Source organism: Ziziphus jujuba, chromosome 1, assembly GCF_031755915.1.
Source record: "Ziziphus jujuba cultivar Dongzao chromosome 1, ASM3175591v1".
In the NCBI taxonomy this organism is placed as follows: Eukaryota; Viridiplantae; Streptophyta; class Magnoliopsida; order Rosales; family Rhamnaceae; genus Ziziphus; species Ziziphus jujuba.
In genome coordinates this window covers 311,562-440,000 of record NC_083379.1, presented here as the reverse complement: position 1 = coordinate 440,000, position 128,439 = coordinate 311,562, and the positions used below count along the sequence as shown (strand labels likewise).

The window sequence follows — 128,439 nt, the reverse complement described above, 5'->3', positions numbered from 1 at the left end:
TCAATAATTAGTTCATACATATAAATGTTGGATCTCTCCATTCCCCAATTAGAAATTTTCATCTCTTCTTAGGATGCATTTATATACTTATTTATCCCAAAACTTGTCGTTGTCCATGGAAATTTAATCAAACAGGTGAAAAAAGAGGGACGCTCAATTGGAAACAGAGATATGATATTATAATGGGTACAGCAAGGGGTCTGGCTTATCTGCATGAGGAATTCCATGTGTGTATCATACATAGAGATATCAAAACCAGCAACATTCTTTTAGATGGGGATTTCTATCCCAGAATTGCAGATTTTGGGTTGGCAAGGCTTCTTCCAGAGGATCGATCACATCTCAGTACCAGATTTGCAGGAACATTGTAAGTAATTATAAGCAAAAATTGAAGCATAGACATACACATGGATGCAATGCAACAAAACAATGTAACGGATTAATTCAATAATGTCGCTTTGGATTTTTTGACTTGTTGAGCAAGGACTCACTGATGTTGGGGTTTCAGGGGATACACAGCACCTGAATATGCAATCCACGGCCAGTTATCGGAGAAGGCTGATACCTATAGCTATGGTGTTGTAGTGCTTGAAATTATAAGTGGCCAAAAGAGCAATGAAATTAAACCTGATTCAGCTGGTGAATACCTCCTTGAAAGGGTAATATACGTATATATAAGTTTATAACTTGTTTAATTTGCTACTAATTAATTGTCTCATATCTATATATATATATATATATATAGATCTCTATCATGCTAATTATATTTAGAAGCATAAATATATATAACTGACTGATATTAATTATGATAACTGTGTAATTAATTAAAAGGCGTGGAAGCTTTATGAGAATGAGAAACACCTGGACTTGGTAGATGAAACTCTAGACCGAAAAGATCCGCACTATGAAGAAGAAAATGTGAAAAAAGTGATAGAGATAGCTCTTATGTGCACACAATCATCTCCAATTCAGAGGCCAACAATGTCAGAAGTAGTTGCTCTGCTGAAGAGCAAGGGGTCGTTTGAGCAGAGGACGCTTAGTAGGCCTGTTTTCATTGACGTCAATCAGAGGACACGAGCCGGCAGCGGTGCGGACACTTCAACCTCCACCGCTTCCTCCAATTCTAATGCCACTGTTTCCATCTCTCACTATTCAGGTCGATAGCATGCACTAATACAATATATTACGATACAAAAAATATTGATTATATATTTGTATGTATGATCATATATATATACACACAATATTAATTTGCAAGTTTGTTCCTCCTTATTGAATGCAAGAAGCTTTGTATCAAATGGTATATATATATATATATATATACAAACTGTAGAATGGATTTATCACGTATGATTTTATAAAAATAAATAATAAGTAATATTCTATTTCATAAAAATAAGTAATAGAATGGATTTGTTTTTTATACTATTTCACTTGAATAAGTGAAATTTAAGCTCTTTTGAATTTATTTTTCTCTTTACATCTATTTGGTCATCCACATGGAGCAAATTAAGTAATATTCTTAATATTTTCTTAAGTAAATTAACAATATATTTTATTTGCAAAAGGAATTTTAATTACCCTTTAGCATAAGATATTATCCATATTTATATAAATTCTTGGAGAGTTTAATTTATATTGTCTTGATCAACAATCTTCAATGTATAGTATTTGTTTTAGTAACGGTTTAATATATCTAGAATTATATATAGAATGGACGAGATTGGAGTATTTTAAATTTAGATTCTTTTTTTTTTAAAAGAAATTTTGAAGTTAGTCTAATCAAAGGTAATTAGAATAAAACTTGAAATATTTTTTTTAGGAACTTGAAAATATTTAGAAAAGAATTAAAATAGTTAATTATTCCAAAATCCGTCCGGATTCCATTGAAAAGATAAATAAATAATCAGTGCGGATCCATCATAGATATCAAACAGTGTGATAAAAAGTGGTTTGTCAAAATAGCTAGCCAAACATATAAATATTACTCATGACTTTTTACATTTTATATCCACATCATATACATATATATACATACATTTTTTTTTTCTTTTTGCTGGAAACATATGTATACATACATACATGGAAATTCTATGATGAGTACGGTCCGCATGAGAACTGCAGTATTAGTGACAATTTTTCATAGTATTAATGACGATTTTTTAGAAAATCGTCACTAATACTATGAAAAACCGTCACCAATAATATGGTCCGTATAAGGACCGTTCGCACCATAGACGAACATATATATATATATATATATATATATATATGGCTAACATCACATTTCCCTTCCTTCCGGGGTAATAATGACTAATAGAAATATCTGTTGATTTTTAAATTAGTTTCTTTGTCAACCTTAAAGAAATTAAATCAACATATATATCAAAGTGTCATAAAAAGTGGTTTGTAAAAATAGCCAAACATATAAATATTATTCATGACTTCTACATTTAATATCCACATCATGTACATATATATATATATATATATATATATATATGGCTAACCATCACATTTCCCTTCCTTCCCGGGGTAATACTAATAATGGCTAATAGAAATATCGGTTGATTTTTAAATTAGTTTCTTCTTCAACCTAATAGAAATTAAATGAACCAGTAGGATTGTTTTCATAAGTTTGACCTCAGTATCACGACCACTGAAATTTTTATTGCTCTTATATTATAATATATTATAATCTCTAATATATATTTTAATTTAACTAAAAGTTTTGCTATTTGGTATTATTAGTTAGAATCATTAATAAGGTAAAATTAATTGTTAACGTTTGATTTTATTATTTGTATACTAAAATTTTTTTTAAAAAAAATTAAAAGGAAACCCTTTTAATAGTAAGAATTTAAATTGAATGATTATTGACCAATTTTGATAAAATAAAATAAAAAATTATATTTTTCTTTAATTAATTAATTAGTTGTATATATAGATACCGGAATCTATTTCAATACCAATCCCAATCCGGTGTTAAATCAATTGTTTACAACATTAAAAAGAAAGAAAGAAAGAAAGAAAGAAAGATATGCGCTCAAATTATTTAAAAATACAGGCGGTGGAATCGCCCAAGATGATGATGATGATGATGATGATATGGATATTGATATTGAAGGACGTGGGAAGGGTGAAAGGAGCAGTGGAGGGTGACGATAAGACAAAACTGTTGAACCAGGGATGCAGCCGGTACAACGCCATCGATACTTCCGAGTTCTACTCCAATCTCAACGCCACCTTCTCCGACCTCAGAGCACAACTCACCACCACCACCAAACACTTTGCCACCGCCCAGCAGGTCAAGGGTTCTGACTCCGTCTACGCCCTCGTCCAGTGTCGCAACTACCTCTCAACGCCCGACTGCACTGCCTGTTTTGCAGCCGCTCAGTCCAAAATCAGGAACTGCTCTGCTGCCAACGGTGCCCGACTCATCTACCAAGGCTGCATCCTCAGGTACCTCTTCTTTTTCTTTTCCTTTTTATTTTTTCTTCACATAGTTTAATTTTATACATACATGCATGTGTTATGTATATATATATATATATACCGTGCATTTATGGTGCGAACGGTCTTCATGTGAACTATAGTATTGGTGACGGTTTTTCATAGTATTGGTGACGATTTTCTAAAAAACCGTCGTTAATACTATGAAAAACCGTCATTAATACTGTGATTTTCGTGCGAACCGTCCCCATCATATAATTACCGTATATATATATATATATATATATGAGATTCATTAACAAACATAAACTATATATATATATATATATTTGTGGTGTCATATATATATATATATATATATTTTTTTTTTGTGATTGTTAGCTAGGCGACTTTTGGCTGCGGCCGATCGACCAGTTTTTCAGTAATCCCCTTGTGAATAATACCTTATAACAAATTTATTAATTTTATAATATATATGTATATGTGTGTGTGGGCGTCAAAATTGAAAGTTATTGCTTGATCATGTATAATTAAGAAGAATTAATTATGAAACAATAGCATCTATATATCGTACATGAATATGAACGAGGGTTTTTTTTTTTTTTTTTATGAACATGGTTTTGTTTGTTTGTTTGTTGGTTTTTCAAGATATGAACATGGTGTACTTGATGCATTTTTATGTCTGTACTACTATATATATGCGTGGATCAGAGTCCTCTCCCCCCAGGTGGTGACATGGAAAAGCAAGTAAAATTTGATTAATATTTCTATATTACATGGACAAACATAGAGTGGGGAGAGGGCAAGGGTCAATTTAATTAATTGCGTAACAGCTAGTATGTATATACAATATGACAAGCACTGCCCACTGAATAATGGAATTATGGAAGATATAATATTGTAAATATGCCTAATGGGATTTATGATGTGAAACCAATTAATACCTCATCACAATTGACTACTATACACCATTCTTCCTCTTCTTCTTGTTTACTAATTTATATATACTACAAAACAAATAATTCATATGTCTGTGTATATATATGTATATATATTCGAATGCTTTTGATTTCTTATTACTTTTCGTTAAAATATGTGCTATTCTGGTTTTAGAATTTTTTTTTTTTTTTAATCATGCTTACCACTTCATACTTTGATTTGGTCTATGAATGGACAAGTGATCAACCCCAACTTTTACAAACATTGTCCTTTTTCTTCTTTTTCTTTCTTTTCTTATTCTGTTTCTTTTTTCTTTTTTCTGCTTTTTCTTCTTAATTATTTGAAGACAAGTTGTGAATGACATGCTGTCACTTTTTCTTTTTATAGTAAAAATTATTATACAAATAGTCTCTTTTTTTTTTTTGGCAAGAATTAATATATTTTGGATTCTCAGTAAAGGACTAAAATATATAAAACAAAACACAAAGTAAGTACTTAATTATATACGAGATAAAAAAAAAATTAAAAACTGTAGTATTACTAAATCCATTAATTTTTTTACTATATTTTTAAAAATATTATGACACATTAATCTATATTTTTATCTTATATTTTTTTCCTTTTTTTCTTTTTCTTTTCGACAATATATATTAAACTTATTAAAGTGGGATTAAATTGGGGACAGGAGAATTTAACTTTTGGACAATATTAAACTTATTAAAATGGGATTAAACCGGGGGGAGGAGAATTTCACAACGATTAATGCCACTGAGCCAAACCTACTTATACAACCCCTTTGAAAAATCTAATGATGATGTGTTTTTACCGTTCATGTGTTAGGTAACATCCCAATATTGTCTAAATCGTTGTCTTCAGCACACAAGTTTGTTAATTAACCAACCCTCCCTATAAAAGTCAACTAATACAAGTCATTTATACTTTTCTTTTTCCAAATAAAATTCATTAAAAAATTAATTAACAATTTCATTGCCATATAAATGTACATATACAAATATATATATATATATATATATATATAAGGAGTTGATATGGTGTAGTTGGTCAGCATATGAATCCGTATCAAAACTGATAAAAAAAATATTAACTTTGTTGTTACACAAATACATCAAAACCAACGTTTTGTTTTTTTAAATATCGATTTTGGTACGGATTGCATACAGATAGACTGTACAATAAACAAACTTATATGTGTGTATATATATATATATGCATGCAATCTTCCGTTAATGTCTTATACATTAATTAATGTCTTAAACATTAATTATATTTCAAACATATATTGCTCATTTAGTCAAAAAAAAGTGAATCTTAGATGTAATTTGGTAATGTAATTTGGTAATGTAATGGTTCTTTATTTTTATTTTTTTTATTTTTCCTTACTTGTTTTTTGAAATATTATTTATTTTTCTCTACCTGATTTTGTGTGATTTATTTATTTTAAATATTTGTTAGTAATAGTTTAAATGTGAGACATCTCAATTAACTACAAAATTAAAGAATAAAAATAAATCGAAGGGCAATTTCCAAATTGTGATGGTGTTTCTTTTTTTCTTTTTTTTTTTCCTTCCCTTTTCCTTCAAACTTATAGTTAATTTAAATGCATAATAAGCTCTAATTAGTACTAACAAATTTATATTTGAAATAAACTAATTACACAAAATTAGATGGAAAAAACAACAAACAAACAAACAAAAATGCAAAAAATCATCATTATGTTACCGAAGGTCAACTTAATAGTTAGGTTTTTTTTATCAAGCTCTAATAAAAAAAAAATTAGACTTTTTACACCAATATTCATTGTACCTCATTGATTTTTTCAGAATGTGGTTTGAGCTATTTCAAGTGCACTTATTTTATTTGTAAAAATGTCCGTAAACAGTTAAAGATACATAAAGATTTGGAAACTAATTCAGGAGTATTGATCCCGAAAAAATATTCAGCGACTAGCAAAGTATAAAATCATAAGAAATTTAGAGACACTAATGCAGAAAAGCCAAAAATTTAACAGAACAATCAATCACGATATAATTTATGGGTGAAAAAAAAAGAAAAAATGCTGGCTGCAATTTGATTATATATATATATATATATATATGCTGGCTGTAAAACTAAGTTTTTCTTTGAAAAAATAAATAAATAAATATTTTGTGGAGGTACGAGAGCAGTGGATTCTTTGAGCAGACAAGTGTTGCGGGGAACACAGCGATCTGCTAGAACCAAACACTAACATCAGGGGCTACAGCTTTTAGTGCAACAGTTGAAGGACTGATATCTGATCTCCAAGAAGCAACACCCAAAATCAATGGCTTTTTTGCAGCAAGCAAGAGGGAAATAACTGCTACAAGTAATAATAATAATATTAATAATAATGCATCATCATCAGCGGTTTATGGTGTAGCCCAATGTGTGGAAACGGTAAGCAAGAGCGGTTGTGAGGAATGTTTGAAGGTTGCATATGTAAACTTGCAGGGGTGCCTTCCTGATTCAGGTGGTAGTTCAGTGGATGCTGGGTGTTTTCTGAGATACTCAAACACTCCCTTCTTTGCTGACAATCAAACTACAAACCTCTCTCCTTTCTTGACTAACAATGGGGCTTCAACCAAGAATGGTGCCATTATAGGAGGAGTTGTTGGAGGTCTGGCAGGTCTTCTCTTGCTCCTTCTTGGATTGTTTTTCTGGTTTAAACGATCAAGAAAGTCCGAGGCAGTCCCTAGAGGTAAACAGCCTCCTCCATTTGGATTTTCACCTTGCATTATCATTTTTAATTTTGTGTGTGGCGTTAGTTTTTTCTTCCTTTTGTTTTGTTCCCCCCTTATAATCTGGTGCCACTAGTTTACATATTGATTATTGTTACCTACTAATTACAAAGCAAAATAAAGTAATAATATATGGCTTGTTTAGCTTCTTCGACCTTTCATACTCAGTTTGTTTGTTGATAGTTGATACATCTTATTTCTGGTTTTTCTTCCATGCAATTAAAATGAAGGCAAACTTGTAGATAAAAAGACAAAAGGTGACTCCAATATTTTACAATTATCATCAACAGGTGACATTTTGGGAGCGACTGAATTGCAGGGCCCTGTGAATTATAGTTACAAAGTTTTGAAATATGCAACAAAAAACTACAGTGAAGAAAACAAACTTGGCGAAGGAGGTTTTGGTGATGTATATAAGGTAGCATATTGAAAATATATAAGATGTTCCAAGTACGTCTTGCTGATATATCATTCATCATTAATAACCAATCCCAATTTGCTTTCACACTTAAAAAAGGATAGGATATCATGCATATGATTGAACTTGAACAGGGTACTCTTAGGAATGGGAAGATAGTTGCAGTCAAAAAGCTAGCAATAGGGCAATCCCGCATGGCAAAGGATGAGTTCGAGAGTGAAGTAAAGCTTATAAGTAATGTTCATCATCGAAACCTCATTCGTCTTCTTGGCTGTTGCAGCAAAGGGCCAGAACTGCTTCTGGTGTATGAGTTCATGCCAAATGGCAGCTTAGACAAATTCTTGTTCAGTAAGTTTATTGATATTCAACCTCTCCACTTCTAAGAAATTTTGACGTTTCATGATGGACATACTCTTGTATATTTTATCTCACTTTTCGTCCATGGAAATTAATAAAACAGGAGACAAAAAAGGGACACTCAATTGGAAACAGAGATTTGACATAATAATGGGAACAGCTAGGGGTCTGGCTTATTTACATGAGGAATTCCATGTGTGTATCATACATAGAGATATCAAAACCAGCAACATTCTTTTAGATGAAGATTTCCATCCCAGAATTGCAGATTTTGGGTTGGCAAGGCTTCTTCCTGAGGATCGGAGTCATCTCAGTACCAGATTTGCGGGAACATTGTAAGTACTCTGTCAAGCCACATTATTCTCTACTTCTTCTTCTTCTTTTTTCCTTTTTCTTTTTTTTTTTTTTTTTTTCTAGTTTCAAGTATTTAGTAGATGATATAATGTACGATTAAGTTGTGGAAATATATAAAAAGCCGGTGTTCATGTCAAATTACATAATCTTCAGAATCAGATACTGGCCCATCAAAGTGTATGTTTAACAGACTAATTTACTGATATACCTCACGGTTTCACTTTCAGGGGATACACAGCACCTGAATATGCAATCCATGGCCAGTTATCAGAGAAGGCTGACACCTACAGCTATGGTGTCGTTGTGCTTGAAATCATAAGTGGCCAAAAGAGCAATGAAATTAAAGCTGATTCAGGGGGTGAATATCTTCTTGAAAGGGTATTATTTTTAATCTCCCAAGTATTTAGTTTTTTCCCCTTATATTTCCATATGTCAAGTATAAATATTATCCTTCTAATCAACAAACATATATATATATATATATATATACATGTGATTGTGTTATAGGCGTGGAAACTTTATGAGGATGAGAAGCAGTTGGAGTTGGTGGATGAAAGTTTAGACGAAAACGAATATGAAGCAGAAAACATGAAAAAAGTGATAGAGATAGCTCTTATGTGCACACAATCAACACCCGTTCAGAGGCCTACAATGTCTGAAGTAGTTGCTTTGCTTAAAAGCAGGAGCCCCTTAGAGCAGAGGCCACTTACCAAGCCTATCTTCATTGATGCCAAACAGAGGACAAGAAGTGATACTTCAACCTCCACTGCTTCCTCCAATTCTAATGCTACCGTCTCCATCTCTCAGGTGTCTGGTCGATAAGATTCAGATTCTGAATGTCACATCCATACACACACCACACATGCACGTGTATACATAAGTCTTTTTGAGAACACTTTAGATGGCAATAATCCTATGTTATTGAGTACCAAATCCTAGTTCAATTAGGTCTGCGGGAATTTGCAATTTTCCTTTTATGTGGTTATGAAGATCTTGTATTTACTCATATTCCTTCATATTCCTTCCTCTTTATTTCTAGAAGCCTGTATTGAAAGTATATATAAATTATCGAAGAGAATTATGTTGTCTTGAATCTTGATTACCATTGGATTACTGAAAAATGGGGTTTTCCTTTTCTTTTTCTTTTCTTTTTTCTAATTTAAACACTCTTTTATACTCATCTTAACCCCGGGATGCAACAGGAAGGTTTGTCTTTTGAAAAGCCACAAGGACAGTCTCTTTGTTTTGATGGTATAGGAAATTACTATGTTTTCCAAAAAGATTAGTTATATAACAGCAAACTAACAAAATATTATATTCCAAGAACAGCATAAATGAAACTTGAAAATATATTTTTAGGACACTTTTATAATGCTATGGACAATATTTTAAAAATTCTATTAGATAGAACACAATCCTGAAGCGCAGAATTTAGAAAACTAATATTTCCACAAGGATCAGGAATATTTGCTAAAATATACAAATTTCCAATACCCATAGTCAAATCCCCACTTCCACCACAGTAAATAACCTGGACTTAAAAGACCTGATAACCTGGAACCAACTCAACTCCATCTCCATTTTTGGGAAAAATAAAATGTAAAATTGTTTGGGATTTTCTATGCACCATCACAAGGATCTGCAGGCTTAATGTGGTTGAAACTACCCTCAATGGCCGCAATATAGTCCCTACAGAATCCCGTTAATTCTAGGAATAAATTAGGGAGGCTCGTTTTCAGGTTATTTAAAGTCATGGTGTTGCTAACCTGCACAGAATTGAGATATTTGGACTTCTCCATTTCCACTTGCTTCGTCAAGGCTTCAATTTTGGCATGTTTAAGTGACAATGGATGCTTAGGGCTCAAACCAGAGGCCACATCTTCGACAGCAAAGCTACCCTCAAGTTTCCCCTTCATCTCAGACAGCGACTGTTGCTCCTTTTGTAGCTTTTTCTCAATTTTACCATATTTTCTCTGTAGGTTGCGCTCCTCTTCCTGTTGTAGACGTATCAAGTGGATGGCTGACCAGAGGCTCTTAATGGCCTCTGAGGCTACCTGGAATCATGAAAAAATAGCATGAGTGATAATTTCCTGCATGAAAACATAGCAAATTAATTATTTTTCTTGCAAGTTACCAAATAATTTATTACATTTTTTATATTAAGAAAATTTATTCACCCCACTGAAATGTTTCCAACTTCCAAAAAGAATTGCCTTGGGTTAAGATTCATTCAGATTAATGATCGTTCCCTTCCTTAGTTTTTGCAGGAAGCTTATTTTTCTTAGGTGTTCCCTTAAACTTGCTTTTGATTGGTTATTTTAGGGGATTTAACAAAGTGCAACGGATTTTTAGAAAAGTTGACCTTGATGTTGATCTTAGCTGCCCCATATAAACTTTATGCCTCTACCTTAATAGACACAAAAGCATTTGGAAGCAAATTGGTCTACACTGATATTTAAGCTGACATGTTTTATATGCAATAATGCAAGGTAGATGTCACGACCCATAAACCACCTGAAGTCCAAAGACTTCAAAAAACAAGTGATGGCAGGATATCAATATAGACATTAGGATTTTCAGCAACAATTAGATCCATGTCTCACATGTTAGATCTCTGGAGTTTCCTTTCCCAAAAATTTCAGGAAATTCAGCGATAAACAATGAAATATGATACCAGAAGAAGTACCTTATCTGGTAATTTATCAAGGGCAAGCTGCCATTGGTCAGAAAAGCTATGTACAGCAGATGAGTAAAGACTCTGTCGCTGCTCATCCACAAGTCTACCAGTGAGTCGGATCCACCTACAAAGGGCTCTTACATAATCCTGTTGAGATTTTACAAATTTGCAGAAGCTATTGAACCAGCAATTGACCTCAGTTTCAAGCTGGGCTGCAGCTTGCCGGCGGTAATCAGTACTCAGGTCCATTCTTTGATTGTCAGTTAGATGATCTAACTGCTGTGAAATATGGAATTGAGCCTGGTGACAGTCGTTCATTGTTCTCCACAAGTGCAACAGTCTGTAAGATGATTCACGTTAGATCACAATCATACATGTATACATTTTTCACCATATATTACCAAGAGATAATTTTTTTCTTTTTTTTTTCTTTTTTTCTTTTTTTCTTTTTTTTTTTTTTTTTGTGAAACAACCAAGAGATAATTAAGGTTTAAAAGCATCCTTTTACCATAAAGACAATCTTATAAGACTGTATTGACTTTTGGTACATCCATGTCAGTTTTTTGTAGCTATACCATTGGATGTGGAAACATCATTCCATTCAACTTAGTTTTGCATAAATTACCAATCATAACAAAACGGTACACTCCAAAAGGAAAGAAAATTTAAATTATGAAAAGGGACTGATGACATTGAACCTCAGATATTTTATCATAGAGAAGAGGATGATATTCCATCAACATAAAGAATTACTTTGAACAAAATCCCGATGAATGGGAAAAATCAATCATTTGCTTTCACGGTATAGAAATGCAGAACAAGGTATAGTGACAGATAGCACTTAATTAAAAAGCTCTTAAAATCACAACTTTATCATATATATTTCAGGGTCACAAGACCATAAATATTAGATTTCAATACCTAAACTCTTACCCGAAAGTCAGTGCGACCAACTGAGGATACAGCTCATCATCTATGAGATTCAATATAGAAGAACAAGTCTTACTTATTAATTGTTGCAAACGTGATATTTCACCCTCCAAATGCTCAACATTCAATCGTGTTTTCTCAGTCTTGGTCCAATCTTGGTTTTCTGCCTCCTGCTTTTGCAGTAACAAGGATTTTCTCTCATACTGTAATTTGGCAAACTCTTCCTTCTATATAATAAAGTAACAGTTAAATCCATAAGAAACAAGGACAAACCACAAGAAAATGAAGAAGAAGAAAAATCTTGATAAATAGATCGCACAGTTTCTTCATTGATCATCTCATGGAACATCATTGAGTATGACACAAACACAGACCACAGCCATCTTCAAGATACCGTTTCAAATGAATAAAATGTGAATTATCAATTTTCACATACTGATATGCTGGGTATAATTAAAAATCAATTTTACCTTGATGTACTTGTATAGATTCTTTTCCTCAGCACATAATTTTCCAAGTGTGATGCTATGAGCTCCAGGCCTGCATGGTTCACTTGCACCACTTGGCTCAACAGCATCTCTTGTCAACCTATCAGACCGACTCCGTGATAAAGCACTAACAACTTTAGCAGAATTGTACCTTTTACCTGTAAATGATTAATGTACTAATAAAAATCTACAGACTAAATAAGAAACCAGTAAATTTGTGATAAGAACAGACTGATATTTATGACAAAGTAAGAAACAGAAAATAACATTTTTCAGCAAAAATTATTAAAACGAATGCATATTAGGGGTCAAGTCATAGGCTTTGTACCACAAGAAACAACCAAACAAATTTAAGTTGATATCAAGTTGCTTAAATAAAATAAGTATACTAGGAGATAGAAAGGATAACCTTCCATGTTTCAGTGGTCATTAATATCTATCAGCTTTGCAATGTAGGATATCAAATATTGAGAGACATAAAAGTGCAAGTTTCAGAACCAAATAGTCATCTCACACGATTGTTAATAACATACTAGAATTATCCAGCTATATTTAAGTTATGATAAAAACAAAAAGTTTTAAATGCATATGTTTTCCCTCATAAAAATACAACAATTATGTGCTTATTTTTCCAAAATGCACAATAACTAATTGTATAACACATACTGACACAAAAATTTAATAATAGATAGTAGGTTAAATGAACAATTAAAATTCTTATTAGATTAATGGTTCAGCTCCATGTTCTTGAACGTATTAGCAGACTAGTAAGGCTTCAAGTTATAGCATGCTCAATAGGATAAATGATCACTCACCTTTGCTGCATATCCAAATGACAATGAAATTTTACAGCAATGCATGTTAAATTATGTCTCTTATTGATAAATTATATACCAACAACAACAGGTATGCACTATACTAATTGACCAGTGTATCATATGTCAAATAGGCTCTAAAGTTTCTTTCTATTTATTTTCAATAAGCTAATGAAGATGGGATAAAGGCTCAGAACCAACTTCCTGGCTCATACTATATGAAATAGCCAGTTTGGTCATCAGGCTTTCTCTATCTTAAAAAAGAGATCTTATGGAGTAGCCACTCAAAAAGCACCAATTTTCTTAAGTCAATGAAGCAAAGCCCTAAAAAAATTTTTTGTCTTATGATGAGAGTTTCTCATATATCTCAGTCACACCAAAAACTTCAGCAGAATAATCATACAGATTCTACAAAACAAAATTCTGAGTAACAATCCGTAATTTATAAAATAAGTTATTTAACAACCAGCAAATAGAAGTTCAGACTAAAATACCAGCAAAGTTTAGGCAAAAATCCAGGTAATATTTGATATCAATTTTAAATGAAAGATATATTTCTAGAATTTTAAAGGCTTGCAAAGAACCACAATAATCCAATTACAAATATGGAATGCACATCACCAAAAAACCCTAATCCCAATGTAATTTATAATATAATAACTTAAGGCACAAGGCTCTTCACAGAGGTAGGCTAGAAGACACAATATGCAAACATTTAATAGAACTGAAAATGAGACCCTCTGATAAGAAGACAACTTCTAGCATGATAAACACAATGCTGAAAACTTAATCATTAGCGACCAACCCAGCTATTAATAAATTCTTCTAAATATCTTAATAATCTAATAATTACTTTATGTACATATATATATTTTCTCAGGTTTGTTGTTCTTGATTTTCTAAAACTAATATTGATATACACGCATATATATAAGGACTTACAAACATGCATATGTAGAGATGGATATGCAAGTAAATATTAAAAAGCCAGATGGATAAACAGAGCTTGTATTTACACTTACTATCTTGTGAGCTCTGGGTCAGAAACTTATCCCTTCCAGTGATGTCCATGAGAACAGCAATTTCCTTCACACCACCCGATGCTTTCAGGAAATAATCATCTAACTCCTTGGCTATACCCTCCAAGGACTTTTTGCTTCTCAATGATACCATGGCCAATTCTGCAGTGTCTTTTGTATACCTGCTCATTGTAGATGAATTATCATCAGCCAATCCTGGAGGTTGTGATTTCCCAGGGAGTGGCTTAGAAACAATATCTATAGAATCTTCCCCTTCCTGTTCTTCTTCAAAATCAGTCTTAGTCTCTGCCCAGTTTTCCTCATCAACTGTTTCCCCCGTTTCATGTCTTTCCCAATTTTGTGGTGAAGAAGACTTTAAAAAGTCCCAAGCAGAGTTGAGTATAAAATCTGCTGAGGTATCACCCACAGAAATCTCAGTGCTTTCTTCTTTGCCAACCACTCTCTGATTATTATCCGACTTCCTTAAATCAGGACTAAAAGGAGGTGGTGGTGGTGGTGGTGGCAGAGGAGGAGGTGGAGGTGGGGGCGAGGGTGGCAATGCCAAATAATGATGGGTACTTTCGAGCTCCAATGATTCCGACTCAGTAAATTGCCGGAGGGTTACTCCAGTATTCTTCAATGCTCTAAGATAAGCAAATTGGGAATCTGCAAATTCTCCTCTAAGCACCACCAACTGTTTCATTAGCTTTTTTCTCTCCTTGAAAACCTGCACCCTCTCTTCCTTATCAATCCTCGATGCAACACAACCCATTCTGTTTAAATGTATCGGCGAGTGGGATAACAGTGAATGCAAGCTCACATTCTTAAAAGGAAAATAGAGGTGACAAACAGCAATTCAAACGGACAGTAACAGCACAAAGAAAGACCACTCACTCCTCAGGAATATTATGATTACCAATCAAATAAGGTAAACCCTCCAAATCCAAAAGGTCACTGCATACATTCCTGGTGATTCAGAGGACGCAACTTTTACCAAAAATTTTCTCTATTTTTTTTTTATCCATAAACAAAATTTCTAAATGGGTACCTGATTTTGCTAGTCTACTCAGCTATAATCGTGGCCATTAATACAAATGATCTTCAGGTCAAGAGATCAAACCCCCACTATACCTTCGAATCATGAATCATGAATCATGAATATGCCACTATCACCCGACTTCCAATGACTCGGAAGACCCCAGGGAAGCATCAAAGGAAACAAGAATGCCCAGTTCCAGAATCTCTATATCCCCCCACCCCCTCAAAAAAAAAAAAATAAATAAATAAATAACAATGCTAATATTTTTTTACTAAAAAAAAATAAAATAGAGAAACGAAGAACAAATGAAAGGAACGTAATAGATTCGATTAGATAGAAGTTCAAGAAAGGATTTTTTAATGGTAAAATAATAATAACAATAATAATAAAGAGAGAGAGAGACGAAAACAAGAGTTCTGAAATAGAAACTGTCAGACAGAGAGAGAATCGAGCAAAGCAAGAGAGCAATGCTTTCCCTGCAAGCACAGTAGAAACTAGCAACTACAACGACTACTGCAGTAGTCTCTCGAACAAGAGATTTGGTTTTTGAAAACGCCAAGACAAAACACAGAATCTTCTTCAAACAACAAAGAATAAGAATGCTTTAAAAAGGGATTAACTGGACCGAGAACATCAAAGACCCAGAGAGAGAAAGCACAGCGAGTCGAGAGCTCGAGACCCAAGAAGCATCCTAAGCAAAAAACAAGCGCATTTTAGCACAAACCCATTAATGTTATTATATTTACTTATGAAGGAAGTAACTGAGCCTTGAATGATGAATAAATATTGAATGGTTGGGCCAGTCCACCATTAAAAGCATTCCTTCTTTTGACTAACCAAGCGTCCCAGCACACAGCGAGAGAGAGAGTACTGCGACACCGGATGCACCTTAGCATTAAAAAGCATGCGCATTTAGTTTGATATGACACGTTGCGCTGTTTAGCCTTGAAAGCAAAAAGAAGGTAGGAAGGGGAAAAGCAAAGTCCCTACCGGCCAAAATTTTAAAAGCCAAAACCCGGTTTTCCTTGCTGCTGCTTTCTCTGTTTTATTTTTATGACCTTTTTGTAGAAAGAGGTCTTTTTGTGACTAATAATTCGGCTTTTGTAGTGGATGTCTGACAGAGTTTGTTTGTAATAAGCAATTGTTAATAATAATAAATATTATGTTTTCTTTCCTTCTTTCTTTCTGGGTGTGTTGCCTTTTGTCACGCTCACCCTTCTCCCCCACATTTTAAAGAAACTCGCTCATCAACATCCTTCCTTCCTTTTCATAATCACATGCCACAAATGTCCTTATTGGCCAAAAATAAAGAAAATATCACAATTGTCTTTCAAAAACCACCATTCCATCTTTTTTTCTTTTTTCTTTTTTCTTTTTTTTGTTAAAGTTTGTTTTGTGAGCAAAACCAGAAACTTAAGAAAGAAACTAGTGCATATAATGTATCTTCATGTATCTTTGTGTTAAACTTTATATATTGAACTTTTATTTGGTAGGAATGAAAGAAAATTCCGAAGGATAGAAAGTCTTAGCGAGGAAGAAAAACAGATAATTATATCTCTTCTCTTTCCTTTCTACCAAACAAATACATTTTATATTTATAAGATGGTTATTATCACTTTTAACATGTTCTTTCAAACACAATATTATGCACAATATTATGTATGTGGCTAAATATGTCTTATGGGAACCATATAGATCCCACATTTTTAATGGAGTGGAAAAAGATTTCTACCACCGTCAATTCTCTGTGTATATATATATATATATATAAATAATATTTTGCTATATAACCCATATTATATATACTTGGATCATACAACTTATTATGAACAATATGTAAATATTATGTAATTGATTTGTATACCTTGGCAAAACTATATATATATATATATACAGTTCGTCTATGGTGCGGACGGTTCTTATGCAGATCATAGTATTGGTGACGATTTTCTAAAAAATCGTCGTTAATACTATAAAAAATCATCACTAATATTGCGATTCTCATGCGGACCGTACTCACCATAGAATTTCCGTATATATATATATATATATATATATATATATATATATATATATATATATATATGAGAATATAAATATAATTAAAAAAAAACTGTACATATATTATATTAATTAATTTAACAATTATTGGAACCGTATTCAGTTTGATGGGGTGCGCATACAACAGAACCGAGTCTAAGAATACAAATTTCAATGGGTGGTCCCCATCCTAATGTCGTTAATCCAAGCTTAATGGGTTAATAGTTGTAATACACATCCTCAGCTGACATTTCTTGGACTTGGGCCCCGATCATATATTGCACAGTAAAGCTTTGGAGTCACAATTTCAATGATATATACATCCAGATTTAAAATATTTGATATTTTTTTAAAAATTTTTTGATATATATATTTTTTTAAATGAATCGAAATAAATTTTAGATTTGAAATAGAAATGAATAAAATTTCAATAATATTTATCAAAATTTTTGAAATTATGCCAAAATTTTTATGAAAATTTTTGTAAAATATCCACATTAAATCTTTAACAATTTGGTTAAAAAAATAAATTTTTGAAATTTCCATTGAAATTTTAAAAATATCCAAAAAAAAATTTTATTTTTTTTAAAAATTCATAAATATTATTAATATTTAGTAAAAAAATTTATCAAATTAACTACATTGATAATTTTTTTTACTCTTTAATTACTTTTTAGACATTTAGTAATATAAACAAAACTAGTCTATTGTTATTATAATATGAAACTCAAGTTGAGGGATATGGAAGCTGAAGAAGAAAATCATCAAGACTAACAATAATATTTGAAACTATAATGGAAGATGATAATGAAGAGGGCAACCAAATATACTAATGAATTAGAGATGTTCATTTAGATGATTATGAAGAGAATCCTAATCCCAAAATTGTTCAACAAGCTGAAAAAGAGAGAATAAAAGTTCAAAAAATGGTTGCTAAAAGAAAAAGAGAGAATAAATATTCAAAAAGTGATTGCTGAAAAAGTAAATTCTAGTAGTAGTGATTCATTTTAAAGGCTTATGAAAGAGCAAACTAGAACTACTAGTATTTTAGCTCTATCAGGTGGTACATATTCACAATTTGAAACTCTTAATAGTCATTTTAACTCCAATGATAATGAAGATAACTTCAATAAATTATCTGAATTAGAAGTTAGAAGATGTAGTAGCCAAAGGGAATCACCAAGTCAAGAAGCTGGATTAAGCCCATTTATTAATGAACAATGTTACACACATGCAACACAAGATGAAGATCATGAAAGTAAAGATGTAGGTCAAGGAGTCGGTGCTATTGGAAAAAAATATATACGTAAAGAGAAATCTATAATAAAGATGTTACAACAAGAAGAAAATTCGATTTCTATGAATTTTGGATCTATGAGGGTTGTAAGTCATTGTCATAACCCTTATTCAATGGATATTTATGGAATGCCATCAAGTAACAACTCATGGTACCATCTCAAATTCAACCATCAGAGAGTAGTAATTATGCACATAATCAACCAATAATGCAAGATCCATATGGTTGGCATATTAATAATTATATGCAAAATTATCAAGAAAATACATATTTTTATAACTACTTCTCACACTTCACATCTCAAAATCAAAATGAGGAGGAAATCGATGATTTTCAATCATCCAGAAGTTTTATGTGATATTAAGATAACATTTATGATCTATAGCATAATTGTAATAATTGTTTTATATCATATATATATTTTTTGATATATTTTTATTAATAATAATTCATCTATGGTTACTAATGCTTATTATAAATCAATTCACTAAAAAAAATATAACATCCATTCAATATTTTAGCAAGTTTTATAATCAATTTGATAAATAATGGATTAAATAAGCTAATTCTAAAGTTTCAATAAAATTTTTTATTTTTTAAAATAAATTTTTATTATTTTTATAATTTTTTACCGATATTCGATATTTTTAAATATTTCTATATATATATATATATAAATATATTTTTTTTTTTTTTGTGATGTTTTGGTAAATATACACGCACCTACTTCTAAATCGCCGAAAGGCTCAAACCTACATTATATATTGAATCAAATAGGAACCCACACGGTTCATCAAAAAATAAAAATTAGAAACCTACAGGTCTCAATTAAAAAAAAAAAAATTAGAAGCCCACTTATAATTAATATCGTGAAATTAAAAGTCTGTAAATCATATTAACGCCAACAATAAAGTAATGGCTCATAATAATAAAAATAATCGAATCAAATAAATGATTTACAGATTATTATTATTTTTATAATAAATAAATAAATAATTTATTGAAGAAATTGAAGCTCCAACGCTCCCCACCATTTTCATTTCCTTTATCATTTACATGAGTGAGCTCTTATAAAAGAGCTTATGCATAGGATATGAAATTGTAAGAGGGTTTTGAGTTCTAATGTTTATCTTGAAGGAAACCTGGGTACCACTTAGCAGACAATCTAGGAACACGTTTGTAGTCATTGCTGAAATCAATGTAGTAATATCCATATTGGAACAGCAAGCCCGTTCCCCATTCAAAATCGTCAAGTAAACTCCAAGAGTAGTAGCCTTTGACATTCACACCGTTCCTGTGAAAATAAAACATAGAATTAATTAACAAATGCAGTAGTCCAAAGTCCTTCCCTTCCCTTAATATTTTGGACCAATGTAATTATGATTTAATTTGATCTTCCTTTAATATGTAATCCATCTCAATAATTACTAGCTAATTAATGATATTAGAAAGATTATAAGGTTATAATTAGCAGCTTACTTTATGGCTTTGTTAATCGCATTCAAATGTCGAAGATTATAGGTAATTCTGGATGTATCTTTCAATACCACCTCAACTGGGATGTTTGGGAACCTCATCTGACCAAGCCCTGCATACAGAGAAAAGCCAGTTTAATGAGTGTGTATATATCATTATATGTTTCTATGCAAATTAAGCATCTGAAAAATAATCTGCTGACCATTTTCTGTAATGTAGATGGCGGGGTTTTGATATTTTTGTTTCATGAACTCCAACAGTCTCTGTAATCCAAGTGGATAACTTCCATTTGTCTGCAAATTAATTTGTGTAAACATTTAATACGAATATTAAACGTAGAAAGGGAGACTTCATTTTTCTATGTATAAAGATCATTTTTTTTATTCTAATCGATGAATTAAGTCGAGAAGATGAGCTAGCTAGAACATTAAATATATACTAACTGGAAAACCGAGAGGAAGTCCATCCTTTCCCAATTCTGCAACATTAATCAAAACGTAGACAATATTAATAATGAAGAATTTATATATATATATATATATATTAGTTAAATTGCTTAGTTGATTATTGGTTATTTTATTTTTATTTGTTTCCGATCATCTTATTGAAATAATAATATATGTTAAGATTAAAATAATCGATCTTACGTTGGTCGGCTGCCTTTGCATCAATAGCATGAGGCAACATTGCTTTAGGTAAAGGAATAGGCACATCTCTAGCATATGCTGAAACATAGTAGTTGATTCCCAAGAAGTCGTAACTACCCTTGAGCATACTTTTCTCTTCCTCTGTAAATTTGGGTAGCCTATCCTTCACCAGCTCTGTCATGCTCTTTGGATAATCTCCAAACACCAAGGGTTCTACAAACCTATACATATATATACATATATAAAAGCAGAAAGAAAAATTTCACTCAATTATAAAATGAATTGATCAATTAGTATTACTTGAAGAAGTAATTAATTGAATTACCATCCCAACTCGAAGTCTAGCATTCTATTTACTGCCGCTTTATCCTCAGCTGAATTGGAATAAGGCTCGTAGAACTTAGTATTAAGAGCAATACCAATTTGTCCCCCTTGTGTTGCCTGGTATTTCTCTTTGTACAAGTTATATACAGTAGCATGAGCAAGGATAAGGTTATGGCCTACCATGTAAGGTTCTGTGGAAGAATTACCACCAACGGTGCAAAAACTTCCTGGGATTGAAATTGAACACCTGCCTGGTGGTGCCCAACCATTTTCATACCCATACTGGGCAAGAACTTTTGGCTCATTTATGGTAACCCAATTTTTTACCCTATCTCCAAAAGTCTTGAAACAGAAGTCACTGTAATCCTTGAAATCATCTCTGCATGCACAAGCATACATAAATGAGAGGAAGGATACAATATACATATATGTATATATATATATATATATATATATATATATGTATGTATGTATACATTATAAATTTAATTGTATAGAAATCATCAAGTGCATAAGTGCTTGCTTACATAAATGAACGGTTCAAATATCCTCCATATTTGTCCTGTAGAACTTGTGGCAAGTCAAAATGCAAAATCGTGACAGAGGGTTTGATGCCTGTGTGTTGAAGAATATTAGAAATGCAAGAAATGCCCTATTAGGATTTAGAAATGTGTTAGCAATAGCTAGTTCCTACCATTTTTTATCAGTTCATCGATTAAGCTATTGTAATGATCAACACCCTGCTGGTTTACCCCACCACTTAACGATCCCTCTGCACAAAATTGGCATATATGCAACATTTGTTAGGAACAATACAAACAAAAAGGTCTTCAATTTAAGCAAGAAAATGCGGCTGAACAAACAACATACTGGGCAAAATCCTAGTCCATGGAATGGAGAATCTGTAAGAGTCTACACCAAGGTCCTTCACAAGCTTCAAATCATCCTACATAGATACCATATGCCAATTTCACATAAATACATATATGTACACGTCAACGTTAAAAACACATATGGCTAAAATTCCTAATTAATATGACACCGGAAGAAAAATCATGTGGCTGATTAATTACTAGTACCTTGTATCGCCTATAAGAATCGACTCCTTTAGGGAATAAGGTATTATTCATCACAGTACCTAACAATAAGAAATTACGAGGAAATTGTTAGAATCTAAGTAGTTGACCAATTGATAAACGTCTAATATAAGTAAAAATAAAAAAGAATAGACCGGTCAAAACCTGGGAATTTTTCAGCAAAGTATTCCCAAACGCTTTGTCCCTTGCCTTCTACATTTGGCGAGCCCTCGACCTACAATTAATTAACACCCATATACAACAATCAAATATTTGCATACATAATATATATATATATATATATATATATATATATATATATACATATATATGTACGATTTGCTAATAAAAAATGGATTACTTAAATTAATTGTTGTGTTTAAAATATTACCTGGGCTGCAGAAGTAGCAACACCAAAGACAAAATCGCTTGGAAAATCTGTTGACTTTACTTTTAATTCTTCAGCCGTTGCAGCATCAGGCACTTGCAATTCATAAGTTGACCCTCCTGCTGGCACTTTCACCACCACTGCAACGAACAAAAAAAAAAAAAAAAAAAAGAAAATGCCCAAATTTTTGGTTATCGATTTAAAGAAAAAAACAAATTATTTCGTGTATGACAAATTAATTCTAGAAAAAATAATAGATGGAAATAAGGGGAATAGAATAGTTCTTAGAAATGATATATAATTTATATAGTAAAAATAAGAGATTATTAGGTAGGTCGTTATAGTTACATGGAGCAGCGTGCAGCGAAGAGGAAGAGCAGGCAAAAAGTAAAGCAACAAAATAGATCCCATATGTACTTCTTCTGTGCCAAGTTGATGGATATAATGCCATTTTCCCCAAAAGATGGACCTTCTGGGGTTAACAATACAGGATGTGATCGCTTGGGAGTCGAAAAATGGTGTAACTCTGCTTTTATACTAACAAATGTTACTAAAAAAAGAATAAAACAAAAACAAACTACTTATTTCCCCACCACTCATTTGGTAATTTGGTCCATACAATTGGGATTACAGTTTTCAAGCTGCTGATTAATTCATGGCTTAAGATGGCTGCAGGATGCCAGCTATATTTGCTAATTTTAGATATATGTTTGATGCTTAATTAAGTGTGTGTATATATATACATACGTTTCTTGATTATTATTTCATATATATGTTTATCTAAACCATATATGATATATGAATATTTCTACTCCTATATATTAATAATTAGTTAATTCATTCTTCACTACTCATGACTTCCGACTTAATTATTGTGTAAATTATATACAGAAATTAATTAATTAAGCAATTAATGTAGACTCAGGGGATACAAACTGAAGGTGCAATGTGCAAATCAATCAATTTGCTGCTAATTTCAATACACATTGAGGTTCGGAAACCGTTTCCTTTAAGGCAAGAAAAGAACACCCCATCTCCTCTAACGCACTTGCTTCCCACATTATCTCCGCTCCACATGCAACAGTGGCGATTCAATGGCTTGCTTTCATTAATTAGCTTTTTCTTCAAAATAATAATAAAATATTGGAATTATGATGGTGTATTTTGACTTGTGACATTATTTCTTGGAAAATACAATATAAACTCAAGTTTTATAAACCCAATTTGAAAACTTGAGCAAAATTTATATCTCATTTTTGTCATTCTAGCTAAAAGATTTTAAGGCCGGTTAAATATAATTATCAGCATATGAAGGCTTTGGATCCATGATTTTTTTATTTATTATTTTTTTCATTGAAAACTGACGAGAATAAATTAATATCCCGATCGAGAGACAATAAATACAATTATTGATTATGGAAGTTGAATATTACATCCATACAACTGGAAGTTTATTAGTGTATCACATCAACAAGGCCTTATCATTCACGTTCATAATTACCGAAAAAATATATTTATAAATAGTATTAAAAGGTCCCTATTTCTGGCCGTTTATTGTCTTCCTCTTTGATTATTGTGTCATTTGTTCAGATTATGTATAGTTTTTAATTTCCTTCTCTGTTTAAGTCATTTATATTAATTTAATTACAATGTTCTATATATATATATATATATATACACACACATATACATATGTATATTAACAAAAATAATATGGTAAAAAATTTAAAAAAAAAATAGTATTAATTATAGCTGTTAGATTTGCATAAATGTTTTTGATCAGATAACTGTTTATAGTTATTTCTTTCAATTTCTTTTTATAAATTTTTTACCATATCAAAATCGATTGTAATAACTTCTATTTATCAAATCCCATTTTACTCTTTTATTACATCGATCACATATTCTATTTGAGAAATGTTTGAATACATATATTTATATATATGCAACAAATTTGGAAACAGATTTATTAGTTAGAGTGCAGAAAGTCATGCACCTAGCTAGCTGATTGTGTGTGGAGGAGGTTGAATATACCACTCTTTTGTGCATGGATCATTTTTTACAACAAATTGAAATGGAATCAAATAAGCCCTACCTTGAACTACTTCATTTGGACATTAATAAAGTGATCATATCTATATATATATATATATATATATATATATATGTATTTTATAGATTATGACTGCTTTAATAGAAAATCATATATATGTATTTATAGATTAGGACTGCTTTAATAGAAAATCACAAGAACCTTTTTTATTAGTTTCTCAATTATTAAAAAAATTAAATTTAAAAATATATTTGAGATTAATATGAGTTAATTCTTTTATATTTTTGATATTTTATTAAATTTGTATAAGCTTCAAATATATTTTTAAATTTTAACCGTAATACAATTATATAAAAATGAAGACAAATTTCTTTTAAATACTCTCAATTTCTCCATAATAACATTTAAACTATGCTTTTGAAAAATTATTATTAATTTTCTTTTAGTTGTCTATATTTATTAAATTATACATATTTATCAATTTTTTAATTAATGTTTACATTTAAAAGCCAAATAAATGTTATAAATCAACATTTTAAAATTGAATAATATTGCAAAAATAAAATCGTAGTATTTATTGTTAAAATTAATTTATAAAAATTGACAAATGAAGACCAAACAATATTTTTTTTAAAGCATAAGTCTAACTATAAATAAGATAAAATTGAAAACACCTAAATGAAATTTTTCTGAAAAATTATAAAAGTGAAATGACTGTATATAAATATATACCGAAACTTTGGGTTATTTTTATATAGAAACTTATTATTGCTCTATACCTGGTGGAGCCAAACTATGTATTATTGTTATGATTGTATGTACATATATATGTGCAGTAATCAAAATCAGCAATATATATATATATATATATATATGTGCAGTTTCAAATGCATCTCATCAAATTAGTAATATGATCACCAAGTTTCATAGTAGCGAAAAATGGGTATTCAATTATTGCGGTTGTTTGAACTTTCCACCTTCAAAAAATAAAATAAAACAAAATAAAATATTATTGCCGTTGTGAAATTTAAAATTTACAACTGGCTTTACACAAATTTGGTTGAATTTAGAATTTGAAAATATATTTTCATGATTTTATCATGGACCAAGCTTGTGAATTGGTTTTGTTTGCAAAGATTCTGTTCGTGTCTATGGTATAACGCATTTGTTGTAAGTTCTATCTATAGATCATCTAGGATTCACATAATCAATTCTTATAAATAAGAAATATAATTGCATAATAAAAATCAATAGCAAGAAAAAAATTTTATTGTTTACCAACTTAAATAATGATCAACCACATGAAAATTATTGCATATCAATCACAATATTTGGGAATTAAAGGTGTGTCTAAACGACACTATCATGGTTGCCCTCCTTAGAATCCAATTGAACCTTGTACTCCTTATACTGCCCACGAAATCTCTTATGAAATTGAATAAATTACGAATAGATTATAATTAGAAAAACAATGTAGGATTCTCAACTAAAAATCTTTTTACTACTTATTTTAAGATAATTTTTTTTAAAAAAAAAAAAAAAACACCCATGTATTTGGTTGTTTTATGTTTTGAATAATGTGATTAGTTTCTCATATCTTTAGGACTCGAGAAATAGAAATTTACCAAATGGCATCTAATAGATATCTTATAAAGACACAAATACATTAAAATTGAAGATTTTATCTGAATAAATTCATAAAAATTTTAAAAAGTATATGTAACAGTAGGAAGTTTTTAAATTAACTATCACTTTTATTACAAAAATAATGCAAAGATATGTCTTTTTTTGGTAAATAATGCAAACATTTGTTGGTTACATAGGATGTCGACGTGAACTATATAGGTGCATAGTTTATATATTTAGTAAAACTCTTAACAGAAATCTAGCATAAAATTTAAGAAATTTCCTTATTGTTATTGACCAAGATCGATCAATCATATTACATTAATACAACATGTAATGCAAATAATAAAGGTAATTGTAAAAAGGTCGTTTCATATTATTAACATTCCAAACGTGCCCTTCAATGCTCTCAATACTTGTAACTGACAATAGCCAGAGAGCTATCATTTATCTCCAAATTCAATACAAAGTTTGGTCCCCTCACCCTTGCGGACTTGCATGGCCATGGGGGACAATAATAAATAAATAAATTTAAACGGCCTATTTTTTATTTTATGGTTTTTTTTTTTTTCCCCTATTAAGAATTGGTGGAACTGTCAATTTTTAATTGTTTTATAATATGATGATGGCCGGAAAATCAAAAAAGAAATGTCAAGCTCATTAAATTATTAAAATAAAAAAATATAAAAGAAAATAAATTGTTTGTGTAGGGGGGTATCCCAGTGAGGAATTAATGCAGCCACATGGCCCAGCTGGACATGTACAGATAACTGTTAGCTTCAGGCTCGTCATTAAACTAAAAAATTCTCCTTAATAAATACAAAAGATTATCTCTTAATAACTCTTTTTTTTTTTTTTTTTTTTTCTCTTTTATTGGTCAATTGCAGTATTCCTAATTCCTGTGGCCTTTTTTTTTTTCAAAAGATTCTCTTAAACCACAGTTCTAGAGAAGCAATGAGTATGTTCCAAGGCATTGACCCCACATGTGTTTGTGGGTAAGTGTGAGCGAGGAGCTGCAAACGCAATTAATAATGTTGGGTTCTTCTTAAGACTTTGAGAGTCTGTCTGCCTCTGCTGCTTGTCTTTTTGGCTGATGGGTCTCGCTTATATGATGGCTTTACAGACATTATTTTAGCACACACAGTAATTCTTTTGTACTTTTTCTTTACCGGGTATTAGTGGTTTTGGTCCCTTGTGTCTCATATGCCTTCGATTTTTTGGATTTTTCTTGGTGGGTTAAAGGGCTAAGGGATAAAAAAAAAAAAAAAAAGGGAGCATTTTTTAAGTTTTTGGGGGAGAATATTGGAGGGGTTGACCTGAACTGGTTGTGTGAATTAGGAGCTTTTATTTTAACTGGAAGAGTTTTAGGTTTAGATTCGGGAGTCTGTGTTGAAGGACGTAGGTAAAAGCTTATGGAGTGGTTATCTTTTCAATGATTGAGAGCAGGTGGTTTGTGAAGGGATTCACTGGTTTATGTTTCATTTAATGGTAGATTTGGGACAATTTTTGCTGGAAATTCAGTGGGTTTGTGCAACTTTGGATTTGTCTGTGGCAGACAGATCAGGACAGTAGCCACATTGTGTTGCTGTTTCAGCGTTCTGAAGTATTTGGTTGAGAATTTCAAATTTTGGTTTTTAGGAGCCGCTTCCGGATTTTGGTTTCAAAGTGGTGCTTAAGGGTAAAAGGCTCCTGGGCTACTGTTTCTGCTTAATGAAACTGCCCTGTTTTGCAGTTTCTTGTGCTTTGCCTTGAATTTAGAGCCTTTTCTGGGTTGAATTCGGGTTTCCAGTGTTTAAGTGAGCTGAGTTTGGGGCGTTTCAATAGCTTAGCTTTCTGTAACCTCGCTTCTGCTTTTCTGAGGAAATGGCTTGCATGAAATTAGGATCCAAAGGTGATGCTTTCCAAAGGCAAGGACAGGCCTGGTATGCCCCTTTCATATCTTCAATTTAAACTTCTTCATAACCCATGTATACTGGGAATTGTCTTAATATCTTTATCATTATTATTCTGGAGTCTGGGTGTCCATATTTTAGATGAATATATTCTCACTACCACTTTAACAATATTAGTTTGAGTCAAATTTTGTTTAGGGTACTTAGCTTATTGTTTGTCCCCTTTTTTTATTTTTTATTTTTTTTATTAGTTTACATATCACATTTACATGCTATAAAGGCAATTCCAACCGACAATATTTTCTCCTTAACACTAAAAAACTTTTCAGTTTCTTATCCTTGTAAACTGAAAAAAAAAAAAAGAAAAAAAGAAAAAAAGAAAAAAAGGGTCGTTTAGACCTCTTTGAACGTTGTATATAGGAAAAGTTGTTTGGTAGTTTGAGGAAATAGGTGATGTGGCATGGTGGTGAAGTAATTTTTAGGGTCAAAGCTATCTGTTAAGTTACCATCAATTCAATGTACATCAAGATTCAAGCATATTCAAATGCACACTTAGAACCATCAACTTACATGGAACGTATGTAACCAGTATATTTGTGAAGTTGAAGAAGAAAGGAGGCAGATCTTCTTCTTCATTTTTGTTTTCATAATGGCGTTTGTTCAGTAGGATGAGAAAGTAACAGTGCTTCCAAATTCTGAAACAACTTTTATTCATGTACATATATATATATATATCTTCTTCTTCTTCTTCTTTTTTTTTTTTTTTTTTTTTTTCCTTTTGTTGTGGATATGATACGCTTCATAATGTGTCAACAACTATTTTGACATGTGTGCCTGTATTGAAGATGAACTATTGCTGCATGGTATGGCTTTCTTCAAATTTTTATTATACAGAAGGAATGCGATGCATGATCCTTTACTTTGATCATTACTGCGCTGAACTGTTTTCATTTTTATTAATTAATTCCTCACATCCCCTGTTAATTTTAGAGTAACGTCAGTTATACATGGACGATTGTAGGTTCTGCACGACAGGCCTTCCCAGTGATATTGTTGTTGAAGTTGGAGAAATGTCATTCCATCTTCACAAGGTAATTCTTGATGTTTGAATTTACTTCCTCTCTGCTGTTATATAACTTATTTTCTACTGTAGTTGGCTTATTATTATATATTGTATTGAGATCCTTCTCATTTATTTATTAATAAATGCAATAAAGGCACATCATTGGCTACATGATCTCCAATACAATGTGTAACTGATTCTTCCTTCTTGATGAATGGAAATAGAACTCGATAGCTGTTCCTATAAAACACATGATGTAAACTTTTTCGTATATTAGGAGAAAGTCTCTCTCCCTTCCTACCCCTTTCAAAAAAATGTGTGTTTCTTCATGTCAGTCTACTTGTGTATGTACCATATTCTGTTAGCACAAACTATTGCCAGTTGTTTGTTTGCTAAAGCTGGTTGATTTTTGGCGGGAAGTCAGTGGCAGTTGAACTTTGTATTTCACCAATGTTTATGCACTGTAATTTAGAAGTAATTACAGGATGCAGCAATCCTTTTAGTAACCATTTACTCTTATCTCATATATGCAAGTGTATGCCTTATTAAACAAGATCTGTTATTTAAGGTTTTTGAAACTTAGTCAGTGAAAAGTGCTCAAGTGAGGTGGCGTCTAAATCAAGTCCTGCCTTTTCCAAAATCTAACTTTTGTACTTTGTACTAGTATGTTTATTTTGTTTCATTCATTATTTATGATTTGTTTACTGCTTTCATATGAGTTGCAATGAGCACTTACATCTACAGGTGGCAAATGTAATAAAGTTTTGGGTATTAGAAGACCATTTATAAATTATGACTTTTAATTACCATTTGATGCAGTTCCCTTTACTCTCTAGGAGTGGGGTTATGGAAAGATTGATTTCAGAAGCATCTGAGGAAGTAGAAGAAGGATGTGTTATAAACCTCCCAGACATACCTGGTGGGGCTAAAACATTTGAACTGGTAGCCAAGTTTTGCTATGGGGTGAAACTTGAACTTACTGCCTCAAATATTGTATACCTGCGATGTGCTGCTGAATTTCTTGAAATGACTGAGGAGTATGGGGAGAGCAATTTAATTTCACAAGCTGAAGTCTTTCTCAATCAAGTAGTCCTTCGGAATTGGAAGGACTCCCTCAAGGCACTCCAAACTTGTGATGATGTTCTACCTTATGCGGAAGATCTCCACATTACAAAAAGGTGCATTGAGTCACTCGCCATGAAAGCGTCTACCGATCCAAATCTATTTGGATGGCCTGTCAAGGAGCATGAGGGGCCCATGCAGAGTCCCGGTGGGAGTGTGTTGTGGAATGGGATAAGCACCGGAGCTAGACCAAAGAACTCTACTTCAGATTGGTGGTATGAAGATGTGTCAACCTTAAGCTTGCCACTCTACAAAAGGTTGATTTCTATCATGGAATCCCGTGGCATCAAACAGGAAATTATTGCAGGGTCCATCACTTTCTATGCGAAGAAGTATCTTCCTGGGCTGAATCGGCGGCAGGGAACCAGTGAATCTAGTTCCCGTCTACCACCAGTGTCCTTAGGGACTCCATCATCAGAAGAAGACCAGAAACTATTAGTAGAAGAGATTGATCAGTTACTTCCAGTGCAGAAAGGTCTAGTGCCAACCAAGTTCCTGTTTGGTCTCCTACGAACTGCAATGATTCTTCGAGCGAACCCTAACTGCATCTCAAATTTAGAAAAAAGGATTGGCATGCAGCTTGATCAAGCCACACTAGAAGACCTCTTGATGCCCAATTTTTCTTATTCCATGGAAACGCTATATAATGTTGATTGTGTACAACGGATTTTGGAGCATTTCCTTGCCATGGATCAAATTACTGGTGGGGCCTCTCCATGTTCAATTGATGATGGCCAGCTGATTGGATCACCTTCGTTGACACCCATTACAATGGTGGCCAAGCTCATTGATGGATACCTGGCAGAGGTTGCCCCTGATGTCAATTTGAAGCTCCCCAAGTTTCAGGCTCTTGCTGCTGCAGTGCCAGACTATGCCAGACCTTTGGATGATGGTCTTTATCGTGCTGTTGATATATATCTGAAGGTAATGACTAAGTCGTTGTCCATCCAGAATTCACTGAAACTAATTGTCTGAATGTTTGATTATGCTTAGGTTTTGTTTAGGAGAGATCTGATGGTTTTTGTTAAGAGACCTTGTCTGTCTATATGCTCTTTGTCTGGTAAATTTGTTCTTACCTGTTCATTCTCAACCTAAAACCAACTAGTTTAGCCAACCAAATTCCTCTATGCGTCCTGCTTGTCTGTTTTCATTTCCTCTCTGCATGTCTTTTATGCATAGTTAAGCGTTGGTGGAGCAATTATGCTACCACTGCCCAAAATTAATATTATGTCATTATGATCTTAAAAGGGGAAAAAAAAAAAAAATGAGCAGATTGTAATAAGATGGGCATCGGAAGATTTCAATTATGATGTTTTAGCTTATTAATTTTCCCTGTTATTTTCGAAACTACAGTCACACCCATGGTTGGCAGAGTCAGACAGAGAGCAACTCTGCAGGTTGATGGACTGCCAGAAGCTATCCTTAGAAGCATGTACCCATGCCGCACAGAACGAGAGGCTACCCCTAAGAATAGTGGTTCAGGTTCTCTTCTTTGAACAGCTTCAGCTTAGGACTTCCATCGCGGGCTGCTTTCTGGTTTCAGACAATCTGGATGGATCGAGACAGTTAAGAAGTGGGTTTGCCGGTTCAAATGAGGGAGGGTGGGCCTCAGCAGTGAGGGAGAATCAGGTTTTGAAAGTAGGGATGGATAACATGAGAATGCGGGTATCTGAGCTTGAGAAGGAGTGTTCAAATATGAGGCAAGAGATTGAGAAGTTAGGTCGGGTAAAGGGTTCTAGTAAATGGGGAAATGTGTCTAAGAAATTTGGGTTTAGGTTAAAGTCTCAGATGTGCAGTGCTCAAGAGGGATCGGTGAGCAACCAGCTCAAAGGGAATGGGAATGGGAATGGGAATGGGAAGGCTGAGAAAATAAAGGAGAGGCATGGACAACATAAGAAAGTCTCTTCTAAAAATGAATGAGATGTTTGTCAATTTTTGGTCCTATATCTTTTAACTTTTTTATTTGATTTCATTCTGGTCGTTAGAAGAGGTGCATTTTATTTTCAATTTGTAAACTTGTATTCCATCTCTTTGGCCCTTTTTCCTGTCTTATGCTTTTTAGATCATGTTCATCTTAATGTTGTCTAGTGTTGGTGGAAATGTCATGGTGTAATTTGGACTTCTTGTAACAATAACAAAGTTAAGCGCTCTCTCTCTCTCTCTCTCTCTCTCTCTCTCCAAAAGCTAGTAGGCAGTATCATGAATCACTTTGCTTGTAACTTCTCTCCACCTTGCCTTAAACATGTTTCGTTCTCTTCCTTGTGTTATGTTTTTTTGTCTTGTTGCTTATATGCTTTAATTGCTGCTTTTTTCTTTCTTTTGGGGGGCCCGCGTAATAATGCTTTAATTGCTCAAGTTTATTCAAAGGTGGCATGGAATAGAACATGTTTTTAGTGAATTATAGAAAATTAACATGCAACAATACTGAATGCTAGAGATGATGACAAGTAACAAATCTTGTCTTTTCCTATATGTTATTGAGAAAATTCTTATTTACTTATAATATTTTGAATGTAAATTTATAAATAATTTGGAATATAAATTGATAAATGAGCCAATTACTTTTCTCCTCACCCCTACGTGTATCTAGAATGCAAATTATTTAATTATTACTTTTTCTTTTATTTAGGACGTAAAGAAGACGACTTTTATTGAAAGAGGAAAAAGAAACTCGTTCGGCGAAAATAGAAGATAACATTAAACGAGTTGTTTTTGTTAATTATTGTATATTAAAATTAATTTAATATAATAATCGTCATGTACCTAAAACAGAAAACAAAGAAAGAAAAGAAATAAAAGAGGGAGACGGGGAAGAGAGGAGAAGCGATACAAACGCGCGTGAACGAGTGTGATGCGGAGTGAGAGTAGAGAGTGGTGTTTGTTTGTTTGTTTGTTTGTATGTTTGGGTTTGTGATTTCATAATTTCATCATCTCGGGGGTGTATTTTCGTACCTCCTTCCTTCCATTTTTTTTTTTTTCTTCACAGTATTATTATAATTCTTTTTTTTTCTTCCATTTCAAATTCAATTCCATTCTATTCTATTCAAAGACGTCTCTCTCTCTCTCTCTTTTTATTTTTATGGCTCCAGAAATTCAATTCAACAATTAATTATATTTACAAAGAAATAAAAATAGTCAGGAGAAGGAGGAGGAGCTTCATAATTCATAATTCATCGTATAATTCGTTGCTATCCAGATCTCCAGGGGTTGGTCTGTGTATGTGTGTGGATTTGGGCATTTGGATCTTTGAAAATTTCATGCGTAAAGCGTTGCTGTTGAATAGGAGGAATTGATAAGGGTGAAGGTGTAGAAGGAAAAAGCATGAGATCCGAAGGCGGTGATAGAGAAATCGACAATGGGGATATTGAAGGTGGCGGAGACGACCAATTTCATGTTCCCATGGGTCGCAAGTACCGCCCTGTTGTGGATGACGATCGCGCTGTCCTCGAGATGTCCTCCATGGATCCTTCTGGATCTTCCTCTTCCTCTTCCTCTCTTCCCGTTCACCAAGCTTCCCTCAAGTACTTCTTTTTTTCCATTCTCTCTCTCTCTTTCTCTCTCTTTATTTTCGATTTCAGTCATCTGTGGCTTTAATGGATGCGTCTACTTTTGCTTTTCCGTTTCTTTGCTGAGAAAATTTGTTTGGGAATGAATTTGAAATCTACGTTTCCTTTATTTATTTTTATTTTTATTTTTTGTTTGTTTGTCGACTTCTTTTTATTATATGGAGATGGTAATTAGATTTAAGTAAGCTCATAAGTTGTTTTTAGCTCGAATGGTTTTTTACGTTTCTGTTTATTAACTTTTCCCATGTTTGGATTACATAATAATTTGGTGTTCCATAATCCAGCCCGTCAGAGTAAAATGAAAAAAATGAGAAAAAGTGGTCTCATTGAATATTTTATTTTAAGTCGAAATAGACCATGCAGATTACTTTGGCAGACATCAATATGCAAGGTTTTTTCTTCTCATGGCCTATGGGGCTAGCAATCTGATTCTCTGACGGGTTGCTTGCAAAACTTTGGGAAGTAATGGAAATGAACTCTTGTAAATACACTATTTCTTTCTCAAGGTAAATAACGCCAGTTCAGACAGTGTAATGTCATATTAGCAGTAATCACGGGTAATTAGGACGGAATTCTTTAATTTTTTCTAGCAATAAGACGGTTCTTCCCTAGGCGTTCAGATTTCTAGGATGTGAAACCATTTTAAAACGCTAATAGCCACTTGTGAGTCAGAGTTACATCGTCGTACATGGGTCTTGTGCCATAATCACGCCCCTGATGTAAAAAATCTATTGGAAAGGTTAATTTGGTACACATTGAATTTCAGGACGAGCAATTTCTGTTGAATATTCTAGGGCATATTTAATAGAGTCAGCATGCAAGGGTTTAAAATGTAAGAACCCTCTAAAGGAGAACATTACAGTTGTTTCGTTATAAAACTACTTCATAGTAAGGCATATTATACATATTTATTGTAATTGTACTTCCAAAGATACAATTAATAAAAATGTGTCACAAAAATGGGGAAAATTATCTTGGGTTGTTTGCTGTAATGATAGTGCTGCCAAAAGCTTGCAAATATGACATTTAATTCATGATCTATGTTGTAAGCGTCACATAAGTGTCATGAGTATTCTTCAAAGTGTTTTATGCATTTTATCTGAACCACATACAAAGAAGCTTATATGAGTATACTTTGATTATATTTTTTCTTAGGATCTTTGGACAACTAATATGTTTGCTAATATCCTGTGTTAGGAAAATAAAAGTGAGCTCACAGCCAAATATGGGTTCCAATGGAAAAGAGGGGTGCTCTCCTACTCATGCACAAGCAAATGGCCCCCAGAGCGAATCCAAATTGGAGTTGTTTGGTTTCGATTCTCTTGTCAACATTCTTGGACTTAAGAGGTATGCTGCCTGAGTGCTATATTTTATAGAATTTTAGTCATTCACTAGCAGTCAGCTTTTACTATGAGCTTTATTTATATGTTTTATGGTATTCCAGTATGACAGGGGAGCTATTTGCACCACCTTCTAGTCCTAGAGATGGTGAAGATATTTCTATCACTCATGGGAGACCTATGGTATGCTACACTATTTGGCATGTTTTATCTCATAATTAATCTTTTTCGTTTTGTGTTATTTCTATGGTTGAAGCAATTTATTAAAGTTGTCAATTTGTGCATTTAGTGCTACTGATGTGTTACAAAAATTGTTTTCTTCTAGAACCCTGAAGACAAATCACCATCAGGTTCCCATATTATAGAGTAAAAGAAATTATTAATTATAGAAAATTACACCATAATTTTATGTCTGATCCATTATGTAAAACATTGACAGTAAGTTTTAGAGTAATCTTGGTTTAAACAATCTTGATGTTCTAATATAGGTTAGAAATGTTTAAAAGATCGCTATTATCAACGTCAAGATCCGTTATGATATATAACATTACATTTTCCAAAAAATTAACCTAGTATTCTGATAAGTACGTCCATTTCATGTACATGTAGAATTTATTGTTCTTCTGATAGAAATGGGCAAATAACTGGTAACTTGATAATTATATTGCATTTCTCATCAAAGAAGAAAAAGTAGGGCTCCCTGGTGGGGCTTATTCTTCATTTCACTGAATTAACTCTTTATACTTATGGGGATGAGGAAACCAATATGTTTCTAAGAAAGAAGAAATATTTATGAAATACAAGTTATTAAGGCTAATTTAGTTAGAGATTCAAAATCTTGTTTTCTTGTTTTAGGATAAGCCAACCAAGTTAAAATATATCTATCTCAAATTAATTGATAAAAAACCACAATAGCAGTAGTAAGGCAAGTGTTTTTTTATTTTAATTTTATTTTAATTTTTTAATTTTTAAGTTTTTAATTTTAATTTTAATTTTTAATTTTTAATTTCTTTTCTTTAAATAAATATTGCATGGCAGGGTAAAATAATACTTTCAGCCATTTACATGCTTTTCTTAGTAGGTCATATGTGGCAAAATTGCTTAAAAGAAAAGTCTAGATTTTGGATGAATGATCATTTCTTGCTTTACCTTGGGAAGTGCATATTATTGTTACTTTTTTTTTTTTAATTATTTTATTTTCCTTGTTTTCTAATTTGCATTTTTCATTCAGACTGCTGATGTCAAGTTGGGTACACTGATGGGTGTATTTGTTCCATGCTTGCAAAACATATTGGGAATTATCTACTATATCCGATTTTCTTGGTAACTCCTTTTTTACTTTAACTTTTCTGTTATTCTGTATGTGAGATGGAACAAAGAATGATGGGTATTTCTTACTGAATTTGTGAATCTGCAGGATTGTTGGTATGGCTGGTGTGTGGGAGTCTCTACTGTTGGTTGCATTTTGTGGCTTGTGTACTTTTCTGACTGGAATATCACTGAGTGCTATTGCAACTAATGGTGCCATGAAGGTACACAATCTAATTTTAAGATTATTAGTTTTTCTTGGTGAGAATTATCATCTTGTCAGTAGGAAAAAAAAAAAAATTATCCAACATCATTAAACGTTTGTGCCCCCAACCCCCTGAAGAAAAAAAAGAAAAAAAAGAAAAAAAAGGGAAAAAAATTTACCGAAATGTTCCTTGAATTAAACTCATAATGGTTCATGTCCAACTCATAGGGGTTCAAGTTAAGTAGTTAGTGATTGGATTCAACCTCTGAAATTTGAGTTAGACTCGTTAGCAATTAAGCTAAAATCAAGTCCACATGTATTGAAAGTGAACACTGTTCAGTTCAACTTGCACCCCTACAAGTTGGACTTGAAGGGCTCAGTTTCAAGTTGAGCCTTCTCAAGTTTATCATTTCATATGTTATTATTTTAATTTGGTGTTTTCATATCCCGATTCTCCTCAAGTTTGTTGTTCTATTTGCTATTGCTTCAGTTTGGTCTTTTTATATCAAATATGAATAGTTTAGTCTCTAGTATAAAAAAGGTGCTGTATAACAAATGTTTAAAAAAAAAGAGGTGTTAGATCTCATCAAAGCATGCATAAACAAAATGCTTTAGAGAGACAGCTGCCTTGGAGGCCCATCAGTTGGAGTTCAGCAATGGGAAATAGCTATTTATACAATTTTTTTCTTTTTCAATTCAATTCCGGGTTCTTAATAATTTTCTTAAATCAACCAGAAAAGGTAGATTGACATCCATGATTTTGAGTTGTTGAGGTATCAGGTAAGATTTCAAGGAGGGGAAGGCATTTTGTTGTTTGAGTTGTTTTCCTCTGAAAAGTAATGAAATCAGATTTCTATCATAACCAGCATTAGCAAATTATTTCTATACCTTTGAATGATGGTTTACTTTTATTTGAATACTTGCTTTAAGAATTATGTTGTATTTTATTGAATATGTAAGTTATGGGAGTGAAATAACTGATTTCTTCTTGTATTTGCTTCCCTTCTAGGGTGGGGGACCATATTATCTAATTGGTCGTGCTCTTGGCCCGGAAGTTGGAGTTAGCATTGGACTTTGTTTTTTCCTTGGAAATGCAGTTGCTGGATCCCTGTGAGTGTATACTATGATGTCACCATGATATGTATGATTCACATCTTTGAGGCTGATGGATTTCGGCCTCACCATAATGTTTGTATTATATGCTCTCTGTTCATATGCCGTGGTCCCTGTGCTGAAGTCTTGTGTTTCATTTGCATATGGTTTTAGTTACGTGTTGGGAGCTGTTGAAACATTTTTGAAAGCCGTGCCAGCAGCTGGGATTTTTAGAGGTAAAAATTCAAGCTTATAATCCATTTGATAGAAAACTCTCTCTTAATAATTCTTTCAGCATTTCATCACAAATTAGGTGTTCATTGTTAGCGATTTGATGAGTGAGAACTTATTGTATTATTATCAAAGTCACTATGTTAGTTGTCATAGTAAGAGATTTTGGTCTAAAGTCAACTGTGGTTGAAATTGGTTGCTCCTTATCCAGCATATGTTAAGATACTTAGATATATGCAATGGGATACGGATACTTTCAACCATGAGTCCAGCATAGAAACTTCAATGATGTATGTTAAATGTGTGCTTGTGTTAGTTTGATTAATCCATAGTTGGGTCTAATTTCTAACAACTTACTCCTTGTATGGATGGCCATTTAACATGGTATCAAATCTCTAGATGTGTGTCTGGTCTTGTGTTTGTATCCTACTAAATCACATTTCTATTAAGCACTTTGGTATTTTTGGCTCGTGTAGAGATCTGAACTTGTGCCTAGTAATTATGCATGATTACTTGTGAAGGGAAGTTTAAGTGTTTATGTTATCTTGATATTTAGGTCCACTTCGAAACAATTTATACTTTTCAGATTGATGCTAACTTGATAATGTAAATGGTGCCAGCTTTCATATTCTTAAAGGAGTTTGGTACAGATTTGTGATGGAAGATTATATGTATTGGATGTCCGTTCTAATGTTTTCAAACATCCATTTGGACATTTAGATACCACGATATTACCACTTATTGTGCATTTATATATTCATGTACTTTTTGGATTGGTTTGCATCAGGCTCCGTAGGTGCAGTATTATTCTCCTGTGCGGTATACAGTCATACATACTGAAATCAGTAGCCTATTGCATTTGTTTTGAAAGTTTTTAAGGGGATTGTCTGATCGATTGAATATCTACTCTTTTAATTGTTACAGAAGTTTGACCATGCATATTAGGTAGCATTATGATGTTACCTCACCTCCCACTAATTGCATGATGCATCTTCCCCTTGCAACACGGGCACTTCTCTCTCTCTCTCTCTCTCTCTCTTTCTCCAATGCTTGGTAACTTTAATGCATTCTTGAGAGTTGGACTATATATCTATCTGTTTATCTATTTTCAATGGATTTATATACTATTTAAGTCTTGATTGTTGATATTGGCAGTTGGTACAGATAAAATTCTAAAAACTCCTTGTTTATTATTATTATTATTATCATCTTTTTTTTCTTATTTCTTATTTCTTATTATTGTTATTATTATTATTTTTAATTTATGTAGAGACTATCACGAAAGTTAATGGGACAGCAGTTCCAGAACCAATACAAAGCCCAAGTTCGCATGACCTGCAAATTTATGGCATTGTTGTGACTATCATCCTCTGCTTTATTGTGTTTGGGGGTGTGAAAATGATTAATCGGGTTGCACCTGCTTTCCTCATACCTGTTTTATTCTCGCTCTTCTGCATATATGTGGGGATTGCATTTTCAGGGAAGGATGATCCTACAAGTGAGTAATATTTTTGTTTATTTTAGTTGTTTTGTTTCATGACATCTCTCTCTCTGATCATCATATTCTATAAGGGATTAAGTCCATAAGTACAACATGTGGAGCATTGTTATGGACAGTGGCATTGATGCAGTATGATGTAATACTAAAATTGTGACGGGGTAAACTGGAAACTATAGGACATTACAAGTGGGTATATGAGAATAAATATATATTAATCTATATATGCATAATTTTATAGATTAATATATTTTACCTCAAAACTTGAATATTAAGGTGCATTAAAGTTAATTTTCAATGAAGGATAATAGTGTGATTGCTTAGAAAAAATGTTCTATTAAAAAAAAAAAAAAAAAAAAAAAAACTAAAATGCGACTTTGAATAATTTTTTTTCACCTCAATGAACAAATCTTGACAATGAACTTAGATCTGAGAGAGCTAATAAGAGATTAGTGAGACTAAGCAAAGATTATGGAAGGGTGAGAAAGTTAAGAGAAATGGAACAATATGTTAGTTGACTATCATTTATTGGCATTTTATGCTAAACTAGGAATTTATTATCGCCTTCAGAGACAAAAACTTCTTGTGAAGGTAGAATTCAATTGCAAAGTATGGAAATTAGTTTCAATCAATATCATTTACCATTATCTCTTATATCTACTCAGTAGTACTTTTCAGTCTATTGTTCCATTAACTTTTGATCTAGTTAAACTCTTTTTATTTTCATTTTTCATTTTGTTTGTGTACGCACGCTAATTCTGGATTTTATATTTCACTGGTGGAGTAACTGAGTACATATTATTTCTTCCAATGTTCCGTGCAGAGGGAGTAACTGGCTTGAGTTTGGACTCTCTCAAAGATAATTGGGGTTCGGATTATCAGAATACTAACAGTGCTGGAATTCCTGATCCTGATGGAAAAGTATCCTGGAATTTCAAGTAAGCCATGGCCATAGATAATTTTTAGTTACATGTAGTTAATGTTGTTACAGTAAATCTTTAGTTGTTTGGAAGTGGCCCCAACTATGCATATAAGCTAACAAAAACACTCTGAACATTCTCTTTCACTGTAAGCTTTGTTCAATAGCTGAGAACTTATAGAAAGCGGAAAAAAATTAATATGTAGATCTTACATGTGTACTAGCAAATAGACCATCACCTTTTGTGTGTGTGTGTGTGCGTGCGCGTGTGTGTGTGTGTGTGTGTGTGTGTGTGTGTGTGTGTGCGCGCGTGTGTGTGCGCATGTGTGTGTGTGTGTGTGTGTGTGTGTGTGTGTGCGTGCGTGCGTGCGTGCGTGTGTGTGTGTGTGTGTGTGTGTGTGTGTGTGTGTGTGTGTGAATATTGTCCACATTTCAAAGTATTTAGAGTTGAATATAACTTAAATTTAAGTTGGCTTCTCCCTATATTAAAAATTTAGGGAAGAACTTTTTGGTATTGTAAAATAAGAATATAAGATGATATATGTCAATCGTTTAGTATCCTGATCAGTATGTCTTGCTTCAACCCTTTCTTGTTCTTCAATTAAAAACATAGTGTTCTTTCATTTAAAAAATCTCTTCTGAACTTTTATTGATCAATTATGATTATATGAGAAATATGTATGATATGTTCTAATCATTATTCAGTATCATGTCAAATGGTTCTTTTGAGTAATTTCTAATGGAAATTACTATTTGTTGGTGATAGGAGAGGAAATTAATTGATCCTAGTAATTAAATGAAGCCTAAAGCCTAAATGATTTCATTGGATTGCAGTTGAATTTGTTTTTGATTTCCAAATTTAAGGACTTACCAATTAGATAGGACCATTAGAATATATTTGTGTTTTGAGTCAAACATACAATAGATGTGGCAAATATTGTGACTAACTGGATGACCTTTTTTGGTGTCAATATTCCTCTGGGACATGGAAACATATTGTTTTGAAATTGATTTGGGTTTGAGTTGTCAGTTTGTAACTTACTCATGTTTTTTTCTGACTATGTTATTTATTTAATTTTCCAGTGCAATGGTTGGTCTCTTCTTCCCTGCTGTCACAGGAATTATGGCAGGTTCAAATAGATCAGCTTCTCTGAAAGACACTCAGCGTTCAATTCCCATCGGAACATTAGCCGCAACTCTTACCACTACTGCAATGTATATAGTTTCTGTCTTCTTATTTGGTGCCGTTGCTACCAGAGAAAAGCTTATGACTGACAGGTATTCATAATTCCGCAAGTTGTCACTTTTATTTTTTAGTCTATATATGTTTTGTGTGACTTATTTTGTTTCAGAAGTCTACATAAATTGCATTTTTTTTAAACTTTGGTTTTTCTTTTTTTTTTTATTATTTTTTTTATTCCTTGTATCTATTCTTTAGCGGACTGTTGTTTTGATTGTGTGACAACTCATATGGTTTATGCCTTTTGAGTCCATCAGTTTTTGCATATATTTTCATGTTAGTAACTGGTTAAGAAGTGGGAAAAGTAAAAACCTACAAATTTATTTTGTGATAAAGACAATTCCCTATAAAACGTTCTATATCATTTTTCCAACAAACTTAATGCTCTTAAGAAGCTTCTAACTCCAGATTAACATTTTTATCCTCTGATTAATCTCCTACAGGTTTTGCACTTTTACTATAATATTTCATGTCCTAAAGTTTTTGGAAAGATTACCTCCCTATCAAAGTTTGTATTTTTATTTGGCTACTAGGTCATGGAAAGGTTAATACCTCTGATTTGTGCAAAGATGAAAACCACATATTGGCTTTTCTCCCTCATGGTGTATCATATGTAGGAAAGGTTGCAAATCTGTTGATCATTTATTTTTTGGGGTTTATCATTAGTCTTGTTACTGTTTCTTGGTTGGTTTCTTTTATTGGGTTTTGGAGGTGACAAAACACTGAACATTTTATGGAGATACGCAGTTTTATGTTTTCAGTAATTTGGTTGAAGAGAAATTAATACAAAGGGTAAAGTTATTCTTTTAACTTTCACGATTTGATGAAGTTAAGTTATAACTTTCATGATCTGAATTATGTTTGAACTCGATTTACGTTTGAGGCTTCTTTCTAGGCATTATCTTCTAATGAATTCAAAGTTTATGCATTTTCATGAATAAAACTTTATGTTTGAAGGTTTGTTTCTATGAAGGTGATTGCTAGATTTTGTCTATTGTTGTTCTTTTTTTTTTTCTCCCTTCTTCTTCTTCTTCTTTTGTTTGTGATATTTGAGGAGTTCTTGTCCTCTATTTATGTATTATATGGTTTTCTATTAAAAAGAAAGTTTTGTTTCTTATTAAAAAACGAAACAAATATAGAACCATAACTTTTGGGAACCGTCTTGAATCTCCAACAACCGAATCCATGACCTCAGTGAAACTAGGCAATGCGGAAACAAATGTTCAGCACTTCCTCTACATTACAAACCAATATGGAGATAGATAGAGCCATTTAAGATCTCTTTGCATCACATACTCAATATTTAAAATTATTAGGAATGGTAGTCTTCCAAATTAACTGTTGGTTCAAAATAATGGTAAGGATATACATCCACCAACGCTAAAAATAAGACCAATACGCAAATCCCATTGTTCAAATCAAATAAGCAAATAACTTGTGAAGTCTCATAATTTAAATTCATGAGAAAATTAAATTCTCAGCTTGTAGAGTGACTGCTCTCAAAATTAGAAGCTGTAGTCCTAAGTGTTTGTTCTGGTCAATTGATATTTGGTTGTCTACTTAGTTGACAATTTATATATTATACTATGATATATAAATGTCTATGCATATGTTAAATAATGATTCAAGGCTAAAATGGGACTTTTTATGCAGGCTACTCGCAGCTACTATTGCTTGGCCTTTCCCGGCAATTATTTACATTGGAATTATTCTTTCCACCTTAGGTGCTGCACTTCAAAGTCTGACTGGTGCCCCACGCCTTCTTGCAGCAATTGCTAATGATGATATCTTACCTGTTCTTAACTACTTCAAGGTTGCTGAAGGGAATGAGCCTCATATTGCTACCCTCTTTACTGCAGTTCTCTGCATTGGGTGTGTCATAATTGGGAATCTGGATCTTATCACACCGACTATAACTATGTTTTTCCTTCTCTGTTATGCTGGTGTGAACTTATCTTGCTTCCTTCTGGACCTTTTAGATGCTCCCAGCTGGCGTCCTCGGTGGAAATTTCACCATTGGAGCCTTTCTCTTCTTGGAGCATCTCTTTGTATTGGTATGTCTAATTCTAAATTTTATTTATTTTTCTATATTCAAAATATTTCACTTGCCACTTTATACAAGATTATGGTGAAGGTTCTACTTAAATCGGGTTACTCTTGTCTATCTTGGAGAATATCTAGTAAATTATTTAACTGGATGCACACTTAGGTTGCTTTATCCTCTTCCTGATATGTCTATACTGAATATCCATGTCATCATCCTGATAGATTTTTATTTAAAATATTATGTCCCTTGTTTCAAACACATAGATAAAGCGTAGGAATCAGTTTGGGAAATTTAGCTTGCATATCCTTAGAGATTTTTAGTTGACTTCATTGCTTGAACTTTTGCTTTAAAGGATTTGTTTCTTTCTCGTAATCGGGACTGATTGAATGATGGCTCCTGTCAGGAATTTTAGAAAAATGATAGGTTTATTTGTTAGATGATGTAATTCAGGAGATACATTGATCGCACTTGTTAGTGTCAAAATGTTTAGAAAAATGATGGTTTTTTTTTTTTTTTTGGTTGAATATTATAGTAATTATTGCTATAAAATGGTACATGCCCTTTCATGCAAGAGTGCACGTGCAAATTTGGGTCCATAACCTGCTGCCTGTGTGAATTTGATTCCTTTTTAAATTGTATTTACCTCCCGTTTGCATTTCTCATGCAGTGATCATGTTCTTGATCTCTTGGTCATTTACTGTGGTATCTCTAGCCCTTGCAAGCCTAATATATTACTATGTGAGCATTAAAGGAAAGGCTGGGGACTGGGGTGATGGTTTCAAGAGTGCTTACTTCCAACTAGCTCTGCGCAGTCTTCGATCACTTGGAGGTTTGTATATTCATGAAAAAAACTAATCTGTATATGTATTGCATTAAAAAACCTAAGCTTTGTGTTGTTGTTACAGTTTTGCTGGCCCTGAATTTATATGAGTCACATGTAAAACTCGTTTTAAAATCCACTATATTGCCCTAAAATAGAACAATCCACGGTATATGTGATTTCCACTAGCATGGACAGTAATATTTTACTTGGTGGTTTATGATGAAGAACCTGGTCTCCAGGTTTCATTTTACCGTTGATGCAGATGCATGTGAATTCTTGTACTATTGATGTGTGAATTTATGTTCTCTTGTTTTTCAACTTTTGATTACATTTGCAGCTAGCCAAGTCCACCCAAAGAATTGGTATCCTATCCCCTTGGTATTTTGCCGTCCATGGGGGAAGCTGCCAGAAAATGTACCATGTCATCCAAAACTTGCTGACTTTGCCAACTGCATGAAGAAAAAAGGTCGAGGAATGTCCATATTTTTTTCTATACTAGATGGAGACTACCATGAACATGCTGAAGATGCCAAGAACGCCTGCAAACAGCTTGCAACCTATATTGACTACAAGAATTGTGAAGGTGTAGCTGAGATAGTTGTCGCTCCCAATATGTCCGAAGGCTTCCGTGGCATTGTGCAGACAATGGGTCTTGGAAATCTCAAGCCGAACATTGTTGTGATGCGGTACCCTGAAATATGGCGACGGGAAAACTTAACAGAAATCCCTGCCACATTTGTTGGAATAATTAACGATTGCATTGTTGCTAATAAGGCTGTTGTTATTGTCAAAGGTCTTGATGAATGGCCAAATGAGTATCAGAGGCAGTATGGAACAATTGATTTGTATTGGATAGTGAGAGATGGTGGTCTTATGCTTCTGCTTTCTCAACTCCTCCTTAACAAAGAGAGCTTTGAAAGCTGTAAAATTCAAGTATTCTGCATTGCAGAGGAAGATGATGAAGCAGAGGGGCTTAAGGCTGATGTGAAGAAGTTTTTGTATGATCTTCGATTGCAAGCTGAAGTGATTGTCATTACTATGAAATCATGGAATGCACAAGCGGAGGGTGGATCTCATCAAGATGAATCATTAGAAGTGTTCACTGGTGCTCAGCAGCGTATCGCCAATTATTTGGCCGATATGAAGGCAAAAGCTGAGAGCGAAGGGACTGCATTGATGGCTGATGGGAAGCCTGTGAATTTGAATGAGCAGCAGGTGGAGAAGTTTCTTTACACAACACTGAAATTGAATTCGACAATTTTAAGATACTCAAGAATGGCTGCAGTTGTGCTTGTGAGTCTACCCCCACCTCCGGTTGACCACCCAGCATACTTCTATATGGAATACATGGATTTGTTGGTGGACAAGGTGCCAAGGCTTTTGATTGTACGAGGATACCGAAAGGATGTTGTAACTCTATTCACGTAATTGTTGGTGAATCGCAACTTGGACCGTTATCATCATGACATTTTGCAGTTGCTCAAATTTTACACATAGGTCTTTGATTTTGGGTCTTTCTTTTCTTCTTCTTCTTATTCCTTTTTCTTTTTCCTCTATTTTTAATGTTGCATTCATTCTTTTTACCATTTTTTTTTTCTTTGCTAAAGCAGCATTTTGTTGGTAGCTTTACAGAAATTTTGTTATATCTCCCTCAGGGGATGTGTATTTTTGAATTACAAGTGTATCAAATATAGATCAGGATTAATTTCAAGCGTATGCTCTTTTGCGTATCCAATATGACATTAGTATGGGACTGTTTAATTAATGGAAAATTCTGATTCTTTTGGACATGATGGTTTTGGATGTTTGGGTATCCGATTTAAAATGTTGGCGAGGCTGCAGTTTTTTATTTTTAACTTACCAAGTAGTCTGTCTTAATTTATGGAATTGTATTTCCATATTATAAAATCGTATAATGCAAAACTTGAATTTTAAAAATTAAAAAAAAAAAAAAATGAAGGAAAATGATGAAGGGCCCAAGTTGATGAGGCAACCCACTAACCCGCTACGCAAACAATGTTGAAAAAAGTCGTGTAATTAATAGATGATAGAGATATACATATTATCGTGGCTACTAAAATGTAATAGCAATTTGATATTAGAATTTTTGCTTAACTAATATGTATTGAAATGTCACTCTTCACATGGTTTCTAGAGTACCACTCAACATAATCCCTCAAATAATTTACTATATATGTATATAACATTACAACAAAACAACCATATTTCAACCAGCTTAGGCCGATAAGCCTCTGTAATACAACTAACAAGATAGTGTCCAAGATCCTGACTGATAGAATCAGGCCTATTCTGGATAAGCTAATTTCTCCTTCTCAAGGGGACTTCATCCTGGGTCAATGGATTGGAGAGAATTCTATCCTTATGAATGAGATTTTACATACAATGAAGAGGAGGAGTAGTGGCAGTGGCATTGTAGGCCTCAAAATTGACTTGGTGAAAGCTTACGACAGAGTTGATTGGGGCTTGCTAACGAGAATCATATCAAAGCTTGCTTTTTCCAGCAAGGTAAATGCTCTCATCCTATGTTGCATCTCTCCTGACTCTGTGGAGTTACTTCTAAATGGCAGTGTGTTTAGCAAAACTGATATGCAAAGAGGATTAAAGCAAGAGGACCCACTCTCCCTTTTCCTTTTCACTCTTTATTCTGAGCTGCTGTCTAGGATGCTCCTAAAGCTTGAAAGAGAAGGAAGAATCCATGGAATAAAAATCGGTCGATCTAGTCCACCAATCTCTCACCTTCTATTTGCAGGAGACATTTTGCCGTTTTGCAAGGCAAACATGGAAGAAGTTCATGAGGTAGTAGATTGTCTGAACCTGTTTTGCAGCTGTTTAGGACAAAAAATCAATTATGTCAAGTCAGGATGCTTCCTTTCAAAGTCTACCAAAGGGAAGTTAAAGGCGGACATCAAAAAGTCCTTCGGTTTGAAGGAGTTGACGAGAGAAACCAAGTACTTTGGAAATCCGATGTTTGTAAGCAGAAACCGCACAAAAAATTATGAAGTTCTCAAAGTGAAGGTGGAATTGAAGCTTCAAGGCTGGAAGGCAAAATTGATCTCTCAAGCAGGAAAACACACTTTGATTAAATCCGTCATGAGCGCTATTCCACTTTACACAATGGCTGCTGCTAAACTCCCCTCCAAATGGTGTAATGATATCGAGAGGATGAGTAGTAAGGAGGGTGTATTCGATTAGGAATTTAATAGACTTTAAAAGATTTTAAAAGTCCAAAGGTATCCAATTAAGATTTTTATGGAATTTATTAAAATATTAGGGTATTCAATTCAGAATTTTATAGAATCTATATAAATCTGATGTTATTCAATTATGACTTTTTCTGTGGAGTGGAGGAGATGCGAAGAAAAACTTTACACCCATTTCCTGGTAAAAAATATGCAGACCCAAATATGCTGGTGGTCTTGGCATTAGGAAACTTAAGGACATGAATATGGCGCTTCTTAGCAAACTTGGATGGCATCTTGCTCGTGAATCGGAGAAAGTTTGGGTGAAAGCCTTAAAGGCTAAGTATTTTGCTGGGAGCTCTTTCCTGAAATGCAAATTGAAGAAAAACAGTTCGTGGGCGTGGAAAGGCATTTTGTCTTCAAAGAAGATCATCATGAATGGTTAGTGCTTTAGAATGGGTAAAGGTTCCAGCATAAATATTTGGGAGCGCCCTTAGGTTCCCAACAACACAAATTTCAAACCCACTCCCGTCTCCAATGAAGCGACCCAATATTGTGGATTGGTTGACTCCCTCCTAAATGAGGATGGTAGCTGGAATCTGGTCAGACTACAACAACTGTTTGATAGAAAGACTATCAACAATATTTGCAAAATTCCTCTAACTAATAGAAACTTGGAAGATAGGCTTATTTGGATGGGAACTTCAAGCGGCTGCTTTACAGTGAAATCAGCATTCAAGTTAGAATATTGGAATAATTTCTCTGGTTCTCATTGGTGGAAGCAAGCGTGGAATTCCAAGATTCATGAAAGATTGAAGTTTTTCTTATGGAAATTAGCAAACCACGGTCTGGTAACTGTTTCAAATCTTATATCTCGAAACATGGAAATTAATGATAAAGACTGTGTGCATGAATGTGGTTGCTTAGAAATAGAATGCCACTTATTTTTCCACTGTCAGGTGGCTAAAGCCATTTGGTTTGCTTTACCACGGAGCATTAAATGGGAACCTTTTGAGGACCAACCTTTCGAAAGGAAACTAATGATGATTGCAGATCTGGGAGGAGTGCTCCCAGTGCACTCAACTGACAAGGAAGACTTCTTTCTCTATGCTGCGATAACTTTGGACAAAATCTGGAAAATCAGAAACAATACCCATTATGATAACTTTAAGCTCTCTTTGGACAGCACTATGGTGTGGCTAACTAACAGATTTATAGAAGAAAGAGCTGTCATCTCCAAGACCAGTTAGAAAGTGGCTTCTCCCCTCTATAGCAACCGCTCTTCATGGAAAAAGACCCCTTCTCAGTGTATAAGAATCAACACTGATGCTGCAATAAAATATGGAAGGAGTACAATAGGAGCTGTGGCCAGAAACCATCTTGGTGAGGTGCAAAAATTAAAGCCATTCATTTTGAATCAGATATTCCAGAGGTGGCAGAAGCATTTGGTTTCCTGCAGGTTCTAAAATTAGCTATCGAGGAATTGGTCCAAAGTACGCTGTATCTCAGATGCGTGGAACGTGATTGACAAAATCAACAATCCAAATTCTCAATCTTACCACTGGGCAGTTGAAGGAATTTTCAAGGAAATTTGGTGTCTGGAAAAGAAGTTGTAGACTGTCTGTTTTGATTGGTCCCCTAGGGAGAATAATTTCTTAGCACATTTTGTCTGTAAATGGTGTCAAAAAAATGACATCACTGGCTACCTTGCTATTAGTGATTTTCCTTCTGTTTTTTAGGTTTTTGTAACCCAGGAGAGCGGCCTTTTTGCCAACTCCGTCTGTTGAACTTTGTTTCTGGGTTTTTTGGTTTTATAAAACCATTATTCAAAGCAAAAAAAAAAAAAAAAGGAAACAACAACCATATTTCTTTAACTTCTATAGTCTGACCATTATGGATATATATATATATATATATATAATCTTTTTGTGGTATGAATGTAACACAACGGTTTTTGTATCTTATGATGTTTATAAAAAGATTGTTTTTGAAAAACAAAAACTGTTGTCTTTTTGAATATTTACACAACAAAAAAATTCATACATCCACACTATAAAATTTTCATATAAATATATATATATATATATATATATGTATATTGTTATGTATATATAAATATGTATGTCATATCACCTTAAGTAAATTAGAGGATATTTGGGTATATTAGAGTTTTAATGCTTTTTAAATAACACCATATTTGGTAATGACTGCTAGTATAATCCAAATTTTGATTTAAGATCCGATGATAAAATTTCCCTTGGCATATAAAAAATAACTCATCTATATAAATAAATAAATTATAGAGTTAATTGAATTTTAATACTTCATACTTTTGTCACATTGCAATTGAGCCACCATATTTAAAATATTTGTATTAAATACTCATTTTATAATTTATTTTGCATTAATCCAATTGTAAAAATGATTACCGAATTGACTAACGTAAAGTTTAAAAATTAAAAAAATTGATTAGTTTTCTTATTAATTAATTGATATTTTTTTTGCTCAACATATTTGTAAATTGAGAAAATTAATAAATTTTTTCAATTTTTAGATTTTTTATCAATCAATTTGGGAGTTCTGCTAATATAAGACAAATTGTAAATTGTAAGGATCTAATATGGAATATTTTAAATTTGAAAGCAAAATTTGTGCTTCGATAAGAATATATATAATATGCTAAAATGTAATTAATCCTATATTATATTAATTTGAAGGTCAATATTACTTGTTGATATATCTTATAATTGTTTCTTGTTTCAAGTATCTTCTAATTAAATTAACATTCTCAGTCCTATTAGTGGTGTTGAGTGTTGACGGATTAGTTTTGCAACAAATAAAAGATTTTTTTTTTTTCCAGCAAAAGAAAAAGAAGAAAGAGAGCGTAAGACAGTATTGTAATAGTTTTGATTTTAAGTTATCACAAATATCTTAAACAACTCGAACACTTAACTATGTTGGTTTGATACTCTTCCATCAACTATAGTCTTCATTTGTGCCCCCATCCAAATCCAATTGCTCTCACAACTCAACTCAACAGCATCATTATTCAAACCCATTCCTTTGACCCATCATTCTTGTTATTTATTACTATATTTCTTTTTCATTAAGATATGCAATATAAATAAAAGAAGTATATATTTTGACTTTGAAATAAATTAATGTGAACCCATCAGAACTCGTGCATAAAAATAAATGAATAAAATAAAATTTGAAACAAGATAAGTAAAATGAAAAATCATTATCAACCAATCATGTCCATAAATAATGAACTTAATTAATTTCTATCAATCCAAAGATAGAAAAATAATGATGATGGCTAGCTGGCATTTGATATATATTGAGATGCAATTCACACCGAGTTGGCCTTTTTATTTATTTTCTTCATTAGTGTACTTTATCAACTTTGACTTTTCCCTTTTTTTTCGTACTTTAATTTAATATATTTGCTAACCATTTATCTTTTTGCACTCTATTAAGCGTTAGTTAAACCCTACCATTTCTCTTTTCCCACGTACGTTTTATATGTCATAATTTCATAACTGTAGTAACAGTAGGACTATATGATATAGTAATTTGATTGATTATTGAAAAAAATCGATTAAAATCATATCATAAATTTTGGTATAAAAAAATAATATACAATTAAATGCATCTAATTAATATTTGATAATAATGATAATAATAATAATAAAAGTTTTGGTGCTGTAAAAAGAAAAGAAAAGAATGGTAAGTAAATAGAGGTGATGGAGAAAAAGGAAAGAAAAGTTGGGATTTCCAAAAAAAGAGGAGAGTAGAGAGTAGAGAGACATGGTAATAAAGAATAATAAAGAATAAAATTAAATAGGTAGAAATAGAATATGCAAAGTATTAGTAACATTTACCATAAGTAGTAAAAGGATATTTTCAGCCAAAAAAAAAAGGCTGGTAAAGGAATATTAGCTGTGAGTAACTGTAGTTGTAGGAGCATGAATGTCTGTGAATTACTCAATAGATCTCAATTTAATTGCTGTGGAATGGATATATTGAATCTGAATCTGATTTTTAATTCCATAATAGAGAGAAAGAGAGAGAGAGAGAGATCAGAAACGGTAATTTAAATATATATATATATATATATATATATATAAACTTGCACGCTGATTCCCCTTGCACCTTAATTGTGTCCATCATCTTGTGCAAATAAAGTGAAGCCTTTTCATTTCTCTTATTATGTTTCTTTTCATTTCAAATAATTCATTGTTAATAAAAAAATAAAAATAAAAAACTGTGTTTAAAATTAAGTTGAAAAAATTCCATTTGATATTGGTAGAGCATACATGCAGGAAGGAGGATGGATGAAGGAAATGGAATAACAACAACAACAACAACAACAACAACAACAAAGAGGAGAGGATGCTCCAGCTCCTGCTCCTGCACAAAAGACGATTTTCTCCCGGAGGAGTCGTTCAGGAGCTGGGGCAATTACGTAACTGCACTCAAGCACACTCCGTCTCGGTTCAAGGATCGGGTGCTGAGCCGCTCCTTGGACACCACGGAGCTGGTGCAGATGAAGGCTCGCAGCCAAAACGAAATGAAGAAGACGTTGAACTGGTGGGACCTCATCTGGTTCGGCATTGGAGCCGTCATCGGTGCCGGAATCTTCGTGCTCACAGGAATCGAGGCCAAAAAAGAAGCGGGTCCCGCCGTCGTCTTATCCTACGTGGTGTCGGGTGTGTCGGCCATGCTTTCTGTTTTCTGCTACACAGAATTCGCCGTGGAAATCCCCGTTGCAGGTCATTCAGTTACATCATGAATTATATACATATATATATATATATATATATATATATATATATATATATATATATATTTGTTTTTATATATTATTATTATAATTAGAAATAAATATAATTTCAATCAATATCATTATCATCAAATTAAGATATATTCATAATAATAAATATCATCAGGTGGGTCGTTCGCCTACTTGAGAGTGGAGCTGGGAGACTTCATGGCGTTCATAGCTGCCGGTAACATCCTGCTGGAATACGTGGTGGGAGGAGCCGCCGTGGCACGCTCCTGGACATCCTACTTCGCCACTCTCTGCAACCGCAAGCCGGACGACTTCCGTGTGGTGGTAGGGGGCCTCGCCCAAGGATACAACCATCTGGACCCCATTGCCGTCGTCGTCATCGCCTGCGTCTGTGCCCTGGCCGTCACCAGCACCAAGGGCTCCTCCCGTCTCAACTATGTCGCCTCCATCCTCCATTTGCTAATCATTGCCTTCATCATCATCGCCGGCCTCGCCAATTCCAATCCCGCCAACTACTCCCCCTTTCTTCCCTACGGTTCCCGCGGCATTTTCAAAGCCTCCGCCGTCCTCTTCTTCGCCTACATCGGCTTCGACGCCGTTGCCACCATGGCCGAAGAAACCAAGAACCCCGCCCGCGACATCCCCGTAGGCCTCGTGGGCTCCATGACCCTCACCACCCTCCTCTACTGCCTCCTCGCTGTCACCCTCTGCCTTATGCAGCCCTTCCACCAGATCGACGCCGACGCCCCCTTCTCCGTTGCCTTTCAGCACGTCGGCCTCGGCTGGGCCAAATACCTCGTTGCTTTTGGCGCTCTCAAGGGCATGACCACGGTCCTGCTCGTCGGAGCCGTGGGCCAGGCCCGCTATCTCACCCACATTGCCCGCACCCACATGATGCCTCCCTGGCTGGCCCACGTCAATCCCCGCACGGGCACCCCAGCCAATGCCACCATCGTCATGCTTGCTGCCTCCTCCGTCATCGCCTTCTTCACGAAACTCGACATCCTCGCCGACCTCCTCTCCATCTCCACTCTCTTCATCTTCACGCTCGTTGCCCTCGCCCTTCTCGTTCGTCGCCACTATGTCAGGGGCCAGACCTCCCCCTCCCACCGCACCAAGCTCGCCCTCTTCATTCTCCTCATCTTGGGCTCTTCCACTGCCACCGCTTTGTATTGGGCCATGAATGATGGAGGCTGGATTCTGTACGCCGTATCTGCCCCCATCTGGTTCCTTGCAACCCTCGGCCTGCATCTTTCCGTTCCCAAAGCAAGGACTCCCAAACTCTGGGGTGTTCCATTTGTGCCGTGGTTGCCCTCCGCCTCCATTGCCGTTAACATCTTCCTTCTTGGTTCCATTGATAAAGCTTCCTATGAGAGGTTTGGAATCTGGACCTTTCTTATGCTGCTTTACTATTTATTCTTCGGACTGCATGCTTCATACGACACCGCCAAACAATCCTCCGACGTGGATGACTCCATTACTAGTCAAGTGCAAAAGGTAGAAGAGGGCTCTGTCTCCGCCACAACGCAGACTACTTGAACTGTCAACTGCATACACTATATATATATATATATAGCCGCCCGCTAGTACAATTCATGTATTTCACATTTATAAATTGGTTCTCTTCGGATTCTTGTCGTCTTGTTCATATAATATTCTTCGATTAGTATTCAAGTTTTAAACACACATATAAGACAAGTGAATTTCATATAATGGTAAGCCAAACAAATCATGCCGCCTTCCCCTTTAATTTAAAGAACAATAATATGATGAATGATCTAGCATTATTTAAGTTGGTTCATTATCTATATTTAAAATTGACTCATATTTAATTCTATGAATATTTCACCAATAATATATTGATACATATCATTTGATGAATGCTTTTAGTAAACAATTTGATAACTATAGCATTATAATTTAGAATATATTATAATTTTGACAAAAAAAAAATAATTAAGTATATTTGCAGGGGAATAGATTAAAAGAAATTTTGCATGATAAAATTTTTGTACATAAAGTCAATTTGAATGACAACCTCTCCTGAAACCTTAAGCCATTAACATAAGCTATTTGATCATCATATATTTAATATCATATAACCTGGAGGATTCTTGGTTCTTCATTTAAAACATTAGAAAGTAAATATCATTATATTTATATTACTCTAACAGACAAAATCAATTTTATATGTATCTAGAACTATAAACGTACTTTCAAATTTCAGTTCTTAATAGACTGAAAAATGAAATACCGGCATTAAAATGATCATGTTAACCTTATACTATTAACCGTATTTATATAAGATTGGTTATATATATATATATATATATATATATATGTGGAAATAAGAAGAGAATTGAAGTTTTCAATATTGATATAACTTTGGATCCTGATCCTAATCAAAACTCTCCATGATATATGATTATTAAGGATATATAGATATGATAAAATTCGACAGTATATATATATATATATATAATAATAATAATTAATGGCTTAATTAGAGAAGATTAGCTAAATTAGAACGTCATTTGGTTGAAGAGATTGTCTTTTTTGAATTCTGTTGGGAATGTTGTATGCTCTTATAGTCCGAGGGAGACGAATCGAGCAACTTACAGGTTACCCCGTTATTCACTCTCTTAATTATCTGAATATGAATCCTGGTTAGAAGTTGAAGTTGACCGGCGTGGCTAGGTTTTATTGGGGGAAAAAAAGTATTTTGAAATGTTTTCATTTATTTTATCATATTTATTTATTTTTTTTGGTCAACATGAAACTTATTATTACTACATCTGTGGAGAGGGGATCTTACCCAGGTTGGTATATTCTCAATGGTTTTTGCCACCACCCAAGCCTATTAATAAATTGAATTTTTTTTTTATTGATCACTATACTTATCTATATGTATTGTAGGCTTTATTATTTTGTTATAAAATTATGAGGACATTAAGTTGGTATTTTTTTAATTTAGTAAAAAAAAATAAAAATATACAAATATCTATTTGGAAGGAGGCAGCTGGTAATTGAAAAACGAAAACACATTAAAGAAGGTTAAACAAGCATAATTGATCTTGTATTATATATTTGAAAGTCAACCAAAGATTCCATTAAAAAAATAAAGAAAAAGGTAAAAAAAGATTGCATTACACTTACATTTTATTTTTTAGTGTTTAAACTTGGTATTCAGCTAATTAAGGAGAGAGAGAAAGATAGTCGATGGAAAAATATAAAGAGAGAGCACTTGAAAAAGGTATTAGTTTTACGTAGCTCTCACGTCAGCCGAGTCTGAGAAGCAATACAAAAAAATTGTTAGGAGTAGCAGGAGATGGAGCTTATAGAGATATTTATAAAAAAAAGGGTTATGCAGGGTAGGTTTAGACTTGTCCACTGAAATTTCGAAGTGGATAAAAATGGTGTGACAGATTTGTGCGCCGTAGATTCTGAATGCTAACCACTTGACAGTCAACTTATCCAATCGAGTTCAAACCTCTTTTTGCCACGTAGCGGTATTTGTTTCTTTAGATGCAGTGCAAGGACAGTCCACTCTGGAATCTTGAATGAAGGTGATTCGGGTCAATCAAAGTGGCGTCAATGTATACTCAAAAAAATCAGTGGGAAAAAATTAAATAAATAAATAAATAAAGAAAAAAAGAGCGTATTAATGAGCTGGTGCCGACTCATTTTTCCCGCCTCACAACAAAAAATAGAGTCTCCGTCTCCACTGTTTCTACCTCTCCTCTTGTATCGGCTTTGTCTTGGCTAGCATATATATATATATATATAGAGATATATAGAGCAACTTCGTTTCTTTCACGGTAATCTAGCAAGAGTTACATCTCATCTTTAGTAATTTAGAAAGCTATTTTTGGCGGATTCTCAGGATTTGGTTTTTTTTTTTTTTTTTTTTTTTGGGTGGGCGGCAGAGGGTAATAATTGGTACATAATACTATAATTAATATCTTATATAGTATGATTTTGATTTGTGATGAGGTCGTGGGAATTTGATAGTGATTTTCAATGTTAAATGTATTGTTTGTTTCGTTGTGGTTGTCTTTAATTTAAAATCACCGTTGTTTCTCTTGTTATATATATATATATATATATATGGAATAGAGGCAACCATATAGCATTTCTTGCTCTGTCCTATATTTTCTTATTCTTCTTTTTTTTCTTCTCAGCTCTTGCTGTTTTGCTGTGACTTTTCTGGGCAACCAAACAGAAACAGAAACAGAGGTTGAATCCAATCCAATCGAATCCTCGGTCATCTTTATTTAATTTTAAATTGATATTTGTATTTATTTTTGTTGAATTAAATCTGACGAAAATTAACTAGTAGGGGAAGAGAGAGAGAGAGATTAAGAGAGGGGGGATGGGAGTAGTGGAGAGTGAGGGCGGGAGGGATGAAGGAGTGGTAAGGAGGAGGGGTTGCTCATGCACAAAAGACGATTTTCTCCCTGAGGAATCGTTCCGGAGCTGGGGGAATTATGCAAGAGCTCTCAAGGAGACTCCGATTCGGTTCAAGGATCGGTTGCTGACCCGCTCCCTGGACACCACGGAGCTGGTGGAGATGAAGGCTCGCAGCCAGCACGAGATGAAGAAGACCCTCAACTGGTGGGACCTCATCTGGTTCGGCATCGGTGCCGTCATCGGTGCCGGGATCTTCGTCCTCACGGGTCTGGAGGCCAAGCAACATGCTGGCCCTGCTGTTGTCATTTCCTACGTTGTTTCCGGTATCTCTGCCTTGCTTTCTGTTTTCTGTTACACCGAGTTTGCCGTCGAAATCCCCGTCGCTGGTAAACTAACTTAATTCCCATCCGTACTCCTTTCCATTATTATTATTATTATTACTCTGTTTTTTCTTCCTCTGATTATTTCTATGTCTTTAATATTATAGTCTGTCTCTTCGTATTGTTATTGTCAATTATCACTACAAAACATTGCACCTCTTTGATTTTCTCCCAATTCTTTTCCTTTTATTCATTTATTGTTTGACTTGAGATTCCCAACTTCTAACAATATTTTTCTTTTTTCTTTTTTTTGCTAACAACTTCTGACGATTTTTTCAACCTGTCCTTTTGCTTAAATATTGATATTTACTTATTTATTGTATAATTCCTTAATCCATATTATTATTATTATTATTATTACTGCTTAATTCTTTTTCTTTTATTAATTTATTGTTTAACTTGAGATTCCCAACTTCTAACGATATTTTTATTTTTTATTTTTTTTACTAACAACTTCTAACGATTTTTCAACCTGTCCTTTTGCTTAGATATTGATATTTACTTATTTATTTTATAATTCCTTAATCCTTATTATTATTATTACTATGCACCTCGTGAAGTTCTATACATATTTAATATGTAGTAATTATTTCAGTTTATATTTCGTAGCCTCTATGTGCATGTATTATTAGTTGTTTTCTTTGTGAATGACTCAAAAAAATTTAATTCTTTACCCAATACCCTTAGTCCAGCCTCGAACATATATACCAAAAAAATTCCAAGATTATATAAAAAGTCAAGTCTACCGGTATTGATGCCAAAAGAAAAATTAGAAATAAGGTGCAAAATTAAAAAAATTTCATGTGGTGCATTATTATTGGGAAAAAATATCTAATTTTGTGAACCAAATGTTTGCTAATTGCTTTGTTCCAATCCCCATATAAATCTAATATTAGTAATAATTATTATATATATTTTTCGAAGGGCTTGAAATTTCACGTAACTGATTAGATTTTGCGGTAATTAATTTGAGTGAACTAGTTTGCATATTGTCAAAGTCCCATTGGTTTCCTTCATTTTTTTTTTTTTTTTTGAAAACAAAAAAATCGTACTTGTTTGGTAAAAATTGTTGAATGGTAACTGGAATAAGAGAAGCATTATCTCTTAAATTGTAGTGTGTGTGTGGATCTGATAACACTGCTTAACCACGTGCTTTTACATGTGGTTTGCTTTGTCCATTTATTGAATGTATAAAAACCCCCAAAAGTCAAAGATGTTAGGTAAAGGGATATGGGCCAGTTGGCCAATCCGTTTCACGTATAAACTAGTCAATGGGTCAACGCTCAGTTTAAAAGTGAGCTGACTTTTTATGTAGTGGACAATTAAATGTGGGCGCATCTAAGAAGGAAAAATTAATGTGGGTGCTTTCTAAATTATCGCTTCTTCTCTGTTTTTCTTTTTCCTTCACTTTTTTTTTCCAATTTAATTTATATTGTAATAATATATATATAATAAGTGATCCTGTGTTTCTTGTAAATCAACCTTTCAGTCTACTTTCCCTAAAATAAGCCAAGTAATTGATAATTTTCTGATTTGGAAAATTTGATGTGATACGTATTTGATGCAGAAAGATTTGCATGAGTATATATATATGTATGTATTAGCTGATCATTATATGTCATGTTGATCATGATCATCTATTATTAGCTGATTGCTTCAAATGAAATTAGATTCAGGTTTCAATATATATTATAAATTTGTAACACCAAATGGTGTTGATCTTCTATAATTACAACAATGATATGGTGTATATAAGTGAGTACATGTACATCGAGCATTAACTAAATATTAATGGTAATATTAAATATTAAATGGTTGATGCTTGATATATATATATATATATGTATATTAATATTAAATGTTCATGTTGATCATAATCTATTATTAGATGATTGCTTCAAATCAAATTGAATCCAAGTTTGAGTATATATATGTGTGTGTGTGTGTGTGTGTGTAGATATAAACACACACTGGTATGAAGTATATAAAGTTGTAACACTAAATGTATGTTTGATGATGATATATATATTTATGGAATTGAATATGAATTATAGGTGGATCATTTGCGTACCTAAGAGTAGAACTAGGAGACTTCATGGCGTTCATAGCAGCGGGGAACATCCTGCTGGAATATGTGATAGGTGGGGCGGCGGTTGCCCGTTCGTGGACATCCTACTTCGCCACTCTGTGCAACCAGGGAGCAGAGGATTTCCGCATCAAGCTGCACGATGTATCCCCGGACTACGGTCATCTGGATCCCATTGCTGTTTTGGTCATTGCCGTCATCTGCGTCGTGGCTGTGCTAAGCACAAAGGGCTCCTCTCGTCTGAACTACATCGCCTCCGTTGTCCACATGGTTGTCATTCTCTTCATTATCATTGCGGGTCTCGCAAAAGCCGACACCAAGAACTATCAGGACTTTGCTCCCTTCGGTGCTCGCGGCATTTTCAAAGCTTCCTCCGTCTTGTTCTTTGCGTACGTGGGATTTGATGCAGTTTCCACCATGGCCGAGGAAACCAAGAATCCCGGAAAAGACATCCCCATCGGTCTCGTGGGCTCCATGGTCATTACTACGTTTCTCTATTGTCTCTTGGCCATAACCTTGTGCCTTATGCAGCCATATGATAGTATTGATAAAGATGCTCCCTTCTCCGTAGCCTTCGGAGCCGTTGGGATGTCCTGGGCTAAATATATTGTTGCTGCGGGTGCGCTGAAAGGCATGACAAGCGTCCTGCTCGTCGGAGCAGTGGGTCAGGCTCGATACCTAACCCACATTGCTCGAACCCACATGATGCCCCCCTGGCTCGCCCATGTCAACGACCGGACCGGCACTCCTGTCAATGCCACCGTGGTCATGCTCGTGGCCACCGCGGTCATTGCCTTCTTCGTCAATCTTGATATTCTGGCCAACCTCCTTTCCATCTCCACTCTGTTTATCTTCATGCTGGTTGCCCTGGCTCTTCTGGTGCGCCGCTACTATGTGGCCGGGGTTACAACACAAGCCGACCGGATGAAGCTGGTGGTGTGCCTGGTGCTCATACTTGGGTCATCAATTGCGTGTGCTATCTACTGGGGTGCCAGTGGGAATGATGATTGGATTGGGTACGCCATAGCTTTGCCATTTTGGTTGATTGGAACCGTGGGCCTGTGGATTTTTGTTCCACAAGCAAGGTCTCCAAAAATGTGGGGGGTGCCATTGGTACCATGGTTGCCATCAATATCAATAGGGATGAATATATTTCTGCTTGGCTCCATAGACCGGGGCTCCTTTATTAGGTTCGCCGGATGGTCCGGGATTATCTTGCTTTATTACTTTTTCTTTGGGTTGCACGCTTCCTATGATGCTGCAAAGGAATCTGCTTCTACGGGGAACAAGGATCCCATAATATTGGAGGATGGCACTCAATTCAAAAAGGTTGAAGAAGGGAGTGGTACTGCAGCCCCATAAGTGAAGGTGAAGGTTAAGGAATTTATTATAATTATAATATCTTATGGCAGTTTAATATTGATGTATGTGCCTGCTCTCTTTATCAATTTGAATATTAATTGTTGGGGCTGTATGTTAATGTTACCGGTCTCTTCTGAATATATATATATGTACATATATACTTAATTTCTCAAATTAATGTTCCGACAGGCTCAAATCTGCTTTCTTCAAATCGTGAGCTTCCATGTTGTATACAAGTTTGCTTATCATCATCTCAACTAAAGCAGTTATTATAGAATGTTTTCAAATGCTTTGGAATTACTAGTGTGTTGAAATTTCCAAATTAAATGATCGATTGGTGTTGAAATCAATTATGTTAGTGTGGTGGTATACTAGGAGAAAATTAATCATTCATATATAATGTCCACTAGGATGCATATATATATATATATGGTTGTGCCAGGGGAGCCATTAATTAATTTTCCTATTTTATGTTGATCACCTTTTCTTTTTCTTGAACTTTTTTTTTTCTTTTTTAATTGTTATATGCATTACCTTTGGGGTACTTCTTGTTTCTCTACTAATATATGAAATATGTCACAAGTTATATTGATAAAAATCTAGTAATACAAAATATAACAAATCGGTAGTTGGCAGGATTTGTCTTAGTATATATACCATATTTAAATATGTATGTATATATATATACATATTACCTAATTAGAGGACGTACGTAAGAAATACACAATGTATAATATTTGAAATGGTGAACTAATTTTATACATATTGCAACTATAACTAAAACCAAATCTATGCATCCCTTAATTAGTTTGCATCCAATGAGATGGGAGGAAGTGCGATGCTTCAACATTTCTATGAATGCTCCCGACCACAAGTGTTCACATTGACGTGGCTTAAATGATAGCCATATATGATATATGCAATGCTCTTCAATGGTAATAACCACCGCCACCTCATGAAACACCACCACTTCAATTGCTAGCTAGCTTAATTTGATTTTCTTGATGAAGATAATCAAACAGATACCCTGTAGAATCAAACATTCAAATTCATCATTTTTTTTTTCTTTTTTAATGTAACGATCAAATTTTGTACCCCACAAGCCAGTAAATCCAATAATATTGCTCTGGCAATAATAATAGATTAATCTTTGAATTATTGGAGTGGCAGCTGAGTGCTGTTTTTGCTATTTGTGGTTGTTGAGTTTCATGATCTGATCGGTTTAATTACCAAGAGTCCGATCACACCTTCCTTTATGATCAGATGGGTATAAGGAGAGATACTTATCCTCCATAGACCAGGTGATTTTGAGGAACAAGTAGTGAGACGCAGAGCACCCAGCATGTGCATGTCTCCTATGGAGTTAGGAGACTTTGGGGCTTTAAACAATCACTTGAATTTTTTTTGGAAATTACACCACCAATTTCAATTTCATGGCTTCCAATAAGGTATACATAAAAATTTATTTATTCAATTGGTATTGGTTATGCTTTTGGTTTCGTTTGGTAGGAAATAGTAGAAAATTCATGATTATTTGACATGAATTATATGTTATGTATACATGCATACAATCAAATATATTGTATGTATGTACAGGAGGAGGAGGAGGAGGAGGAGGAGGAGGAGGAAGGATGACTATATATCATCATAATATTAATAACAATAAAGATGGAGGAGGTGGGATGAAATGGTCGCACATAAGGAATACATTTCTGCCAGAGGAGTCGTTCAGGAGCTGGGGAAATTATGCGAGAGCCCTCAAAGACACCCCATTTCGTTTCAAGGATCGGTTGCTGGCCCGGTCGTCGGATACCACGGAGCTGCTGGAAATGAAGGCATTGAGCCGGCACGACATGAAAAAGTCCCTCAACTGGTGGGATCTCTTATGGTTCGGCATCGGTGCCGTCATCGGTTCCAATGTCTTCATTCTCACGGGACTCGAGGCCAAATATCACGTCGGCCCAGCCGTCGTCATTGCCTACTTCTTTTCGGGGGTGTCGGCCATGCTTTCTGTTTTCTGTTACACCGAGTTTGCAGTGGACATCCCTGTCGCAGGTGCATATAACATACTCTGCTAAAAGGCTAGTTCATTTCAAAAGTCTAATTCATTTCGATTATTTGAACCATGGATCTGATATGGATCAATTCTATATTGGTTAAATAATTAAGTTTGTTAATATAATTGATCATAATTTTAATTTCGAATATGCATATGTATAGGTAGCTCATTTGCTTACCTAAGGGTAGAACTGGGAGACTTCATCTCCTTCATCGCAGCAGGCAACATCCTGCTGGAGTACGTAGTTGGTGGGCCGGCATTCGCACGAGCTTGGACTTACTACTTCGCTGCTCTCTGCAACCACAAGCCCGACGATTTCCGCATCACAGTGGATGCTCTTCCCGAGGACTACAATCATCTGGACCCCATTGCAGTCCTTGTCCTCCTCTTCATCTCACTCCTCACCCTCACCACCACCAAGGGCTCTTCCCGTTTAAATTCCATCGCTTCCATATTCCATCTTCTCGCCATTCTCGTCATCATCGTTGCGGGTCTCGTCAACGCCAACCCAAAGAATTACACCCCTTTTACTGTTCCTTTTGGCGCCGGCGGGGGTATTTTCAGGGCTTCCAAAGTGGTCTTCTTTTCGTACGTGGGATTCGAAGCTGTTCCAACCATGGCAGAGGAGACGGAGAATCCAGGCCGGGACATCCCCATCGGCCTCATCGGCTCCATGTTTATTGCCACCTGTTTGTACTGTTTGTTGGCCATAACATTGTGCCTCATGCAGCCATACAACCAGATCAACACCAACGATCCCTTCTCCTTGGCATTCGAAACAGTTGGAATGGGATGGGCCAAGTACCTCATTGCTGCTGCCGCTTTGAAAGGCATTACCAGCGTTCTGCTGGTGGCAGCATTGGGCCAGGCCAGATATCTCACTCATATTGCAAGAACTCAGATGATGCCCTCGTGGCTCGCACGTGTCAATGAGCGCACTGGGACTCCTGTCAATGCCACTCTTACCATGCTTACTGCCAACGCTTTCATTGCCTTGTTCACCAGCCTAGACGATCTCTCCAACCTGCTCTCCATCGCCACGCTCTTCATTTTCATGCTGGTGGCCGTTGCTCTTCTGATCCGCCGCTATTTCGTGGCCGGAGTGACCACAAAACTGGACCGGATCAAGCTCATCGTATGCCTGGTGCTCATACTGGGGTCCTCATCCACTGCCAGCGCAACCTACTGGGGTTTGAATAATCAGAATGAAAATGGCGGTGGTTGTTGGATTGGGTATGTGGTATCTATGCCGTTCTGGTTGATAGGAACTGTGGGGCTGTGGGTGTTCGTTCCGCAGGCAAGGAGTCCAAAACTGTGGGGGGTGCCATTAGTCCCGTGGTTGCCATCGGCATCTATAGGGATCAACATATTCTTTCTTGGGTCGGTAGATGTAAATTCGTTTATTAGGTTTGCGGTGAGGACGGGGATTGTGTTGGTATACTATCTTTTAGTAGGAGTGCATGCTTCCTTCGACAAAGCAAAGGAATATGAGAAGAAGAGGATCAAAGAGCTGCATCACGACACCAACCCATTTGAAAAGAACCTTCAACAACTGCCCCCGGTTGTTCCCTTAGGTACTGCTTAATAATTAGTTAAATATTAATTTGTTTGTATAAACACACATGCCAATGATTAATACTCTATCACAAATAAAATATACTTATTCCTTTTCTTTTTAAATTTTATTTTCTTGGTATGTATGTATACATTTATAGAATTTAATTCCCCTTTCTTTTGTATATATATTTCGTTGCTAAAATGTAATATTGTGTAATGATCATTTTTGAGCTATAACACTAACAATATTTATATATACTAGCTATACTGTAAGTACCAATTTATTTACAAGCTTTTTGAGTGGTAAATTATGTATGTATCATTGTAAAATTTATTTATTAATTTGTTAACCATTCATATGCACATTGCTGTTTATATAATGTGGTATATAATTAAAGTAATAAGAAACAACTGTTGCTTTGTAGGTTCATAGGACGACTTCAGCTATTAGAATACATGCGGTTGTAACAAGTCAAGGCACTATTTCATTTCATATCACGATGGGATTCCCATTTTTCTTTTTTTCCCAAAATGGGAAAGTTTGTTACATTTTTATCATTATCTAAAGTCGGCTTGTATTTATATTGATATGGTTGAATTAATTCTGAAGGAAAATGAAATTTGCTGCTGATGATGAATCCTGAAAAACAACCCTTAGTTTATAGAGTTTTGGGCAACATGGAAGTCATTATAAACCAAGTTAAAATTTGAATCCTAGATCAAGAGATGTATTGTTAGAATTTATATATTGTACTTTTAAAAAGGAAAAAGGAATAAAAAAATAAAAAAAAAAGGTTGTTGCTAGTAAAAGTTTTTAAAATGTAATTTTAATGTGTTTGGGGGATTAAAAAAAACAAAAAAAAAAAAAAAAAAAAAGAACAAGAAATTTTTGGTGACTTTTCATGTCTATTTTCTAATATTGCATAAGAAAATATAAAGATAGGTGTTATAATTGTAATTTACTAATTTTGTTTTATTCGCAATTTTCCAAGTCCTTTATTTAATTTTGGACGTATATGAATGATGTAGCACTGCCGACTGCTATATATTATGTAAGTGTTACCTGGTGGTGGCGCACGGAGTTTTCTCACCTCCAATCCACAACAAAAGCAAGAACAGACAAGACACCTTCTCCCATCTCTCCCTCCAGCCGGAAAGTTTGAAGGTTAGTTTGTTTGTTTGTAGAGTAGCTCTCGAGATCTTCTTTACATTTAATTTTCATTTGATCTGTCCTTCTTGGGATACAGAATTTTTCATTTTCTACTTCTTTTTCCATGATTTTATCAGAATTTAATTTATTTGCTTGTTATAATATATGTATCTGTATATATGTATATATATATATGTATATAATCCAGTGGACCAAAACCATGGTAGTAATTCCATTGCATGCTGTCTCTCTTTCTATATATATGTATATTATCTAACAACTAATTAATTTCTTTGTTACTTGTCTTCAAAAATCATGTAATTGCTGTGAGTGTTGTGAATCTGATTTAATTATTATTATTATTTTTAACTTAATATCTGGATCGGTTACCAAATGCAATAAATTCCTGGAAACTGATAATGATGAGATTGTTTAGTTTGCAGAGGATATTTATATACAAATATAAAATTAAAATTAAAATGGGAAGAACGGTGGAGGGCGATGGAGGGATAGTAATCCGGGGGAGGAGATTATTTCGGTGCAGCAAAGACGATTTTCTGCCGGAAGAGTCGTTCAAGAGCTGGGGGAACTATGCCAGAGCACTCAAGGACACTCCTTTCCGGTTGAAGGACCGGCTCCTGACCCGGTCCCTGGACATCACGGAGTTGGTGGAGGTGAAGGCTCGGAGCCACAACGACATGAAGAAGAAACTCAACTGGTGGGACCTCATGTGGTTCGGCATCGGTGCCGTCATCGGTGCCGGAATCTTCGTCCTCACCGGACTCCAGACCAAGGAAGTTGCGGGGCCTGCCGTCGTCTTATCTTATGCGGTTGCTGCTGTCTCCGCCATGCTTTCGGTTTTCTGTTACACTGAGTTTGCTGTTGAGATCCCCGTTGCAGGTAGGTTATTCTATTTTTTTTTTTTTTAATTTTTATTTCTTTCTTGAATGACATCAATTTTCTTCTACAAAGCAAAATATATATATATATATATATAGTCAAATTTTAAGTCAAATTATGAACAAACTTTTCATTATATTATATTATATTATATTATATATATATATATATATATATGTATGGCATTATTCCAAGTGTTATTTTTCACTTTTCTCCTCCTGATCTACATTTTTTACTTTTGTTTGACTTACACTCCAAATAGAATTATTATGAACATAATAAATAATTGTTTAGAGGAAATTCAAAAGTTTATGAGATCATCGGATAATCCAATCTCTCATCTTAGAGAACATTTACATTTGAAGAGCTGAAAAGTAAAACCACACAAAATTGACCTAAAAAGTAGTTAGTTTATGCGTACGTAGCATTCAGAAATACGATTTTGAACGAGCGTATAAGAGTAAAATTGATATCCTTTCATTTTTGGTTTTGTCTTATCACCTATCCTTATCCCTGTTGGCGTATCCCATCCCAAACCGCGTATGATGCATTTAAGCCATATAATGTCTGAATTCATATATATATCATTTTTTTCCACACCAGTGACGTAAGATGAGGATAATACAAATCCAGCTCATATATATTGCGACTTTTTTTTTTTTTTTTTTTTTTTTGAAATCGTTCGCCTCTTTATTGACTCTGGAGGTACGTGTCTCTCTGCATTTCCATTCATTGTATTGTTTGCCCCACATGCTGGACCTCTTGCTGGCCCATTCCATAAATTTTATTCACCATCGAGTATTTTATTAATTCTTAGATTCGATGAAATATTTTAATATTTAGTATTCGATAATGAATAATTGATTTGAAATTAAAAGGAAAAAGATATACTATATATATATATATATGTTAATATTGAAGAAATTGATTGGCTAAACCATAATTAAATTGAAATGAATTGAAGAATATGATGATGAATGGATGATGAATTAATATGAATTATATATAGGGGGATCATTTGCGTACCTAAGAGTAGAACTGGGAGACTTCATGGCATTCATAGCAGCGGGGAACATCCTGCTGGAGTGCTTGATAGGTGGTGCAGCCGTGGCACGTGCTTGGACATCATACTTCGCCACGCTATGCAACCAGAAGCCGGCGGATTTCAGGATCGTGGTGAGCAGTCTGCCGAAGGACTATAACCAACTGGACCCAATTGCAGTGGTGGTGCTGATGGTCACATGCGCATTGGCCGTGGCCAGCATCAAGGGCTCTTCCCGCTTCAACTACGTGGCCTCCATCGTCCACGTCCTTGTCATCCTCTTCATCATCGTCACCGGCCTTTCCAAAGCCGACCCCAACAACTACACCCCTTTCGCTCCTTTCGGAACGCGCGGGATTTTCAAAGCTTCCGCAGTGCTGTTCTTCGCGTACGGCGGATTCGACGGCATCGCCACCATGGCGGAAGAGACCAAGAATCCTGGCCGCGACATCCCCATCGGTCTGGTGGGCTCCATGGCCATCATCGCCTTGCTCTACTGTCTGCTGGCCGTGACACTGTGCCTGATGCAGCCGTACCAGCAGGTGGACGAAAACGCCCCTTTCTCCGTAGCCTTCGAAGCCGTGGGGATGGGATGGGCCAAATACATTGTTGCCGCCGGTGCTTTGAAAGGAATGACAAGCGTCCTGCTTGTGGGAGCCGTGAGCCAAGGCCGATATCTCACTCACATTGCGCGCACCCACATGATGCCTCCCTGGCTCGCCCATGTCCACGAGCGGACTGGGACCCCCATCAACGCCTCCGTCGTTTTAGCTGCAGCCACTGCTGTGATTGCCTTGTTCACCGATCTTGATATTCTCTCCGACCTCCTCTCCATTTCCACGCTGTTCATCTTCATGCTTGTTTCCCTCGCTCTTCTGGTCCGCCGCTACTACGCCACCGGGGTTTCCACGCACGCTGATCGGCTGAAGCTCGTCGCCTGCCTCGTGCTCATACTTGGCTCTTCCGTTGCCACCTCCGTCTACTGGGGTTTGAGCGATGATGGTTGGATTGGATACGCGGTGGCCTTGCCCTTCTGGTTGTTAGGAAATACGGGGCTCTGGCTTTTTGTTCCCCAAGCAAGGTTTCCGAAAGTGTGGGGGGTACCATTGGTCCCGTGGTTGCCATCCGCTTCCATTGGAATCAACATCTTCCTTATCGGCTCCATAGATAAAGCTTCATTTGTTAGGTTTGCAGTGTGGACTGTGATTATTTTGATTTACTATCTTTTCGTAGGATTGCGTGCTTCCTTCGACATCGCAAAGGAATCTGAATCTCATCAAAACCAAAATGATGCCACCACCCAGCTGGAAATCAAGGATCAGCCAGCAGGGGTACTTGTTCCTTGACCTTGTAATTAATTAGTTACAGATATAAAATGCTCATCGGCATATATTTATTATTACAATATATGTAAACCAAAATATGGCTGCTTAATGCTTTTGACAATAACACGTGTGGGTCTAGTCAAATTCTGTCATCCATCAGCTTGTTTAAAGGGTCCATGAATGCTTTTGAAAAATATATATATATATATACTACATGAATGTTCAACTTACTTGTTTATGTATATATAATTTACTTTGACTATTGAAGCTTAAATGTGTTCTAAGAAATTAGTATTTGTTTAAATTGTACATTAGATTTGTAAATTTAAATTAGTCTTTAATTTACAATTTGTTTCACATTAATCTAAATTTTCAAATTGATTTCTACTTTAACTAACATAAAAGTTTAAAAATTGAAAAAATTGATTAGCTTTTTTCAATTTTCAAACAAGATGAGGAAAAAGAATTGATTAATTGAATAATGAGAAAACTAGTTAACTTTCTCAATTTTCAAACGTTGTTTTAGAAGTCAATTTGGGAATTTTTGACTAATGTGAAAGTATAATATTTTAAACTTGAAGGTCCAATATAAAATCTATCAAAAATATTGGAGATTAAAGTGCAATTAATCAAAAATAAAATTAAACAAAAAATGGGAGAAGAAGAAGTAAGAAAGGCAATAACCTAGACCTGTAAAGTTGTTATTGTGTATAAGAACCAAAAAAAAAAAAAAAAAAAGGATTTTCTGCTTGTCAGTAAGGTCTTCTATATATATTTACAAAAAATAATAATAATAAAAAAATAAAATAGGAGACTCTAAACCTGCATTAATTATGTACTATGTTAGGGCATAAGATATGAGATTTTAATCTTGAATTACCCCCAATTTGAGGTTTATAGCGAGAGGCATAGGTGCCCCAACTTGGGGTTTATAGTGAGAGGCATAGGGTGTAGAAAAAGCTAGAAAGTTTTTATTATTTTATAAATTTTTTTATACTAAAAGTGCTGGATTTTTTTTAATATTATCCAAAAAAATAATCATATTATCACTGGATTGCCCTTGTAAAGTCCAAGGTATTAGAATTTGAACTCATCCTTACTTTAGTAAATTTTATACACACACACAAAAACAAAAAAAAAACAAAAAAAAGGAAAAAGAAAAAGAGAAACCTTCTACTTAAATCATTTATCTTGAAGAGTGCCTTTTATATTGAATATTTTCAAAGAGTTAATTGCATTTTGGTTCGTTTGATTTGTATTGTAGGATTTTGTAATTTATATCTTCAACTTTCAAAAATGTCAATTCAATTAATTTGTTAAAGATTGATGGATTGCCATTTTAGCAAAATAAATTAGTAACAATACCATCCAACTTATACCGGAGTTTGTAAGGAAATAGATTAGGTTTCTTATTAATAAGAATAGCAATGATGTGGGTAAAAATATTACCAATTTGTTTAGCAAATTTATAAGAATATGAACCTACAATTTATAACAAATTTAAAAATTATATATTAAAATGGTTATTTTTAAAGGTTAAAAGTCTAAATCATAAAATTTAACTTTCAAAATTTAAAAATGAACTCTTTCGTAAAAAAAAAGAAAATTACCAAATACTCACTAGCCATTAAAAAATAAAAAAGTGGAAAAATACCTAAATGGTCCCCCCACGTATAGTAGAAGGTGCTGTATGTGGGAAAACCAAAGCAGCAGACAGAGGCAGCGGGGTAATTTAACAGTTTAAACCTAACCCTACTGACAAATTGATTACTGCCTCTTCTCTGTTTAATCTCATTCACAAGCTGAGCTTGTTTCTTAAATCCCTTCTAACTTCTATCGCCACCTCTTGTTGACTTCAAGGTATGCATTATAATCATTTTTTTATTATTATTATTTTATTTTTTAAAAGATTATCTTACTCATCCAAGTCTACTTATCAAAAGTTCTTGACTTGTTACTTTAGCTCTCTCTTTCACTCCACCATTTTCTTTTTCAATATATAAAAATATCGCACGGACACATTTTCACTTTTTATTAAATAATAATTATATTAGGTTTTAACTAATCGATCTGCTCCTAGAGCACCCGGAGGGCCCTTGTTTGTCTAGTAATGGTTTGTTCTTAGTTTGTGAATTCTGTAAATGGACTAATGGATTCCTTAGGATTATAATTTTTTTTGTAAAAAAAATGAAAAAGAAAAAGAAAGAAATATGTGCATGCCGCATGCGAAAAGTAAAAGCAAGACCTCAAATTGGTTGGCAACTTGGCATCAAATACAATGGTCGATGAGTTCGATGTTTAGGTAGTGTTGTGCCAACACTCCACTGCTTTTACAAATGTTTAACTACTACTAGTGAGAGAAGCTGAATTCTTTCCCATTTATTTTTATTCAATTAAATATGTATTTTTTATTTTTTTTGTAATTATTATTATTTTCCTGAAATATATACTCGTATGTTGGGAAAAACAATCTTTTATATTTTAGTATTGGTGAGAAGGGTTTCAGATTTGGCATAGGTAGGATCACATATATCAATGTGAATCCAAGGGATGGTCAATGTCTAATGTCAAATGTCTCAAGGAATTCTGAGAAGAATGAAACACCAAGTACTAAGAAGTTAGGTAGCAGTGAAATACGTGTTTGTAGGGGTAGGGGAACTGATTTAGATCGGAGATTTTTAGTACTTACAAAAGTTACTAGTTGACTTGAACCTTTTATAGATGGCTATTGATCTGATATTTTTTGTATTAATTCAAAAATTATTAATGTAATCTGCTCAAAAAATACATGTGATGGATTTGTATCAAGGAGGATAAGGCAGCAGGAAAAGTGTCAGTGATTGGTATGTTTTTAATTTTTCACTTTTTTTTTTTTTTTTCAAATTTCTTGTGTTTGAAAAATAAATAAATAAGATTGGATAGGATCCGATCCGATCCGATATATCTCCCCATTTATCTCTCTCATTCTGTTGAGGTCCCTCAGTTTGAGAATAACAGAGGCTAATGCTAGGAATTCCATCTGGAATAATTAGGCAAATTTCTGGTGCTTTTTTAGCTATATCCTAGGTAACGGATTCTGAAGAATGAGTGCACCATAATATTACATTCTCTGTATATGTATCTATATACTAAATATGTTTGTTTGTGGTTTGTGTTGAAGGCAATTAATTGATAAATTTCAGAGCCAACTTAGCTAGAATATAAGATATAGAATAAGTAATAATGGCGATGGGAAATGGCAGCACTGTTAATGGGACATCGGAGAAAAGGGTGATGAGTTGTATCTGCAGCAAACAAGATTTACTGCCGGAGGAGTCATTCCAGAGCTGGGGGAAGTATGCGGAGGCACTTCGGAGCACGAAAACAAGGTTCAAAGATCGGCTGCTGGCACGATCCATGGACAGCCTTGAGCTCCACGAAATGCGCGCCCGCAGCCAGAATGAGATGAAGAGAACCCTCAACTGGTGGGACATCATTTGGTTTGGCATTGGAGCCGTTGTGGGTGCTGGAATTTTTGTCCTCACCGGCGAGGCTGCCAGCAGCTATGCTGGTCCTGCAGTTGTGGTCTCCTACTTCATATCTGGCGTTTCTGCATTGCTCTCCGTCTTATGCTACACCGAGTTCTCCGTTGAACTCCCCGTGGCTGGAGGATCATTTGCCTATCTCAGGGTCGAACTCGGAGACTTTGTTGCCTATATTGCTGCCGGAAACATTCTTTTCGAGTATATGGTAGCCGGTGCCAGCGTGGCAAGGTCCTGGACTTCATACTTTGCCACCCTGTGCAATCACCAACCCAACGATTTCCGTTTGAATGTCTCTGCCCTCGCCGAGAACTACAACCACTTGGACCCAATCGCAGTGGTGGTCTCCATTGCAGTCTGTATCGGTGCAGCCATGAGCATAAAGGGATCGTCTCGCTTCAACTCGGTCACAAGCATCATACATATCTTTTTGTTGGTCTTCATACTCATAGCGGGCCTAACCAAGGCTGACCCTGCTAACATGGCAACCTTCATGCCCTTCGGTGTCAAAGGCATCTTCAAGGCTTCCGCTGTTCTCTTCTTTGCATATGTTGGTTTTGATGGAGTTGCAACCTTGGGGGAGGAGATAAAGAAGCCCAGCCGGGATATTCCCATTGGCTTGATTGGTTCCATGTTGATTACCATAACCCTATATTGCCTGCTAGCCGCTACTTTGACCTTGATGCAGCCCTACAACCTTATTAATGCCGATGCACCCTTCACCATAGCATTCCAAGCAGCAGGGATGGACTGGGCAAAGTACATTGTTGCAATTGGAGCCCTCAAGGGCATGACCACTGTTCTGCTGGCTAATCTCCTCGCCCAAGCTCGCTACTTCACTCATATTGCACGCACCCACATGGCCCCACCCATTCTGGCAGCCATCAACCAGAAAACCGGTACCCCCGTGACAGCCACAGTGATTATGACCGTAGCAAACTCCATTGTTGCATTCTTCACTAGCCTTGATGTTTTGGCAAACCTGCTATCCATATCCACTCTATTCATCTTTTCTCTCGTTGCCATTGCACTGATTGTAAGGCGATACTATGTTTCAGGGGAGACTTCGAATTCAGACAGGAACAAACTAATATGCTTCATGGTGCTGATCATAGGATCATCCATCAGTTCCGCTGTTTATTGGGTAATCTGCAATGATGGCTGGATAGGGTACACAGTTACTGGTGCAGTTTGGTTCTTGGCCACACTCGGGCTACAATTGACTGTTAAGAAAGCTAGGAAACCAAAAATGTGGGGTGTGCCATTGCTTCCTTGGTTGCCTTCGGCTTCCATAGCAATCAATGTCTTCATCATGGGTTCAATTGATGGACCTTCATTTCTCAGATTCATAGTTTGGACAGTAGTTTTGCTTATCTACTATTTGTTTGTGGCATTACATGCTTCGTATGATGCAGCTAAGGAGGCTGAAAGAGCCGCTGACTCAACTCAAGCATCGAACATCGAGGCAGGGGAGACCAAGACCCAGACCGAAGTTAGTTGAATCCTTTTGAGAAATGTTTCAATGAAAGATCATATTGCATTCAGAATTTTGTACGTCAAGAACTGTTAATGAATTAGCATTCAAAATGCAGCCTCTACATCAGTAGGCTTTCTACCTCTCAATCATCATAACATCATTGTCAATTCAAGCTTAAAAGTTTGATCAAAAGATATCGTTCAACAGGAAAACATATTTAAATGCAAAATTTTAACTTACCTAGGCTATTACAAGGTTTAACATGAATAGGAAAAAGACCGACAAAAAAGTAAAAGAAGTGCAGAAGATTTTAGTTATTAATGTTTATTTGAAAGAGTATTATAAAAAGGAAATACAAGAACACATGGTAGAGAGATTTTTTGTTAACCTTTCTTAGTAGAATAAAAAATTTCAGGCATATTCATAGTGAAGAGGCAAGGACCAACTCAGGCTAATAAAGATAAGTAATCGGCAAATATCCAGAATGTGCAAAAAGTGTAGAACAAAAATAAGCACCAGGTCAATACCCATAATTGATAAATAAAAGTTGAAAAGTGCACATTTGCGAATGACATAAAAATCACTATCATTAATTTGATCATCCAATATACAATGATTTTAAAACCATACACCAAATGACTACTATACAACCGTTTTCTTTACACACAACGGAGCAGTAAAACCACTTACTCTTGCATCGAAATAATATGAAAAAAAAAAAAAAAAATTGGATATTTTAACAGAACCTGCTCAAGTATGAATTCACCTTCTATATTATGTATCTATCTTGAGTAGGGAATTGAGGGATGTACTGTTGAATCGCTGAGCAAGGCCTCTGATCACAAGCACAATAACATCTCGGAGATGTCGGGACTGCACCATCAAGTCCACCTCATTCTCACTATCCACAACAATTCTAAGCCGATGTTGGTCATTCCGGAACAGTTCCACCTGTACATTCTTACACTTAAATTTCCACTACATACATATGTACATATATATATATATATACAAATATGCCCTTCCATAATCTAGCTATACCCAAAAACAGCAAGCATTCAATATTTTCAATTAAAAACCAAGTTTTCAATTTTTTTAGGTTTAGCATGGTATCTCTAGTTTCCAAAATCAAATTCATTGAATACAACTTTCAGTATGTTAAACAAAGAACAAGAATGGTATTCTAAATACTTTTTCTTCTTCCTTCCTATAACCTGGTCTGCACTATATGGACGATAATCACAAACTTACCAACGGCTGATTGCTAACTAATTTACTAAACATGATAATTACTCAAATAATAATGTTCATGCTTAAATAGCAAAAACAAAAATATGTATTGGTCATATTTCCTTTTTAAAAAAAAAAATATATATATATATATATATATATATAATAACTTATTAAAAAACAGAATGAAATGGCAAAACATTCAGGAGGATGAGAAATTTCAGACGCAGAAAAATAAAATTAGAACCTGTTATATAATTTTTTAAAAAAAGTAAAATAAAATAATCTCATTTCAAGTTTTACAAAATAGTAACATACACTGCTTGGTGATGCAATAATTTAGACCATATAGGAGTAATGACAAACTTACATGGAAAGGAGGTGTATAACTCCCACGAATTTCAGTATTTGGAAAAGAAGTCTTAGAACCTGGCTTTACAACCTTCACTCTTTTTCTATTGACTTCTAGGATTCTTCTTTCAAGGCTAGCCATTGCTGGAATCTGCAATTTTAATAATGACAAAAGCATGTTACATCAATAATATTTTCAATCTTATAAAACACTAAGCACACTAGATTTTAGAAGCAGAGATAAAGGGATCATAAGAAAACCTTTTTTGGAGTTCGGTCCTTGTCACATAATGCCTGTAGCAACAGTGATAAGCAGTGAGCCAACAGAAGAGAAAATCTAACGAAGCATAAATTGAGAAGAAAAGAAACAGGTAAAAAACTTTATTAAGCCAAGATAATCTCCATAATATGTTTTAGAACTATGATTGCACAACAATCAAGCTATGAATTATAAATTACAGAAGGGAAAGTCTTTTAACACCAGGAAATAAAGTATCATCCAATATCCAGGCACCATAGCTATGAAATACAGGATAAAATAACACCACAGGTTAAGAAATAAAAAGGTAATTAGATTAAAAAAAAAAATTAATAACATGCAAGGCACGATAAATTCTTCAATTAAAAAAAAAAAAAAAAAATCTCCACGGCATGATAAAGTAATTAACCATAAAATAAATAACACAACTCAGAACATTCTGGTAATGGTGCCATTAAAGAAAAATATATCAAAAAATGCATACATATCATGTACAAATGATGCATACAATAATAACTCAACAATATACACATCCCGATTAGACCAGACTATTTTAACTCTAGTCAAATCAGCTTTAAGTTGAGCTCAATTTAATTGGACTAGACTAAAAATAGTCCAATCTCATCTAGTCTAGTCCAATAGAACAAACAGGCCAAGGACAGTTAAGCAACTCCCTCCATTGACCCAACAAACCAGGTTGTGGTTCTTTTAAAACGTTAATGAACCAAAACAATTGAAAAAGAAAAAAAGAAAAAAGAAAAGGCATTTCTATTTTCCAGTTAACATAAGCCAGTAAATGAGTTTAATAAGGTTCAAAAAGTAAATAATGTATATCAGCACAACTTTCGAAACTTTTAGTCTTAAATAACCCATATATGCAACAGATACCAGAGACACATTGAGAGTTTGCGAGACATGAAAGTATACATAATCATTAAATCTTAATAAAAACTTAAAAATAAAATAACCTTTATACGATAAGAAATAAAAATTTTATTGATTGCAAAGAAAGTACAATATTTCCAGAGGATGAGGAATCCTCTGCGCTTAAATCATAGCATACCTCAAACTTCACAGATCCAAGATCAAGCTTCTGCTTCACTTCTTTAAAAACATCAGGCTCTGCAAGTAAATGAAGAATAATTGGATTTAAAGTTAGAACCAAGGAAACTTCCACTTCAGGCATAAGTTTTATAAAACTTAAATCATACAGATTCTAGTTTAAACTATGTTCTCGGACTCTTAAGTCGATAGCAATTATCAACGCAAGCTGTTTAATTAAATCTTTTAATTCAGACCTGATAAGCGCAATCAAAAAGATAAACAAAATTGGGGGAAATAAAAGAAAAAGAAAATGTGCAATCATCAAAAGCATAGAAAATACATTTAATAAAAATTCATGATTACAAGTGATTGCAGGTGGTAAACAAAAACTTAGGCAAGAGATAATTGAAATTACCAACTGCAATGGGCTCTGTTGATGCAGAAACAGGTTGGCCCTCTACTCCATCCTCTCTCACAGGAGTATAAATAGCAACCAGCCTATACCCCACATCATCAACATTTGCTTCATACATTCGACCTATCTCTCCTGAAATACAATTTTTGCACTCAAATTTTGGACAACGGAAAAGATGATCTGGTAAAAAAACCTAGCAAAACTAAACTAAAGAGAAGATAAACTATCAACTTTCCTGTCTGACATGTAAAGAAGTTTAGTAAAATAAGCTTACAATTGATCAGCAAATATTATTTGCGAAATGGATAATCCTAGTACTGTTGAAAGAAGTAGGGTTTTTGGGCGTTACCTAAATATTGTGGGTCCATGATGGTGGAACAAACTGCTTTTGGTACTAATAATTTGGCCAAGATGATGTGGAAGTCTGCTGTTTTATCCATGCTATGGGCAATTTGGATCGAAAGGAACAACAGAATTTTTTTTTTTTAGACAGACAGCAGTGAAGATCTTTGTGGAACTCTAAAGATAAATCTTTCAAAGATTTCCCTTTTTCTTTGATTGTTCTAAATTGGAAAGATGTCATGGGTGGCTGTGTTCATAACTTTTACTATTTTCTTAATGTTACTGTTCTTTTTATTTTGCTGTATTTTTGTTTTCGAGGATGAAACCTCCTATGTTCTTAGTATTAACTTCCTACAGATAAAAGGCAGTTTCTAATTAAAAAAAGATGCGTTCATGTTATTTTTTTCTTTTCATTTATAATGCGAAGCAATTTATTCAGGGGGATGAACTCCTTCACTACTGGCCAGAAAGACAATCTCATTATAGATAACTAAGTTTTAGGTCTTCAAATTGTTGTTCCTGATCTACACCAAAATCATTATAACCCAACAGCTGTTTATCAATCATTATCGTTTCCTTCATGTATCTATTGATTGATACAATATCATATGAGAATCCAAGAGAGAGAATATTAATAACAAAACATGAGAGATGAACTCCAAAATAGAAAACATTAATATAATTCTACCTGGTATAGATATAAGATCAGGGCTTCCAACCATAGATCTGAGCCACTGAATTTTACTTTTTCCTTCTTTTCCTCCACTATAAACACCACGGACAGCATACAGGTTGGTGTGGAAACCCCTCCCTTCAATTTCCAGCTTATCTACTCTAGGAATCCCTGTAATATATATATATATATATATATATATATATATATATCATAGAGATTTTTGAAACAACGATAGATGAATGAAAGATATTTGCAAAGTTTGTAGATAACATTCTTAATACCAGTCATACAGAAAATTGAACATAAGTAGCACCAAAACCAAGTTACAGTAACAATATGAACTTCCAATACTCTTAGCATAAGAAAATGGCATCCAGTCCAATAGAAAGAACTGTCCCAAGACTTTAAACAGAAAAAAATGCTTTAGACTTTAAACAGCTAAATGTTTTTAAAGAGTATAAACTACTGTAAACTGTTAGCTGCATGGAAATAATGGACCCACTTCTTAATAGTGGAAGCTTTTAGAATAGATGATAGCTTAAGTGTTATTAGAGTCTAATAATTTTCTTGTTCATGTTTGAATCATACCAGCTGCCATTCCTATTACTTATTATTTTGCAGTTGAAATACCCACTTTTGGTCCAGTTAGCAGGCGGTACTACACATAACATGAGCAGGACTAAACTGTCGATTGTGTTAACTTGGTATACATATTTAGGCCCCCTTTCTAACAACTTAAGTTTTTCAGATTGATGATAACAAAGTGGAACAGCAGAAAATAGAACATTACTATCAAGGGAAATTATCAATTATTCCAAGCTCATTTGAACCATGCAATCATTAATCTATCCTATGGGGCCCCACAAAAACATTAACATTACCAAAAGCAACCAAAACAAACAAGGGTAGGAGTTCAAAATAGTTTTCATATATGTTTTGGCAGCATCAAAAGAATAATATGAGGCAGTACATTAGATCATGCTCCACTAAATCAAAGTTGTTCCAAGAGGAAAATGTTGCATTCAGTATTCAGACTGGTAAATATAAGTAACAAGCCATTCTTACAGCAGAAGCAGACAACTCTCAAATTTTTTGCTCCAACAGCACAAGGAAATGTAACCTCATCTATTGATACCTGGCAATATAACTGCAGTTTCAGCATACACAGGCTCACTTGATCTTCCAAACACATCAGTCACAATGCATTCACATCTTAGGCATCGTCCAATGTCCTCTAGCCGCACCTTGTAGGAGCAAGAATGCTGTGCAGGCAATGGCTCAAAGGACATTTTATCTCCTTCTGATGAAAACCTGCAGCATGTCTTGTGTCATGAATAACAATTGTAACAAAATTATGTGCTAATACAGCTTTCATCAGGTATATTTCCACAACTTTTAATGAATCATTTCAAATTTGTGTGCAATGACAGTGAAGAATTCAGCACTTTAGTATAAAGCGGGAGTAACTACTGCAAACACTCAAACCAGCCACCTCATTATCTGCACAATATATTACATAAACACAAGGAACCAACCATCGTAACACTTGATACCATTTACAATTCAATGCAAGCAGTGCCAAGCAGAGAATTATAAAGCAAAAAGGAGTTTCATATCATTCGGCATACAATACCCTTCAAGTTCAAGTTCAAAAACTGAAGAATAAGAATCAATTTATCCAGCACCTAATAGTGAAAATACTGTAAAGACAATTGAATGCCATCATGCAGCAAATTAATAAGTTGTAGCACACACCATTGGTATGTAACATCTTTCTTATACTTGTTCCACACACACTGTTGAGTTTCTGAATCAGGGATCACTTCGACAGCAGTGAGCACATCACCTTCTATTGCCTTTCCAGTGAGAGCGAGCATTTCCACTTTTGGAAGCTCTGAAGGCAATTATATATCCAAAATAAAACTAAATAAGCTTCACCATGTAAAGATATGTAGCATATGTTAAATAAACCAGTGCAATATCAAAACATAATATGAGAAGAATTGTTTTACAAAATAATCAACAAGTCAATGATTTGTGGACTTGGATTTCTCACCTGGAAAAATAATGTCGGTTGGCTCAGACAATCTGAGTTCTCCCACAACTGAATCTGAACGAACTGGTGTATATCTGAAAGATAAAATTGTAAAATTTTATTGACATAGATACTCAAAGTAGCACTTACTATAATTGATTCCCTACAGTAGCTGGGTTCTGCATTCAAGTTGTCTCTAATCAATAAATTTTGGTTGCAATTTCTTGTATTATTAACCTAAATAATGACATGTGGACATAACTTTTACAGGAAAAACTATAAAGCTGCAGTCATTTTCTAATAGTGAATTTATGTCTTCTACCCAAAAAACAATTGAAAATGTTTTTTACATATTAAAACATTTGTCATCGAGAATTTACATTAAAAATAAATATACAGTGTGAAAGAGTGAATGTTTCCCGCTAATATCTATATAAAGTGCCCAAACTCGCCTAAGAATTCAAATCAGATTGTTTTACAGATTTAGAGCAAATGCCCGCCCCAGCCAACGGGGGCCCCCTTCTCCCCAAAAAAACACCACGACTGGAAAAAATAATAATAATAATAATAATAATAAATGAAAATAAAAATAAAAATAAAAAATTCGCTTTATTTTTGCATTATGTGCTTGAAAAGACAGATAATTCAAACAATGGCAAGTTCACTCATAAAATCTAATAATGAGCATGAAGTCAAATTGGAAAAAGAAGCTGATAATTCAAACAACATCCAGCATTCACAATTTTTAGGAGATTTTAAATTTGACACAGAAACTATATCAATACTTTACTAGAGGTGCACTTATTATTCATAAATGAACAACCTGATAAAAGCTTTTCTTCTTCTTTTTTATTTATTTATTTATACCATTTTTTTTAATTGTTAGTGAAGCAAGATATTTATCATAGCAAAAATAGGAAATTACCCAAACAATAAACGGCATGTGTAGTCTTCGTCTGTAACTTCATAAGTTCTAGAGTTGGCTCCATTTATAAGACTAATAGTTCCCTCATTCGTCTCTCTATACCAGCTATAGAGGCTTGCTCCTTCATATCCACCAAAATATTTTCCTTCTCCAGAATAAATACCCGAAGACAACTCTTTGACAGCAACATTAGAAACTACTGGAAGAGCTGCCACATTATTACACTATAAAGTATCAACAAACAAAAACAAGATTTGAAAGATCACACCATGTCGGACCAAGTTGCAAAGGAAAGACACAGAAGGCAAAAAAAAAAAAAAAAAAAATTACAAGGAAATAAAATTCAAATGTTTTGGAAATTTTTGGCAAAAGTCAACCAGTATTATTAGAAAATCAGTAATATGCATTACATAGGGCCAACCAGCACACTGCAGGAAAAAATCTTCTGTAAGCTAAAAAGAATGAAAACAACCTTATCACTTGCTTAAAAAATAAGAAATTTTCGAGAGAAAAAAAAAAATGCACTAGACTATCTATCAATCACTGCTCTAATAAGGTAGTTTAAATAGCTACTCATCTTGTTAACTATTTATAACAGAAATAATTTTAGAGGAATACGAAGGGCTTCACCATACCTGGCACAACTGGAGGATTGCAAATTGCCACTAATGGTTTTCCACATTTTCCATCAGCACGAGTAGGCAGCCAATACAAAGCCAAATAACTCCCCACATCTTCAAGTGATGGTGTATATGTTCTGCCACATTTTGCACATCGTTAATAAACATCCATTTAAAAGGTATAGTAACAAATTTAGAAATTTTGGAATCCAAAAGAATATATCAGAACTTACAGTGTTCTACCACATATAACAACACCTTCGCATGCATCAGATATAGCCATCAGTGCAGATCCCTCAAGCTTACTTTTTGTTCTGTACCAAATATATTCTCCAACGCCTTCCTGCCCACCAAAATATGTTCTTCGTGGGACCATATCCACGCTCTCACAACAATCAGGAATTACAAGTTCCACTCCTAGAGGATCCGCTGTTGCCAGGAAACAACAGGTGGGAATAGGTAACTATTAAATTAGCACCAGAATATCTTAAAATGAAGAAATGAACAGAAGAAACAACAACTGAAACATTATTTTTTTATAGGAATGGCGTAAACATTATTAACAAGAAAGATTAAGTGAAACATTACAAAAAAAAAAATTGTCTTCCTTTAACAAAAGCTGGTGAATCTAATGTAATTTCATTTACATTACAGTTGCTTATCAAAATAAATAAATGAACAATGTCACCCACAATCAGATGCCAAAACCACAAAAGTTTACAATTTGGATTTATTTGTAGCAAGGAAATGCATTATGGAAAGCAAGCTGCATCAATGCCATAACCTCTTAAGCTTATTTACAATCTCTTCCTACAAGATGGCACCCTTATTATGGCACCTCTTAAATTTTCAGTGTTCTACCATATTCTAATAAAAGGACATTCTAATAATCTCCTTGCTTTAGTATGTAACTACTTTTAGAAAATATTTACTCCAGAGTTCTATTTAGAAACCTTCATTTCTTAAGCGAGAGATTAACAGCAATGATTAGGGAACCATATTGCTGCATCTTCGACTTTAATCAACTTTTACCAACAAATATGATTGTTAGCCTAAAACTGACATTAATTTATAGCACATAACTTACGTCCAAACAACCAATACAACTAAAATTATGAATTCACAGGTGATGTAATTGAACTTGGTTTTTTCCCATACAGAATACAACTTATAACACCATTTTCAATTCAGTTGAGCCAATAAATAAACTAAACCACTCAAGTTAAATTAATTAAAGCCTCTTGTTCCTGACAGATTGAATTATAAACTCAATCACAAAAACGACAGAAAGGATACACTTACAAATTACCATTACACCACAAACTATTGAAAATAAAAATATCAGGAACAATGAGAATGTATATCCACATCCATGCTGAATTTTTTGTGAGTTAAAAGTAGAACTTAACCACTTAAAAATAAAAACATCAGGAACAATGAGAATTTATATCCACATCCATGCTGAATTTTTTGTGATTTAAAAGTATAGCTTACCAGGAGCAATCACATCTGATAAAATGCTCCTAGGATTCCCTCTTATTCCATCTTTGCGGATGGGAGTGTATACAAGTTCAATGCATCTTCCCACATCATCAAGACTCAAATCCAGAAAGTCTGATAAGAGAAAAAATTTAACCATTGAAATTTGTAATTTCCATTCAAAGTGAACATAAGTCCCACCCCTATTGACCATACTCACCGTGGGTAGTTAGTTTCTCCTTGATACCATCACTTTTTATTCGAAACCATTCATGGAAACAAGATCCTTGCTCCCTGAACCACAAACCACCCTTGCAGTAAGTATCATGGCAACGAAGTAACAACCCTTATTGAAATCCACATAAAAGAGTCTCACCCTCCACTATAAGACGCAATGAAACTCAATCGTTGACCTTCTACCATTGATCCAAGAAACTCCAAAGAATGACAAGTAGGGGGTCCTGAAAATGCAGATAGAATACAAATTCAAAATATCTCATTTCATGCAACTCTCCATCCTCCTTGAAAAATAAGTGGGAAGTCATCAGCATTATCTTGCATCTAACAAACTTGCAACTACAAGTAATATTGTTCTTCATCATTCAAACAAGAAAACAACTAAGTGAGAAGAAACAAAAAGAAAAACAACAAAAAGAAAAACAAAGTTAAAGATAACTATTTACTATATATATATATATATATATGAATGCACATCGAAAAAAATTATTAGTCTGTACCAGGTACTATAGGTCCAATCTGTTCCGATAAAACAGTAGGACCGCGAGCCCAGTCACTTCTAATAGGTTCGCACAAAACTGAGATAAAGAACCCAATGTCATCAAGTGAAAGCATGTATGAAGCACCCGCTGCACCCCTGATTTCACTTTGAGTGCCATCAGAAATAGTCTGCATGAGCAATGCTTTAGGTTAATCACATTTGTACACTGATTTGGTAAGGCAAGAAGAAAAATAGGCAACAGGTGCCACACAAAGCTTTTGATGAAATAGATTTTGTAAGTAAATGTGAGTTTCCAAATCGTGCTAAGTGACACACACTTCACCAGATAAGATCACATACCAATAACTGTTGCCAATTACAATTTGGCAAATGAGAACATCATAAAATTTACCAAGTATAAAATTTAATAAATGTACCCGGAACCATCGGAAAACTGAATCTCCCTCTTCACCACCCCAATATCTTTTGTTAACGCGTAGCTCAGTTCCTTCAATAGAATTTCCAACTATTTGCAGAGAGAGCAACTTTGGACTTCCTAAATACCAAGTCGTGAACATTGTGATTAAGATTTCACGCACAAAAGTTAAAAAGATCACATAAAGAGGAGATACACGTAAACAATAGACTGGACATGTCCACCACGAAGGTACAGGGACTACCAATATCATTAAATTAAATCAAAAGGCACACAAATTTACAACACACTCCTCGCTGTTATTACTTTCTTTTGATAGCTGCTTCACTTCAGGAGACATTTGGTGTATAACAATATCGCTTCCTTGAAGCTATTGCTTTAACAGAAAAGTGATGTGGAACACTTGATTTCATATTGATGCTTCAAAATGTGTGATTGACATATCAGATATGGCATAACATTCATATGACATATGCATCCAAAACATCTTATGCCAAGCACATATACAGCAACAATTCTGAGTTAGAAACAACAGTATCTTTGGGTCAGTCTTCAACATGAGCAAAGAAAATTACCAGGGCGAACACGTTCCTGTCCTAAGCAAGTTCTTGGCTCACCAACAATCCCATCATCACGCACTGGCGTACAATGGAAGGAAATGAATTTACCAATAGCATCTTTGGTAATGCGGTACTGAAGAAGTCCTGAAACCTCAGGTATTACACTTCCTGAGTCAGTTTCAACCTGCAGAATCCCAGCAAGTAAAGCATTAGTTACCTAAGATTCACATACACACTAGCAGTTATTTAATGGAAAATACAGAAATGGTAGTGTAAGTGGGTTGTGTTTATTTTAATCCATTTATTAGTTATGTCAAATTTTTTCAACCCTTCCTAACCCATTTAATATTCATATTAATAATGTTCGACATTTACATTCATATGATTAATAATCATGATAAACAGATTCACCTTCGTGATATCTATAAGGGGCATGATTATCATAATTAAATGGGTCAACATTTACATTCTCCATATAACGAGGTCACCTAGGTGCTTTGGGGTTTTTATTTCATTGTATTACGATTGTTCATCTTTTTGGCTTGTGCTTTCTATATGTACTTTTTCATATTCTGTAATAATATTGGTCTGGTCTTCGGTTTTTGTTTTGGGGGTGCCAACCTAGGTTGGGATGTCCTGGCAGACTCCTTGGCCCTATCACCTTTTTCAAATTTACATTCTAGGTATACATAATTGGGTCACTTCATAACACCTAAAGCTTTTGTGATGAATTCTAACTTATAACAACTACTACCAATGTTCGTTTCACTCTTAAACAACTTAAGTTGTGGGGAATAGCGAATTTTACGATGAAAATAACCCAATACCCCATTATGGCTTGTTTCACTCAATAGATTGTACTGTTACATAGTAGTGAGCCGTACAGTACTCTATTATATTAAAAATAAAAAAATTTATGTAAATAAAAAATTAAATTTGGTTTGAGTAACTATATTTCTGAAATGTGTGTGTGAATGCACATGCATAATATATACATAGTATGAAAATTTAATTATCATTATAACTAAGAAAAGAAACAAGAAAATTTAATTATCATTATAACTAAGAAAAGAAACAATCTCTTTGTCTAAGTTAAACAAAATTAACTATATTATAATAGGTTGACTAGCTTATTTTATCCAAGCATTTTGTCATACTAAATAATGGATTATCCCTACTTCATATAATATAGAGTGATTGTACAGGCTTTGGGCTTATAAAATACACCAAGCATAACCTTTATATATTGATGCAACCAAGTAGAATGTATTATTTTTCTTCCTGGCAATTAAAAAAACCATGACAGCACTCCTTAATTTAGATGAAGCATCATATTAAGTATGGCATAATGATAAAGTAGATAAAAGTCCAACCTCATGAAGATACCAATTATATATACTTTTTCCTTCATGACCACCAATGTAGCCATATGATGCCGTCAAAATTCCACCTTCAGCGTAATCACCAGTAATAAATAAGAAATTCAAGCTTGGGGGTAGAGCTGTGAGAATTTCATATATCGGTTAGTGAGACCAATGAATCAAAGTTAGGCACATCAGCCTTTGAGCTTAAGTGATGATTATCAATCAATAATGAATAAGCAAAACGATGCACTTACTCTCAACTGCTTTTTCTGATATAATGAATGCTGGTTCACCTGATTCACCATCTGTAGTCATCGGAGTGAATTTTACAACAATATAGTAGCCAACAGCTCCAAGGGGTATGCGGAATGCCTGAACAAAAGGTCAATGGTCAAATGAATGCTTAGCAATTAGTATCAAATATAAATACTCAAAAGCTAAAACCTAAAATTTTATTATGATGCATATCACTAGGGAAAATTTAACATATTCCACCTTGGCAATCTTGGATGTGCTCAATGCTTCAAGGCCTTTTTCACCTTCCAAAGTTGAAGAACTTGTTTTGAACCACTGTACTCTGCTAGATCCCTCAGTTCCTCCAGTAACAATACCACTTGCAGTAATCTTACTGTTCTCCCTCAAATCACCAATTATCTTTAAATTTGTTACCTTCGGAGGTGCTGGAGTAAGGAATAAAAACAAAAACAAAACAAAAAACATAATAAAGAGGAAGTTAAGACATGTAGCACCATAAATCCAAACAGAAAGCCAACATAAGCAAAGTAAAAATCATAATGGCTATACTAGAATGTCACATTTTTGGCAAAAAATCTTCAATTATTTTAATAAATGAAATTTTATGTTGCTTATCAAAAATATTTGTGAAGTTAATTCTTCAGAAGAAGTATTAATCTTTCAATGGATATCATAAAACAAAAATTTAGCCCCAAAAATTAATTTAAAATTGATGTGGTTACCTTGCTTTACCACTTGAGACAGTATTGACATAGACTCCCCTTCTTGCCCTGAAGAATGTTTCAATCAGAATGCTACATGACAATCTGTGACTAAGGTTTTTCATATTATACATATATATATATATATATATATATAAGGTCATTGTAAGCATGCGTAAAATGTCTCCATATACAACAGGCCAAGAAACAAACCCTCAAAATTAATAGGTATATATTCAAACGCCAAACATAGTCCAACATCTTCCTTGGTCAAGGTATACTCAGGAGTACCACTTGATACTAACGTAAAGTCTCTGCCAAAATTAGAAAAATAAAAAAGCCATCATCGAAGGAAATAAAATTAGAGAGAGGTCTTTATAAAAACAAATTATTTCATGAAAGCAAAGCCAAGATGGACAACGTTATTTTAGTTAAATTCAAATAGAATATATGAAAATAATTAGAAAATATGAAAAAATAAGTGTATTTCATAAATGGAAATGCAAAACCATAGCAATTGGAAAGGACAGATGCCCTAATTGGAAAAAGGCACTATTAAACAAATTTAGGTGACATACAACACATGAATACAAGAAAGAAACCAAAGCAGGAATGGAAACTTGTCCATTAACTTTTACCAACTCAGTCATTGAAACATGAATGAGCATACTAACCCAGTGTCCCTACTCTCACGTAACCATTCAAACTTGCTGGGGCCCTCTTTTCCTCCAAAGTAATCACCAACTCCTTTGATGGTAAATCCTTCAACAATTTCTCCAATAATTCGTACATTACAGACTGATGGAGGAGCTGTGATCATGAAGCACTAATAATTAGTATCCCTAATCATAATATTTAAGGGATGCAGGAGAAAGAAGGCAAAATAGGGAGAAACTACTCAAACTATAAATAGAGGATAGTTCTTCAGCATGAAAAAAATCTAGAAAAAATCTTGATAGCAAAAAGTATTTAGCCATAATAGAACAATGAACAGGTAACATAGCAACCATACAATAGATCAATATTGAACAATATTGATCTATTATAATACAAAAAAGGACAAAGTTCTACGTTAATGAACAATATATTATAGTACAAAAAATATTATTTGTTTTAAATTTATTTTAGAGAAACTTTCAGGATTTTTTAACACATTGATATGGCATTTTACATAGTTGATGAATTGCACAATCCTTAGTCAAGCTTTCAGTTGGTATCAAGGAACCCCAACCAAATTTAGGATCCAAGGCTAGAAAAACTTTGTCTATAAGCAAGTTCAATTTTATTTTTTTTAGGTTCAAGTTGGACCAAAAACTTCATGTACTATGCATTGTAATGCATTTTGCAAAAGCATTCAGCTATACATTAGGAATAGAGTATTTCTGGATTATTTGTATGAAATGAATTAGTTGGTGTCTATTTGTCGTAAAATTTTTCATACTGATTGTAACTTAACAAATACAGTTTATACATCTAAGAAGAAAAATGTAATTCGTTCTTACATAATTGACAAAACTAATCACTTGAGATATGTGCTAACATATTGACAAGACTTGTCACCATTAATAAACAAAAATAACAGGGTAGAGTATGTGATTCCATTGAAAGCATACTAGAATTAGTGTGTTGGATGTGACTTTCTAAAGAAGCATCACACAAACCTGCTTTGACAAAATCGGTATATTTATATTGAGGCTCGCCTTTGGCACCTTCCTCTGTTACTGGTGTGTACATAAAAACCAAACTCGAATCAATGTCATCTATGGTTAGCTGATACTCCTCATCTTCTGCTCCAACAATCACCACAGGACTGCTATTCCATTTTCTCCTTAACCAACTGGAATATGGGAATAGAGCAATTATAATTATTTTCTTGTAGCAAGAGCATGATGCACATTGAAAGATATACTCCATACAGCATACAGCAAAACAAATTTATAATAAATCCATGCATGTAGATAAAAATGTATGTCTTTATAAGCACCCACCAATTAGATATATATGCATATTGTCCAACTCACCTAGAAACACCCTTCCCTGGTGTCCCTCCACACCACGCCACCACAGCATGGCCCTTGATAATATTTCCCTCCACCAGCTCCCCATGAACATCAAGGTTCACAACCTTGGGAATTCCACTTCCTTTGCAAGAAGGAAAACTAAGATTATCTTCAGTGAATAAAGCTTAAGGTTCTTTTTTCAGCTTGTGTGTTCGATATACAAGGAGGAAATCTCCAAAACAAATTATTCATCTTCAAAGAAAGCATGAGAAATTTTACCCGGTGAAACTGGTGAAGATATGGCAAAAATAGAAGGATACTCAACTTCTCCCAGCATGGGAGTACATTCCACTTTCAGTATTTTACCTATATCTTCATGCTTAGGCCAGTGAACCTGTTGAACCAGGCTCATCAAAAGAAGGTAAGAGTTGGACAATTATCAATTGCCAGCCACATATTTGAATGCAGTCAGAGTACCATAAGAGTTGGTTACCTCTCCATTGGCATCAGGAATGAGAGTGAAATTTGAAGGTGTTCTATCCCCCAAAAACCATTGAAATCTTAAGACCAGTTGTGATTCAATGCTTATACTGCCATCTTGCACAAAATTAAAGTGGCAGCGACAAGCATCTTCTTCAGAAGGTTGATCAACGGAGGCTTCTTTGACAAGGTAGCCTGGAGGCAAATGATCATTCCATTTCTCTACTAAAAAGCGAAATGTTGAATCTGCCAAAAATATCAAATATTTGAACTATGATTTTTTAGTCAAAATAATAATGATTTTTACACATATTTTCCCAGCATGTGGAAGTTAAATGCGTATTTAGAATGTCCAAAAACAAATGATAAATGAAACTTAACATCCACAAATCAAAACCGAAACATCAGTGATTCAAATAATAATGTCTTTTCTCTTATTTGTATTTAGAAGCTATGATTCACAATTCCTTTTAAACGATTACATTCTTCTCATCCTAGGACCCTCATAAAGTAGGCGTTTAATGCTCCCTTACTGATTTCCTTCTAAAAAATAAAAATAAAAATAACGACACTAAATATTTCTAATACCTTTTACTTCCTTTTTATCCACACATCTCTCATTCTCTCCTATGTTACATCTTTTACCTCTACTTCCTATACCTGATACCCAACACATATGCATAACATAAACTATCAGCTATGTCTTTATGGATGCACTAACTAAAACAGAACAGCCATCAGATTTTTGCTGAAAATTTATTTTAACTTCAAATTATTCAATAGTTTTTTTTTTTTTTTTTTTTGGCCCCTATAAACCATTTTCTTTATTTCACATTTAGAACATGTCAAAGAAGAAACATCAAAATATATATATTAATCATGAATAGAATTCCTATCATATAAAGAATAAATAAATACTAAACTACCAAGTTTCCCATCTTGCCACGAGAATCCAATTATGCATCCAAAACAATCTCTACACATACAGATGATAGTAGAACAGATTAAGTTAGCATCGCAGGCAGCAACATGAATTATAGTTCTCAACTACACTGTACATACCTGCTGCATTCTCTGGACGGCAGAACTCCCAACCTTCTCTAATGCACAAAGATGCTTGTGCAGGATAGCGCTTAGCAATTGCTCGCTCCTCACGAGAGAGATCTATAAGAATATTCCATAGAAAAGACAAGATCACTTGCTAAAAAAATTTAAAAGTGCCTGCATCTTTAGAGCAGGAAATAATAAACAGCGACTCTTGAGAAGATCACATTTTCATAGAGACAAGAAGGGTTAGATCAGTTAAATATACAAATATACTAAGATACCTCTATCATTAAACTTTTTTAATGTAGGACCAACAAGTAAAATGGAAGCAGCTTCTAGATGTGGCATTTTAAGTATTGGATTCTCCTCCACTCGTAAATGCTGCAACAAAAGAAAATAATCATATGGTCTAGGCATGAATATAAAGTCTCATAAGGATGCTAAGCTTAGAGTAAAAAATATGACCACAAAACTAGTTGAATCATATCTAGAACCAATGCAAATCTTAATATAATGAAAACTGACCTCGAGGACCGGTAAGTGAGGGAAACCCTTTAGTGTTGAAATTTTATTTTTGCTAGCTGCTAATACCTGCATAAAATGACCAAAAATGAACAGGTAATTGATCCAATATTGAATAAAGAAGACACAAATGCTGCATAAAAAACAATAAACAAACCTGTAGTCGTGGTTGACTTGCCATTGAAAGAGACTTCAACTTATTCTGAGCCACTGAGAGAAACTATGAACAGGAAAATGAAATAAAGGATATAGATTAATTAATTCCAAAACCAACAGAGCAGGTTATTACAAGTAGAGAACTTTGATAGCTGATCAGCAACACATTCATAACCTTACCTCCAAATTAGGAAGTTGAGGAAGAGTTGATAGTGATGTGATTTGATTTCCAGCAAGATAGAGTTGCTAAAGAAGAAACCATTCAGAACTCTATACAAAGATAATTCGGCGTTTATACAATTTAAAAGTAAATATGAGACATAAACCTGTAAGGCTTTGCAATTCTCAAGAGGTTCAAACCCAGGCCCTTTGAAATCATTGAAACTCAGATCAAGAACCTTGAAATAAGGAAGAAATAATTTGCACATCAATTATCAGGCTCATCAGTTCTAAATTGCAACTCTTCTATTACTGTTTATTGAGTTGCTTCAAAATTTTCTATTTAATTTCTGAAAACATGGCTGTAAGGAAAAAAAGAAACTTTCCCATTTACTTGTAATTAATAACACACCTTAACTCGCGTCAGTATCTCCACTCCCTCCAACGTAGACAAGAGATTGTCTCTGAGATAAACAAACTGCAAAATAAATAAATAAATAAATGAAAATAAAAAGTATTCAATGAATCATTCAAAATGAAGAATCTTCAACCACTCAATTGAAAGCGGGAACTATCAACAGAATATGCATAAACGAGTCTCCGCCTAATAATGATTCTTTCTTTTTTCATAAAAAGAATTGAAAACAATGTCAAGAATGTAATAGCTCGAAATCAGCCCATGAAGAGTCATAGCTTGAGCAGCATAAGGCAAGAGTTAGAGACAATGAACATTTATATCCTAGCATGAGGAATTGATGCACAGAAATACGTCGTTACAATAAAAAATCTAACGTCACTATATTCATAAGACACCAGATATACTCGAGTCTGCATCAAATCTCATGACTGAAGATTAATCTACAAAAAATAGGAATTAAGGAACTGGAAAGGACTTTAGATCAAATTTAATAACATAAATGATTTAAAAAAATAAAAAATAAAAAATAAGAGAAAAAGTTCCTGCAGAGCATAGTTAACTACGTATAGTACTAATTACCTCTAAATTTGATGACAAGTTCAGCCCGCTTGCATTGAGACTGCGAACTCTGTGACCCCTAAGATCCAACCTCTGATATAATAAGTAAAATAGACCAGTGAGAGTAAAGAATTATATTTAAATCACCATTAACGTTGTTAAGGCTTGCTGACTGCGTTGCTTACCACGTCATCAGCAGCTTTAATATCCACTTGAGGAAGGACAATGAACCTTGAATCCCGACTTTCAGGAGTTGCCACTTTTCGACGTCCAGATAAACTAGAACTTCTGTCAAGAGAAGAAGACAAAGACCCAGCTCGCAATCCACTAGAAACTGAAGGAGATCGAAGTGATGGTGAAGAAACCTTTGAAACCGTCTTCCTAACCCCAGTGCTGCCGCCACTAGTGTCTAACGAGGAAGAAGCAACCCTTCTTGAAGAAGAAGAAGAGACCGATAATGATGGCCTGACTGACGACCTCTTGACAGTGTCTTGCTTAGTCACATCAGAGCTAGTCGATGTTCTCAAACTCCGGTCCCCTGGCAACATAGCCGTGGACCTTCGTGTTTCTGAAGCAGTCGATCTGTTTGAAGGTTTAGCGACCGCCGAAGGCAGTGAACTCCTCCTCAGCTCTGGGAGAGACCGCCTTGCTGGCTCTGTAGTCTTTTTGCCAGCAGCGATGGCCATAGTAGTGGCATTGTTCTGTCGTCTAGTGGCAGAGACAGCAGATGGTTTCTCAGGCACTCCCCCAGTGCTGTTCCGCCTGACCAGAGAAACTGAATTCGAATTGCGTGATGCTCCAGCAGCTATTGATGATTTGTTCACACTTGAACTAGAATCAACCAAAGGGCTTTTGGGTTCCACTCTCTTTCTAACAGAACCAGTCGATGCCGACGCCTTGGATGCCACTGACACTGTAACACCAGGTCGTTTCACAGTTTTCATTACTTTTTTCTCGCCCTCTACTGAACTTGCCGATGCCTGTTTTTCCGGAACTAGGAGGCGTTTCTCCACTGGATCTTCCACTTGTTCTACTTCTACAGGATCCTCCATTTTAATTCACCAGCTAACCAACTCCAGAAACAAAGCCGCTGATACAACCAGGCCCAAGAACAATAGTCAAGTCAGCAAAATAAAATGATTCACCCAAGAAACTGCGGAAGAAATAACAAAGAAAAAGAAAAAAAAAAAAAAAATATATATATATATATATATATGTATGCTTCAGAAAAACTGAATCCCCAACTCAGCTTCAACCCATCACTTGAAGCACACCACATCAGAAACGACATTACAAGAAAAAAGAAAAAAAAAATCAAAACTTTTGTAAAAGAGGAAACTTTTAGAGCAACCTACCAGTCCCAAACCGAGGCTTTCAGAATGACAGCTTCTCTTCTTCAAAGTGTAAGATCATAGTTGGATCTAGCACAAAATGCAGCTCCTTCAGCTAAAAACCCAAGCGCCAACTTCGATCCCAGCTATAATGAAGAAACTCCAATGGCAAAATGCGAAACCAAAAAGGTTTGCAACCGTAAAATTCAAACGCCGGGAGAAGCACTATACAAGAAATAATAATAATAAAAGAACACACGGAGAGAGAATTGAGCTGGATAATGTCTCAGATCTGGTAGGCCAAGAGACTGAAATCGAAACCGAAACTGGAAAGCATTTCTAGGGCATTGGCAAAATTTTTGATAGAGAGAGCGTGGCAGCTAAAAAGCTACGCCCAAAACAAAAAAGAGAACGAGTGAGAGATAGTGAGAGAGAGAGAGAGAGTTGGGAGACAGACAATGAGCTAAGAAATCGGAAAAGATAATCGCTAAAAGCCAATGGGGATTGAGATTAAAATATGTTTGAAATTTTTTCAAAATGCACCGCTTTTTAAGAAACAAAACATATATCTGTCCCATAAATAAATAAGAAAGATTTTTTTTTTTTGAAAAAAAAAAAAAAAAAAAAAGGAATTTGGCGGAAACCACGATTTTGGAGACCAGCTTTTGATTTTGAGTGTTTAAAAATACACACTCTGTTTCTATACTCGGCCGAGTAGACTCGTGCGTGGTCACGACTCACAAGCAACACTATCTAATTGATAAATAAGCTACTTCGGAAAACGAGGAAAACAAACAAAGCGAGAAAAATACAATATGTGACACCGAAAAAGTTAAATTAAAAGTTATGCTGGCTTATGCGTTTCCTCCTCCGAACCCATTTTCTTTCTTTATGCTGGAGATGGTAAAAAATTTATTTATTTATTTTTTTGGTGAATTGAGTTTAATGTATTGTTGGAAAATGGGCTTTCACTTTTCCAATGTTAAAAAAATAAATAAATAAAAAAAGTACAATAAAGGAAAATTACCTTCAATCCAACCAAACCAATAGTTTTGGATTCTTCGAAAAAACTAGTTACTTATGAAATTGCAACACCAGTTAGACCTCCTACCAGGCACCTACTGAGAAGAGGAGAGGTGCTTTTTTACATCAATGTCAATCGAAATAAAGTAATTAACAATGTTTACTTTATCTTTATGGGAAATAAAGTAATTGGATTCGGATACCATAATTTAAACCAATTTAATTATTTCTGCTATTATTATTATTTTGTTGAGCAATAATTTTCTTTAATTTCAACTTTCTTTTTTTTTTTTAATATTTGTCAAAACAAGTATTCATAATATCAATACCAACGATGCTGCTCGATTTATTAGAAAAAGTATGGTAGTTGGTCCGTCTATCCAAAAGTATGTTATAACTATATGTCCTTCTAAATGGCAAATATTCCTTTCCAATTATATGACACGTCAACCGCTTTTATTTCGAGTAGCTCATACCTACGCATCTAATTTGTTCACGTAATTTCAGTTTTATTGTTTAATCTATCTTTAATTACATATTATTTACAGTAGTATACAACTGAGCTGGATGGATTCTAATCAATTCCACATTGCAATGTACTAATGTATGCTTTTCTTTGGTACAGTTAATTAAACCATATAAATATTATATTTTCTTAGTAAAATATAATATTACCAATCTTTACCCAAAAAAAAAAAAAAAAAAAAACAGTTACATCATATAATTTATTTATTTATATATTTTATTCTTTTTATGCAGCGGCATAGTATACTTTTTTGTTTTTTTTTTTTCCGTAGATGTAGCATCGTATGCTTAATTTCAAATAAGTTGCTTTCTGATCTTACGCAAGGGGGAAAAAAAAAAAACAAATGTTGCTTTTTTACTTTAATTACTAAGAATGAGGTGAGTTCTATACATTTTCTATACCTATAAAATATTATTTAATTTTCCTTAAATTTTATTAAAAAAAAAAAAGAATAGCATGTATAGATAATAAGGGTAATTTACTAGAGCTGGAATCCGAACATGAGGCCATCAAATGGAAAATAAAAGCATTGTATTCTATTCTCAAGGGCAAGTCCCTACATTATACTCATCCGGACGTCTGCAGTTGATGCACCACTTCCTGTCCGACTTGCATGTGTTAACATGCCGCCGGCATTTATCCTGACCCAAATTCAAACTTTCCATGATATTTATGGTTGCATTATTTATTAACTTCTTTTGTTCGCAGAGATAAAGCAGCGGATTCGGAATCTTTTATCTTTTATTCTAAGACATAACTCATATCCATATGCTTCATATTCGTTAAAACTTTCCTTTAAGAAGTTTAGCCCCTCACGTCAATGGGCAAGTAAAAATATATGTTTGAAAAATAAAAATATAAACTCTCATAGCGAAATTTTTTTTTTTTTTTTTTTCTGGGAGTGGAACCAATGAGGTATTTACATATTTATTTTTTAATTAACCCGTTGAGGTACTTAATAAATTGCTTTCGGATAGCCAATTAAAAACAAATTAAAAATTTCAATAGTTGGTTAGAATGAGAACGAGACTTATATTTAAATTTTTAATCACTGAATTATCGTTTTATTTTATTAGTGTATATATATATATATACATATATACATATATACACTGATAAAGTAAAAGTTCCGGGTTGTCACTGAAAAAACTAGAAAGAGGGATACAAATATGTACCTTCAAAAACTATGAATCTCGTATACTATTTAAGACAATGCAACTCCCGTTTGAAGAATCTCTCAAATCCAATATACAGTTGCTGAGAAGCCACTGTTTCATGATATTTACTCGGATTAATTCAGCAACTAAACCATATCCCAATTTTGTGCACAATTATCCGCTATTAACAACTAGAAACCTTCAAAGTACATAGAATACTATGGAAACCTACGTAATAAAAAAAGATTATGGAAATTCGTCATAAATGCAACAGGTGTTACCGGTTCGAGTTCATCATCATAAAGAAAGAAGATTAAACATTACACACGAAGCACTAACGAAATGAAATGGACTACTTTCAGCTGTCTTTCTGCTGTCCATAACAGATGTAATTCAATTATAAAACTGCAAATTATATCCACTCTACTCGATAAAAAGTACAGCAAAATGTTCACATTCACATAGATCATTTCCATCACCAATATTTGAGACTCAGATAGTAGTAATCTATACTGTCAGGTCCTTGATCAAAATACATGCAACACGTGAGAAATCCAACTTCTGTATCATCTATCAGGAGAAACTAAAGATTGATAATATCGTTAAATTAATTAATAAAAGGTTTGCGAATCAGAACCCTTCCCTTTTTCCGAGAGAGAGAGAGAGAGAGAGAGAGAGAGAGAGAGCAAATTTCTCAAGGTGGGAAAAAAAATATAAGCCCTGTTTGGCAACACTGCCCCATTCACGATGTACAGTAGGCACTAAAAGTACAGCGGCCAAGCAACCTAAGTGTCTGAATTCAACCTCCCACCTGATCAATGTTGCAAGGTATCAAGTTAGCCAGTTAAAACTGATCATTGACAATTTCCATCAGTTCCCTTCTTTATTGTCGTTGTCAACTTTTTTAACACATTCATCAGCTTCATGAGTGTCTTCTTTTCCTACAGTCATTGCCACATTTTCACAAGTGGTAGCTTCTAGAAGTGAAGTCTCAACCACAGATTGTACTGGCTCAGGAGGGACTGAACTAGGGCTTTCGTCCTTTGATGCTGCCGAATGTCCAGCAGCAACTTCATCATTCTTTACCAATGAATCGGTGGCTGATTGAGAAGATATAGCAGGTTCTGCGGATTCCACTTCAACTTCACCATTTGGAAGTACACCAGATGGTTCCCCTGAGTCTGAAGTCTCCCGCCACTCAACCCATTCAGGTGGTTTATCTGTTTCATCAGATTCCATTTCCCTAAAATTGTTGAACTCGTGAAGTTGATTGTCTTCAAACTTTGCTTCTGGTTCCGGTGAAGATGTTGCCGTGTCAACCAAGTCATCGTCTTCACCAACTATCACATTGTCATCACCAGCACCATTGACCACACCAGTTCCCTCGGCATTTGGTGAGGGAGATGCAAGTGATCCAGTTGACCGATCATTGGTAACTCTCTCATCCTCAAAAGCAAACCAGTTGGAATTTGTAAAGAGAGAACCACTGCATGCAACAGTTAAACCATCACAACCAGAATCTTCTATAGGAAATCTTTGATCACACATTATTGCAAAACAAGTAATTAATGCCAATCAAGTCCTTTTACGCCATGACTTGGCAATTTAAGAGAACTTGGCCAAAGAAAGCACATTGGAGGACGGACTTTCCTTCAAAATGGACGGTGTCAGACTACCAGCAAAAAAAAAAAAAAAAAAAAAAAAAAAAAAAAAAAAGAAGACAAATCCTTGAAAATAGCAGTTCAACCTAAAGTTAAAATTAGAATTGACACAAGACTCACCAGCAGGACGAGATAGGTTCATCAATGGGTAAGATAATTATTTCTAGAAGACTGAAGTGGTCAATACAGCCAAAATGCCCATAATTTAATGCTCATAATGGTTTTTTCTAGTTTTTATGGACGCATAATAATAAATTAGATAAAATGCCACAAAACCAGAAAGCCAAGCAGACAGCAGAATCCTAGATAATCTTTCTAAAAATTGCAAGTCCAAGTAACCAAGAGATGGAAAAGAAGACCAAAGGGTTTCCACCTACCTTTCCTGGTCATCTCCCAATCGCAAAGATGATATGACAACTTCAGCAGATTCATCATCAAAGTAGACATCCTGCCCAAGCAGTAAGAAAACTTCCATTATCAACTATTCCAACCAGAGAATCATGAGGAAAAGATAAGAGGAAGAGGAAAAGACAATTGCTGAATACAAAACTTGTACAAAAAAAAGGCCCAAGCTAAAGCACTATGATCCAGAGTTTTTACTACTTTCTTTTTGTTTTGAAATGATCCCCAATAGCAGCCGTCAGTAAAAATAAATAAATTAATTAAAATAATAATTAAAAAAAAAAAAAGAATATTTCATGTGAACCCCCTAATGTTTGCCCCCATCAAGATTTTGTCTCTCATGTTATGATAGTTTCATATAGCATCTCTATTGGAGGTACGGAGATAGTAATTCATGTGGTATGAATGAAACAATAAGGAGAAAAATGATGACTTTTTGAATCAAGAGGGAAGTTGATGAAATTTTTTAAACCAAAGGGGTCAAAAATTGTATTTAGGCCAATCCTAAGGAGAAGTGAATGATAATAACCCTAAAAGGAGTACATATCTATGACACAATGCAAAAGTATATGTACTTCCTACACACTGCTTTTCAATCAAGTTCTAATTCAAGTCTTCTCCATCCCATCTGATTGTTGCTAGTATATAATCCTGTAATTAAAAAATAAGAAATACACTTCAACAACACCTTGCATGATAAACAAATCTAGGTGGAATAAAATATAGCTTTTTAATATGTATCTTAATGCTCATGACAGAATACAGAGAGAATGGGAGGCAGTGTGAATTGTGCATTTGACATCACCCATCTTTAAAGAAAATAGTGCCCATTAAACATGGCCAAACACACTATAATTCCAATTTAATCAAAAGAAAATACCGAATTTATGCATATAATCAGAAGATTAGACCTCCTCATCATAAAATTTACAAACACAATCAAAACACATTGCAATCATTCATGTTTCACTCAAGCCAAAGAAAATACCCTTTTCAATGTGCAGAAGTAAAACTTGCTATCAAAATACAAATTTCTCATACCTCATCATCTCGTTCGAGTGAGCCATGGCCCTGAAAAAGCATGTATAGATACCATTTTACCAAATGAAAATTACAGTAAAAATGCTTGAATGATAATTCTAAGATCATAACGGTATTGTTACCATCATTTATTAGGACAGACATGGAGAATTTTTTTTTCCTATGATGCTTTACATTTTTAAATAAAAAACTAATCTGGCATTCAGATATAAATTCAAGGGCAAATCAGAACAAAAACTAGCAAGGATAACCAAAGCATCAATTTACATAAGCAAGAGAGGTGGTCATCACTAAGTTGGTTCATTTAGGGTGGTATCCCAAGAGCATTTAGTTCAGTCTTTCAGATGAATGTATCATTATGAGGATCTATTGGTTATTTACCATATGGGAAATTTTCAGATTCCATTCAAATAAGCCATGTATATAGTTACATTGGTGGTCTTTGAGAGTGCATGATCCTAGTAAAGTCTTGTCACATAAAAATATTTTGGGAAGAATTGACTGGAATTCAATGTATTTTTGGCGCCGACTTCCAAGTGCCATAATCATCATCATTTAATAATGTCTTAAACAAAGTAGCTATATCACAATGATTATCTTCTTAAGGGGGCATGTGTTTTTACATTCCTAAAATTTCTGTAAAGCCTTGTTTTATGTTTACATGTATCTTTACCCATTTTACTCATCCCCATAAAATTTTAAATTTTCCACCTTTTATACAGCCCTTTATAAAAATTATTAGAACAGGACTATCAAAAAGTTTTCATAAGGCACCTCATCAATTTCATCATTGCTGTAAATGCCATATCGGAACGCCTGGCTTAAGTTGTTAGCTAGAGCTGCGACATCATAATCTCTATCTTGGTAATCATCATCATCACTATCCCTGGCCCGATCCTGTAATGCTGTCGGCCGCCTGGTACAGTAAATTAAATCAAATGATTATATAATAGAAATAATACAAATTAGGATATTAGAAAAGGGTTATGGTAAAGAGTGAGTATTAGCATGTACAGAAGAGAAGAGAGAAGCAATCACCTTGATATGAGCTACAGAGGAAATAAATAAACTTTTTTCAAAAAAGGTGGTCTTTAATATAATCTTGTTTATTTTATACATGCCAATAGAAAAAAGAGTTCCCTACCATCAGGTTGTTTTGGCAATATTACTATCTTCAAAACCACAACCAGAAAGCCGAAGAAAGACAAGGATATTAAGGTTGAGTTCAGAAAAATGTAAGAAAGAAAAATAGCTTTGCCTGTCTAAAATTATAAAAATAAAAATAAATATAATTAAAAAAAAAAGGATTAACTCTGAACTAGCAGTGTCTGAAAATGGACGTCCTACCTATGGCCCAGCAAACACTTTGTTAAATAATGGTTCCACAGGGACAGGATAGCAACCTGCTATGAGGTTGCGCCTATCAGTTCAATTATGACCAACTTTGAAGCATCAAACATGTCATAAACCACAATGGATAAAAGCAAGACACTCTTGCAAGTAAGACTGGCTGATTACTATGCACATAATGCATCCATAATGTGGTGATTACCAGGTTATAAAACCAAGCTTTACAAAGTTCTAAAATTCATAAATGTCACCTTTGTGCGGTATCCTAGTTTACTTCAGCTTTTCATTTATTATACAAAGAATGATGCACCAAAAAGAAAAAGAAGAAGAGGAAAAAGAGAACAATTCGGAATCATTTGGTAACATGGTTAGTTATTAGGTCATGTTTTATTTTCTTTATACCTAATTATGTGTAATTTGCTTATGTCAAGTGTTAGCTAATGTTAGTTATGGTTTGTTAGACACATTAAACAACTAAAAACTTAGAAAGAAAAAAGAAACAAAAGCCAACACAATGTGTTTATCATTTATTTATTTTTTTCGTCCTTAATTTTATAGCTAACTTAGATGCCTAACAAACTCTAACTATCACTAACACACACTTGACATAAGCAAATTACACACAATTTGGTAGAGGAAAATAAAAACCAAAAACTAAAAATCATATTACCAAATGACACGTTAGTTGTTGGGGACAAAGATGCAAGGAATCCAGTCCAAGTGTAATTTCAGAGCTTATGGTGGAAGATGACTGTATCCACCCTTGCACCCTTTACTGAATGAATGCCACTTAAAACAAGCCTTGCCTATTCTAATACACAACACTAGCAATATGTGAAACTTTCACCTACTTTGAGCTATTCCATAAATGCAACTCGCATAAATAATGAATTTGGGATTAAAAAGGTAACAGTTAAGCAATAAAGAATAAGTATACGTACCCACAAGCCCACTGGTAAACATTTTCCACTGCATTACGCTTTCCTAGTACATTTGCGTAATCGGTCCACTCACTATTTTCCTGTGAAAGGAAAAATCACCTTAGAAAACAGCAAAAACAATAGTACAGCAATATATAAGTTTATAGCATCAAGTTCAATGTATTTTAAGTAAGAAACATTTGCTTTAGATTGTCATAAATGAATAGCTCGTGACAATATGAATCGTACCAAGAAAGGAAGAGAAGATAGTTCAATAAAAAACTTCATTCTAAAACTCAGGTATTCAACCTAAACTGAAATTCGGATAAAGATACCAACAAACATAGATATGGAAAATAAAAATAAACCTGCAGAATAGCCTGAACATTGCTGTTGTTATTGCCAAGCTGAACAAGTTTGTTGGATATACGTGTTAGATGTCCAATATTTCCTATCCTGGGTGGTGATCTACCCTCAGCAGGGAGTGTTGGCTGGAGGAAGAATTGAACCATGTAAATATCAGCTATCTAAAAGTTGCAAAAACACAAATGCAACACAAAAAAATAATAACTATCTTGATGAAAAGATAGTCAACAGTTATGGAGGATTGAACCACCTTGCTCGAATCAGCTGCCAAAGTGAAATTCTTCTCTGCTTCAACTATTTTTCCAACAAGATTACAATCACGAAGAAGATGTTCTACTAGAGAAGAATTCTTGCTCTCCAAACATGATACTACAATATTCTCTATGTGGTGATGCAGAAAGTTATTATATGGGTACCTAGGGTCACAATAGAACAAGGAATAAGGCCTGGGATCAAATCAGCCCCCATAAAATGAGAATAATTGTAAACTTACTCAAAGAACAAGTCTAAAATTCTTTGTACTGCTCCAAGACGAATCAATTCCTTCTCAGCAGCTTCACTACCAACTGCCAGTAACACTGAAATGAACTCTACAATCTGAAAAATCCCATGTTCAGTGCTAAGAAGCATAAACATACAAAAATTGCCCTTAAAAATCTCCATTAATTTTTCTAAAATTTAGGCAATTTAATGTGAATTTATCTAACACTTAAATTGAAGTGCCACAAAGTCCATGATGTTCCAAAACAACACAAGTCACAACTAAAATAAAAAAAGAATGTGATCCTTAAAAAGTAGACCAAGAAAGACCAGCAAAACTCATACAAAGAGTACCTTTAAACGATGTTTTCCAAGAGGGGGCTGTAACTTGCCATATGTAGTTAAAAGAACATTGTCTGTAGATGAAAAATCCAAAAGCTTGAGCAGATCACCTGCAGATAGCAACCAGATCAATATTCTGAATATTAGTGTAAACTTCACCACATATAAAATTTTCTTCTCCATAAAAATAGAGAGTACCAGTTTAATTAGTTTTCATCATTCATCAAATTCATGTTTCAATCAACAATAGAATGTTGTTATTTCATTCCATTCCTTAGTTGTTTTGATTCCATCATTGATTATTTGATTCAATTCCATTCTGTTACCAATTTCATTCTGTGAATTAAACACACCCTATGATCCTATACTGATGTGAATTACCAATTCAAAGCTAGAAGCTGGACATCAATATCCTCGAATTATTACACATTCCTAGACTTGTTTCTATCTTTGAATAACCAAAAAAGAAAATGAAAAATCTAGGATCATAAATGAAAGTTTAATTTTATTCCTCTTTTGGTTGGAGAAAAATTGCAGATTCTATAAAGCATATTCACAGGATAACGAATTTCTGTGGGACTTTAACTCTGGCATCATTGTGGACTTCTTTGGCAAAAGAATTCAAACATTTTGCTTTCATTATGGTCCATATTTTTAATTTTGGTCTCATTACAGTTTATATGGACTGGAAAGTTTTGGTCTAATTAGGATTGAAGTAGCAAATTATATTTTAGCTGGTTCTTGTCCCCCAAAATCTTGGAATGAGCTCTCATTTTAATAAAATTATGATTGATAAAATCAAAAGTAAAAGAAGAGGAAGTTATGAAATCGAGTGTACCCCCTGAAGGTGCCCACTTAGAATCGACTAAATCGATTATTCATCAATGGGAGACCTTCAGTGAAATGGCATAAAACTTGTACAAGATTAGCCTGGAGCAGTTAAAAGGTGCCTATATATACTAGCCATATACCTAATAAACTAAGAAAACTCTTTTAAGTCGCATGCTTCGCATGCACTGATTAAAACTGTCATTTGACAATTTGAACAAAAGACAATTACCCTCTATTAATAGTTTTTGGATTGTAACATGCAGAGAAACCCATCATCACTGCTTCAAATTGAGAACTACAGAATGTGCTTTTCCTTTTAGAGTCTGGATGGTTCTGTCACCAACTTTATGCCTTCATGGCGGTCATAACCATTTTGCTTAAAAAATAACCTAGATACAATTTTAGCAATGCCTCCTCACATTTTGTGGCATTCAAGTCAAATCATTCAGGAGGAAGGAACACTCTTCCTTTTCTTTTGTTATATTAGAGCAATTGTCTTGATATCTCTGCTCATGAACAATGAAACTCACTTTCACTTTCTTTTCCGTCCATTTTATACCTTCTAATGTCTTTAATTTTAATATAATATTTCTACATGTATTTGTCCCTTTGTACTGACCGATCATTTATGTAAAATATGTACTGCAAAACAAAAGCAGTCAAGGACATGGCCATAAAATAAAAATCATGCTAATGAAAATCAAACATAAGGAGCTGTAAATTCATGGTTCCACAAATAATATCCAACCGTAGAAATGCCTAGGCAACACCAATCAGGGAACACCCACCAAAAGAGGGAAAAAAAAAGAAAAAAATAAAAAAGAAAGATATTCATCAAGGTCTACACTAGGTAGCAGTTAAAAAAAGTTACCTTTTGCAATGCCTAGAAGAAACAATTTTCCAATGAGAAAACCATAAAAGAGCATCTGAGAAATGCTATAATTACTAAATATCGGAGACCAAAATAAAAGGAGGTAACTTACCTAGGCTCTCCAGCATACCCTCAACAGTCTCAGTATTAGCAGTAATTGTGGATCCATGAGTTATTTGGCGGCCATACATATAATATGTTCCCAAAGTTAGTCTTTTAGGGTCTAACAAAGAGATGCATACTGATAATGAGTTAATTAGAACAGATTTTGGCCGTGAGTCCTCCAAAACATGACGAAATAATTGTCCGATAAAACTGTGTACAAAAATACAAATGAGCTTGAAGGAAAACCTAGAGAGCAGTGGTATATATATTCTCAAGTGAGAAGAAAACAAAATCTTACCTTGGGCTAGAGATTTTAGTAGAAAGACCAGGAGGAGCAAACCGTGTTATAGCACAAAGTGTCTCTGCTGCATTGGCATGCACCTCAGGACAATCCTGTCAAAATCATGTAAAAGAATTTTGTTGATGTCACTCACAAATTTAATAGAGAAGCACGTGAAAAAGAGAACATAATTTTAAACCATTTGCACAGGAAATTGAAGAACTCAGCAAATAGATTTCCTACTCATGTAATATTTGTGAGAAAATAATATTAACCTTGAATAATTAGATTTGTTGATTAAAAAATGCCATCACCACCAAACAGGAGAAAATATGAGAAGAAGATAGCTAAAAGTAAAATTTTAAATCCCACTTCAAACTATGATCCAAAAAGTTATTTATGATGCATACACAAACCACGATGATTTAAGGACACAGATGTAGAATCATTAAGACTAGATTTAACCATTTCGCTCACAACAAATAAACTCAAACTAGAGTAATAATAGATAAGCAGTATTTATGAACCAAAGTATAGAACAAAACTTTGAAGTATACGCATAAAGGTGCTACATATTGTTGCGGGTTTCCAGGCATAACATGGTATGCTTACTATGAAAATCAGAGTTTAAACCTGATAGCTGGAAACAAAGGTCAACAATGTACAAGTCATAAAATAGGACAAAAAGTGACCACAAAACAACACTCACGAAGAGATAAGGAAACCAATAGTCAATTATGAGGCAGCTTCAGGAAGAAACAACATACAAAACATAAAATTTGATAAAGTAGATAAAAAGTAGCAAGAAGCTCATCACTAGAAGCCCTTCTTCAAAGCACCAATAACAAAATATCAGATTCAATAAATCAAAACTGAAAAATAGAATTCATATCTATAAAATGGTGAAAGGAAGAAGAGGGGAGAGGAGGGGAAGATGAAACACACACCCACACACACGACCGGTTAGCATTAATGCTGGACTCACAAAATAGAGCTCACATGTAAAATTAAAATCACTTACCGAAGAGCTGAACTTGTCTGCAATCATCTCCAGAACATCAGTCTCTTGAATCCACTGCATTGCCTCCAAATAATTTGTATACATATGTTCATCCGCACCAATCAACCGTATTAAAACCTGCTTGATGAGTAAAAGGGTTATCATGAACTACTGTATCTCATGAGTATATTGGATGGCAACTGATAGTAACCAGAAGTTTTATAATGTTATTGATAGTTAAAGAACTTCGAATACAAAACGAAAAATTTCAAGTACCAGAAGCAACAAACAAAGGTGACCAACAACCAACCTCCATAATAGATGTGATCCCAACCAGTTCAACTAGCTTTCGGACTATATCTTGATGCTCCTGAATGACCAGATTAGGACAACATGTCAGCTTAAGGACAATGCATCAACTCAAAGAATTTAGATAGCTGATTAAACAAAGCATTTGTCCAAAATTAAGAATCAAGACGAATCAAATGTAAAATAACATAATCATCTAAGTAAAAGCATCTAACACAAAATAGAAAGAAATTGCTATCTATGCATATCTACTGAATACTAAATTGGCAAGAATAGTAAATCCACAAGCCATCTGCAAGCTAAAAAAGCAGTAGACTCCACCGTTCTATTAATTGATTGAATCATTCCACAGACTTTGGTTGTCAATTATAAATGGTGATACTCCAATTCTCTAATAGTTGACTCATACAAAAAGACTCCAGTTGTTGCTTTGCTTTTTTAAAACAAAGGGGATACCATGTACAAGTATAAAATTTGCAAGCAGATACAACGATTCCATCAGCATAAGAAAAGCATACAAGGAGAGAAGATGAATCGTAACCCTACAGCACATACATGTCAATATTTGCTCATTTAAATTTGGAATATTTTGGGAGTAAAAACTACAACATAGAGTGAAAAGACTACTGATGCAAGGTGGAAACAAGAAATCGTTGCAAATTTGAAACAACCTTTGAAAACTTATTAAAGGATAGGAAAATCAAATTCTAAAGCCCAAACTTTGATTTGGAATGATCTAGGATGAAGATGGGCTTATTTGCCTTTCAAGGATCTAGCAGCCTTAGCCTAACTTAGTTTCCTTATTTCATGAGAATTACTTTATTATTTTAGTTTCCTTATGTTGTCAGGAATTTTTATTAATTAGTTTGTTAGGTATTATTTTGGTTTCCTAATGTTGTTAAGTGATTTTATTATAAATAGGGGTCTTTGTAACTCTTTTAGAAAAGTTGATTAATAATACAAGTATCTTTAAGAGAGTTATTTCTCTGGTTTTGTGTGATGCAAAACAAACTTAGATGTAATGCCTAGGGATTTTAGGAGTGATTCCTAAAATTGTTCTAGTGTGATACTAGAGCCTACCTTTTAATTTTCAGTTCGTCCTACATCAACTACACTATACAATGACAAGCAAATGGGTCCCCATGACTAAATCCTTATCTAAACAACACACAGCTTTCTCTTGAAGTTGCAACCTCATCTCATCTGAAATTATGATTCAATAAATTTTTGTTATGTTTGTATCCTTTCTAGTCTGTCGGCACGCAAAGTAATGAATCATATATGCCACAACAATTATACATCAAATCTTGTGTTAGCATATAATTTCAAATCAAATAATGAAAATCTGTTTACTTACTTGGATATAATTCATAAATGGAACTGTCTTACGCAAGAGCAGGCATATGACAACCTAACAAGGAAAAATTAGTATGCATGAACTCCCCAGTTAATATATTGAAAATGAAAGAATAAGGGGAGTGAGGAACTCTTAAAATAAGTAAAAGTAACAATAACTCTTATTTCATATAGGTAAAAACTGATTTCCCACCAAAATATGAAGATTACTAATAATTCAGAAGCTCAAGAAAGCAATACCTTGCTAAAGTACCCAGCCAGGAGTGTGCTGTGCGAGTTTTTCGGTTCCAAAAAGGAAAACAACAAGTTCATCAACTGCAAATAAGAATTAACTGACTCAGAAAATTTCTACATTCTTCAGATTTCCAATCAGATAAGAAGGGATTGAATAGTTAAACATCTAACCTCCTCATCCTCCACCAATGTTTTGAGTATGATATCAACTTCACAAGTAAAGATCTCACAGGCAATGAATGGAAATCTGGGCACAAAAAAAATTTATAAGATAATAGTGCAGGTGAAGAGGAGAATCAGGCGCTATTTACAAGTTCAAGAAACTTACTTAAAAGTTCGCCTCTTTTCAGCATCCTCAGGAGCTTCTTCCACAATATAACGTATGAGTTGTTCAACCTGGGATCTTTCTCTCAAACTGCAACACGTAACAGCAACACAGAAAAATGTAATTTGGTAAGAAAGGCAAATTACATGTAAAAATTGGTGGCATAAAGTGCACAAAGACCCCTAAAGCACCCCTCAGAATACCAGTAAACCTTTTCAAAGAAATTGTGGATCAGAAAAAGAATTGAACCAAAAAATTGGTTAAGACACCGATTCAATAAAGTTTTAAAAAAAAAAAAAATCAATCCCAGCACGCTGAGAAGAAATTTATAGCATGCACATATCGAAATGATTTACACACAGTTCTGACATGTTAGGTTAAAGAACAGAGAAATTTTTTCATTAATTGAGGCATCCATAATGTATCTGAGATACAGAACAAAGGTCTCACAAGGAGCCAGCCAATCTATAATTTCTCTTCTCAATCCATAGTTTATTTGACACCTATGAATAGAAACATCATTTTTTACAAAATTTTAAGAATCAAATATCATCAATTTTTTGGGGGCTGCAATTAAGCCCCGGTTTGATTAAAAAAAAAAATTATCAACAGTTTTCATTCACACCAAGTAAATATTCAAATGGATACCCAAAATATTAATCAAAGCCCAAACATCGACTCTGACAATAAATAAATAAATAAAAAAGAAAAGTAAGGAGCTGTTTGGATATGTGGTTGATTTTTAGTTTTTCTTTTTTATTTTTCTATACTTAAATTCTTAATTGTGTGTAATTTGCTTATGTCAATGGTCAGTTAGTGGTAGTTAGAGTTTGTTAAATATATATAAGTTAACCATAAAGTTAAGGGGAAATAAACACCAAATTGAACAAAACTTCAAATTCCTTTTTTTTTTTTTTTCCGCTTCCCTTCAAGTTTATTCTTGTTTAAGATGTCTATCAATCCATAACTATCATTAGCTAACACTTCACATAAGCAAATTACATAATCAGGTAGGAAAATAAAAATAAAAATAAAAACTAAAACTAAAAACTAAACATGTTACCAACCAACAACTAAAAGATATAGATGTAGAAAAGGCATTACAAGTTGATTAGGCGACCATTAAGGGCTTTGCATTCTTGAATGATTTCATCTTCATCAAGAAGCTCCTCCAATGTGTAATTTTCCTTGTCCAAAATTGTCTCCACCTGCAATATGGATTCAAAAACCAGAGCAGATGTAAACAACCGATGGCAATATATTCACATTAGCAAACAATATCCAAAAAGCAAAACATTTAACCTTCCAAATAAGCAAATATTGAGTGCTGTCATTCACCCAAAAACATTTAGTAGTACACTAACAACAAACACAGGAAATCATTTCCATTTTTGAAGAAAAGCATTAGACAGTTGCTGAATTAAAGCAAGTAGAACTGATGCTTTAAAGAGCCTTTACTTCAATGTGTCCATGTCAACCACATTGCATGATATGCCAGTCAGAAACTGTAGAGTTTCAAACAATACAAGTTGAGAATTATACTCGGCAATCAATTTCTTTCAGCTAGAGGTAACTTTTTGTACTAGCCTAAAAGAGTGGAAGGTTGCAGCACAAAGACAAATACAAACCTAGAAAATTTGTCACAAATGAAGCCGTACATACTAGTTTCTTCCACATCTATACAGATGTCAACCCTAAACATGAAACACTGACTCATTAACATGAAAGAAGCACCTTAGTAAAGAAACCAACTAGGCACAGGGTATACTCCAGCAATTTCCAGATCTTCTACACTTTCAAGTTTGGTTGAGATTAAAAGGAAAAGAGCAATAAAACTCTTTTCTAAGGTAAATCAACCCAAATAAATTGGACTCAAATCCTAAGTAGTTTGGAATACCTTTGAGATTCAGTCCATGAAAAACAATATATTTCGGCCTTCAAAAAAAAATAAATAAATAAAACCCTTTCATATTAAAGCTTTGAAAATCATATCAACTTCAGTAAATTTGAACAACATTATATTATAGCAGAGCCCACCGACTTTCACCAAATCACTCCCCAATGCTTCTTTAATTTTTTTTTTTTTGGGAAGTAACTGTTAATTCATAAATGTTTTTTTCTTTCTTTCTTTCTTTCTTTCTTTCTTTCTTTTAATATCAACTAAAAATGGCATTTCATAGGTAAGTTGCACATGGTCAACTAGTATAACTACCTTAATTATTCAATCTATCTCGATTACCATTAATACTTGTAAATCTTAACAATGCTTTTCAACGTAACTAGACTTAGCTGGTAGCACCACAACCAGATATTGTTTTAAAATATCTTCTCAAACTCAAGAAAGAAACTAAAATGGATTTCACAAGCATGGAAGATATTTAGCATAAAGAAATTAAAATAGATGTTACCATAATTAGAAATTGATTCGAAAAAAGAAGGAAAAAATCAAGTATCTAACCTAAAATGATAAAAGTTCACAAATTATCATTATGGGCAACTTTAAAGCTGCATAGTTTCAAAAAGACACTTCATATCAAGGTAAGTCTTTGGTGTCAAAAATTGGAATGCAATGCCACGACTTGCTTATAGTTCTTTGAATTCAAAAGGTTGAATAAGAAATAACATAATCATCAGTTTAAGAACATAGGTTCTCAATCTCACAAGGAGTTATCAATGTTCAAGGAAAAACATTAGAATACAAGCATTTTGGCACTAACCACTCTAATTTATGCAATACCTGGATGCATTTTACAATTTATTCATCCCAATCCTAATTCTATACATCATCATCCTCGATCTCCCAATGCCTACATTCTATGGTGATACTAGAAAAACAACTCCTAGTTAATCAATTTTCCAGCATAACCACCTTGCTGTTCCAGATTGAGTTAACTGAATTCTTTATATTGTGAGAATTCACTCTAACCAACACCCAAACTAAGAAGCAACTATCCACTGGCTCAGTTTTCAAAAGAAAATTAAGAGTCAAAGCACCTCGAACTTAAGAGAAATATAAGGAGAAAGAAGAAGTCAGAGTGAAATCGCTTCTCTGATGTTCATCATATACAACCAATACTAGAAACGACATAGAAAAATATCACCCCTATAAGTTATTTTGACTGGACAACTGATCCGATTTCTGCAACTCATGCACTCTGACTAAAAAAGAAAACTAAAGACAAATTGTATCAAATTCAAGCAAAATACGTTGGTTGCAGCCCATGCATATGCATATGCACATGCAATAACATGTTCATGTGTCCGGAACAATAAAGAAAAAATAGGCCAGAGTTTCTATTTCTTTCTCCGATCCCACATTTTCTTGGCAACGAATTAAAAAATAAATAGAAAACTAAATAAAAGCAGATTAAGAAACCAATGCAAAACCAATACAAACAATTCCATAGCATATCAGTCACTGTTACATATACGTATAAAAGAGAAACAGGAAAAAGAAAGGACTAACGTACAGGAGAAGCGGTGGACAATCCCGCCATACGCCAAAACATTTTGAATTAAAGAACAATATTGCCCCCACGAGCCGGAACGAACTCAGATCTGCGGAACCCAGAAAACCCTAGCGCACCCCAGCAATCAACGATCGAGGATTCACCAATCAGCGAACAAGCCACGCAAGTAATGATCCGAACTTGCGCAAACGAAACCCTAGAATCTGGAACGCGTAGATTTGATTGGATCGAAAAGAGAGCTACAGAGAAAGAGAGAGGTAGATAGAAACTATAACACCTGCAATTGCGGGTGGGAGGGATGATGAGAAAGAAAGAAACCTTGTGCGCTTAGAAAGAGAGAGAGAGAGAGAGAGAGAGAGAGAGAGAGCATACGGCTGAAATGTAATTTTGCGAGCGATGCATTATTGGTATGTTTTTCTTTTTCTTCTTTTTCATTTTTCTTATTTTTTTGATAAATGGTTTTTGTTTTTTGTACAGTTAATTAATTTAATACCCAAAATAAAATTTTATTCTTTTTATGATTTATACATATAATTATTTTATTCACATCAAAGGAAAAGAAGAAATATATTTATTATATAATTTGTTTATACTATTACAAAATTGATTTTATCAATTCGATCGAAAATATTATAGATGATCAATAAATTTATATTGTTCAAAACAAAAAATGAAAATTACATTTTGGTAACAGATTTTGTTGATGGAAAATATTATAAACCCAGGGTAGGTTTTGTTGTTGTTCCACTAAAGTTGGAGCATTTTTGTCCACTTGCCTCTGGGGACAGCACTAAGTATGTCCACATCATCGCCTCGTGTTCTCCATGGTAAAATTATTCAAAGCAATACGGTCCAAAAATAATAAATAATCAAAAACTAAATTTTTTATAATTTTATTATTAATATAATAAAAATAATTTTACGTTCTCAATATTAATATTTCCCATTTATAATTCTAAGCTTTAGTTAAATAGTATAATAAATAATATGATATTCAATTTATTTTTACTTTAAATTTTTTTCATATATAAATTATATAAATATATTAATTAATAATATTTTTAACACATATTAATTAATAAATAAATTTTATAAATACATTTTGTAGTATAAGTTCTATTTCTATTGCTTTTATTAATTATAAAAAGTTTTATTATTTTACATATTAATATGAGAAGTGAAAAAATTCAAACTTAAAATATTGTTTAATGAAACAATAAATTTTATCGGGCTACACGTGCACAACTAAAAATGCCTCGCTATAACAAATTATATATATGCTGACATATATAATTTTGGCATAATAAACTTTCACGTTTATATTGCAGTTGATGTTGTCCAGTTATATTTTTCATACTAGGATTGTTAAATTAGTCAATATAATTCACAAATCATATTGCTATTGACTTTTTTCTTTCTTTCTTTTTATTTTTTATTTTTTATTTTTTTGTGAATAAATCTTATTGCTATTTGTTTGATACATCTAATGGTAGCTAAATGTCGGAAAGCTAATGGATTGTTTTTTTAGGTCAAATCCCATTTATAATATGTTTGGGTTTTTGAATAGAAGGGAAAATGAGAGGAAAGATTCAATTTATTTGTTTTAATTATTAACACTCATGGAAAGGAAAAAATAAGGGAAGAAATTAGAGGATTCAATAATGCTTATTTTAATGATTTCAGTTTTTCACTAAAATTTGTAATAAAACATTTGAAAATTGGTTGATATATTTTATATGTGAGATATTTTTGTAAAAAAAATAACTTATATTATTTTTTTTATTAGACAACAATTATTATAAATATTCATTTTCTTTTCTTTCTCTGTATTGAACAATAATTATTAATAAACATTTTATTTTATTTTCTTTCACCATTAAACTTATCTTTTATTTTATTTTTATCCCTTCAATATTGTTTGATCCATTTACATTATTTTATTACTCTTAAAACGCACACTTTTGGAAATTTATTATTAATATTCTTTTAGTTTTTCATATTTATCAAAGCAAACCTAACCTGTTGGCGATGAAAAAGTTTTCTGTTTTTTTTTTTTTTTTACTTTTTTGAGAAAAATATTATTGTTTTATGATTAAACAAGCTTGCAAAATTATAAGGCCTAAATGAAATTTATTATTTATTTTTTATATTATCATTTTACTTTAATAACACTAGACAATTGAATCAATTTAACAATTAAAATACATAATGATAAATAGGAAAATATTCAAAACATTGGAGTTGAAGAATATTTTATATTTGCAAGTTATTAAATTCTCAATGCATTCCAGTGGAGTTACTTCGGATTTGTAGAATTCTTGGGCCATTTCCTTTTTTCCATGACATTGCATTTTTGGCCCCTTTTTAAAGTTTTATTTTCATTTCATTTGATGCCAATGCTACTATAGGAGGCAATTTTTTTATTAAAATATTACAAATTCATTTTTTAAAAAAATATTTTATCAGAGGAAAAAGACTAAAATTAAATTACAGGAGAAACAAAAAAAAGGTAAATAAATGGGGAAAAAAAAAAAAAAAAGGTATGGTTGCTGTCTAAGCCAAAAAAAGAACACAACGGGCGCTTCAACGAAGACGACGAGGAGGAAGCTGACACCGAGAGACTGAGAGACCGAAAGTCTGATCAACAGCAAATTGAAATTGCTGGTATGTTATTCCCCTATTGCTCTTTAAACTTCCCTAAACCCTACCCCAATTTGTTGTAATCAAAACCACAACTTATCTTTGTTTTGTATATGGCTTATAAACCCAACTTTAATTTACTTGCTCTATCACGTTTACCAGGTTCCCTTTCTAGGGTTTTCACAGCTGTGCAACTACACAGTGAGTTTTACAGGTCCAAATGCTTGGTGGGTTGTACGGAGACCTTCCTCCACCCACATCGGCCGATGAGGAGAAACCGAGCAACTCGACGGTGTGGTCGAGCAGCACTAAAATGGCGCCGCCGACCCTCCGCAAACCATCGTCGGTTTTTGCACCGCCACAAACGGTTCTCAAATCCCAAAGCAAGCCCAAATCTGTGAATTCGGTCCACCAGGCAAGATCCACAACATCGCCAGCGGTGGCGCCACTGCCGGCGGTGGTACCGGATGATGTGGCGCAACCGGCGCTTGTGGGTATTACGTCCACAGTGATGGAAGAGTATGACCCTGAAAGACCTAATGACTACGAGGAGTACAGGAGGGAGAGGAAGAGGAAAGCTATGGAGGCTGAAATGAGGAGGGAGCTCGAACGGAGGAGGCAAGAGGAGGAGGAGAAGGAGAGGGAGAGGGAGAGGGAGAGGGAGAGGAGGGAAAGAGACGAGAGAGAAAGGGATTACAGTGAATCCCGATTAAACATTTCAGGTGAGGAAGCGTGGAAAAGGCGTGCCGCCATGAGTGGGGCTGTGCCGAGGTCACCATCTCCGCCGAGTAATGGAGATGGATTCAGCATTGGAAAGTCAGAAACAGGCGGATTAGGCGTAGGTGCTGGTGGCCAAATGACAGCTGCCCAAAGAATGATGGCCAAGATGGGGTGGAAGGAGGGTCAAGGGCTTGGTAAGCAGGAGCAGGGGATTACTACTCCTCTGATGGCTAAGAAAACGGATCGCAGAGCTGGAGTGATTGTGAATGCCAGTGATACAAAGCCCGAGAAGAAGGTGAAGAGTGCCAACTTTAATGGGGTACCCACTCGGGTGTTGCTGCTTAGGAACATGGTAAGTAAGCCTGCTTCAAACTTTATATTATACTATGCTGCTGCTATATGCTCTAAAGGTGAGTTCATATGTTTGTTGGTTGGAAGTTTTACTCAATTGGCAACGTGAAAGCTAACATGTTGGTTATTAGAAAGGCTTAATGATTTTTTGGATTTTACTTAAAAAAAACTCTTCTTTATGTGTAGTGTTGTTGAAATGGTTCTTCCACAATTTTAAGTTGTCTTGCATGGACACCAATGCAGCTCAGTAATTTGAATTGCAAACTCCATGACATATTTGTTTTAGCTTTAACCATTATGCATAAGAAGCCCATTCAAGCCGCACCAAATTGAGTTTGCAGATGAAGAATAGGCTAAACTGCAGTTATCCAAAGCTAACTGAATTGTACTGGATTGTCTGGACTTCAATGAATGGTTTGAATTTGAATATGAGCGGCCTGTTTGTCATGTGACTTGAATTTTAGGTCACAACTTCAATGATTGTTTTTTTAATTATGACAAATTTAGTTTCTGAATTTTCATATTCTATCTTCTCCTTTTCTCTTTGTTGAATGCTAATATCAAGTTTGATGCTATTTAATGCTCGTGGTTGTTAAGCAATTAATGTAGTGCATAGACGGTTTATTTAGGGTGTCTCAGTGTAAATTTATATTTTGATATCTTTGCAAATGCTTTACCCAGCTGAGGTCGCTGGTGGTGCGGTTCAAAACTAGACTTTGTGGGAATATTCGGGCTAAGCTGTTGTTTTATCAATTCTATAGTGGGGTCTGCTTGTAAGGCATTTTTAGAGTAATCTTCAATGCTTCTAATGTTGGCTTTTTGTTGAATGGTTGTGTGGAAAACATCTGAAACAGTTTTTCTTTTGTCTTTTTATCATTATTTCTTGTTTTCTGTGGTTAGTCCTTTCTGTCAAGTTTGGCTTTTTATTCTGTGTTAGCTTTGGAACTATTATACTTTGAGAATGCCAGGCCCAAGGCTATAAGTTGTGGAAAGCCTGTTCTTTTGGGTTTTGAAGCTATAAGATAGTTTTAAAGTAGAGAGATGTATATGTTAATGCATGTGTTATTTATTTATTTATTATTATTATTATTATTTTTATTTATTTATATATATATATTTTTTGTGTGTGTGGATATACTTAGTTTTTGGATATTATTTTATGTTGTTGTCTTTCACTTGTGTTTCAGGTATTTGAAGCTCTATATTTGCATATCTTTTCTCATATTTATACCATCTTTAGTAGTGATCTATAGGTTTGGTTTTTGAGTTAAGGTTAATTGTTTACATTTACTTGAAGAAGTTGGGTGTTATATGTTACATATCTATGATGAAATGGATGAGCTTTAGACGTTTGGGGCTTCTTTGAATTTGCTGGAATGACCTGCAAGCAAAAATCTTTACTGGTCCTATCTATCATTCAGCTAATAGTATTATATTTTTTATACATAGCAGAATATGTCCTTAACAATTTTGGTTTAATCAGCAAAGCATAAAGTCTTACATAGGAGAAGAAATTTTTATATTTAGACATGCATCTTTTCAGAGAAGAATGAAGTTTGAGAGCAAATATCACTAATCATATACTTGACGTAATCTTGAAAGCATGAACTCTTGGTTGTGGAAGAAGCATAGTAGCTTCAGGAAGCATTTTTCCCATTGAGTTTTGACTGGTCAAGATGAGTAACAAGATGTTAAGAAATGATAGTGGCATGTGGATTAACAATAAAATATAATTTAAACGTTTAGAAGCCAGCCTGACCTACTCCAACAAATTTACAGCGAGCTATCACCACGTAAATTAGCCCTTAGCCCAGTTTGTCTCCTTTTAAATTATCCTTGATGCTTGTTCAAAAGCTTTGAGCTTGAGGAAAATTTACATCTAAATACGTGACATGTTATTGTTAACTGGGAGCTAAAAAACCCAAGTTTTTGCAGCAGATGAGTCTGGAGATTCCACTTCATGCACATCAACAAGTACCAGTATCTGTGTGCATGTTGAGTTGATACTAGTTCACCAATAGTTGTGCTTCCCAACATGCAAACAGAATTTAAAGAGAATGAATAGTTCTCTGTAACCTAAAATAAACAAGGAGCGTGGAATTTGATGTTTTGGGTCCCTTAGAGACAACTAAGTGCTCTTAAAAGTTCTCATATTGACAGTTCTTTTACATTTATATAATTGCTGCTTTTGTCCCGTCCACTTACCATAGAGGATCTCAATGCATAACGTTATTCCAATTGGTATGTTTCTTAGGACTTGATTATTCTACTGGGAATTTATTCTTTTGAGCATATTGGCGTGCTCTTTTATCTTTTAATACTAATTAGTTGTAAGTGTAACACGGAAAAAGCTTTTGGCTTGCTTTAAAGCTTTCTCAGTTGTAGAATAAAACATAAATTGTAGAATATGTACTGGTTTTTAGTATGCTTTACTGGCTGTTCTATGTCTAGTAATTTCCAGAAGGTTGTATTCTTGTATGATGTGTCAAAGCATTTGTTTGCTCTGTACTACCTTTAATGGCTGGGCTGTTTTTCCTATAAAAAATGGCTTGATGTCTTATAAAACCTGGTGCATCGCAGATGTTTGTTGCCACTTACAAAATTTACTATTACTGCATTGCAGCTAATAGTAGAGTTATACTGTTGTTCGATAATGATAGGATATTTCAGGCAATCCCTTTAACAGATCAAGGGTCCATTTCTTATCCATACAATCTTAGTATGACTCGGTGGTTATCTTAAAGATCATCTCGGAACTCACAAATTTTTGTTAAATGACTTTTTTATGTGATATTGCTTGCCTATGCAGTCATTCATTGTAACCTGTATTGCATTTTTACTTCTGCTGCATCACATGTTTATTTAGATGCAAACCTCTAACTTTGTGCTTTCTTATGAAGGTGGGCCCTGGTGAGGTAGATGATGAGTTGGAGGATGAGGTAGGCTCAGAGTGTGCAAAATATGGAACGGTGACTCGGGTTCTCATATTTGAGATAACTGAGCCAAATTTTCCAGTTGATGAAGCCGTAAGAATATTTGTGCAGTTTGAGAGGTCTGAAGAAACAACAAAAGCGCTTATTGACCTTGATGGTCGATACTTTGGGGGTAGAGTGGTCCGTGCCTCATTCTATGATGAGGAAAGATTTGGCAAGAATGAATTGGCTCCAATGCCCGGAGAAATCCCAGGATTCACTTGATTGATTGAAGATGTTTCAAACAGAGCATTAAATATTGTCAATTTTGAAAGTTATGATGGATCAGGATTCATATGGTCAGTAGCAAATGTTGGAAGTAGCATTTAGTTGAACTTTGGTTTAGGCAATAGGGTCAAACTGATGTGTGATGGTGTTGGGAGCACAAGGAATTGGTAGTTTACCATTTGAAACAGCTTGAAGCATTTTCGCTACTTTGGTGATCAATTTGTATTTTTACCCCGCCGCACATCTTTATATTCATTTATGGGTTCGATTATGTTATTTGAAAACTGTTACCATGTAAAAAGATAGGTAATGATGCTCAAGTGTCCTGCCATGGCTCATGTTCTGTGAAAACACAATTTTGGTTGTTATCCAAGTACCAATGAATCATTGGTGTTTTACAGATATGCTGTCCTCCTTAGTTTAGAATTTTGGAAAGTTGCAATACCATTTGCGAGAGAGAAAGGAGCTGTTAGACTCTTCACAATTCGAACATTATATAATTGGGAGAAGTTGGTGAGGTTTCCTGATGAACATTCGATATTTAAAAACTGGCCACATTCTTCGTTTTCAATAAAGGTGTAACAGTATGAGAATATGCAAGCAAGTATAATTGTTTTCTTATGAGGCTCCACCTATTTGTTTTTAGATATGTAAAATTCCAAATTAACAAGACAAAAACTAGAACTATACCAAGATTGTTCTGTAAAAATTTGGGCTTTCCGCTTTCATATATTACTATTTATTATTATGCACACACACTAGGAAAATTATTCTGAATATTATTCTGCATAAAAATTTGGGCTTCCCGCTTTCGTATATAAATATGATTCTGAACATGAAACATATACAAATTTTCTAATCCCGTGGCATTGGCGAAGCAACGGGTGTGTTGTGGTTGGAGACCCTTGCCTCCTATAAATGCTGCTGCTGAGGCGCTGGTGCAGATATCGCGGACTGGTTTCTGAGTAGACTATCGAATCCTCCTCCATGCGTATAATGAGACCATGGCCTGGGGGCATTGGCATACTGGTGGGATGACGAACTTCTGCTGGAGGCATGGAGGGAAGGAAGCCCCCGCAAGCTGGTCGCGGTGACGCTGTGACCTTCGACGGTGAAACCTTCCGGCGAAGCTGTCCTCGAACACTCTCCACCACCAGCGCCGCCACCTATGACGACGCTGCTTGTTGGTGTCGGGCTGGCGCTCGCCGTTGCTGTTCCGCATACCGGACAGCATTTCATAAACTTCCATACACAAAACACAAACAAACAAAAGTCAAATTATTAATTAGTTTGTTTGGTTGGGACTCGGGACATGATAAAAAATGGAAAGAATGAGAGAGAGAAAGAGTAGGTACGTTGGAGATGGAGCGATAGGTGGTGCCGTCGGGGAGGACGATCCAGCCGGCCTCCATGGCGAGGTAACGGAGGACCTCGTTGATGTCGGCGCGTGGGGAGAGTGGGTAACCACCGTGCTTGCGCAGGCCATGGAAGATGTTGGTGGTGATGGCCCTTCTCTGCCTCTCTCTCATCTTGGTCTTCTCCTTGTCACTCTGGCTCCTGCCTCCCGCCATTCCCAACAACAACAACAGCAACCACCCACTATGTTCACTTCCATCATAGTTAATACGGTATATATCCTGATCAGAAAAGTAAAAGATTGGGGTGGAATGCATATCCGACGGCCAAGACAAGAGAGCTGGATTGGGTGTGGATTTGTGTTAGATGGGACGTACGGTGGTGATGGACTTATGGGGATGCAATGTATGGTAGAGATGGATGCAGAGGATTAGTCTAGTGTACATGCTGCGTGCATGGCATCATTGGCATGGGAATAATATGGAATTTGCATGAGTGAGTGAGAGAGAGAAGAGAGGGGGTTTGGTTTGAGTGACTCGCAGGATGCGAGGCATGCCGCATGAGGAAGAGGAAGGGTGGTGGCTAGCGCAGAGAGAGGAGAGAGGAGAGAAGAGAGGTACATATATACATATGATCAGCCAACTCAATAACACAACAATATTTTTTACATTTTGCTTGCTACATACATGCAAACAATATTTTTTTTACATTTCTTCTTTTTTAATTTTATTATATGTACAAGCAAAGTTTAAACTGTCCAACCCAATTAAATTGCCTCAAATCATAATTTAAAATAGATTTAGATACCAAAAATCAAAACAATATTTTTTACATTTTGCTTGTAGATATTGTCCATTTTAATTCTTCTTCAATAAATCTCTAGCTATATCAAAATTATATATATATATATATATATATACACATTTAAAAAAAATCACAAGCGCCATAAGTCAGCAGTTTGGCTGGATCTACCCATTACTATACCGCAAGGTGCATCCCCTTATGAACTGAAGTCTAGAGAAGAGAGGTAAAAAAAGAAACCAACTCAATACGATTTATATTCATACAAACAAACAAACATATCATGAGCAACTACCATTATTAGTTTACCTTTAAGATAAGGTAAGAAAATATATTTACACATAAATATGACACAAAAAAGAATCCCAGGGATTATATATAAGTTTTTTCCCCCATAAATATAATCCATCCCATCTGCACCATCAACATATTCCCAAAGATTTACCGAGGCATTTCTAGATCTGGCCTTCGGTCAACTACTTCTCTTTTTGAGTCATCTGGAAATGCATCTGGATAAGTGGCCAAAATTCTCGACTTCATGACTCTGTTACACAGAGAAAGAGGGAACAAATTACCAATATGAAAAAGGTTCACAGCTTTGTTCCTAAAACAAACAGAGGCTTATCTTCTCCTTTCCGCACATCTTGTGATATGAGATGACCTACTTAAATTTTTCCAAGTGGACTATACCAAGAAAAACTAATAAACTTCAACTATCTGTATGTGAAACATATAAAGGTAACTATTTTACATATTCACAAAGTGATGCCATTATTATGTACCCTCTAACCGTACTATATATAAAATGTAAACTTGCCAAAGCACTCTTAAATTGCCACTGGAATGGCATGGCATATTGAAGGATAATGTAGTTGGAAAGCAAGCAGGCTAAATTTCTAATAGCATCGAGTGGTTTACTTGAAACAGCAAGTGAAAGACTACACCCTGGAAACTGGTCTATTTATTAAGAATGGACCTATTAACTCTAAATTATCCACCTAAAAATAAGCACCAACCATACCTTAACTTCTGGAATATGTAGTCAAGGTCTGATTTCATTGACTTTAAAACTCTTGTGTTTCTAGAAAAATCTCCAGAAACCTCCGCATAACAGTGCTCTGAATACTCATTAAAATGTGACAGTACCGCATTGCTATCTTGCAACCTTCCCAATCTGCTAGTAAAAGAAAAGATAACAAATTTGTCACCAAATGCCAGGCACCATACCAAGTAAACAACAGGCAGACTAAAAAATCATGCAATGGAGAACATACAAGAACCTTAAAATCCATTGACTACAAGCTGCCAGCACAAGTCTGAAAAAAACCACCCTATTTATGCTATTTCAGCCACTAAGGAAATTCCATTTTATATTCACGAATCTCATAACTCTTTAAATAACAATTATAGAAATGTAAAATGGCTTGAAGATTTTCAACTTCAACGATAAAGCATAAGCTTCTAAATATTTAACCCATAAGCGTGTGTTCAACCACAATCCTAAATCTAGCTTCCAGGATAAGGATATGCGGAATCATACAATGTTCAATAATGTTAAAAAAAAAAAAAAAAAAAAAAAAAAATCCTGTGAACCGATCCTTCTCTCATGAACAATAATGGTTCATTGTTATCCTCTGTTCCTTTCTTATGGTCCAAGTTAAATAATTAAGAACTCAAAGGGTGAAGGTTTATACTTGAACCAGCACAGAGACATTCCAACAATTATTAATTACAGCCAATAATTTACCTTATAGGCATTGCCTCCTGTTGAACTGTAACACAATCCAGCAGGAGACATGCCATTATTGTTCAAGTAGATCATCAACCATTGACACAGAATATAAACTCAAATAATTGACCTAACCAGCAACTACATTAAGCCAAGTTTTTCAACAATATATTGTGAAATAGCATTTATACATCATAATTGTCTAACATTACAAATGTTCCATTTATAAGGGTACTGAAATACAACTAGGGTGTCAAATCCATTCAAATACCTTCCAATATCTTGAAAGTTTAAATGTTTGGTTACTACAGCATATTCAACTTAAGATTTTGAAGTAAACAATTATCTTTTACTATATGCTTTTGCCTTGTAGAATTTTGTCTCGAAATATCTCCCCCCCTGCACAACCTAATTCGTCCTCGTTTGATACACAAATTTCCTCAATTCATTTTTGCTCTGCTGGAAAATTCTATTTTAAGAGGCACGAGGAGGAATGGATGGCATGTGCAAATATATCATAAAGGAAAAGCTTCCAAACCGTATTATAGGAAACCACCCCAAAATTCCCATGTTTGCAACTCCTTTCCTACCATGACGCATTCTTTAATAACATCTTTCATCCTATTTTACCAAAACCCATTCATATTCATCTGCATTCCTCACATCTTTCCCTGTAGCTTTTACAGTATAAGTTTCTGAACATTGGGCTCCTCGTAATTTTATTTCATTTAACCTTCATCTTGATAATAATAATAATAATAATAATTTACACTCAAACATAAGAGTTATTGCTACAATTCCTTCCCATGAAATATCCATACCCAAAATAAAAGAGAAGACAAAAACATCAAATAAATAAACATAAATGTTAAAGCTGCATAATTCAGTACAGGATAGCACACACACCACTATAAATTAATAAATAAATAATAGCATACACACCGTAGCGAACTCGAAAGTAAGCATTCATTCAAACAGGATACAATCATAATCTCAATAACTTAATGCAAAGAAATGGAATATCAACAAAGTTCACATGTATTGAGGGATAAATGGAGCTCAGTCTCGATTCGGTAATTTCCCAAACATGGGTCCGATTGTACAAGCGAGAGAGAGAGAGAGAGAGTACATGAGGTGCTGCATTTGTTTCAGGGAATCCAATTCTTGAGCGTCGATTAGGGTTTTGAACTGACACGATACCTCCTCGGATGCCGCCATTACCGGCTCTTTCTTCTTCTGCTCCATCTCATACTTTCTCATCGCAATCCGACAGCGAGAGGAACACTAAGCAACTTGGGCCGAGTTTGGGATAGGTTGGGCTGTAGTTGGGCTTTATGTAGGATCCATACTACTATTATTATTATTTTATTTAAGGATCCGTACTATTATTGATAATTAATAAAAGTATAATTTGTGTGTGCGCTGTAAGAATGAGATCATATATTTATTAAATATTGATACAGCATAAATTAAATAAGCTCTTTTCTTATTTTCAAGTTTTTCATATAAAATCAGACTTACTGACGATCTCATATTCTATTTTTTTATTAATTGTATTTTAAATATATGTTTGTGTATAAAGAATAAAAAAATTATAAAATGCCACACTTTGCCAAAAAATAATATTTCAATTTGTTATTTTTAAGATATGTTTATTCTTATAATGTTAGTTTGAGGAAAAATTACATTAAATTTCCATATATTTTTTACTTTACTATTTTACATTGAAGTTCTTTTGTTCATTTATAAAATTAAATATAGTTGAACACCAAATTTTAAAGTTTAACTTAATGGAATACGAAGTTAAACAAAATAAGACCCCTCTAAAATGAAACCATATATAAAAACAGTATGTGTAGTTATCCCAACATAGATAAGAATCTATGAATATTTGAAAAGTTAGATTAAAATCCTCTATGGCCACCGCAGATAGATAATCCTTGGCGTTGTTATAATGGCGCCATTATATTCTGCAAAAATGGAAGTTCACCATCTTAGTGTTTTGTTGTCTCTTCTAAACAAACAACCTCCAAAAGCCAAAAATGAAATAACGCCTCCCCTTTTATTAATGTCTATACATTGGATTTGATACGGTCTGTTAATTAATTATTAATGTAATGTATATTTTACCTCTAAACCATTTGCAGCCATAGAGTAAGGATAACTAATTAAAAAAAAAAAAATTTTTATAACTATACTTTTATGAAGCTGTAACCTCCTTATAGTATCATAAAATTAGTATGATTCCAAGATTATGATTATGGAATGCAATTTAAGGGGAAAAATGCAAGGTTACGAGTTCGAGTTTTGACACACTCTATTTGAGTTTTAGTGTGGATTCTACGTACTGCGTACTGTGGAAAAGGGCAATAGGGACACCCGTGCCGTGATGGGTTGGCTGATGTGGGGACTTCTATTCAGGTTATCTAACCCCACCTACTAATGGTCTACAGTTCCTTTTCGTCTGGGCCAAAGACAATCATCAGGAGGCCCATTTTATTATTCGCCAAAAAAAAAAAAAAAAAAACCAAACACATCTTATATTCCATGATACTATTAATATATATATATATATATATATATATATATATATTTCATTGCAAACAAAGAAAAAGGACATAACGGAGTTAATTTAAATTTTAGTTAGAAATGATAATCAGGTTCGATTTATCTAAATTCAAGTAAATCTAATTCAATCCAAATCCAATTAATCTTTTTATTTGCTGGGTCTGACATGCCATATTATCCATCTTGATTCAATGCAATTTAGTTTTAAATATAACAAAATAAATCTCAAAAAAGAGCATTTTTTGCATATACATCCAAGAACGAGTATTACCCAAACTCAAACTGAATCAAGTATAATATTGCTAAATCGGACCTGGTTCAGAACCCTAATATTATTAAGGTTACCCATAGACAACCTGATTGGGTTGGATCTCCCACAAACTCAACCCAATTCGATCAGAACACCGTTCCTAATTTTAGTTATCCATAATTAATGATACCTTTTGTATTGAAAATAACTATAGGCTAAAATATATATTTTATAAAATTAACTATTTCTATATTTGATATGTTTTCAATTTTAAAAATAAATATTTCATATATACAACGTGTCTATTTTTAATTTTAAAATTTGAAAAATTACATTTTATTTAACATTAACGTGTCTCTATTTTTGTTCCTTTTAAAAGAATATTATTTTCTTAATAAAAGATTGTTTTTCAATTTTTGTTAAGTCACACTATTTAAAGATTTGTGGAAAATAAACAGTTATCTTTAGGGTCCGTTTGGGAAGTGTCAAGGTTAAGAGAGAAAATGATTATCGAGATTTAGTTTTCTGATAAGTAATTTTTTTTTTTTGGTTTGTTTGGTAAGTAATAAGAAAGTTGGGATTTATAAGTAATTAAATTTATGATTGTATAATAAATTATGGGTAAATATGTATTTTAAAAAATTTTCAAAACTAATTTTTCTGCGATTCTCAAAATGACACCTATATATGTGGGAATAACTTTTCCACATATTTTTTTACATTGATGGGAATCTAATTCCCTGAATCCATATTTTTTCATCTTACAATAAACATCCAAACAAAAAAAAAATATAACTTTTCTAAGAAAATTAGAATATCTTTGACGAGAATGTCGATTGCTTATGAAAATAAATATCTCAAATAAGCAATATAGATAATGTTTTTAAAAACTTGCTCTTTAATAGTAATGTTTAAAATTAATGTTAATTGTTTATATAGCTTATACAATGTTAAGGTGAATGTATATTTAAAAATACTTTGGATATTATGAAGTTTTTTTAAAAGTTAAAATTTTTCTTAAAGAGTTATTTAAAAATATATATATATATACACATATGTATATAGTTAAGTAATAGTTATTAATAACTTTTGCACAGCAGCATTAAAGAATAATTTTTGAATTGATTATATATTTATGCCAATTAAATTTTACCACAAGTTCTTCTATGGATTTGCTTTTTGCTTTAATTCTTATTTTAAACCCTAAATACTCACTTTTTATCTTTCAATGTAGAGTATCCATGCCTCTGTAATTCATTCTATCTAATAGATTGGTGAGAAAATGGCTTGAAGGCTAAATTTATGTTGCTTGGTGGCCTGCTTGGATCTTCTTCAGTTTAAGCAAGCTTTTTGTGGTGTAATACTTGGGTATGGTTCAATTAATGATAAGGAACAGCAATTTGAAATACAGAGTATATGTTTATTATTATTATTATTATTATTATTATTATTTTTGGTGGGTAAAACAGAGTATATATTTATTGTCCTGATCAATGAGTTGCGAATTTCATAGAAAAAATTATAGTAGTTGGTTGGATATTATAGCTTTTTGACTCCAAATTCTCTTTAAATTAAGACTAAGGCAGATACATTTGGAAGAAATTTGCAAATTCCAAATTTTGACTACAATTAAAAAACAAAAAGAACGAAAAAGAAAAACAAAAAAAAAAAAAAAAAGAAAAAAAGAGAAGGGGAAATCAAGCCAGGATTATTAAATAGGGTGCAACTCTCAATTTTTAAATTTTTATTTTTTAAATGGAATTTGACCGTTTAAAGACTCTTAGTAGTGGTGCTTTTTTTTTTTATTTTTATTTTTATTTATTTTTTGGATAGAAAACTCTTAGTAGTGGTGCGTGCGGGCTTAATAAATCTACAGGTTGAATGCAAAAAGTTTGTGAATGCCAAACATTATATATGGGTTAATGAAATATGAGAGATTAGGAAAGAAATGATTTAAATATTTTATTTGGATAGTTAAAAATTATATATATATATATATATATATATTGTGGGCTGGGGACAATGAAATCCGGATCCACCTAATTTTTGCTCTCCTCTCTCCATATCTAGATCTCTGCAAATCTTCCACCAAAACGAGAAAATCTGAAAATCTAGGACCACCACCATCACCCCACTCCTAGCCGGCAGTCAGTCAAACCTATCTTAAAATTATAACATACATTAATTAATCCTCTTCGCTCTTTCTCTGTCTAATTAAAAGCTCCGAGAGGCATGATAGCCTAGATCCCACCCTATATAGATAGCTAGCTGCTCTGTTCCTACGTAATAGTAAATCTTAAAAGACAGCTGCAGCTACTCTTATCTACCTATAGCTACTACTTTCTACATTTCCACTTTTTTTTCCTTGGTTTTTTTGGGCAAAAAACCTAAAGATCTTTCAACTTTAATTTTGCAGGCTAGGGGCTGCAGGAAGGGTTTTGGTTTTTCTGTAGCAGTAGGATATATGAGATATTAACACAAAAAAAAAAAATAAAAAAAAAAAAAACAAAGGAGGTGAGTCGGGTACTTAAGTTGGGCTGATGGTTTGGGTTTTTAAGTATAAGAATTATAACGCACTAAAAGAATGGAAAGTAGGGAGCGATCCACATCCACGCTTAGAAGTCGGAAATTTTTTTTAATTAAAATTTAATATTTATTTATTTTTTGAGTATTATATATATATATATTTTTTTTTGGTTTGAGAGTATTATATAGTTATTCTCTCCAATATGTTACGTTATTAATGTCCTGTACAATGTCGATTAATTTTCTCCAATTTGTTACGTGATTAATGTCGTGTACAATGTCCATTAATTTTTTCCGATGAGAAAAAAATTAAAGTATTCTATAAAAATTTGTGTGCAATTATATGTATATAAGAGCTCAAGGCT

General features: G+C 34.0%; 17 protein-coding genes across 26 annotated transcripts in view; 11 read left to right on the top strand and 6 right to left on the bottom strand.

The window, feature by feature from the left end:
• Positions 1–1,317, top strand: part of LOC107415426 (cold-responsive protein kinase 1-like) — a 4,709-nt gene extending 3,392 nt beyond the window's left edge. The window contains exons 6-8 of the mRNA XM_016023786.4: positions 136–367; positions 509–659; positions 832–1,317. Coding sequence (XP_015879272.3) covers positions 136–367; positions 509–659; positions 832–1,164 — 716 coding nt within the window. The 3' untranslated portion in view covers positions 1,165–1,317. The remainder of the gene's footprint in view (positions 1–135; positions 368–508; positions 660–831) is intronic.
• A 1,573-nt stretch (positions 1,318–2,890) lies between these two features.
• Positions 2,891–9,506, top strand: LOC107416358 (cysteine-rich receptor-like protein kinase 2). The gene is given in 7 exon segments (XM_025075544.3): positions 2,891–3,462; positions 6,567–7,129; positions 7,460–7,587; positions 7,722–7,935; positions 8,048–8,279; positions 8,526–8,676; positions 8,806–9,506. Coding segments are annotated over 7 exon segments (2,025 nt in total). The 5' UTR covers positions 2,891–3,040; the 3' UTR covers positions 9,121–9,506.
• A 127-nt stretch (positions 9,507–9,633) lies between these two features.
• Positions 9,634–16,291, bottom strand: LOC107416204 (protein ALTERED PHOSPHATE STARVATION RESPONSE 1). Of its 3 annotated transcripts, XM_016024706.4 has the most exons (6): positions 15,276–16,291; positions 14,231–15,193; positions 12,376–12,551; positions 11,909–12,132; positions 10,985–11,315; positions 9,634–10,352 (listed from the first exon to the last, which is right to left on the bottom strand). In XM_016024706.4, exons 2-6 carry the CDS (start codon positions 14,997–14,999, stop codon positions 9,918–9,920), a joined length of 1,935 nt encoding a protein of 644 aa, XP_015880192.2. In that variant the 5' UTR covers positions 15,000–15,193; positions 15,276–16,291; the 3' UTR covers positions 9,634–9,917. The 3 variants fall into 3 exon arrangements, with proteins under 3 accessions (XP_015880192.2, XP_048332565.1, XP_015880269.2); XM_048476608.2 differs by having other exon boundaries at positions 14,231–16,291; XM_016024783.4 differs by lacking the exon at positions 15,276–16,291 and having other exon boundaries at positions 11,909–12,075; positions 14,231–15,000.
• Positions 16,292–19,511: 3,220 nt separating this feature from the next.
• Positions 19,512–23,023, bottom strand: LOC107415658 (beta-glucosidase 13). The gene is made up of 13 exons (XM_016024058.4): positions 22,863–23,023; positions 22,518–22,654; positions 22,292–22,361; positions 22,130–22,188; positions 21,921–21,996; positions 21,745–21,822; positions 21,578–21,665; positions 21,052–21,429; positions 20,727–20,947; positions 20,523–20,557; positions 20,282–20,372; positions 20,083–20,191; positions 19,512–19,897 (listed from the first exon to the last, which is right to left on the bottom strand). The coding sequence occupies exons 1-13, from the start codon at positions 22,963–22,965 to the stop codon at positions 19,723–19,725; spliced, it is 1,620 nt and encodes a 539-aa protein (XP_015879544.3). The 5' UTR covers positions 22,966–23,023; the 3' UTR covers positions 19,512–19,722.
• A 4,092-nt stretch (positions 23,024–27,115) lies between these two features.
• LOC107417065 (BTB/POZ domain-containing protein At1g30440) lies at positions 27,116–32,528 on the top strand. The gene is made up of 4 exons (XM_016025655.4): positions 27,116–28,115; positions 29,107–29,176; positions 29,968–31,194; positions 31,624–32,528. The coding sequence occupies exons 1-4, from the start codon at positions 28,057–28,059 to the stop codon at positions 32,188–32,190; spliced, it is 1,923 nt and encodes a 640-aa protein (XP_015881141.3). The 5' UTR covers positions 27,116–28,056; the 3' UTR covers positions 32,191–32,528.
• Positions 32,529–33,054: 526 nt separating this feature from the next.
• On the top strand, positions 33,055–46,255 carry LOC107416967 (cation-chloride cotransporter 1). Its single transcript, XM_016025555.4, has 13 exons — positions 33,055–33,791; positions 35,034–35,183; positions 35,281–35,359; positions 36,408–36,499; positions 36,594–36,708; positions 37,699–37,799; positions 37,956–38,017; positions 39,283–39,510; positions 40,334–40,448; positions 41,513–41,707; positions 43,323–43,723; positions 44,384–44,545; positions 44,877–46,255. Exons 1-13 carry the CDS (start codon positions 33,592–33,594, stop codon positions 45,965–45,967), a joined length of 2,991 nt encoding a protein of 996 aa, XP_015881041.2. The 5' UTR covers positions 33,055–33,591; the 3' UTR covers positions 45,968–46,255.
• A 687-nt stretch (positions 46,256–46,942) lies between these two features.
• LOC125424292 (uncharacterized) lies at positions 46,943–47,752 on the top strand. Its single transcript, XM_048481191.2, has one exon. The coding sequence runs from the start codon at positions 46,943–46,945 to the stop codon at positions 47,750–47,752; it is 810 nt and encodes a 269-aa protein (XP_048337148.2).
• Positions 47,753–51,926: 4,174 nt separating this feature from the next.
• Positions 51,927–54,200, top strand: LOC132800193 (cationic amino acid transporter 1-like). Its single transcript, XM_060813266.1, has 2 exons — positions 51,927–52,514; positions 52,692–54,200. Exons 1-2 carry the CDS (start codon positions 52,073–52,075, stop codon positions 54,071–54,073), a joined length of 1,824 nt encoding a protein of 607 aa, XP_060669249.1. The 5' UTR covers positions 51,927–52,072; the 3' UTR covers positions 54,074–54,200.
• Positions 54,201–56,199: 1,999 nt separating this feature from the next.
• LOC107418387 (cationic amino acid transporter 1) lies at positions 56,200–60,983 on the top strand. Of its 2 annotated transcripts, XM_016027114.4 has the most exons (3): positions 56,200–56,352; positions 56,716–57,330; positions 59,379–60,983. In XM_016027114.4, exons 2-3 carry the CDS (start codon positions 56,907–56,909, stop codon positions 60,770–60,772), a joined length of 1,818 nt encoding a protein of 605 aa, XP_015882600.1. In that variant the 5' UTR covers positions 56,200–56,352; positions 56,716–56,906; the 3' UTR covers positions 60,773–60,983. The 2 variants fall into 2 exon arrangements, with proteins under 2 accessions (XP_015882600.1, XP_048321795.1); XM_048465838.2 differs by lacking the exon at positions 56,200–56,352 and having other exon boundaries at positions 56,488–57,330.
• Positions 60,984–61,130: 147 nt separating this feature from the next.
• On the top strand, positions 61,131–65,551 carry LOC107417750 (cationic amino acid transporter 1-like). Of its 3 annotated transcripts, XM_048465829.2 has the most exons (4): positions 61,131–62,220; positions 62,369–62,827; positions 62,993–64,405; positions 64,814–65,389. In XM_048465829.2, exons 2-4 carry the CDS (start codon positions 62,404–62,406, stop codon positions 64,819–64,821), a joined length of 1,845 nt encoding a protein of 614 aa, XP_048321786.1. In that variant the 5' UTR covers positions 61,131–62,220; positions 62,369–62,403; the 3' UTR covers positions 64,822–65,389. The 3 variants fall into 3 exon arrangements, with proteins under 3 accessions (XP_048321786.1, XP_048321781.1, XP_048321777.1); XM_048465824.2 differs by lacking the exon at positions 64,814–65,389 and having other exon boundaries at positions 62,993–64,502; XM_048465820.2 differs by lacking the exons at positions 61,131–62,220; positions 64,814–65,389 and adding an exon at positions 65,418–65,551.
• Positions 65,552–66,017: 466 nt separating this feature from the next.
• Positions 66,018–69,035, top strand: LOC107417891 (cationic amino acid transporter 1-like). Its single transcript, XM_016026579.4, has 2 exons — positions 66,018–66,438; positions 67,448–69,035. The coding sequence occupies exons 1-2, from the start codon at positions 66,018–66,020 to the stop codon at positions 68,824–68,826; spliced, it is 1,800 nt and encodes a 599-aa protein (XP_015882065.3). The 3' UTR covers positions 68,827–69,035.
• Positions 69,036–71,251: 2,216 nt separating this feature from the next.
• On the top strand, positions 71,252–73,913 carry LOC107417149 (cationic amino acid transporter 1). The gene is made up of 2 exons (XM_016025767.4): positions 71,252–71,648; positions 71,966–73,913. Exon 2 carries the CDS (start codon positions 72,028–72,030, stop codon positions 73,825–73,827), a length of 1,800 nt encoding a protein of 599 aa, XP_015881253.3. The 5' UTR covers positions 71,252–71,648; positions 71,966–72,027; the 3' UTR covers positions 73,828–73,913.
• Positions 73,914–74,372: 459 nt separating this feature from the next.
• Positions 74,373–94,418, bottom strand: LOC107417667 (187-kDa microtubule-associated protein AIR9). Its single transcript, XM_016026328.4, has 38 exons — positions 93,909–94,418; positions 92,739–93,643; positions 92,575–92,646; positions 91,990–92,055; positions 91,745–91,816; positions 91,599–91,664; positions 91,420–91,482; positions 91,266–91,331; positions 91,022–91,121; positions 90,756–90,857; positions 89,707–89,939; positions 89,493–89,607; positions 89,235–89,355; positions 88,875–89,050; positions 87,888–88,023; positions 87,427–87,527; positions 87,235–87,282; positions 86,753–86,937; positions 86,512–86,629; positions 86,267–86,394; positions 84,909–85,077; positions 84,335–84,453; positions 83,917–84,085; positions 83,556–83,640; positions 83,400–83,473; positions 83,195–83,314; positions 81,934–82,129; positions 81,716–81,837; positions 81,081–81,288; positions 80,177–80,250; positions 79,876–80,014; positions 79,256–79,431; positions 78,133–78,288; positions 77,103–77,234; positions 76,707–76,765; positions 75,646–75,678; positions 75,404–75,535; positions 74,373–74,754 (listed from the first exon to the last, which is right to left on the bottom strand). The coding sequence occupies exons 2-38, from the start codon at positions 93,603–93,605 to the stop codon at positions 74,578–74,580; spliced, it is 5,175 nt and encodes a 1,724-aa protein (XP_015881814.2). The 5' UTR covers positions 93,606–93,643; positions 93,909–94,418; the 3' UTR covers positions 74,373–74,577.
• Positions 94,419–97,028: 2,610 nt separating this feature from the next.
• LOC107417977 (uncharacterized) lies at positions 97,029–112,334 on the bottom strand. Of its 3 annotated transcripts, XM_016026677.4 has the most exons (19): positions 111,934–112,333; positions 109,568–109,671; positions 108,467–108,553; positions 108,310–108,385; positions 108,145–108,219; positions 107,906–107,959; positions 106,550–106,609; positions 106,261–106,377; positions 105,258–105,352; positions 104,967–105,169; positions 103,165–103,262; positions 102,824–102,927; positions 102,581–102,746; positions 102,333–102,455; positions 101,986–102,065; positions 100,469–100,610; positions 99,695–99,724; positions 98,629–98,699; positions 97,029–98,076 (listed from the first exon to the last, which is right to left on the bottom strand). In XM_016026677.4, exons 1-19 carry the CDS (start codon positions 111,970–111,972, stop codon positions 97,461–97,463), a joined length of 2,340 nt encoding a protein of 779 aa, XP_015882163.3. In that variant the 5' UTR covers positions 111,973–112,333; the 3' UTR covers positions 97,029–97,460. The 3 variants fall into 3 exon arrangements, with proteins under 3 accessions (XP_015882163.3, XP_015882232.3, XP_048328609.2); XM_016026746.4 differs by lacking the exon at positions 99,695–99,724 and having other exon boundaries at positions 111,934–112,334; XM_048472652.2 differs by lacking the exon at positions 107,906–107,959 and having other exon boundaries at positions 111,934–112,334.
• Positions 112,335–114,432: 2,098 nt separating this feature from the next.
• On the top strand, positions 114,433–119,246 carry LOC107418861 (DNA-damage-repair/toleration protein DRT111, chloroplastic). The gene is made up of 3 exons (XM_016027583.4): positions 114,433–114,597; positions 114,736–115,645; positions 118,545–119,246. The coding sequence occupies exons 2-3, from the start codon at positions 114,794–114,796 to the stop codon at positions 118,839–118,841; spliced, it is 1,149 nt and encodes a 382-aa protein (XP_015883069.2). The 5' UTR covers positions 114,433–114,597; positions 114,736–114,793; the 3' UTR covers positions 118,842–119,246.
• A 355-nt stretch (positions 119,247–119,601) lies between these two features.
• Positions 119,602–121,086, bottom strand: LOC107418951 (BES1/BZR1 homolog protein 4). The gene is made up of 2 exons (XM_016027693.4): positions 120,200–121,086; positions 119,602–120,086 (listed from the first exon to the last, which is right to left on the bottom strand). Exons 1-2 carry the CDS (start codon positions 120,515–120,517, stop codon positions 119,757–119,759), a joined length of 648 nt encoding a protein of 215 aa, XP_015883179.2. The 5' UTR covers positions 120,518–121,086; the 3' UTR covers positions 119,602–119,756.
• A 142-nt stretch (positions 121,087–121,228) lies between these two features.
• On the bottom strand, positions 121,229–124,032 carry LOC107417577 (kxDL motif-containing protein LO9-177). 3 transcript variants are annotated; one of them, XM_025077928.3, is made up of 3 exons: positions 123,860–124,032; positions 122,023–122,178; positions 121,229–121,545 (listed from the first exon to the last, which is right to left on the bottom strand). In XM_025077928.3, the coding sequence occupies exons 1-3, from the start codon at positions 123,988–123,990 to the stop codon at positions 121,443–121,445; spliced, it is 390 nt and encodes a 129-aa protein (XP_024933696.1). In that variant the 5' UTR covers positions 123,991–124,032; the 3' UTR covers positions 121,229–121,442. The 3 variants fall into 3 exon arrangements, with proteins under 3 accessions (XP_024933696.1, XP_015881702.1, XP_048333698.1); XM_016026216.4 differs by having other exon boundaries at positions 122,023–122,175; positions 123,860–124,022; XM_048477741.2 differs by lacking the exon at positions 123,860–124,032 and adding an exon at positions 123,673–123,789 and having other exon boundaries at positions 122,023–122,175.
• Positions 124,033–128,439: the final 4,407 nt, after the last annotated feature.

Excerpts from the sequence above, each read along its gene's own strand:
- LOC107416204 (XM_048476608.2), bottom strand. The coding sequence starts at position 14,999 with ATGGGTTGTGTTGCATCGAGGATTGATAAGGAAGAGAGGGTGCAGGTT. Across the intron at positions 11,316-11,908 it reads TTGGTCGCACTGACTTTCGG|ACTGTTGCACTTGTGGAGAA; the intron begins GTAAGAGTTTAG and ends ATCATCTTACAG. Across the intron at positions 10,353-10,984 it reads TTGATAAATTACCAGATAAG|GTAGCCTCAGAGGCCATTAA; the intron begins GTACTTCTTCTG and ends TCATGATTCCAG.
- LOC107415658 (XM_016024058.4), bottom strand. The coding sequence starts at position 22,965 with ATGGCATTATATCCATCAACTTGGCACAGAAGAAGTACATATGGGATC. Across the intron at positions 20,558-20,726 it reads TGCAAAGGCAGCCGACCAAC|AATTGGGAAAGGATGGACTT; the intron begins GTAAGATCGATT and ends TTAATGTTGCAG. Across the intron at positions 20,192-20,281 it reads CATCTACATTACAGAAAATG|GGCTTGGTCAGATGAGGTTC; the intron begins GTCAGCAGATTA and ends CTCTGTATGCAG.
- LOC107417065 (XM_016025655.4), top strand. The coding sequence starts at position 28,057 with ATGGCTTGCATGAAATTAGGATCCAAAGGTGATGCTTTCCAAAGGCAA. Across the intron at positions 28,116-29,106 it reads CAAAGGCAAGGACAGGCCTG|GTTCTGCACGACAGGCCTTC; the intron begins GTATGCCCCTTT and ends GGACGATTGTAG. Across the intron at positions 31,195-31,623 it reads CTGTTGATATATATCTGAAG|TCACACCCATGGTTGGCAGA; the intron begins GTAATGACTAAG and ends TCGAAACTACAG.
- LOC107416967 (XM_016025555.4), top strand. The coding sequence starts at position 33,592 with ATGAGATCCGAAGGCGGTGATAGAGAAATCGACAATGGGGATATTGAA. Across the intron at positions 33,792-35,033 it reads GTTCACCAAGCTTCCCTCAA|GAAAATAAAAGTGAGCTCAC; the intron begins GTACTTCTTTTT and ends ATCCTGTGTTAG. Across the intron at positions 39,511-40,333 it reads AGGGAAGGATGATCCTACAA|AGGGAGTAACTGGCTTGAGT; the intron begins GTGAGTAATATT and ends TGTTCCGTGCAG.
- LOC125424292 (XM_048481191.2), top strand. The coding sequence starts at position 46,943 with ATGAAGAGGAGGAGTAGTGGCAGTGGCATTGTAGGCCTCAAAATTGAC.
- LOC132800193 (XM_060813266.1), top strand. The coding sequence starts at position 52,073 with ATGGATGAAGGAAATGGAATAACAACAACAACAACAACAACAACAACA. Across the intron at positions 52,515-52,691 it reads CGTGGAAATCCCCGTTGCAG|GTGGGTCGTTCGCCTACTTG; the intron begins GTCATTCAGTTA and ends AAATATCATCAG.
- LOC107418387 (XM_016027114.4), top strand. The coding sequence starts at position 56,907 with ATGGGAGTAGTGGAGAGTGAGGGCGGGAGGGATGAAGGAGTGGTAAGG. Across the intron at positions 57,331-59,378 it reads CGTCGAAATCCCCGTCGCTG|GTGGATCATTTGCGTACCTA; the intron begins GTAAACTAACTT and ends TATGAATTATAG.
- LOC107417750 (XM_048465820.2), top strand. The coding sequence starts at position 62,404 with ATGACTATATATCATCATAATATTAATAACAATAAAGATGGAGGAGGT. Across the intron at positions 62,828-62,992 it reads AGTGGACATCCCTGTCGCAG|GTAGCTCATTTGCTTACCTA; the intron begins GTGCATATAACA and ends GCATATGTATAG. Across the intron at positions 64,406-65,417 it reads GCCCCCGGTTGTTCCCTTAG|CACTGCCGACTGCTATATAT; the intron begins GTACTGCTTAAT and ends TGAATGATGTAG.
- LOC107417891 (XM_016026579.4), top strand. The coding sequence starts at position 66,018 with ATGGGAAGAACGGTGGAGGGCGATGGAGGGATAGTAATCCGGGGGAGG. Across the intron at positions 66,439-67,447 it reads TGTTGAGATCCCCGTTGCAG|GGGGATCATTTGCGTACCTA; the intron begins GTAGGTTATTCT and ends AATTATATATAG.
- LOC107417149 (XM_016025767.4), top strand. The coding sequence starts at position 72,028 with ATGGCGATGGGAAATGGCAGCACTGTTAATGGGACATCGGAGAAAAGG.
- LOC107417667 (XM_016026328.4), bottom strand. The coding sequence starts at position 93,605 with ATGGAGGATCCTGTAGAAGTAGAACAAGTGGAAGATCCAGTGGAGAAA. Across the intron at positions 87,283-87,426 it reads TATACCTATTAATTTTGAGG|GGCAAGAAGGGGAGTCTATG; the intron begins GTTTGTTTCTTG and ends AACATTCTTCAG. Across the intron at positions 78,289-79,255 it reads AACTGCAGTTATATTGCCAG|GGATTCCTAGAGTAGATAAG; the intron begins GTATCAATAGAT and ends TATATATTACAG.
- LOC107417977 (XM_016026677.4), bottom strand. The coding sequence starts at position 111,972 with ATGTTTTGGCGTATGGCGGGATTGTCCACCGCTTCTCCT. Across the intron at positions 102,066-102,332 it reads ATGTTCAGGCTATTCTGCAG|GAAAATAGTGAGTGGACCGA; the intron begins GTTTATTTTTAT and ends TTCCTTTCACAG. Across the intron at positions 99,725-100,468 it reads GCAATGATGAAATTGATGAG|GGCCATGGCTCACTCGAACG; the intron begins GTGCCTTATGAA and ends ATGCTTTTTCAG.
- LOC107418861 (XM_016027583.4), top strand. The coding sequence starts at position 114,794 with ATGCTTGGTGGGTTGTACGGAGACCTTCCTCCACCCACATCGGCCGAT. Across the intron at positions 115,646-118,544 it reads TGTTGCTGCTTAGGAACATG|GTGGGCCCTGGTGAGGTAGA; the intron begins GTAAGTAAGCCT and ends TTTCTTATGAAG.
- LOC107418951 (XM_016027693.4), bottom strand. The coding sequence starts at position 120,517 with ATGCATTCCACCCCAATCTTTTACTTTTCTGATCAGGATATATACCGT. Across the intron at positions 120,087-120,199 it reads CCTATCGCTCCATCTCCAAC|TTTATGAAATGCTGTCCGGT; the intron begins GTACCTACTCTT and ends TGTGTATGGAAG.
- LOC107417577 (XM_025077928.3), bottom strand. The coding sequence starts at position 123,990 with ATGAGAAAGTATGAGATGGAGCAGAAGAAGAAAGAGCCGGTAATGGCG. Across the intron at positions 122,179-123,859 it reads AAACAAATGCAGCACCTCAT|CAGATTGGGAAGGTTGCAAG; the intron begins GTACTCTCTCTC and ends TTCTTTTACTAG. Across the intron at positions 121,546-122,022 it reads TACATATTCCAGAAGTTAAG|AGTCATGAAGTCGAGAATTT; the intron begins GTATGGTTGGTG and ends TCTGTGTAACAG.